This window comes from Tachysurus fulvidraco, chromosome 24, assembly GCF_022655615.1.
Source record: "Tachysurus fulvidraco isolate hzauxx_2018 chromosome 24, HZAU_PFXX_2.0, whole genome shotgun sequence".
NCBI lineage: Eukaryota > Metazoa > Chordata > Actinopteri > Siluriformes > Bagridae > Tachysurus > Tachysurus fulvidraco.
The window spans coordinates 8,171,167-8,315,345 of record NC_062541.1 but is presented as its reverse complement, the minus strand read 5'-3'; the positions used below and the strand labels follow the sequence as shown (position 1 = coordinate 8,315,345).

Sequence of the window (144,179 nt, the reverse complement as noted above, 5' to 3'; positions counted from 1 at the left end):
AGAGTGACTTCACATGTCTAAATGCTCAGTATGCATGCTTAGTATTCTGTCACCAAACCCCCACCCCAGCTCTGCTCACTCAAATGGTTCACGCTGGAAATTACAAATTACGGCTTACACACCACCAAAAGTGGACAGCTTCCATTAGCCTGGCCATTGCTGCTAATCCTAAAGGGACACCACCCCTGTCTTTGTTCCTTATGACCTGTTTTTTCAGTGTGTTGGGTTATCAAAATTATCATTATGTGCAGGAGAGTTCTAGAGTTCTGTACGCCACTGTGATGAGAAAATATGGTTGGATTGATAAAAATACAAAAATTAAAAAATAGTCAAAGGACAGCTGATACTCATCTGCAGGGAGGATGCAGAGTTCCTGCAATGTGCAATATAAATATCATCCTACATAGTCCCACATCATTTTTAACAACTCAGCTTGTTTTAGCTAACAACTAAAACCAATGAACTAGAATGAGTCATTATGTAGGTTATAATCTTGCCAACTTGCATCAAGCCTAACAAAAAAGGGGGGAATTGCAGTGGAGTCATGCAGTTGGATGTCTGCTGAGTAAATAAATAATTTAACATACATCCATGGAAGGAGGAGGAAACCTATGGGGAATATGCTTGCCTGAAATTCAGGACTTTTGAAGACACCAAGCCTCTTCCCCCAGCTATAAAAACTGCATACATAATTGGAAACAATTCCACTGCTAATTTAGGCCACTGAGAGCATGCTGTGATGCTGTTTTCCATCCCAGTTGAAAATTAATTCCCATTTTGCATATTTGCTGATATAAAGAGATAAAAGATCTGGGCCAAGGGCTTATTTGATGTGGTGTGTTTTGCTGCAGCTTACAAAGAGAAGATGAAGGAGTTGTCCCTCGTCTCTTTCATTTGCTCCTGCTTGTATCCAGAAGCCCGGAACAAGATGATGGGCGAGTTTGAAGGTAGGAACTGTAACAGTTATGTAAATTTAATATGATTAGGTTGTTTTTACAGCAAAACTGGTAGATGAGACATTTTAAAATGTACAGCTTGGGGTAGACTTAACAACAACAAATATGACAGTGAGGTCAATATATTTATTAGAACCTAATGCTGTTTAATGGATACGTATGTTAAACCACATGTTGTCCATATGTCTCACTGTGCCTTGGCTGTGCTCAGACATGAAGGTCAAGCCCATTAACAAGAGAGCCTCTGGGCAAGCCTTCGAAGTGATCCTGAAACCACCATCCCCTACATCTGATGGTGGCTACAGCATCACCTCTCCCCCCAAGAAGAGGGACGTTTCTCTGGAAGACATTCAGAAGAAGCTGGAGGCAGCTGAGGACCGAAGGAAAGTGAGTGACACATCTGCTTCATCAGTGTTTATTCAGAAAATTGCATTTTTTGTGAAAACAGAATAATGTAGCGTTAATATCTGAAACTGCATTCTGGACCAGAATTTTCTATTGATTTCTATCAATTTCTTACACTTTTTCCTTTCTCAGTTATTGACCAGGACTTTCTGGTAGTAATTGAGTAGTCAGGAATCATCACTTTTGTCTATCTGGTATTTCTTTGTTCCTCTTCTCCTCCCCACCGTTTTCACTCTACACTTTCTATCTGCAGTCTCAGGAGGCTCAGGTGCTAAAGGCTCTGGCTGATAAGCGTGAACACGAGCGCGATGTGCTGCTCAAGGCCATGGAGGAAAACAGCAACTTCAGCAAGATGGCAGAGGAGAAACTCGTCATGAAGATGGAGCACATCAGCAAGAACCGCGAGGCTCTGCTCACAGCTATGCTGGAGCGCCTACAGGAGAGGGTGAGGATTTCCTTCAGTAAGGAAAAAACAGCACCTTCCTGAATATGATGAGGAATTAAATTTATTTGGGGAAAATAAATAATAAAAATAATGGACACAATCAAACCCACCAAGTACATTTTAAATTATTTAAATTCTGCAAATATCTTACCAGCATTCATTTTATGTCCAAAGATTTAAAATGGCGTTATATTTTCAGCATTTGGCAGGAATATATATATATGATGCCAAAAATATATCCATTATACAACACTAACTGGTCAGAATGACTTATTTTCTGCAACTCTGACTGTAGTTCAGGCTGTAAATGAAATTTATTATTTCTATAGTAATAGCTGACACAGGGACCTGCATGGCAGATTAAGCCTAAAATAAACAAATTAAAAAGAGTATATTTATGGAAGAGGTGTGAATTTTCCTGTGCGGTTACATATAATGTAAGAAGTTTTTTTCACCACAACTGAGGACATATTCTAAGGAGGAGATATTCTGGTTTATCAGCACTGTGACAAGTTGTGTTGTTTTGTCTTGTTAAAATTAATGTTAACATGGCAGAGCTAAATGCTAAACACATTTTCATAGACAAATGTAGCCTGATAACTGCTCAGACACAAGTGTAAATTTGGGGAATTTTGGCTCTTCAAGCACAAAAAACAAAGCTGCAACACTGTTAGACACACATAGACACTGTTAGACACACTTAGACAGTTTTCACTAGAATTAAAAAAAAACATTAAATTCAATTTTAGCGCTTTTTAATTTGTGCTAGTTATAAAGGTTTAAAATGCTAAAGCTTTTTTTCTGGTTAAGATACATGCAAAATAAAATTAACACATTTTATTTCAGAGAAATGCATACTTTTCATCATGAATAGAAGAAAACATCCATATTTCACCATTTGAAAGGTTTTCCCACGCTGCCACATGTGCCGTAAGCATTAGTGGTGCGAAATGCAGTTCTTTGTGGCTCCAACAGAAAATTATTAAAGAACTGTCACTAAATATGACTTTTACTAAATCCACATAGCACAGTGGTTATAGGAAAGTGGGAAATAAGTGATATGTGGATTGCATTGTAGAGTGTAATGTTTTGTTTATCTGTGGCTATGTGTGTACAGGAGAGACATGCCCAGGTGGTACGCAGGAACAAGGAACTGCGGGATGAGCTGAGCGGAGATGAAGATCTCCAGTTCTAATAAGCCCTCCATCACCCACCTGACCAAGTCAGAGACCCTCTCTCCCTATTACCCTGTCCCATGTAGAGAAAGAGTCTCATACATACACGCACGCACACACACACAACCCCCTCCCCAAGCCCCTGCTCCTGACTTCCTAACCTGAGGTAGAAGGACAAACCCCAGTCTGCACCAACAGCACATTCCTATCCCATCTTCCCCCCTCAAAAAAAGTAAAAAAATGAAACCCAGAAGCAACACGCATCCTACTGCTCCCTAAACAAGAATGTTTTTGCTCGATTCAAAATGAAACAATTCAAAGTGGGTATTGAGTTTTCTTCTCTCTCTCTCTCTTTTTTTTTTTGTAAATACTTCCTTTTCAGTTTTATATTTATGAGGCGAAAAAAGTATTGCATTGTGCCATTTTATAGTTTTCTCTCTATATATCAATGGATGTATTAATTTCTTCTATCTGTGTCTCTCCAATCTGCTGCAGTTTCTCTTGTAACAGGCTTTGGTGTTTGTGAATATGCTGGCTAGCTGATATTTAGCAGTTTCACCTTTTCAACCCCAAATGGACATGTTTTTGTGTATGTATGTTGGTGTGAAGAACATATTTATTTGCATCACATCACACACATTTCAGATTTTCTTGAAAGTTAGATCAACACACACTGTTTATTCATGGACACACACATATATACATTCATACATACATATTTAGCAAAGATGACATCTGCTCAGGAGGATCTTTCTAAATCATCATTTACAGTACTTGATTAATTAATGTGACATCTGTGCCTCATGGCCACTTCAGTGCCACCCATGTACTGTCAATCTCACAATTTTTCAATACATAGTGGCTTATTTATTGTTCTCTCATTCTAATCAAAGTATGCCAGAGAGAAACTAAATTGTAGCCACAGAGGTCTAACAGGGACTGATGAATATCTGGAAGTAGCACATTACTGATGGACACCACAGAGTCACCATAGAGAACAAGGTGACCTCATATTATCATCCATAGCGAAGTGTGTATGTGTGTGTCTGTGTGTCTGTGTGTTTGTGTCCACAGAGACATGGGTGCAAGGAGTGTGTCAGTGCTCTTGTGAGAGCAGGGGATTTAAGAGATCCCCATGTCACAGACCTTCATTCTGCATCCTTTCTCCTGTTCATGTGCTTTCTTCCCTTAACACATGTATCGATGTGAGCAAGCTGTGGTGAATAAAGGTTTGGGGTTCTATGAATGACAGGATGTGTCTGTGGATGTTTCCTTCCTTCCTTCTTCCTTCATAGGCATTTTAAACTTTCTATAAATTTAAAAAAGGAAATTCATTATAGAAAATAATTCGATAGTGGTGGGGTTTTTCTAGAACAACAGACATTTATGTTTAATGTTTTGGCACAAGTATAAGTATAAAAAGTTTTATAAAATGTTATAACAGCTACCATTCAGTGGAACTAAACAGGAAAGAATTAATAGTATAACTATATTAACACTTAATTCAATATGACCTACTAGGGAATACTGTATAATAACTCAGAATGTAATAATACAGTAATGGTTTGGTATATTAGTATGATTAAAGCAATAATTATACAGTATTTCTCTTGGAGAACAAATAACTATCGAGTTATTAAAGATAATGTGATAATATGTCTGTGCCAGATAATAATTTTCTCATATGGTACATATGTGATTTCCTCATAAGACACAGAAACACCCTAGTCAACATTATTTATGTTATAGAAGGACACCGTAATATGTCATTATCTAGCAAACCAATGTATTTATTAAAAGAATATATGTTTTTCATTAATTCAGTTATATTTTTAAAAGACATCCAGGAAATGTATAAGACACATTGTCCCATAAATTCACAGTGAAACCACGGTACAGTAATAAAAAAACACTATTAAACAATAAAGTCTTACCTGTAAATCTGACAGTGTAATTCCGTGCATCACCAGCAGGTGTCGGCAAAATATTTCATCATAAACAAGTCACTGCGGCAGTTTGATGAACCACGTGTCTACATCCACTGCGTTTGTTCGGACTCAACGTCAGTAGTGTCTCCTGTGAGACATGCGGCTTTATGAATATGTTTAAAACAGATTTGTACAGATTTTTACAGAGTGTAGCAGGAAATGGGCTAAAGAAAAAGAACAAGACAAAGGGAAAAAAATAATAGAGAGAATAAAAGTGCATCTTGGCATCAAGGTGTGTGTAGGAGGAAAATCTGAAATTTGCACAGAATTTGCAGTAACGTGGGTGTCCATCAACCTAGGAGCTGTGTGAACTGCTGCAAAGGCTCCTGGGCAAAGTTGCAGCATACAACACCATAACCCAAACACCCCTCCGCACACACACACCGTCTCTCCTCTTCTTCATCTACTCATTCCTTCATCCATTTCTGCTCTTTCTCTCACTCAGACTCTCCTTCCCACGCAAACTGAGCTATCATGGCCTGCTATTGTTCAGGATATCCCCTGGCTGTTAATGGCTTCCTGAACACATAGACAGGCCACAGAGGCCCTGAAGATTGTTGCTCTCTCCCTCTCTTTCTCTCTCTCTCTCTCTGTCAGTCACTCACCCATACTGTCACAAGTAGATATTATTCCTGACTACTAAGTGGTCACCTACCAGATTCAGTCATATAGCTTGGCTCTAATGCATTTTGTACTGCAATCTGGAGTTCTATCTTCAATCCGAATATTTTGTACACGTAAAAAATTGCACAGTCATTTCTTTCTGGTATAAATGTCAGTGAAGTGTAATAATTTATTCACAGAGACCATAGCAACTGGCTACTGCTGCATGTGTATGTGCTGCATGTGTGGTTATGATTTCATTATACAATGAAGCATGACAACACATAAATGATATTGTACATTATTTATTTAGTGACTTTTTAAGAGATTGTCCCTTTTGAAACATTGTTAAAAGCTGACATGATTTAAAAAGGGGTCTATAACAGCAACTGAACCTAAAACCTGACTATTGCAGTTCAAGATATCTCATATAAATATATGTGGAAAAAAATGTCACGAGTCAAATTTTGCAATGTTGCAAGACAAAATCCTAGTTCATTTGTGTTAAAGGCTCTGTTGCATAGGTTTTACTGTATGTATTTGTATAAAAGAAAGATCCAGATCTAAATTCTTGGAGATCATATAATCTTGTCATACCACTGATCAATTGCATAGCTCTTGAACTTTGTAAAATACAAAGTCAAATACAAACATAAAACTAAACATGCTATCTTGGCAATATGTGAGAGGAAGCAGAAAAATGACTTCATTTTTTTTTACCTGTGAGTCATGATGATTTCTAAATATTATCTCAGGAACTGAATTTTGGGATGTTATTTGAAACACAGGGTGGACAACATTCTTTCTCTTAGTTAGACCTACACGCTGATATTACTTATTATATTTTGCTATAATAAAAACTTTTATTCTCAGTGCCAGCTAGTTAGATGTAACAGTACCGCAGCCTTAAAACACACATTTCATCAAAACACCTAGCCTTCCCTCAATATTCAAGCAGGGCAATGTACCAGTACAGCACCCTGTTTAAAAAAGAAAGAAAAGTAAAAAAGTTATTGACAAAGCTTTTAAGATATTATCCTGACTATCAGCAGAACCTATCCTGGACTAGCTCAAATTTGATGGAAATGAAATATAGCTGTAAAAAAAAAAAAACAATCAAACAAAATAAAACACATACAAATACATAGCTAATTCTCTGGTACATAAATCCTGGGTTGTCTTTCCACTTTGTTGAGTCCTGACCGGCAAACACCCAACGGTCTTCAAAGTCTTTTATTTTCTAAAAAAAAAGTCATTTCTCCTGGAGCTCTGGATTCAAAGTTCAGAAAGCGCCGATCTCCATGCTCCATGGTCGATAGGGCTTCCCCAGGCTGCTGGAAGGGGTGGTTTGACCATGTGAGCTGGGTGAGAGCAGAGGAAAAGCACTCAGTGGAAAGGGGAAAGTTGAGAGGCTGGACAAAGATGTGAGAAGTGGGGGAGAAAGCTTTGATGCTGATGCTGCTGTGAGCCCTGGAGGAATGGTGCCTGTTGCATGGGGTACCCTGAGCAGCCTGCTCTTTCCTGCCTCGCTGATTGCTGTGACAGTCAGCCTGCTGCAGCCATGAGGCTCTGAGGATGGTGCTGATGGTGAAGAGGAGGGCGATGATGAGGATGAGGATGGAAGACTGTTAGGGCTGCGTGATAACGATGCCCCCTGCTGATGCTGGGGTAAGAGGAGGTGATGTGCCAGGTGAGGTGTGCTGAACGCTGAGCCCCAGGCTAGATGACTCAGACCGGTCTGAGCCTCCCTCTGAGTGGCATAGCTGCTCAAGTGGGATACCAAGCGAATGCGAAGTGGGTCATTGTTGTCCAGACCCTCAATGATGCTCAAGTATCGGGCTGTCTCAGCCAGACACTCACGGAAGCCCAAGCCACGATAATCCATAGCCAAAGCGTGGGCATCAAAGTAACCTAAAAGGAAGAGATATGATTAGTTATTTTGCTTTAGTTTATAAAGTTTTGCCACTGATGTATAATTCCAAGCTTGGTTGTGGTTTTATAGCTTTTGTTAAACAGTTTCAAATGTACTTAAGCTTAGTGTTAAAACAGCAGGGCTTGTTTTGTACATAAACCCACACTATATAAACTTCATACATGTAAGCCTACCTTTCATTATTGCTGGGTGGCACACTTATCTTTTGAACTTTTAATATGTATCTTTCACCTGTAAATGTGAATATAATGTGCCTGACTATAATTTCCTTTATTAAGAAAGGTAAGGGTAGACTAGATGCATCTTTCTTGGTAAAAAGATATACTAAAGGTACAAAAGATACATGCTTAATCACACCACCACAGCAACAAGATCTGGTAGTTTCTACATTTCTAATTCCTTCTACATCTAGTATATTCTATTTCACAATAAGCTACAATATGCAAAGTATATGGAAAACAGCGTGTTACCTTTTCCACCAGCTGCATGAAGCATCTTCAAATGATCAACGGTCATCTGCAAAATCTCTGCTTTTTCCAGTTTAGCTGAGCCCTAGATAGAAAACGGCAAGAGATTTTTGAATTTAACTGATTCAGATCAGCCACAGGTAGACATGTCAAATGAGCGTTGACAAATGATTAGATTTACTGAAGAGGTGTTGCTGCCTTACCTGTTTCTCAAAAGCACTCGGAACAAGACGGCGCAGTTCAGACAAACTGTTATTAATGCGATCTCTGCGCCGCTTTTCAATGATCTGTGTAAATACATTTAAAACACCGTTAATTTACTACATCAACAACAACAACAACATGACACCTACTACTATTAATAATAATAATAGTAATAAAATAATTATAATATGATATTATATAATATAACATTAAATAATAATAGTAATAATAATAATAATAGTAATAAAATAACAATAATAATAAAATATAATAATAAGATAATTATAGTATTATTATTATTATTATTATAAAACGTATTATTATTACAATTATTATTATTATTATTATTATTATTATATTATTATTAGTAGTAGTAGTAGTAAATCATTTATAAGATAAATTATTTACTACTACTACTACTAATAATAATAATTGTAATAACAATAAGTTTTATAATAATTACTATTATTATTGTTGTTGTTATTGTATTTATTATTATTTTTATTATTTATATGTATCCTAATGCACATATTAATTCATTTCGTTCCCCTCTGTTGGTGCTGTAGGACATTACTCACCCCTCTGCGACGTTTTCTTGCTTGTACTTGAGATGTTGTAGCAGGAGAAACAGACCCGAGAGGAGAGCTCATGTCTCTGAAATACAAAACCACTTTATCAACCCAAACATCTTTTTACCAGTTCGGTCATTCATGTTTACATTATAGACCACTGTATTTATCCTTGTAGATCCTTATAGTAGGAGCTTTATGGAGTGTAGAAGCTTCATGCTTACTTACAGGTTCTCGTCGGCGCTTTCCTTCTCCACTTCAATGTTCTCATCCAGCTCGCTGTCCGAGGAGCTGAAGTCGTGATTTCTCTTCATGCTGAAGCTGCGGATGTGCGACTTATCCGTGCGGTGTCAGGTGAAGTCTGCTGCGGTTTGAACAGAACGGCTTTCCCACGGTGTCATTTCAACACCCCAGTGCACCGCGAGGGGCGGATCTTGTCTCCTAACAGAGCCAATCAGTGCGAGGTTTCGCGTTCGGAGGCGAACAGTTCGCCAGATCTGCGCTCTAGACACGCCTTATTAATTTGCATACCTTCGACGAAGAGCCAATTAGGAGGAATCTTAGTTAATCCTGCGAGTCGATTAGCCCCGCCCTTCCCCGTGCTCCACCGGCGTCTTGCCCAGGCGGCGGCAGGGAGGAGGTCGGCCGCCTGTCAGCACGCGCAGGCCGTGGGAAAGTTCTGTTGGTTTCCTTTAGCCCCGGAGCGGATCAGCCAATCAGGGGGAACGACCGTCTCCGGCGCTGCCTTGAATGGGGCAATTGGTCGGGGCGACGGGCGGTCTGTGCGCGAGCGTGTGAACCTGTAATCTGATACTGACTCATCACGGGGAGCGCAGCGTACAGAGGAAACCTCCTGACTCAAACCTCAGGCCCAAGCAGCTCCAGCCCCCGCCTGGTGATCTGCGAGCACACTACCGACAGCCTGCAGATAAAAGAGAAAGGAGATAAAAACTATTAAAACCGATTCAGGTTGTGACGCACGCCCTCAGTGACGTGTGCGCGTGAGCTTCTGGCAAGGACTCCGTGTTCACTCTTAAACACACGTTTATGCTTATATCATATCGTCCACGTGCAATGCAAATGTGTGGCATTGTGTAATTGAGCCATGCATCCTCAACTCATCAGAGTGTATCTGTTAAAATCAGATACTGTTAAAATGCAATTTTGTCCTATGCATAAATACTTTATATCATACTTATTTATCTTTGCCTTTACACAGAACCATTATTAAACAATACACTACACTTAATAAAGCCTGTATAGAAATGTAATGATGCGGCCATCAGAAATTCTGCTAATGCAACTTTGTCCAGATCCAAAGTCCATAGCTGATAATCTGATGAGTTTTTAACATTTTAAACACCACTTTTAGTAATAAACTTCAGCTTTTAGTGGAAAAAGCTGTGAACAACTACCATGTGATCTTGACTTGTGCCCAAATTTGATTGTCTGCTGTTAGAGTTACCGGTGAGATTCATCCCTCACGGTATCACAACGTGACAGCGCTTTATTTATACACTGTGCTCAAAGTGATCAACTTCCGAACTTTTAACACTCATGCTCATTGCTGTGATGCTCACTATCTTAAAGATCTTTAACTTTTACAGGAATAATGAAAACACAGCAACAACTAATAATGTTCATTTAGAATTGCAAGGATTATCACAAATATTTTTCAGGGTCATATCAGAGCCTCAATCCAAGTAAAAGTACATAACAAACATCCTCCTCTCTTACCAAAAGTGCCACCCTTAAATAATAAGTTCTGACTAAACAACATTCTGGCTCCAGGAATAGCTAAAAGGACACAGAACAGAGTCCGCATACATACACAGGGCTACATTGCAGGCTGAAAGGCAGGGCACCGGATCCTTATCGACCCTTGCACAGCACGCTTAATTGTGAAGAAGAGAAGCCTCTTATTCTGCATACATGAATGAGAGGAAACACTCTGGGCTTGTTTTCATGTTGTTGTTCTTGCTACCAGCCTGGTCTTAGCGGTAAAGATAAACCCCCCATGGTTGCCTGTGATTGTTGGTGGGGTGTCAGAAGCAGGGCGTGCTGTGGGTGCAAAGGAGCTGGTGTGTGTTTGTGTTTGTGTGTGTTTTGAGAGTGTGTATGTGAGGAGGCGGAGGGGGACTTGACTTGTAACTCAAGTTCACAGAGGTTTCCCACGCCGTTATTTTCTGCTGCCGTTCGCCTTTGTTCTAGTGTCTCATCACATGTTGTGATTAGTGCTCTCGCCGACTCTCTTTTGAAGGTGAAGGCCCAACAACACAACGTTATTTTCCTCTGTCAAAGCATGCCCTGGGCCTCCTTTCAGTCCAAGCTGAAGCTTTTTTGCTTCTCTAAGTGGGTCTGCTGTGCGTTCCCTTTTTACCTTCAGTCTCTTTAAATCCATGCCAAGAGATGGAGTACAATCAGCATATGAGCTGAGCAGATCAGGACTATAAGATCATTGTACAATATCGTGACAATATTTTATGGACATCTATACATTCTACAGTACATATATTTGCATTAGATGCAAAAAATAAAATGTACCTCTATTTGTATCTGTCATATACTGTATTTAATTAGAACATTGCAGATAAGAAAAAACTGCTCAGAAGATGCAAAGTTGGAGGCAAAAATGATGTCAAACCCAGAAGAAGAAATACAAACTACTGTATTTAAACTGACACTGATTTTTTCCCCTATCAGTTTTTTTTATTATTATAACCTGCACTATTTAACCATTTTTCTTACTTCAAATATTGAAGGATAATTTCTTGAGGATACACATAAAAATGTATTCTTTCTTAGAACATTTTATTTACTGAGGACGCAAACATGCACACAATAGTTCTTGCATCAAGCAGTCTGATGGTGCAGTGGTATAGTGTTACTGCTTCACAGCTCTAGAGGCCCTGGTTCAATCCTGAGTTCAGGTTGCAGCCTGTGTGGAGTTTCTCTTCATGTGCTTCTCCTACGTCCATGTCTCTCGCTCAGTGAGAGCACCTAAATGATCCCTAGGTGTGAACGGGTGTGCAAATGTGTGTGTGCATGGTGCCCTGTGACTCCTCAACTTAAACTGCATATTTAATTCGTAACTCTTAATTATTATGCTTTACTTATCCATGCAATTAAAAAATAATTAGACAATTATGCTGTCAGGAATTATTACTGCATTAAGTTTTGATGATCCTCCTTGTTCTGTACAGTGTGTACTTTCATGTCCTGCATGGGTGTGTATTTATTGTGTGTATTTAATGTTTGTCGTTTGGAGTTTAAACAGTGATCTGTCTGTGCACTCATTATTTGCACCACATGAACATTTTACAGCATGTACTTGTATTACTTTTTTTTTACCTTGTGGATATTTTATCCCAATATATACATTAATATCTGTGTTATTTCATGAAGCAGACTTTTTTGATTGTGATATGCCGATGCTGAGTGTAGAAGTTGTAAAGCTGCAGATGAGCGGTGACATCTAATCTGGCAGCCACGTTCCTTCCCATTCCGACTCACTGGTGCGCCATGGTGTCCGCCATCCAGTGTACAGGACAGACAGATGTTCTAGTCTCAGAAACAATGTGTTAAGTCACCATGCGCTCTTCGGCAGGACAGGCAGCGGGACGTGTTTATTGTTTATAAATAGCAGTGCATTGAATCCACTCACAGAGGAAGACTGGCTTTGTTTTGTATACTGGGAGAGGAAGCAGTGCCTAATTCCCTTTGAGATGTGTGTGACACCTTGCATTGTGCTGCTTGTGTGAATGTGTGTGTGCATGAATGCATGCATGCATATGCCTGTGTGCATATTGTGTGTGTGGTGTGATTGTGCGTCTGTGTGTTGGTGTTGGCTGGTTGCGGTTGGCTTGGGGGTTTGTCTTGTGATCCCTTACCATGACAAGTCCAAAAGACATTGCATATTGCCTACGCATTTCACTCTAGCCCCTTCAGTCACTTTGGAAATGTTTATGTAAGCATGTGATGTGGTTATATGTGTTTTAGCAAGCATGTGTGTAAGCATTATAATAATGATTTGCAGAGTTTCCCCTCCCATCTTTGTTTGCACCTTCCTTTGATGGCTTTGTGAATTATAATAAAAGTATTCTGGTTTCTCCTCTCTGGAGATCTCCAGCAGTTCCACCCAAATTTGCCACTTCACCCCCACACTGAGAGTGGATTCCACACAAAGCTGAGTGGTTTCACTGCTATTATTGTCTCTGAGGATAAAAACCAGCTTATCTTAATATCTGTTGTGAATAGCTGACGATCAGAGATTGAAAGGAATTTTGTGGATGACCAGACATTGTGGATAGATGTTACACTAGAAAAACATTAACACCCCAAATGTAAGTGCATACTTCTTGGGTTTATACAGTTCAAGATCACACATCCAAGATGCATTAATTAGTTAATGAAGTTTAATCTAAGCTTACTTTTAAAGAGTGCTACGTTAAAACATCTTCCTTTTCCCTTCTAAACCATTTTCCTTCTTTTGTAATTATTTGGTGCCATTGGTACCATAACTCTTTGATGCAGATTTTTCATACCAATTCAGTCGTCATAGCAACTTCAACATGGTAAGAATGTGCAAAATCTTTTCTTACTTTCTTCTTTGCAGCTATTAAGGTAATAGCTGGGTTGTAGAATGAAAATGGGAACAAACAAATCTAAGTTAAGAAAGGTTAATGCTAGTTTATTTAGTTCCACTTCCATATGATTGCTAGCATCAACTGTACTTGCTGTACTACCAAAATTGTGATAGCTAAGAATGCCTGGTAAAAATATGCTACTACCCCATGACTATGGCTGCTTATCTGTCTTTTAGGGTGTATGTAATAAAATATGTGTCTTCTTATTATATACACTGATTGCTAAACACTAAATGCTCGCTGTAAAGCTTATTTATAGGCCTTAGATTTTAGCCTCAAACCAGTCACTGGTTATCTACAAGCAGTCTCCATCAACAACATTACACACCTCTACAGCTTTAATTCTTCCAGAGTCGAACTAACTTTGATTCACATAACTGAACATTTTCCAGTCTGCTAATTCTGAATGAATATTTGAAGGAGGAAACATGAGCGCTAAACACAAAAGCAGGGTTTAAGTGCTGACAGGCTGTCATGTGTTTTTGGGCTACAAAGCCGATCTGTGGTCAGAGCCTTTCGGTTTTACTCCATGTCATTCCTGGAAATGGATCCAGATATCCAGAATCCTTTGTGGAAGTCGAGCTAACTTCAATCGTGACTACATTATTTTCATGTTTGGAAGGGATGATGAAAGGAATATGAAGTTTTTGCCGTTTGTTGATATGCGCTTGACACTGGTCTGAGATGTAATAGTTCTCAGGGAACTCTCGTGATCATAATGAAGTGCTTGAAGTTCTGAGGTGACTCATAGTGGGTGGCCATCCACATGCAAACGTCAACCAAAGCAGTGCGGTCAGGGAGAAAAGGGGGGGCTCAGGTCTGTGAACTCTCATACTTTCATCTTGTCTTGTGTGTGTGTGTGTGTGTGTGTGTGTGTGTGTGTGTGTGTGTGTGTGTGTGTGTGTGTGTGTGTGTGTGTGTGTGTGTGTGTGTGTGTGTGTGCGTGCGTGTGCGTGTGTGTATATGAATGCATGTGTGTCCTTTAAAAATAGAAATCTGAGCAGTTCCAGACTGCAATATGCTACAGAGAATTGAACATGGATGCATTTATTTGGAACATAAAACAGATTTAAATCTGTTCTCCATTACTCGTGTACAGTATGGATTTCAACGTCATTATTCTGTCAGGCTGGCTAGCTGCAGTCTCATCTCATTGCTCTTTTGATGACAAGTCTGCCAGCACACACACATACACACATATACACAATCCCTGTCACATTCACACATTTCCTTATTTGATAACAAGCCTTGATATCTCCAGTCTTGTATTTGACTTTTGCCCTGACAAAATGGCAGCGATTTGGCCTTTGCATAGTGCGGCCTGGGATAGCGCCGCCCTGTGACCTGTGTAATGGTCGGGTCAGACCGGAGGCTGTGTGAACGCCCTACATGTCTGCAGTGCTGCTGGGAACCCCCGCTAATCCTTTGAGCCCGTGAAATTGAGCACTTGAGCCTTGAAATCGGGCTAGAGACAGGGCAGCAGATACTTCCGGAAACTGGCCCATGTAAAAGAGCAGTATCTGACTTAAACCTGTATGTCTTAAACCTGGAACATTCAAAAAGCAGCGGAGAGAATAGTGAAAATAGGGAGAGATGAGATAACGAATAGGATACATAGTTTGAATGATAAAATTATATTTTGCAAAGTCTTTATTCAAGATCCTATAGAAGGTGGTCAATTACAAGGGTCTAGGATGTGCTCTAGGATCAGCTCAAGGATGAGTTCACGCTTGGTTTAGATCTTATCTTAGATCTTGGGAAGTCTCTAAAGACTAAAAGACTCTTCTAGTCCATAGTATTCTGGCAGTCATTGGATTTAAACGGACAAATTTCTGGTCTCTAAAAAAACCCACGAGTGAATGAGTACTCAGTTGGTGTGGTGTTTTCTGAAGGAGTCAACATGGCCTGCAATGTGGATAAACTTTTATTTGTCAGTAGGTTATTACGTGTTTTGTGTCGCGTTGTGTACCTGCTGTAATACAGTAGATACTTATTACAAGCTTTTATTACTACCTATTCATTACTACTATAGTCTTTGCCTGCTCCAGAATTTCTCAAGCATACCAACCACCCCAAAAACACACACACACACACACACACACACACACACACACACACACACACACACACACACACACACACACACACACACACACACACACACACACACACACAATGACATAAGTGTTTGACCTGTTTCACCACAGCTTGGCCATGTGGCTCTGTGTGCTTGATCATTGCAAACAACTGCACGGTCACACTTGGCTTGTAAATGTCACAGAGTTGTCAGAGCATCACAGATATCAGTACAATCTCCAGTTTCCACACACAGACTTTAAGCAAAATATATAAATAGAGCATACCTTGAGTGTGGTCTCTGTTCTGTATTTTCTAGAAGTGGAAAGAATACCTGTAGTAGCAGCATCTATTAAACATGGAATAAAAAACTACATTCCCTTTTCTCTAACCAGTAATTACCAATAGGTAATGGTAAGGTATTAGGTACTTGGCCATAAGTGAATGAATGCTGTAGTGCAAAGATCCAAATGTTATAGTTGAGAACCGGTTGTGGAGTGTGAATTGGCAGGCGACTAAAAAATATCAGGGGGAAAGCATAAATGAAAAGAAACATCTTCTTGTTTCTTTTGATATTCTGATTGTTATATGGCGTCTCTCTGGTGTTATTTCAGCTTCCAAGAAAAGGAGCAGGCGCAGCATACTATACCCATATTGACCCGAATCCACGTTTCTATAACACCCTGAACCTGCATTTTAAACCCTGCTGTGTTAGTGTTGATAGTGTGAGTGATGTGTGAACACATAGAGAGCGTCAGGGAGCCTGGTTATTGTTTATTCAGTCATTACACTGACAGGCTGCACTGTGGCTGCTGCTCGGCTCAGACAGTCTGTTTTTGCAAGGTCCCAGTCCTTCCCTTATACAAACACTGCAATCTCACTTGCACTGTTCCTGCTGCGAGCAGAGAGATCACCTCCAAAGTTTCCTCACATATGGAAAATGAAAAACCACTGACCCTGTTATGGATGAAACCCAAGATATGTGAAGGACACATGCTATTTTTGTACCATGTGTAGAGTTATGAGGCTTTGACCTGAAGTTCATATAAATTCCAGTGAAAAAAGAATACATTTATTTTACCTGTTCCCATTTACTACAATAATATCTGTGAATCCCGTAGAAACTACTTGGCCCATGCATAGAAACTTTGAGGGCAGGGTGTCTAAAAGAAATGGCACCATCACTCACATGCTCACCATTCCAAGTTCATAACAAACTCCAGACTAAAGTAAGTGGCGCCATCCTAACTATTAAACCCTCTCTATATGTGTGTATAATAAAATAACTCATCTTGCCATAAGCACCTATAATTGCAATACTACAGAAATTAATTGCTATTCAATTCTTAAATATGATCCTTTTAAAAACAATAATGCATTTATTTAAAGTATGTTTGGTTGTGTGTTTTGCATAGAAAACAAGTTTTTTATTTAGAATATGATGAGTGTTTACATTTAATCTGTATCTGAGGTTCTGTAACACAGATGCACCATCTAGATCAAGTGCTAATTGAACATTTAGCAAAAACCATTTTGGACAAACCACATGGAGTAAATCATAATGCACTAATTTACATTAAACTAATCTTATTCCATATATCGTTTGAGACATTTCAGGAAAATAGTAAAAAAAAAAAAACCAAAAAGCTAAGTAAATTATTGAAGGTTAATAAATAAATACAACGCTCAGCATAGATTCAGAAAATATACAACAGAAAAGAGATGTTTCAACCTCCTGACTGCACACATTTACATTTTTAAATGCTGCTGCATGCTGATCCAAACTTCCTTTATTATATTTATCATATTATTAGCATATACAATATATAGTCTTGCTGTGAATCATTATATGAAATAATATGTAAAAGTTTATATTGTCATCGTATCATACATAATAACAAATTGATTGCATAGAAAAGTACAGTGCAGAAACATAACATAGAGATATTAATATACCTTTACTGCATATAAAATAAAAGTTTTCTTGTGGTTAATGCCAGTTTTTCTTTTCTTTATTACCTTTGTGAGAAAAACTTTAATTCAAAGGCATTATATTTTATTTTTTCTTTAAAACACAATAATATAAATGATGTCAAAATTTATAGCAGTGCCACATTAACATCGATTTTGTAGACTTCTGATACTTACCTATTTTTTGTTGAAAAGTATGAAGTTTTTTCACAGTCTGAGTTTTCTTAGACTTCAGCACTACTATTCTGAGCTCCACAAAGGACATGAGGACAACATGGCCCAGTAGCCCAGAGGCTCCCTGTTTGTCCACAAAACATATCCAAACTCTCTTATCCAAAATCTAGGCATGAAAATATTCAACCTCGTATTTTTTGTTGTCTCTGAGGTCAAGCTAAAGCAGGACAGTGTAGGACATTTAGCAGGTCTCAAATGTCTAGCTCTTCAGCTCTTCTAGCTTTTCATCTCCTGTGCAACAACCTCCTGATCCCTGTGTAGCAGAAAAAATACAAAGTGGTACTACAGGGAGAATTACGCCACTTATGCATCTTGTCTGGTTTATTGCTGTCCCACTTTGTGAATTCTAACATGCGTCCACTGTCATGATTTCAGAGGCTGATCCAGCATCTGTTCATATATACCCGGTGGGTTAATGTTAAAAAAATCAACATCATTTTTCCTGCAGTATTTCTAGTATTCCATTCCTAGACAAAGATGAAACAACATAAATATTTTTTTAATGAAGAAACATTTGTTGAGGGCTGCCATGAACAGAACAGTGTAAGCAGTCATCATCCCTCACTGTGGTGCTCTACACAGGTGATATTCTTTGAGAAACAGCAAACAAATAAATGCTAAATTATGCTGCAATTGAATGCAATGCAAAAGCAAAGTTTATGCAAAATGCATAAATAGTGTTTTGTTACACCGCTTATTAAAATAAAAAAAATCAAGCATGCTTTCTCTGGGTTAATTTCTGCTGAAGTTTCTCTTCCATTTTAACTGCTGCATCATGAAGTGTGATAGTGATGTGACATGCGGCTAAGTACGGTGAACCATACTCAGAATTCGTTCTCTGCATTTTGACCCATCCAAAGTGCACACACACAGCAGTGAACACACACACCGTGAACACACACCCGGAGCAGTGGGCAGCCATTTATGCTGCGGTGCCCGGGGAGCAGTTGGGGGGGTTCGGTGCCTTGCTCAAGGGCACCTCAGTTGTGGCCGGCCCGAGACTCGAACCCACAACCTTCGGATTACGAGTCAGACTCTCTAACCATTAGGCCACGACTTGCCCCATGTTGTAACTGTTGTAACTAGACAAACACCAACCCGTATGCAAGAGTTATACAGATTTGGCTGTGTGGGAGGTTGCATATCTTTCACGGGGCCAAGTGTGACAACATTTCTCTATAAAGCAGAGTGAGACTGTATAACATCAGCATCAGTGATACCATTATTAAAAAAATGACATAATTTACATTTCCATCAAATTCTACTTCTTGCTCATATAAATCAAAGTTGCACCAGTTGTTTGGTTTGACTCCAATTATATAACAAAAAAAACATGGTTATGAGAAACAATTCAGCAAATTTGCAGCAATTCATATAAATCAGTGAAAATTGTACCAGTTGTAAATAACGTCACATTTACGCCAGTAAAGTATATGTGCATCATTATAAATGGTTTTATTTTAGTTTTATCCATGCGCACCAAATTCATCTCTGGCTTCTTCAGCAATCACAAATGCCAATGATGCCACCGACCTCCATCTCCTGGAGTCCAAGAAAGCAAAATTGGCCTTGCTTGCTGAGTGGGAGAGTTGGCCTGTTTCTTCTCTGTCAATTACACCGACATGCATGCAGAAGAGAGTGGATAGTGCTGGGTGTGTTACTTAGCCCCATTACACAACAGGAGCAATAGTTGCTTGCATCACATTTCTCTGAGGTATCATAGGAGATCCTTCACATTCTTTGGTTGGTAGTTGAAAACTGGCCCAGACTAATTATTTGTGTGTTTACTAGTAGGCAGCGAGATAATTAATCTTATAGAATTACATTTCCCTCTTTGCTTTTGCACATTCTCACTGTGTCAGTTTAGGTTTCCTTTGGGTTCCTCAGTTTTCTCTCTCTTCAAAAAAATGTAGTAATAGGTGGATCTGGTATGTTAATTTGGCCTGTATTCATTGTGTCCTGTGTTGGGCTGGTGTCTGAACAGGATAAAGTTCTTACTGACGGAATATGTTATCTCTGCATATTGTAATGCATTTATTGAATAATGAAATAAAACTTCATTTCTATCAAATCAAAGAGAAAAGATATTCTTAGAGGAAAAATGGAAAACATCTCTAGTCTCTGTTCTGAGACTATCATAAGCACAGTTTAGTAAAAAAAAAAAGTTAAAGTTAAAAAAAGGAAAATCTCTGTCCAGTTTAGGGGAGTCTGTGCCCATGATAGCCTAAGATTCCTGTTCTTGGTTGTTAAGGCCAGATAGACTACTTTGAATATTTCAGAAAATTTTGATCTCTTGGGATTTTCACACACATTAGAAAACAAAAAAACATCCAGTGAGCAGCGGTTCTGTGGGTGGAAGCAACTTGTTTATGATGAAATGTGGTGTGAAAAAACACATCTCAGAACATACTGTACAACACACTGAACCATGAAGCGTCTACAGCAGAAGACCACATCATGTGCTGCTGCACACAGCCAAGAGCAGGAATCTGAGGCTACAGTGTGTGTGTGTGTGTGTGTGTGTGTGTGTGTGTGTGTGTGTGTGTGTGTGTGTGTGTGTGTGTGTGTGTGTGTATGTGGTTGAAATAATTTTGAAGTCATAAAGCAAACTATAAAGCCTTTTCTAAAGACACACATACGTACATAAGTGCTACATTACTAGAGGGACTGCAGTCCTGTCAGCCCTCCTGTGTGTGTGTGTGTGTGTGTGTGTGTGTGTGTGTGTGTGTGTGTGTGTGTGTGTGTGTGTGTGTGTGTGTGTGTGTGTGTGTGTGTGTGTGTGTGTGTGTGTGTGTGTGTGTCAAACAGCTTGTGCGACTCATACAGTGGGTGGTGATGAGCAGGGCTGCTGTAACGGCTGCTCACTGCCGTCCACACAGCTGTCTGCCCACGTCGTCCCTGTGTGTGTGAGACCCCCCTTCTGTTGCTTCCCAGGCTTAGGGAGGAGCAGCAAGTGAGCGGGGGTCACGGATTATGGCCGAGTACATGTAGCCACCGCTCTCCAAGCATGTATTCACAACACATATACACACACACACACACACACACGCGCGCGCACACACACACACACACACACACACACACACACACACACACACACACACACACACACACACACACACACACGCACCACCCCCGCCACATGCCCTGAGGGTGAGCACATCATGATTAGTCTGTCTGTCATCGATGGGTATGTGTGTGTAGGTGTGTGAAAGTGTGTATGTGTGTGTACATTGTGAAGAGATTGTGTGTTTGAGCTATGTGTATGACGCATAGCCAAATTTTACTCCAGTTACATTAATATCAGGAACATACTTTTTTTTTACATAAGCAAAGATTGTAATAAATTTCTTTGCTTGAAGAATTCTCTTTAATATCTTTGATTGATTTAATTAATGTACACATCGAGCAGGATATAAATATTTTTTACAGACTTTACATGTTTTACATCAGAAGAATTTCATTATAAAATCTTCTGATCATAAAGCACATGCTTTACTACTGCACCACCTGTATATATATATTTAATGTATAACAATTCATGTCTGTTGTTCACTGCGTAATGTATTTAGTTATGTACATTACTGATCGCTCATATTCCATATTCATATTTTATATATTTTATTCATTCTATATCCACATTTTATACTCATCCTGTCTACATTGTATCTCATCATCTGCATTGTTTTATTGTATAGTATTGTGTTATTTATGTCTGTACCTTGTGTGTGACAACACACTTGGCCAATAAATCTGATTCTGATTCTGATTATTGATCTCACTATTGTACTTTTTCATTAGGACATTAAACACGATACTGAACTGGGTAGGGTCTCATATTGTGATTGAATGGTTTCCACAAGATTTTAAAAACATTCCTTTGAGATTCTTGTCCATTTTTACATGATGGTATCATTCAGTTCTTGAATATTTATATGTGCACAGTTATGCTCTCCTGTTCTACCACATCCTAAAGGTGTTCTGCTGGAGTCAGATTCACCACTGAACTCAGTGTCATGTTCATAATATCAGTTTGAGATGACTTCTGCTTGTACAGTATCATGCTGGAAGCAGCCATTATAGAAGATAGTACATTTTGGTCATGACGGGATACACATGACCAGCAACAATATGCAGATAGGATGTGGCATTCAAGAGATAATTGATGTTTATTTTAGACTGTCTCCCCAAGGCAGCTTGGGTCCAAGGATTCTTACTGTTTGTGATAAACTTTGACATTGCCATTTGTGCGTCTCAGCAGAAATAGTGATCAGATCAGGCTACTTTTTTCGAGTATTTGTCTTGTATTGGTGAAACTGTGACAATTCTAGCTCAACATTGTACTCACAATTGAGTTTTTATCTAAGCTACGGTATCCATTCTGGCAGCTCGAACCAGTCTGTAGATCTACAAGTGTTCCTAATTAAGTGCTTGTTTTGAGTGTACATAGTCATGATAGTTTTGTATGTCTCCAGATACACTGAGAAAAGTGTGTACATTGATCTTTATAAGAAACTATACAAGGAGATCTCTTTTAGCTTTTTTCCCTATGGTGAGCGATCCTATGGTGCAGTACTGAGCAATAACACTTCACAGATTGTATGTGAAACAGCAGCTGCTGGCTTGGCTGTCTGTCTCTCCCTGAGAAACAGGACTAGAATGGGAACTTTTCTCTGCAAGCTGAGCATAAAAAAAATCATGTTTGTCTTCAGGAGGGACTTTGTTTTGACTCGGTCTTATAGAGCTGAGCACTTTTAATGTCGTGTGAAAATGGCTGAAACAACGGTGTCTACACATTCATTGGCTTTGTTTAACCTGTCTTTGTTGTGGTTTTTTCTGTTTCAGAGGCAGCATATCCCACCATCCATATAATGTGGTTGTTAGAGTTAAACTTGTGAACCTTGAGTTTTGAAACCACAATGAACTATGACCAGGCCTGGGGAACATCAGCTAACCACACAGTCACTCTACCTTCGATATAACAATGTTGTTGTAGTATATTTGGGTGTTTACTACACACACATTCACACACTTCCTTTGTCACCAGAGGAGCCCATTCCCAGGCAGTTTAGGGGCGGGTTGGTTTCTGTCTCACCCAGTCGTGTTGCACTGTAGGTAACGATGCATTGTTTTCCACTAGGCTCCACTGGGGAAGGGTTACAGGAAAGAGGGTGGTGAGAGAGCGAGAAGTTAGCCTGCTCAGGCCCTGAATGGAGTTTTGTCTAGGCTGTGTGCTGCGGCAATCTGATCCGGTGGGAAACCTTTGAGACGACCATGGAGCCACAAATAGAACAACAGGAACTGAGGACAATCGGGGACTGCCCCATAAAGGAGGCACTATCCACTAACAGCTAACCAGGTTCTACCTGGCCTCAATTTTATCAGCACTTTATATACTCAACTACATTATCAGTGCAAACATTAAACGTATTAAACATAAAAAATGTGGTGCAGTATGCAAAGAAGGTCATTAGTTTCAACCATTTACATCTATCCTCTTTAAACTTATGTATTTGAATAACAATTATCAATATATATTTGAGAGAGAGAGAGAGAGAAAGAGAAAGAAAGAGAGAGAGGGGCTTTTTACATAAATATAAATTCTTGTTTCATACATGTGAAACCTGTTCCATCATTACACGTGAGGTCTGGAAAAAGTATATCCTGTGACGTTATGACTAAAGGACACCCCTGGAGTCACATCCGAACATTACAGAACTGATGTGTCCCATGTGCTCACTGTTAAGGTGCTGTTTCCTTTATTAATGCTACTAGTGACTGCTGTTGCTTCCTGTTCTGTCCAGGGGGATAGCAGGCAACGGCTGCAGCAGGATTCAGCTGTGTTGGCTCTCGTCTTAAAGTGAGGTTGCCACAACATTGAGCTGTGTTATAACGATTCATGGATATTGAGGGAAAACAGGGGAGGAAAAATTAGTGAAAGAATGCCATATTTATTGTCACAATACAACTATGTGCATCAGAGATGGAATTTGATTAGTTATTGATGCAATAATAAACATGTGATATTCTCATTACTGCATTGTGGAGGAGCTCATGAGTTCACTAGAATCTTCAGGAAGTGTAATATTTCTTTTTAAACCCTGTTAAATTCTGTAATTCTGCTGGTCAAAAGGTGCTGATTTTGCTTTTGAATTTTGTACTCTCTATAAAAGCATGGCTTGGACAGTAGTGTTGACTATAAGACAAATCACAGGTTTATATTGATGCTGGCAATCTAATACAGTACGCCTTTGTATTACTTGTATGGTGGATATTTACAGTATGTACTATAAAACCAAGTGTTATCATTTGAATAAAGAAGAGAAAATAACTTTTGACATTTATGGAAGGAATCTCACAGTTATCCAAAACTGTGAAAATTACACTTTTCATCTTATTAACTTTATTTAACAAAGTAAGGAAACTATCGATAGCTGCTATGATGTAAGTATTAACAGGAACTAAATGAGTTTCACTGATAAATAAGTTTCGCAATCAATAATATTGTATGATGCCGTTCGTTTATAAATGAAAGAATAAAAATTCTGAGCTATGAGAGGAATAAAATTACTGCAGGACATGCTTTTGTAGGAAAATGATCAACTTCAGTTTGGTAAATGTAATTGCACTTCTAGTCAAGCTGTATCACACCTCGTCATTGATTATTTTCCTATAATACCATGCCCAGTAATGTTGTATTTGTTTTTAATTTTGTAGCTGTCCCATGTTGTTTAATTGAGCTGCATCTCAGAGTCTCCCTCATGGCCAGTACAAGAACTGATTTTCTGGGAACTCCCCTTGTGTGATTGACACGAGAGACAGCAGGGCTGTACAGATGTTCTTCTTGGCACCTGAGTAGAACCGCTGGGAATACCAGTTGAGGAGATGGAGGAGAACGTGCTCCAGACCTCAGTACTCAGAATCCAACTGAGCTTGACTGAATCTGTGTGTGAAAAATGTTGATGATAGAATGAGATGTAAGGAGACAGTAAGAGAAAGTCAGTGAGAAGCGTAGACAAGAAGCACTGCTGCAGTTTTAGAGGTGTTTTTCTACACTGCACATTCAAATACAAGAACTGTACCAAATGGGAACACAGAAAAGGTATGCATTTTTCACCAACATCAGAGCTGACGTTAATGCTCACCATGACAACAGATGAAAAAATATGTACCTAAACAAAATTAAAATGAGCTTATTCTCACCACATTGATAGGGAAAATATGAGTATCCTGTGTTTTCTTTGTTTGTTTGTGTATAATGATGCATTTTGTGTGATTTATGTTAAGAAATCAACAACAACTACACAGTGTTCTTATATCATTATGTACCATCAGATTCTTATATTAGTGATCTCATGCAATTAGCAAAAACTATACAGAAACTGGAACCATTGCTAACGAATTAGCAGGAGGCCTTCTGGTGCCAGAGGTTCCAATATTTTGTGCAATGGAAAAAGGGCCCAAAATGTGATGAACTGGAGTGTTAATAAGTGAAGAGGGAAGAATGTGGATATGAAAAAGAAAAGGAAGTTTGTCAGCCAGGAGTGCTCAGTGTTTTTTTGGCTCTTCCCCAAGTTCATTGTGATGTTTTGAGCCAAACTCCACCTCCTGCCTTTGGCCGATGTGACAACTGAGGCGCCAGGAGGTCCAGACCTGCCCCAACGCTACCTGCCTGAGCCTCAGCCTCAGCCTTCGCCCCAACACTCTATCACTGCCACAGACTGCCTGTCTGGGAACACAAACATTCACTGCATACAAAGGCCAATAGCGCCTAACACATAAACCTTTAGCTCATTGTTTACAGCAGATTTGCACTGAATTAAAAGAATACATCGTCCATAACTCCTTCACGAAAGGAGTGTTTGCGCCATGGCTACCGGTGTTTACCATATAGTTGCCTGCCCCCCTGGCAACGAATGTCCCCCTCAATACCCCTCTGTTTCTGTCAGTCGGTGTGTGAAATGAAGTAACATCTCTCTATTGAGGGTCAGGGAAAAGGAAAGACTATTTTAGGACACGGATGTTTTGCTGTGTGGCCTAAGTAATGGTATGCTGCAGAGAAAGTGGGAGTCAGAGTCCACTGTGTTTGATGTGGCAGGGGCACATAATGAAACATGCACTCAGTGAAAACAGGAATGAAAACAAAAAAAGCACATCATGGAAGAAAGCAGGGTTTTATATGGTGCCCCAACAACAAAGAGACAAAAACCAAATATAATTGGCTCATTGCTTGCTGGTCCAGACTTTCTGGCTCAGTGCAGGAGACAGAACAGAGAGGCTCAGAGAATCCTTCTGACCACACCCCAACCACGAGAGAGAGAGAAACAGCGAGAAGCAAAATGAGAGAGAGAAAAAGTGATAGAAGGATTGTGTGCATCCATGTGAATGAGAAAGATCAAGAACGAAAAAATGTACCAAGCATTAAGACCCCTGCTGTCTATGGTCTTTTCTAGGGCCTCACCACAAATTCTGCAGTGCCACAACAAAGGGATAGGGCCACAGCCTGAAGATACACGCTCTCATGACAGGATTGTGATGTTACCATTGATCATTATTCCCGAAAACATAATGCTTTGCTTTGCTTAACCTTTAAAAGCAGGACTTGGTTTACTTTGTCCATTAATGAGCAGTGGCTTACAGGAAACGCATCATTGCTATTTATATGCCGTTTTCCACTACATTACCAGAACCTTCGGCACCAGAAACCTGGAACTGTTCTCTCAACATAATACAGCAGGTTCCAGATATATGTTTTTGGTACCTTTTCTACATTGGCACCAGCAGGATCAAATGGTACATGAGCATGCAGAGGATCTCAGCCAATACGAGTTGGTCAACCAAACAAGCAGTCCCACAAAAAAACAAGTTAATCCTTCCATGCTGGACCTAAAACTGGTGTAACCACAAAGCATGCTGTGATGATGTCTTTGAAGCAGTCACTTTTCCTCTCATCACTATGGCCAATCCAGTTGTTTTAAGTTTGGAATGCATTAAAACCCTATGTGCTGTTTACTTTTGTGTTTCTTTGTTTAAATGTGCGATGAAAAATATACCTTTTGGTCTTGAAATTAGATTACTAATATCAATTCACCAATGAAACAAAGAACTGATTAAAAAATGTATCTGTGTATAACTACATTTCCCCAAATTTTCCAAATTTAAGAATTATGTACTAATATTGCACATCATAAAATACATCCTTGGTCCTGAGCTTAGATTGAGCAGGCTTAATAAGCATAATGTGACATGCTGCTACAACACACATATAAAAGCCGATATGAGGCCAGCACGCGATGATGAACGACAGCTACAAATAGCGTAGCTCCAATGACAAAAATTAAACACTACATTTATTTGAAAAGAAAACTACAGTCATTGTATAATCTGAGGTTTTCCAAGAGAATGAATAAACTTTGTTGTACACATCAGCATGTCAGTCATAGTTACTGTGGACCAAGCGAAAGAACAAAACCTTTAACCTTCTTTCATCTTTTTTACCAAGAGTGTTATGTTTAGAGTGCTAGCTAGTTAGTTCAACATTGGCTATTTTTTCCTTTTTTTATTCCACAGTGCTGAATCACTTGTTTGTGAATCGCTAATACAAATCAACCAGTGTGTGGTAAGCTATAACTTCTGCACATTCGAAAACAAGAACTGTACAAAACAGGAAGCAATCTCCCAATGCCTGGTTCTGTGAGATCAGTTTATAGCTCAAAGCTGGCAGCAGAAAGCTAGCCTGCTAATATTACCATGTTAGTTAAAAATAAAAGGAATTTCTGAACAAATGTGTGTGTGTGTGTGTGTGTGTGTGTGTGTGTGTGTGTGTGTGTGTGTGTGTGTGTGTGTGTGTGTGTGTGTGTGTGTGTGTGTATTGAATTGTGCCATACTATTTTTAAAAATCAAAACTGTTGTTTGTATTCAAAAATTTCTGCTAGTTCCTACCCATCAGCTTTAACTGTGAATTACTGTGAGATACTATTACAGGATTTCTCTGGAATATACTCAGAGTATATTTCCCTCTCCAGACTCTTTTAACAAAAGAAAAGCATTATAGGTTATATATTTTTTCATAATTCTGATTATATAAACATGGTGGAAAGAGGAATTTATTTAAACTTATTTGTATTTCCCTTGGGGGACACGGTGGCTTAGTGGTTAGCACGTTCACCTCACACCTCCAGGGTTGGGGGTTCGCTTCCCACCTCCGCCTTGTGTGTGTGGAGTTTGCATGTTCTCCTCGTGCCTCAGGGGAGTATCCTCCGGGTACTCCGGTTTCCTCCCCCGGTCCAAAGACATGCATGGTAGGTTGATTGGCATCTCTGGAAAATTGTCCGTAGTGTGTGAGTGTGTGAGTGAATGAGAGTGTGTGTGTGCCCTGTGATGGGTTGGCACTTCGTCCAGGGTGTATCCTGCCTCGATGCCCGATGACGCACAGGCGATCAAGTGACCCGAGTAGTTCGGATAAAGCGGTAGAAAATGAATAAATGAATGAATGTATTTCCTTTCAGTATCTATCATGTTCTTCACTCACTTAATGAATAGTAATAAATGGGTTTGAGGCAAGCCAGCTGAGGAATGGTTACAAGTAATTAAATATTGTGTACAGAACACAACATAAACACCCCCTCCTGCCACTCCAACTGTTAATCACTAAATGCCCTTACCTTTCTTGTGTCACTGACTAAGTTCCATAAGCTTAGCTAATATGCAAACTTGTACTATCATTGCTGGCAGATTAGCAACTGTACTAGCTAAGTGCATTCACTTTCATTTTCTAAAGTATGTCCCAAATGAAATACTATATACACTGCACTTGCACTATACACTATGTACTCTACAGTCTAATGTATGTATTTTCGATGGGTCACGTCTTTTCAAATGGAACGCATAATGGTTTATACGGTTAATTTTTAAAATGTTTAAAAATAAATCCACAGCATGGACGGCTCTAAATCCAGCAGTTAAGACATCTTGTCCACTACATTGTTTTCGGTAAGTCTTACTTACTTTGACTTTTTTTAACTTACTTTAAAATGACAGGACAGGATATTAGCTAAGACCTAGTCATCTTGGAAATATGAATTCTAAACTCTTTGAGCTTATGCATTAGAGTACATCTGGGCATAAAAAATAACATTTATCATCCTGTTGATCTAAATCATCTATAATTTAAAAGCACACACCCATACAGACATACGCAGAGTCTTGCAGGTGCTCACCAAATGGTCAGTGTCATTAGAACAAGCCTGTGTCTGTATCTGCATGTACAATCGGTCTCCTCCTCTCTTTCTCAGTTGGACTGCGGCACACTAGCGATTCTTGTGTGGCCAAAACAACTGCTTCTCAACCTGTGGCTTGAACCCATGACCCCTTTCAGTATGGGAAAGTGCTCAACTCAGCTGTCATACAACCCTCATCTGAGCCACAAGTCCCTGCAGGACAGCTCAGCTTTGGAATTAGCATTAGACCCCCACCCCACACAAAATACACAAGCACACACGCACGCATGCACACAAACACACACACACACACACACACACACACACACACACACACACACACACACACACACACACACACACACACACACACACACACACACACAAACACAAACACAAAAGCCAAACTATAAACCACAGAATGTCTGTAAGAATTAATTGCATACATTAGACATACAGTAGAGCTTCAGAGAGCTGTGTGTGGAAGCTGAAGCATGTGGGAACCCATTTGTAGCTCATGCCTGTGTGTATACCCAGTGTTTGCACTTTTTGGAGGAGTGGCTATACTGTACCATGCTGCTCCTCTCTCAGTGCCGTGAGTTTCTCACAGTGGACGGGAGTAAGGAATGTGTGGTATCTGGGACCTCAGAGAGCATGATCAAGCCCAGGCCTGGTGGTTCCCATGTCACAGAGCTGACAGCAACGTGTGTTTGTGTGCTGACGGCTGTGTGCCCTCATGCTCCACACGTAATGAACACACAGTATTGATGAATTAACTGATAGAGACTTCAAAGCACTAGTGAACACAACTCTGAATATGGGTGTCTGCCAAATGCCATAAATGTAAATGTAAACTATTTGCAGTGATGACATGATAAGCTACCTGTTATTCATAGAACAACCGCAAGGACTTTGTGACATGAAATCAAACAAAGAAATCAAACAAGGGTTCATCCATCCATCCTTCAAAGCTCACGGGTAACCTGAAGTCCGAGGGGACTCATAGCACAAGTCAGAGGACACCCTGGACATGCGGCCAATCCAGTGTGGGGCTCAATCTCATACAACTATTCACATACTACAGACAAATTTAGAGATACAAATCAGACTACCATAGTATGGACTGGGGGAGAAAATCTGGCACAACCCCTAACCCCAAAGATGGGAGGCAAACACGCTAACCGCTAAATACACAAAATTATTAAATGTTCCATGTATTTGACCAAATTGAAAAGACAACTTAAAGAGTCCAAAAAAGCAGCATTGGATTTTGAAATCATGTGAGTTGACACTGAGAAATCAGCACATTGAAAACGTTTACACCACTGGATAATAATAATAATAATAATAATAATAATAATAATAATAATAATAATAATAATAATAATAATAATAATAATAACATACTTTATAAATTCACTTATACTTAAACTAGATTAATTCAGTCATTCATTCATTTCCTACCGCTTATCCGATCTTCTCGGGTCTCAGTGAGCCTGTGCCTATCTCAGGCGTCATCGGCCATCAAGACAGGATACACCCTGAACGGAGTGCCAAACCATCACAGGGCACACACACTCTCTCATTCACTCACGCAATCACACACTACTGACAATTTTCCAGAGATGCCAATCAACATACCATGCATGTCTTTGGACCGGGGGAGGAAACCGGAGTACCCGGAGGAAACCCTCGAGGCACGAGGAGAACATGCAAACACCAGACACACAAGGCGGAGGCGGGAATCGAATCCCCAACCCCAAAGGTGTGAGGCGAATGTGCTAACCACTAAGCCACCGTGCCCCCATACTTAAACTAGATTTATTATCAATAAATCTATATTATAATTTAATATCTGATGAATTTTAAGTTCAGAAAATGTTAGAAATAAAAGTTAAGTTTTGGGTGCCATGAATTTATAGTTTAGTGATAACATTAAAATATTTTTTTTTCAATGCATCTTTAATATTGTGCTTCTCAGTGTACCCCACAACACCTATCTGACCCCTTCAATCCCAGTCGACATTCTCCATGATCCTCTGCAGGAGATTAACAGATGCACAAACACAGGAAAAGAGGAGGGGGTATTTGGTATTGTTGTACACTAATTGGTGAGGGCAGGCACTTACCTTTAATCAGCCATGTGGTAAAGGGGGACCAGGGCAGGAGGGGGGCTTGAACTTCAACCCTTCATCTTCTTATGTGTGCAGCTGACTGCTGTTAATATTTCATAGAATGCTAATAGAGAGGGGCCACTGCACAGGATGGGGCATGCTGGGCTTAAGGGACTGTAATTACCCCAATTACACTGCTGTCAGTGTAGGGTCAAATGCACAAGACTGGCCATCATCCTGTCTGTCAAAAACACATCCAGACATGTCACAGGCTCTTTCACCTCAGATTTGATCAGCAACACATCTGCTGGTTGGGGTCTGTCTAATCCACTGTGTAATGCCTAAGAATCAATATTATACATTACTGGAAAAACATCTCACAATTTTAGGGATTTGTTTTAACTGCAGTGTATTTTCCTGTTTTATTGCAGTATTGTACTAGTTATCCGAAAATAACCCAAAACAAATCTCTGACCCCAAACACAGAGATTGTGTTCAGTTTGACAGTGGTGTAGGGAAAACACAAGGCTTTGATCTTAATGAAAGGCACTAATTGTTCTGATGGAATGAAATTTGGGAACGCTGTAGGGAACCTACCGGCAATGTGGTGTCAGAAGTGCACACTAGAGGTGTATGGGGCTTTGTTTTGTTTTGTCATCCCACTGCCAAATGATTTCTGGCCAATTCTTTCCTCTCCCACAGACCTGCTCCTGCAGAGTCTGACCACACCCACCATTTTGGTGTATTCTTGCCTGTGATAGTTTCTGTTTACTTGAATGTAGTTAGATCTGTCTCAGAAAATATGAAAAAATTAGTCTTTTTTACTTCAGTGGCTCTGACATTTACTGAAGATGAATGAATGAACATTTACATACATTTACATTTCTTTAATCTAAATATATTATGCCTGATAATGTGTGAAAATAAAAATTGCCACTCTGTGATTTTTTATTGGTTCCCTTACAATCACATTCCCAGTATACTAGTGCACACTCAACTCAGTGATTTAGTCACCTACTCTCAAGTCTTGCAATATCACTTCTACCCCATTGCGTGATGTATGATCAGTAAACGAGAGAGGTTACATGAGCTGAAATAGAAATGAATTATTTTTCATGAGTATGCGAATCTGTGTGTGACTGTGAGTGTGCAAAACAGAGGGCACTTGAGCGTCACAGTTTCTAAAGAGGTCACTGTGTGAATCAAAATGCACCGCTGAAAGTGTAGCATTGTCCATTGTGGTGTGTGTGTGCTTTCTCAGTGTGTGTGGGCACCTGTGTGGGTGTGTGCATGTACTCATGTATGTACTCTTGCATATACATTCATCTCTTGCTATTGTGCATGTTGTGTGTGTACGATAGATTGGCATCAGGAGATGGCCCAGTGTGTATGAATGGAGCTGCACATGCTAGGTCAGGTGGCTGAGCCTGCAGACAGGGGGTGGTCTGTTTCGCACAGGCACTAATTGGGACGAGGGTCAGCTTTACAAGTTGTGTGTTGAATCCACAGTTAGTGAGCGAAAGAGAGTGTGTGTGTGTGTGTGTGTGTGAGAGAGAGAGAGAGAGAGAGAGAGAGAGAGAGAGAGATATGTGAAAAGGGCGTTCGTTCATTTCTCTCGCTCTCAGGCTGTCTGTAGATCACTGGCTGGTAACTGTGTTGCGCACTAATGGAGCTGGCAGGGCGGAATCAATTATTGGCCAGCATGGATTTTCCCACAGGCAGAAGCTTGGGAAAACCGCAGGGCTGCACGGCCAAGACAGCTGGCACAGAGCAGCCACTGGCAAGAGAGCCGGTGCCCCTCAAACAGGGACCTTTCTCTCTGATAAATTTGTGATGGACGATTATTTTTGCTGCCTTTCTGCCTGGCTACTCGTAAACAGCCTATTTAGCTGCCTCTGGCCTTGCCAGTGCTGAGTAGAGAGAGGTTTAGTCTTTAAAGTTCTGCAATGTAGCATATGTGCTTTCCAAAGGATGACTTTTCACCACTCCTGCGTTTCTTCTCTTTACCCCAAATATTTAATAATAGCATTTAATAAAGCTGTAATTGCCATTGAGCTGAACTGTACCCAACTCTGTTCTCTATTTATGGTCCAGTTTATAGACAGATCAATAGAGTCAAATCATAGAATCAAGTCATAGAGTCACTTCACGGAATCAATTGACAGATCAAATAATAGAGTCAAATCATAGTCAGTTCACAGAGTCAATTCACAGATCAAATAATAGAGTCAAATCATAAAGTCAAACCACTGAGTCAATTCACTGATCAAATAATAGAGTCACATCATAGAGTCAATTCACAGATCAAACATCAGGGTTTTTTCTATATTAATTAAAAATATGCTGTATACCCTTTGCAAGGCTTTGGTTGAAATCAAACAAATATGTAGATGTTTCATCATATGCAGGTGCCCAACCTAGTACAGTCCATGTGCAGATCATCTACTGCTTAGATTACTAACAATCAGCTAAAATGTGAGAGCATGTTAATATGTGGTTTACGAGTGTGTCAGTGTGTATGTTTGTGTTCTAACACGAACAATGAGGGAGCATGTGCATGCAACAGATGGATAGATAAAAAGAAAGAAGGAGGGAAAAGCAAGATATCAAGTGTCAAAGTGTGCATGAGAAGCGGAACTGCAGGGTTTGTTTTCTCAACTCAGATTTATTTCAGCCAGAATCCCTGAGGACATGTATCACAGATAACACACACACACACACACACACACACACACACACACACACACACACACACACACACACACACAAAATATACATATAGGTTTCACAATCAACTGCAAAACAAGCGTTATAGAGAGTGGTGTTAATGTTGTGTTTCTTTCTTCTTCTTTTTTTTTAAAATAATGTTGTGTTTCTATTAGTATCTCATAATAAATACTTAAACCTCAGAAACTATTCAACACCAAAGTCTACTTCAAGGACTCAATGATGTGTCAGGATTCAGCCAGTATTCATATCTCTACTAGTTCAAATCTCAGGACTAATTATTTTTAAACCAATAGGTTTGCTAATGTTTGTGTAATTCCAAACCTCTCTACCAAAAAGAGTTTTGAGTTCTTAGAGTTATACAGATTCATTCCAACATTACAATGCTGCTCGCCTGGAAATGCACAAAAATCTAGCACTTATTGCTATCAAGCTATTCATGTGTGTCAGCTCAAATTGTCACCAGATTGGTATCAGATCAGTTTGTTTTGTCAGTGCATTTTCCTTTAAGAATACTTTGGCTTATTTCTGTATACTGTGACGTGTCACAGTTATTATGAAGCGAGCAGGAAATCAGAAATCACTTCAGTATTTCCTTACAGAATAGTTCCTTACGGTTTTTCTCACTGTGGCAAAATCCTGATAATCTGTGAAAATGTTTGGAAAGAAATATATGTTTTGTTACTGTGCTGTATGGAAAAAGCCTCATTAATTAGTGGATTAGCTCTTTTATTTGTCCAGGTTTGATCCAGGCAATAAGTTCCCATCTGTTTGAAGAAATCGTTGAAATTAAAAAAATTCTCTTTAATGCCCAAAATGCAGATATTTACTTCTCTAACAAAATTCTAGATCCATTTTAGAAAGACAATACTCATTTTCATCACATAGCAAAGAACACTGAAACACTGACTTTTGTATTAAGCATCTCTTGAAGGCTGGAAACTGATGCTGAACTTTTGATCTGAATTGTTGTTTAGTTTTTGGATGGATGTCATGATGTCCGCTGATAACGGCTGACCTTCCGCATCTGAGGAAATATCAAGGTCTTCAACTCCATTGTCTGCTTTGTCTTGCACACTTTAAGAAATTAAATTCAATTGAAGCTTGGTATCACCCCCTTGTTGCTGGGCTGGAATGATGAATCTGTGTTACATGTAACTGAGTGAGACCCGAGTAAGAATTAGATACAATTACAGTTTAAAACATCCAGTGATAATCCAGAAACACAAACTAGGTGACAGACAGAGACCCAGAATAGCACAACAAGGAACAAAAAGCTCAGTAGTAACAGGCAGATACTCACTTAACAATACTCATGATAAAGACACACAGGGATTTTAATATACAAACTAATTAGGAAAACCGAAAACAGGTCAGAGCATTCAGGACGTGTGATGAAGACAGTCAGTGACAGGACATGGGTGGACACAAGACAGGAATCAAAACAAAAACAAACCTGGCAATGTAAACAATCACTTAAAAACATGGATGTTTGTGCCATAGTGAGAGGAAGTATGTGACACTGATTGTTAGGGTCAGTGTGTTAGTGTACATTGTCCAAGTCTTAAGTTTTAAACAGTGTATGAAATCATTCATTCCTAAACGTGAGTATATATGATGGTAAAGTTATACAAGGGTAAATCGACACATTAGAAAGAAAGAAAGAAAGAAAGAAAGAAAGAAGAGAGAGAGAGAGAGAGAGAGAGAGAGAGAGAGAGAGAGAGAGATGTGACAGGCAGGTTTAAGAGAAAGACAAAGAATGTTTAAGACATACAGGGCCTGTAAATTCACTGTGGATTGAAGAGTTTGCTCTGTGCAGCCTTGAATGTAGTTACAGCAAGTAAGAGATAAATGTGTGAACATGCTTTACTGGTGCTTCAAGGGTTTGTGAGAAAAAACTTGTGTGTTTGCATAACATAGAAGGGGGGGGGTTGAGTGCTCTGTGTTTATTTGCTCTGTGAGCCGTGGTTTGTGTGTGTGTGTGTGTGTGTGTGTGTGTGTGTGTGTGTGTGTGTGTGTGTGTGTGTGTGTGTGTGTGTGTTATAGCATATATTCAGCTCTTTGTGGGTACCTCAGTGCCTCCATGACAACCATAATATATACTAATATGTTATGTGAGCTCAACTGGCTTTGTTCAGTAATGAAAATGCTTTATTATTTGAAATGTTATTAATTAAAAACATTACTTTTAATTAATATTTTAACATTTTAATTATATACAATTCTTTAGTGTCAGTAATACACTGAAGCAAAGTCAATATTTGCATGGATAGTAATACAAGTCTTTATGAGTGTGTGTGGTTTAGAGTGTTTGTTTATCTAGAGGCTGTGGTGGGATGTGGAGGCTAAAGTGCATCAGCTAGTTTAGAGTAGACTGAGGTGTGAGACTTGAGACTAGTGATGATAGGCGTGTGTGTGGTGTGTGTGTGTGTGTGTGTGTGTGTGTGTGTGTGTGTGTGTGTGTGTGTGTGTGTGTGTGTGTGTGTGTCTGTGTCTGTGTCTGAGTCAGGGTTGTGACTAAGTAGTAACACAATACCATACAATGGTGCATGTCTGGACAAAAACCTTCATTTAATGGTGTTAGTAATGCAGAATTTGGATGTGCTGTGGACAAATATAAGGATAAAACAAATTAAACAGATGAAGCATATGATATTCCATAAAATGACAAGTTGCTTTTGTTGTTGTTTGTTTTATTAACTTAAAGAAAGAGACAATATAAGTTACAATAAAAAAAAAAAATCTTTGCTCTGCTCATGCACACATTCCAGCATTCTCTCTGTCAGAGTGCTCACTCTCCGCTCTCACACTGCTTCACATCTGTTTTTATTACCAATCCAACACGCAGACTACTTGGATACACACTAGGACACTCACTCTCATTCCTTGTTAGTCCATGTAGGCAAAATGTCAAGAAATGTAGTAACCCATTTCTTCTGCACAGTTCCTCCTGCTCCTGCTGTCCTCCATTCTATTTTGTTCCATCTACTCTCTCCTTTTTTGCATTCCCCTGTTTTGCTCTAACCTACTCATTTACTTCCTACTAGTTTCTTCAAGTGATAAACTTCCTCCTGCTCTTATCATCTCAAGACTTCCAGCTGTCTTGCAGTGATCTCCTTCCTCCTACCCTTTTCCATTGATCTACATCGTTTTGCTTCCTCTCACTCTTCTCTCCTATCTCCAGCTATCTTTCAGACTGTGCTCTTCCACTGATGTCTTTTATCCTGCTGGTCTCTTCTTCTCTTTCTGACTTCTTTTCCTCCCATCTCCTTCCAGTCCCATTCCTATTCATGTTCCCTGGATCTTTCTCCTGTTCCCTTCTATCAATCTCCTTCTTCCTGGTTCTTTTTCTGTGGTCCACTGATCTTCCTACTGTTTGCTAGAGTTCCTCTCCCCTGCTCTCTTCCTTCACTCTCCTCTCTCCAGGTCTCCTTCTTTGTTAACTATCCTCCTGCAATACTTCTTTCCTCTGCTTTCCTTCCCACTACTCTACAAGTTACAATCCCAGTTAAGCTCCATCACTCAAAAGCTTCTTTAGGAAACCAAACATGGTTATTCGGTGCCATCAATGAAGGATCTTTTCCTATTTTTATCCACTCTATACAGCTCTCAAAACTCAAAAAACATGATTAAATGCTTTTTCCTTTTTCTATGAAGTGAAGATAAGCTGGTTTACCAAACATCTCATCAGACAAAAGAACAATTCTTTCATACTGAACTTAACAATGGCATTGTTGTGCTTCAGAAATGATAATGCAGTCACTTTGAGATTTCAGTTCCAGCTGTCTCTGGAAAATCATCCAGTATGCCAATTTTTGTTGGTTCCTGTTTAAGCAAGTTCTTGTTTTTGAACATGGCATGCAAAATGTACGTATTGGACCCTTAAAACTTCCAGAACCATGTTGAAAGCAGTGCGAAACAGTATATATGTGTTGGTTAATTAAGAAATGTCTGTTAGAATGTGTGGAAAAGGCAATACACATGGCTTTCCAGGCATTCATTGGAACAGTGTATTCTGTATTGTATATGGGATACAACAGAGAAAATGTGTAACCGATAAAGAATGGGAAGAAAATATGTGTGGGGTGATGTGTGTCATATCTGCGCTCCTTCGACTCTCCTCTATTGCTCTCTTGGTTGTCTTCTCCTGGCTACTGCAGTTGCTAAGCGTCAGGTATAGAGTGTCACGATGGTGTGCACACAGGATGTGGCAGGCCATATGAGCGCGCCTGCCGGAGTTGACACAGTAAACCAATCCCTGTGAGCCGCTGTGCCTAGGGGCTTGTGGGACTGATGGGGGAAGTAGCTGACAGACACACACACACTCACACACGTGCTGCACTGACACACACACAAGCGTGAACACACACCCACGCACTGAATGCTGGTGGTGGGAGGGAGAGCGCTGGCTGAGCGACACTCACACGGAGATTGGGTTACAGCTGAATTAGATCAGAGCTGTGGGAACCGGCACCTCGTCAGGCGCACACACACACATAGGCACACGTGTGCACACATGGCTACACACACGGCTGTGCTGTGTACATAAACACACACTGACAGATTGCAGACACTCAGTCAAACGCACACACCTCACACATAGCTACAGGCATGAAGACTCTGTGTGTGTGTGTGTGTGTGTGTGTGTGTGTGTGTGTGTGTGTGTGTGTGTGTGTGTGTGTGTGTGTGTGTGTGTGTGTGTGTGAAAATTGGTAAAAGCATGTATGAAGAGTATTTGGAGGTGTTTATTAGATAACTAACTGGAGATTATCCCTTAAACAACTAAACAATAATATAAGAATGAGCTGAATTGAAAATACAGGAAAATACCTGCATTTAAGTTCCACTCAGCTCCTGAGGTTTTCACACATAAATGTCAAAAGTTTCCAGGAGGAACAAAATGTTCAAGACTGATCTGTGTGAACAAAACCGGTGTGTGTGAGGCTGGCCAAGCATACAATTCCCAACTGAGCACTGTCTCGTCCATCCAGTGTAGGACAGAAGTGTCTAGGCAATACTCTGTTTCCCTTCTTTGCTTGTTTCACATACTGAATCTGGCAGTTTCAGCTCTGATCTCACACAGCTGAACGCAGAAAGCTGTAGATCCTGTCCAAACTCTTAGCAGCACAACCTGTCCTCCTGCTAAAGAGTCCAATAAAGCTCTGGTATAACACATCTGGCAAGTTATTAAACACTGTGAGAAGAAATCATTTTAAAGCCTACATACACACAGTTTCCTATGCTTTACATAACTACTATATAATAATATATGTTTGTCCATTTTTAGTTTATTTATTCTATAAAAATCTATTTTATTAGATTTAAAATTGTGCTCAAAAGTTTGCATACCCTGAAAGAAATTATTAAACATTGCCATTTATTTGCAAAATATGACTGTTAATGCAAAAGATTTTTTTTTCTTATTTAAGGACACTGGTCACGTGAAGTCATTAATTATCACATTGTTGTTTGACTCTTTTTTAAAACCCAATGATAACTGAAATCACCTAAACAACCCTGATCAAAAATGTACATATCCTTGAATGTTGGGTCACATTATAAACACACAGGTCAACACATTGAGGTTTAAATGGCTATTAAAGGGAGGTTTCCACACCTGTGACTCATTATAATTGTAATTAGTGTCTGTGCATAAATAGTCAGTGAGTTTCTCAGCTCATAATGTGATGCACTGACTTGACTGGATAATGGACCTGCATAATAAGGTAGTAACATCTACAGCAGGAAAAGGATATATAAAGACATCTCAACACTTCAAAATGCCAATCATTTATGCTCAAACTCTGATAAGGATGTGAAAAATAAAAGGTTCTATTGATACTAAGCCATGATACTAATACTATTGATTTCTTGGTCCCATAGACCGAGAAAGATTTCACTCACTACTGCCGAAAGAATTGTTCAGGACACAAAGAAATACCCACAAACAACTTCGAGAGAAATACATGCTGCTCTGGAAAAAAATGGTGTTGTCGTTTAAAGGAGCGCAGTAAGGAGGTACTTGAACACAAATGCCCTGCATGGTCGAGTTGCCAGGAGAAAGCCTTTACTGCGCCTTTGCCATATAAAGGCCCCCCTTCAGTACGCCAGACAGCACCTACACAAACCTCACATCTTCTGGAGCAGAGTCATTTGGACACTATGTTTACAGATGAGTCATCAAGGCCTACGGTGAAATTTACACCATCCCCACTGTAAAGCATGGTGGTGGATCTCTTATGTTTGGGGGCTGTTTGAGCTCCAGTGGCACAGAGAAGTTAGAAAAAATTGATCAGAAAATACTGGAAGATAATTTGCATTCTACAGCACGAAAGCTGCAGGTGGGATGCTGGCACATGACAATGATCCAAAGCACAAGGCAAGATTGACCCTTCAATGGCTACAGCAGAAAAAGGTGAAGGTTCTGGAGGCCATCACAGTCTCCTGACCTCAATATCATTGAGTCACTTTGGGGAGATCTCGAACGTGCAGTTTGTGCAAGAACAACCAAAAAATTTACAGGAACTGCCAATAAGACTGGGCAGCTATACCACCTGAGAGAGTTCATACACAATTATTACAAAAGACTGCATGCCATCATTGATGCTAAAGGGGTGAATACACAATATTACAATATTTAGAACTAAACGTATGCAAACTTTTAAACAGGGATTATTTCCTTATTTTTTTTTCTTATGTTTTGCTTGATTGTGCCATTGTGTTATGCCTTACATATTAACTTGAGTCCTAAGAAATAAAATAAATCTGTTTTCCCTTTTCACTTTTCTTCAAAAACAAAAAAAGGAACATGTTGCAAATTCTCCCAAAGTATGCAAACTTTTGAGCACAACTGTATGCCTATGCATTATTGCATTTGTTGCTATAAATATGTTAGAACTTATATAGTGCTTTTACTTATATAAAAGATTCTGTTTTTAGAATTCCTGTAAGTCTTAAATTAGAATGGATTAAAAATAATTATCTTATATCTAATTATCTAATAATAATCTTTCAAAACAGCAAAAATAGTATTGGTTGATTTATTCATTCAGACATGTTTATTGTTTGACATTTGATGTTGAAATGTAACATTTGATAAAAGAATAATTTGCACTTAAAAGCTTATGTTCATTTGTATGATGATGACGATGATACATTAAAAAAAGGATGTATTTTCTGCAGTAAATGTTACTATAGTTTTGTTTGTTTTCATTAAATACATTCCTGACTAAGGAAATGAGCAAAACCTCTTATGGTACATATCTCTAAACTGTCATTACCTGCCCAGTCAGTCCACCTGCCTCTAAGGTAATGGGATACTATGAGGCCCAATTAACACACACACACTCACACAAGCAACTCCATAATGCACTCAATATGAAGCACGTCCTCTGTCTGACCCTGTGGTTCCGGGGACACCATACCATCACAGAGCAACAGGAGGCACAAAGAGGAGAGAAAATGAGTGCAGCCATTCACGAGTGGCTCTGAATGAGCAGCCGTCACATTCCCCATCAGCAGCTGCAGCTGTGACCACACCATTACCTGCTGTCCTTTAATGGGCCAAGCCACAGTTTGGATTGAAATACAGCCTCGCACAATAGTGTAGAGAGAGGGAGAGGGAGAGCACAAACAGTGACGGTACTCGCCGGATCCGGTTTCAGGGTGCTGGAGGTCCGGACGCAGGCTCCGAGCATGGGAACAGAGAGCAGAGAGAGTCCTGTGTCAACAAGGAACAGTGGTCGGCCACAATGGGGCCAACTCCACACAACAGCACTGACAGACACCCACACAAAGCAAAGCCCTCCATTCTCACACAGCTAAGAGAATGGGCCAGTGTGTGGGTGCCTGGGGGCATGTTTGAACAGCACTCACTCACTCACTCACACGCACACACACACACACACACACACACACACACACACACACACAGCACCCATGCACACTCTCACTCAGACAGCACAGTATATAAACAAATACGCTGTACACACACACACACACACACACACACACAGCACCCATGTGCACTCTCACTCAGACAGCACAGTATATAAACAAATACGCTGTACACACAAACACACACACACATACACACTCACACACACAGCACCCATGCACACTCTCACTCAGACAGCACAGTATATAAGCAAATACGCTGTACACACAAACACACACACACATACACACTCACACACACAGCACCCATGCACACTCTCACTCAGACAGCACAGTATATAAACACACACACACACACACACACACACACCACCCATGCACACTCTCACTCAGACAGCACAGTATATAAACACACACACACACACACACACACACACCACCCATGCACACTCACACTCAGACAGCACAGTATATAAACGCACAAACACACACACATACACACACACACAGCACCCATGCACACTCTCACTCAGACAGCACAGTATATAAACAAATACGCTGTACACACACACACACACACACACACACACACACACACACACACACACACACACACACACACACTCACACAGCACCCATGCACACTCTCACTCAGACAGCACAGTATATAAACAAATACGCTGTACACACACACACACACACACACACACACACACACACACACACACAGCACCCATGCACACTCTCACTCAGACCGCACAGTATATAAACAAATACACTGTATACATACACACTCACACACACACACACAGCGCCCATGCACACTCTCACTCAGACAGCACAGTATATAAACAAATACGTTGTACACACAAACATACACACTCACACTCACACTCACACACACACACACACACACACACACACACACACAGTAGCACCCATGCACACTCCCACACACTCTCTGACAGCACAGTATATAAACAAACATGTTGTGCACACACACACACACACACACACACACACACACACACACACACACACACACACACACAGTAGCACCCATGCACACTCCCACACACTGTCTGACAGCACAGTATATAAACAAACATACACACATACAGTTAGAGCCCTCTGAAGATCAGACAAATGAACACAGACCACTACAAGCCAAACACATGCACTTTAAGATATGGTAGCCTGGTGGTTAAGGTGTTGGATTGCTGATTGGAGGGTCATGAGTTAAAATCCCAGGTCCATCAAGCTGTCACTGCTGGGCCCCTGAGCAAGGCCCTTAATCCTCAGTTGTATAAATTGAAATAAAATGTAAGTCACTCTGGATGCGGGTGTCTGCTAAATGCCAGAAATGTCAAATTTACAATACAGTGATTGCATTCTGCAGTTTACAACTGAAGATATGATTATTTGTTATGAATACAAATATGATATTTTTTAATATCACATGGTTACACAGTGCTTTTAAGAATCCCAACATAGTATAATAGTATGAACCAGAACAAATCATAATGCACTTCCTCTGATTTTAGACGTTTTTGATGTGAATGAGAGATAAGATGTGCTCAGACTTAAATATCACTAAAAAATGATGGGCTGCCACCTGGTGTCTGATTCTGTAATTACGCCACCAATCACTGTGTAATTGACAATCTCTGTGCTCCAGCTGAATCTAGTTCAAGTCTCACAGACTGACAATGTGAAGACCAGGCTAAGGAAAACATGTTCAAACCTCTCCTTATCTGCATGGCAAAAAAATAAATAAAACTGCCTGCTTAGCCTGCCAAACTGAAGAAAGTCAACATTGATGCAGAAAGCTCTATAAAATTCTACTTCTAAATTGAACTTACATTTAACACACTAACTTAGAGAGAGAGAGAGAGAGAGAGAGAGAGAGAGAGAGAGAGTTCCTGCTTCACCTCCTATGTTCCTGTGATAGGCCTTAAAACACATCTTGATGTTTTTAATTGATAAATTAACAAATATCAATGGCTACAGACAAAGTGTAGTCCAATTTCATCTAATGCACTTATTCAGAGTAAATTTTATGAAAGATTTCTGCCTGAAAATAGCCTGGTTTTGGTAGACTAGTTGGAGAGTCTCTGAAAATGCTATTACAAGACACCGTTTTTAAAACAGTGATGCTGAATTGGTTCCATTTGAATTCCAGTAAATTTCCAGAACCTTTCCATGGGAACTTCATCTGAGAAATTTTGGAAATATTCCAAGTTGGAAACTTACTGGGAATTTATGGGAACTAATTAGAAATTTGGGGAAATGTATGTAAACTGTATCATATACAAATGTAAATTTTGTTTGGACATAAGGTGACATGCATGCAATCTAATACAGATTTAAAAAAAGACATTTTGACAACACTTTTTGGTGACATTTTGTATGCTCTGATGAAAAGTTTGTGCCATTCAAAAGGGACTTGAATGGTCATAAGGAAGAATTAAAGACTCTCTTTCTCATAGCATGCAGCCAACGAGGTATTTGCTTTATTTTCTGTATTATATGTCTGTAAAATGTCACAACACAGTATGCATTGTTTGCATATGATTTCACTTTTTGTCAAGTTAATGTGATTACTTTATTTTGTTGTTAATATTGTTTAGTTTTCATGGTGGATTTGGAGACCGGTCTTCAAATAAATCAGTATTAGGAGAACCGCTTGTGTCTGTGTGCTTGGAGGGAGTTACAGACTGAGGTGAAATGTATCCACACATGATGGTGTGCATGACCTATAGAATTCTATAGAATAAGATTAGAAAAACACTTATGCAATGCAACGCACAGAAATATAAATAATTAGACGAACAATTGAAATATTTTGGAACTTGATGCAAATGAATAGAAATAGGCTAGATGAATAAAAACTCATCAATCAGCATGCTTGCTAAAACAAACTATAACCTAGTATATACTTTTGACCAGTATTGTATTTCTGTAAAATAACTGGAAAAAAAATGGATATCAGAGAGGACAGAAGAAAGAGCAGAACAGCTTGAGTTAGCTAGCAGCATAAATTGACAATGATATGGTGCTAGCTTACATTTAGCATATCTGATTTACTGCCTGGCTAGCTACTGTATAAACACCTTTTGGGTTTTTGCTAAATACCATAGGGAGAGAGAGAGAGGTAGGGAGGGAGAGAGAGAGAGAGGGAGGGAGGGAGAGAGAGGGAGGGAGGGAGAGAGAGAGAGAGAGAGAGAGAGAGAGAGAGAGAGAGAGAGAGAGAGAGAGAGAGAGAGAGAAATTTGAAATCATTTGGAAAGAATTTTTTTTTCCCATGGAAAGCTGCAACCTTAGTGCTACATCAGTTATAATATTATCATTCAGATTAATATTAGCATACAGATACAAAAATATACAGAACAAAAATATATGATATACTTAATATAATTCATCATCATCATAATCATCATCATCATTATCATCAATAATGAAAAAATAAAGTATTTTAATTCAGAAATACTTGCAATTCTGTATTCTTGGCGCTAGATGGCGCACAACTGATAGACACGCCGTAGAATGTAAGGAGTTAATATCTCACATTTAAATCATTACATTGTGCAATTTTTTAAATCGACGCTAGATGGCAGCACGTGATGTATTTTTGGCATAGTCATATAAAAATGATGACATTGAAGGTTGAGCCCAGAATTTAGATCATGATTAAGATTTATATACAGAAATGCTATCAGGGTTTGCAACATCTAGCTGTACAAAATAGCCAATACCTTTAAAATAAGGCATATAAGGTGCTTTATGTATTCAGGGTTATATATATTTTCCTCTGCAGCTTCTAGTTCACAGTTGATGGTGTTTAAAGGTAAATGATTAAAGCTACAGTGCATTGGGTAGTATAGATATATTTTATATTAAAATAAAGGAACATTTTTGCAAGTCCCCTGTAATAGTAATTTACAGTCCGTGTACTGTACATGTATTGTATCAAATGTTATCACTTAGCAATTGTACAGTGTGTGTGTGAGAGAGAGAGAGAGAGAGAGAGAGAGAGAGAGAGAGTCTCTCTCAAAATACTTTTCAGTCATTTTGTTCATGCTATGTGTAAGGAGATTCAATGCATCCTAATTAAATGATATCTCATATGGCTGGCAATAAGTAGCTGAGGGGTAATAGAGGGATGCCAGAGCGGTCAGCCAGTTCTTGTTGCAAATACCACAAAGTTGCTAGTGCCTGTAAAAGTGTGGCCTACACAGACTGCTCAATTTCAATGAATGTTTCTTCAATCTCAATGTTTGCTTCATTTTGGCTATTATGATTTGAAATCATAGGCCAGTCATGATCCTTAGCTGAACATGCCATTTTCTCCCACAGTAGCAGAAAGTTCTGTGATATTTTCGATGTTTTTCAACACCATTTTATTTTACAGTTTGTAAAATAAATAACACTAACCACTTCACATGTAATGTTTTATAAGGAATTACGCCTGGGTGTCAGTTCTCTCTGTTTAAAGCGGGTTGCTCAAATACTGATGATGCCACAACCGTACAAGGACAGCAGTCAAGGGAGTAAAACTGGTTCTTCTCTCTGGGAGGAAAAGATGGCAAAGCGATGCTCACCATTCATTGGTGTCTGTGAGATTATGTATGCAAATGAGACTAGATATCAATTTCTTTTGAGTGTGTTATGCTGCTATGTTATGCAGCATGAGCAACAGTTCAAAGAGCTGCTTTCACATGTCTTTGAGGAAGAACAATTCTCTTCATCCTCCCTGGGTGTATAATGAGGAGAACTCGCCTGTTGGTGCCAATCGGCAGGTAAACAAACGAGAGAAATGAAAAAAGACAATTGTAAAAACTATAGTATTACGTGTATTTCCTTACCTTGTCACTGGAGTTACTAAGATCCCAAACAGCAGTATAATTGTGCTCTTGCATGTTTGAGATGTCTGTAGGATGACATGGCCATTTCTACATTAAGTTAACATTTTATTAATAAGATATGTTTAAGCTAAGCCCTGTAGTCAAAGTGAAAGCTCCTGTATGCTGCCAGTCTCATTTTTTGGGTGCAGGGAAATCGACTGCACAAATGATTGGTAGTTTGTGTAATAGAAAAAACTATAGCAAGTATAGTTAATAAGCTAAGATTAAGATAAGACTAATCAAGTTTGTGCCATCAATATAAATTCAGAAATCTGCCGGGCAACAGCAATCATCTGTTCTAGTGTGAGATATAAAAATTATTACCTGAGTTTGTCTAGTGTTTTTATTCTCTTGTGTTTAACTGGTAGGTCAGTGTGAAACAAGCAAGAGAGTTATTTGGTGGCTTTGTAGTGAACTTTCTTTTGCAGTTGTATTTCCACATACTTTTTTTCCACATCCTAATTTAGAAATGAACATCCGTCATTCGTGTGCCGCCTTTTTGTGAAAAACCACAGATTAAACTTTTGCCGTGGTGTTCGTTTGAAAAGCACCATACAGAAGTGGATATACAATAACAATAATAACACAATATTAGACATCATTCATGCTGTTATCTAATCAGTCAATCACGTGGTAGCAGTACAGTGTTAAAACATTTGTAATTATAGGTCAAGAACCTTATAATGTTCTTGGCCGTCTGGAGTGAAACGATGTTATCTTCTGCTGTTGTAGTCCATCCAACTCAAGGTTGCATTTGATTTATTGAGTATCGTGCTTTTCTACTCACCATGATTTGTAAGTTGCATAAGTGAGTTACTATGAACTTCCTGTCAGCTCAGCTCAGTCAGGTCATTATCACACTCATCAACAAGATGTTTCATCCTGCACAACCTTCTGCACACAGGATGTTTTTGCACTATTCTGTGTAAATGCAAGGCTACTGTGCATAAAAATCTCAGGAGACAGGACTTTCTGAAATACTCAAACCACTCTGTCCAGCATCAACAACCTCGATTAAAGGTTAAAGTCACAGTCACTGTTTTCACAAGTTTCTTGCTTGTGTCTCTTGAAGTAATTCGGTCCAGCCTATTGACACTGATATTGATTGTCCAGCCTATTGACACGGTCATTTACTGATTGATAGTATAATAAAGTACAAGAACACAAATAAAGTGTTTTAGTTGTATGGATACTTTAATGGCAGACGCTGTCCTCAGCTGGATTCATTCCTCAACAGTGATGCCTGCTCAATATGATGAATATTCATGAGCCAACCTCCACCACACGGTAGGATTTAGATATTTTGGTACCTGAACCCATGACACAGATGACTTTCAGATGATTTTAGCCTTTCGCAAAATTAGTTACAGCATTTTCAACTTATTTACATGTCTTTAAGGACTAAATTCATTTGACCCCTTTTATCTGTAGCGTTCATCTAATATTGCTCAAAATGTAAAAATTACCTCATCTTGAGTTCATCAGAAACAGACCGATTGAGAAATTGGCCGATGCAAACTGAGAAGCTGGGGCACAGTAAGGGTCATTTTAACTGCGAGAGATCAAGATAATGTTCAGTTCAGTCGATCTTTTTTAAATACTTTGGCTTTGAAAATACTTTGATTTGCTTATGACAACATTACACCCACCAACATTTGGGGATATTAACAAAAGGTTATGAGCAGAAAAAACACACAGCATTCATTCACTTCTGACAAGGAAGCTGCACTAGAGCAATATCAAAGTTTTATTTTAAAATTTATTATAGAGGAACAGTAGTACAATTGAAACAGAAAGGAGAATGTATTCATCTTAAAATCTTGAAGGAAGAAAAAAAAAAACATAAAAAGAGTAACCTGATTTGCTTTGTGTATGAGGTGAGCCCGAGGCCCGGTTTGCATCCACTGTAAGAGCGTTGAAAAATACATCTTTGAAACGGCTTTAAAAAAATACAGCTGGAAAAACCCTTCATCTGTAGTGTTCTGCTTTTTTTGTTGATTATACCCACATATAGCATAAAATGTAAGGAGGAAGTCATCTTAAGTTAATCAGAAACACAGACATCATGTGAAAGAAGCAACAGTGTGTGTGTGGGTGAACAAGCACACAGATGAACAGGACAAAGAAAGGATGGAGGAGAAGACATCAAAAGCCCAACTTCCAATAATTCAAATCAACTTAAATTTCCATTTAGATATATGTCTATATATAGATATTTCATATACTTCATCTATATATTTATATATTATATCCCTCCCACAGTGACTGAAGGTAAATAATACAAACAGGATGAATATCTTCTATAGAGCTTTCAAAATACATGTTCATCTGAAGTAAAGGGAAAGATAGACATACTTTGTATCATTATAGCACTTCAATATATCCACTGCATATGACCAGAAACTGCTGTTCCTAGGATTCAAATATTCAAATAAGAAATATTTCTTATAAAATCTGCTTGCTGGAGGAAAAAAAAAAAAAATCTTAGAAAGGATTTAAAACCAAAAACAATATATGCATCTAGGGTAAAGTGAATGATTTTTAGAATAAAAACATTTAAATCTGACAGTCACATACACACAAGCAAGGATTTACACTAAAACAGGTTACCTGGCTTTCTCATACATTAATTCAACATTAATTAAACAACGATTTTGGTAGGACAAATAGAAATTAACAGTCTTGATTGCATTTTGGAATCAATATATATATATATATATGTATAATATTAAATAATGAAATGTTAAAAGAGGGGGGGAAAAAAAGAAGAAGAAAAAATTTGCACATGGACAAAAGTTTTCTTTTATTTCCATCCAGACCGGCTTTGGGGAAATAAAAAAAAAAAATAAAATAAAATAAAAAACAGAATGTAAAGTAGTAAGTGCATGACTACGACTCACCATAGAGCTCCACTTTACATTAGCATGACCAAAGTGTTTCTTTCTCGGCAGACAAATACAACGTCATAAAATTACTGTAAATATTATGGGTTGTTTTTGCACGAAAATGAAGTCTTTTATAAAACAAACTTCATATATTCCAACTAATCAGCATTCTTCACAATTACCACACACACGCACGCGCACACACCACATTCAAGTGATTATCAGCATGCTCAGTACCTCACCACACCAAATCAGGAAGGTCCAAAACTTTGGGTCATTGTTATTGTACTGCCGGTAGATTAGGTTAAAAAATAAAACTTAATAAAATAAAAATGGTATGTATGTGTGTGCATGTGCATTACATTAAAAAACAAACAAAAAAAAAACAATGGCAAAGCATACCTGATCGGCTCTTTAGCACAACAGTGTTACATACAGAGCTGATTAAAATATCTGAGTTGAGTAGGCTTTACGATTATTAATATCATATACAGCTTTTAGGTCCAGTATTTCAAAAACAAGCATTACAGCACCAAACGTTTCCGTCATTTGGCAAAATTCAAGCTTTAAGTGAATGTCAAAATGCTCTATAAAGTGTTACGGTGATGCTGTGATTCATATAAAGCTAGCAATAATATATTCCCATTATACTTTTTTTTTTTCTTTTTTTTTTCTCTGCTTTATGTTTACTCTCAGCATTTTCAGTAGTTTGCCTCCTGCCAAATCTCGGTGTGCGTTCTGCTTGGCACAATGGCACAGCCCCAATATAACTTAATCATAAATATGGCTGTGGTCTATTAGAGTCTCAAAACAGATTTTTTTGGTTCCAAGATTTGTGCAGGAAAAAAGAAAGGAAATATAGCTCGTAGACCTTTTATGGTAACTAAACATATCTACACAAGTTAAAGGAAATAAAATCTTCCTGCAGGCAACATCTCCAATGCGGTCATTAAAGTCAGGACAGTCGTAAGTCGCGGAAATTCAGACTTGCCAGGAAGCGCAGCCTAAAACGGAACCTCTCTCGTCAGACACAAAAAACAAAAACAAGTTATAGCATTTTAATAAGACCATATTAACTTTCTTCATAAATTAAATATCTTTAGAATGATTGGCCTATCGTAACTTAAAACACTGTACACCATCAGACCCTAGTAAAGAAGAAGAAAAAAATACATCACTGAAAAACCTGATTTTTATATATCATCATTATCTCTTTCTCTAACAGGCAGCAGGCCTAGACTCTGTCACACGCATAATTGTTACATCTTCAAGTCCCTATCTACCAAACGCTTTTTTCTTTTAGACATACACACTACTGTGCAACCGTGAGGTTTGATAGCACTTTGGAGTTGTTGATTGTTTCCCAGCTTTTTTTTTTGTTTGTTTTTGAAGTTACATTGACATTAGTCCTCCTCGGGGATGGCACCTGTGTCACCCTCGTAGTTGGATTGGTCGTTGTCGTTGGGCTCCTCTGCATCTGCCTCCTCCCCCATGTCCTCCTCTCCCTCGGCATTCTCCTCGAAGTCTTCATCACGGCTGAACTCCAGCTCCTGCATGGCCTCCAGCCCTTCTTGTGTGGCCTGGTGCGAATCAGCACAGTCCACACACACACCGTATCGGCGAGAGCCATGACGGATCCCCACACTCGCTGCCAGCATGAAGATCTTCTTACACACCATGCACTTGTACTTCTTATCTTTCTTGTGCACCTACGAGAGGACAGACACACGTTACAGGACAAAGATACGGTTGGTGGCATTAATCATGTTTTACTGAAATTCCTAGACAACGACATTGTAATTATTTCGGACGACAAGTTTTCAGAAATGTCCACGCCAGGCCATTTGAAGCCAAGACATCTGGAACACAGCCACATGTATCCCAAGACCAGCAGCCGCTGTAGTACCACGGCCGAGCACAACCCTGCAAACTACATGCGAGTCACAATGTAACAGTAAAAACGCTTCATACTGAAAACCCTTCAATTACAATATGCACTTATATTTTGCTCTCTCACATTTTTGGTGATTCTGTTCTCTTTTAGAAGGAACACCAAACAAGAACAAGAGGAGAACTTTCAAAGCAATAGACATACGTTTAATGGCTCACTGAGAGAATTCTCCTAACTATTGGCTAGTTTATTGGAAAGATTTGGACATCTAATTAATACAATCAAAATCTGTTCAGGTAGAGAATATGTTCTTTGTAAAGTACCCTTGAATCCTTGAATAGATGCGTTACATGAATACAAAATTCTTAAGAATTATCAGGGATATACATGGCACAGAAGCTTCTGAATAACAATGCAGGTCCAGAAGCTAAAAAAAATTAGAAACCACCAAACACAACATGGACCCTTCCCTCTCTGTGATCTGTTTCATGATCATAATAAGTCTTATTTTAAATGTTAACTTATTCGATCCTCCTGCATTCTCTTGGCTGACGTTAGCTGTTGTCATCATCACCAGATATAAACCATTCACCGTGCCAAAAATTGTGGGTTGCCAGGTGATAAGATGTTAGGATTAGATTTACTTAAATTTTTCACTTTTTTTTTTTTTATTAAAAAAAAATTGTTTGCATTACATGACGACACAGAATCCAAATGTATTTTCAAACCACAAGAGCAAATTTGTTCGTCTTCCACGCATTTGTGAAGCCATTTTGTCTAAACCTTGTGTAACTGGTAACATGATTAGAGTGTAAACTTCTCACCCGAGATGAATTTAACTTTAGATGCGTAAAGTATTTCCTCATGATCATTCTATAGCTTCATAGTGATACAGCAAACAGTGAGATCACAAGATGTTCAGTAGTGAGAGCTTGTGGTACTAAATACATTTTGCTGCACTGAAAATGATCAAAAATGGAAACTAATCACTAGTCGAGCTCCTGTTTTCCCCTTACGGACACAAACGAACCGATAGTAACCAATAACAGGCAGTTCTTTAACGTTGCTCCCTTTTTGTTTGGCAACAGATGAATTTTTTTTATCAGTTATACAGAACTGGTTTGGGTTTTACACAATGGACACGGCACAAACAGCAGCTGTTTGCAAAATATGCAAAGGCAAGGAAACATGATGAACCTGTTTAACCACCTCAAAAGAAAATCACCCCGAAATGTGTGGCGTAAGCCAGAGAACACAGGGACAGAATGTGAGTGCGGTGTGAGTCGGAAACAGTGCTGTGGCAAAAAACGGTATGAACTGCAACTGACGCAACTGACGTGCTGGGAAGAGATCTGTGTCCGGGGAAAAGGTCATGGCACCAGTGATATAAAAGCGAGGGAATTATCTACAAGTGCTAAAGTTTTTATCATCTAAAAACTGTTGGGAGTTGCAAATATTTCACATCACCATTTCTCAGATGTACAAATAATGTTGAGGGAAGTGCAATAAAATTTCCTAAAACAATTAAAATGTAATCAATTAGTTAAAATGTTTTTTTTGTTTTTTTTAACAGAATGATGATGAAACAAGCTTATTCACTTTCAAAGAGTCCTTCATACTCGTAGTTCTTTATTTTTATATAATGAACTACGAGTATGAAGGACTCTTTGAAAGTGAATATGCTTGTTTCATCATCATTTCTTTTAGACGCCAATTCTAAAGAAAATGTTACTAATTTCACAAGTAAATGAGTATATGCCGAATTGAGTTCCAAACGAATGGAGTCGGTAAAGGAGTTTAGATAAAGTAATCACACTTGTGGAGGAGGATATGAGCATGAGGGTGGGTCAGAGTGAGAAGAATATCAGACAGACACATAGCATAAGTTAAAATGAGTATTTGTCTCACCAGGGAATGTCTCTTGACGTGCTCTCGGCGGGTGAAGAGCTTGCCGCAGATGTCGCAGCTGAAGGATCGCACGCCCGAGTGAATGATCAGATGTCGCTTTAGTGTTCGTCGGTGCTTGGCTATGTAGTTACAGTGGGGACACTTGAGCTTATTCAGAGCGGTGTCGGACGTTTCACCTAGGGTGGAAATACACATGGATCATCAGCGAGCTGCTTTTATTTTGTTCCTACAGTATACACGAACAAGCCCAACAATTGTATTTGCTCTATGAGGAGATGAGAGAGGGACAGGGTCATTTTGTGTCTAAAGAACATGCGTTCTTGGGTGATTAGAAGAGTGTTTCCCCTCTCTGTTAATTCTAGTGTGTGCTGAACAACCTGGTCATCAGTTGCCATAGTAATTTCATATTGAACCGAATACCATCACGATAATGCAATTTTTTTTCTGATGAAGGGGGAAAATGAGTATGCTACACTTCTTTCCACTGGCTTTCCAATAGACGTTAAACACGTTTACTATAACAATAGGAGCTCCGTTATAGAGCATGTTGCCTCTATTGGGGTGCTTGTCTTAAGCTGTGGTTAAGCAGAGCACAAGTCTCTATAATGGGACAGGGGGAATGGGGAAGTCCAGCTTTGTTTGACCCAAAATGGCCCAAACAACAGAGTCGTTAAGCAGTTGCCAAGGGGCTGACGAGAGCCAGATCACCTGGGAATTTCAAATGGACCCCAAGCACCACAGTGTGGGTGGACTGTAAAAGAGCTGAAGGAGACTACAGCACTCCCTCTTCCCTTTACTATTATCCAGTATTAAAATTAAAGTTCAACCTGCACCTAGAAGTTAGTCAGATACACACCTAAGTTCAGACTTTGCAATTAAAGCATGACTTGACATAGTTAATCATCAAACAAGATTCTAAAATTATACACCACTGCTACAGTATGAGAAAGGAAACAACTCAAAGAGCATTATAAGCTGTTAACACTTCACCCCAACTCCCTTTGCTGGTCATGTTGGACAGCCAGCTCTTTGGTGGGAGAGGGATATAACAGACTGAGTGGTCTCCACCCAGTAATTGCTCCATCTGTACACTACCCCAAAGCCCTTGAGGATAAATGCACTTACCGGTACTGTGTCTGCCTGCACTCATTATTAAATGCATTTTATGCGTCATAAATACTTGGCCACCTCTTGAAGAACATGCATGAGTTCCAGACTGTGTGTCTTTGGCATGTGGGCGTATAATGTATAGGTATAACGGGTAAATGTTTGCCAGAAGCATCAGCAGTGGATCAGTTTTCTCAGTGTGCTTTCAGGGGGTTGGGTAGGTAAGCCATTAGATCCCACTGTAAGGACCTGTGCTGCCTGGGTCAATATTTGTAAAGGCAGCAACAGGCGCTCTGCATTAGGGAGGATTAGGGCGGGCTGACCCCTGGCAGCTTTGCACCTCGGAGGACTGTTGGGGGGAGAAAGTGTGTGTGTGTGTGTGTGCGCGCACATGGGTAGCCAACCAGCAGCAGCAAACAACTCAACTTCAGCCCTTTTTGAACAGAATTCAAGTATTTACGACAATGAATTCTGCACTGTTCACTGTGAAACCAGAACCTTAACACTAAGAAATGGCAGTGCTGCTTACAGAGAACAGCAAGCACTTTTCTATTAAAATGAATGAAATAGGATTGAAAAACTGAACTCTATCTTTATTAATCTATTGGCAATTACCATGGGCAAGTGTTTTATGAAGAACTTGTTATATGACTGTAAAGATAATGGAAAACATGTTTACGAAGAACAGAAGTCGGCGAGCAGCTGTAACTTATGTATTCTTCAGTCAAAAGAATTCGTAAACAGTCTTTAAGTAAGGAAGAAAACATGGTGTGCTGTTATAAGGAAAAAATCAATAAAGGGGTGGTGAGATATGGCCTGATGGAAAGCACAGATACAGTTACTAAACCCATGACTGCACTAGCATATTATTCAACTTATATCCCAGCTATTTTTACACGATTACATTTTCTTTTTCTCTTGTGCAACTGTTTATATTGACATTTATAGCTACTTGTTGTGGAATGGCTGGTAGACAAGTTCGTTCATGTAATTGCCAGTGGCTCCATTTCACTATCTCCTTTGTGGTGAATAAGATAACATCTCGTCATCTTACAGAGCAAAAAAAATACATCTATTATTGTTACAAAAGTTATTTATTATAAATTGTTTAACACATTTTCTTATTATTTAACATTAAAATCTGCTTATTAGTAGTCTTCGATTTTTGTGGCATATCCACCATACCAAAAAACAAGACCATAAAATAAAATATAGTAACTAATAAATACAAAGTAAATTGTATATAAACCCAGATCTTTCAAAGACCTTTATTTACATTATCTATACTTCTTTTCCATTCTATTCAAAGTAAAAGGTGTCAAGAGTTATTGACTCTGGTAATCGTTAAGATCTAGAGATGTGGTGGATAGAGATAAGGTTAAAAACACTTAGAATTCCTTTAAGTAACTAATTGCATAATGTAAAAAGCTTTGAGTCTCGAAAGTGTCAACAGAGATCAGGTCATGGATGCCAGACTTACTTTATATAATGATATGACCTCTGCAGGTCATATCATTAAATAGAGCTATGAGGAATAGGACCTAAATGCATTGAAGAATCCCAGTTTTACTTTCAAACCATACTACTTTAATATATAAGATCATTTCACACCTTAGTACACCAAATAGAGCCAAAGGCTTGACAGCTTCTCTGGCTGAAGATTACACAGGTTAACAGGAAGGCAGAGGTAGCTAGCTTAATAAAGACACAGACTCACCGGCTCGACCTCTAATTAAAAAGAAAGATGGCTCATGCCCGTGCATACTATACGCCCAGCTATACTGAAAGTAGAAAAGCAATCTTGATGTAAGATCATGACTGGCAGCATGCCATAGACAAAGGTCAGGGCATAACTATGAGGGTGTGTCTAAGAATGTGCTTGGGCAATATTAGAGATGCCCCCATTAACAGGAAAATGCATGCAACCCTGACAGATATTACTAATCCATAGAGTGAGTAACATTGAACTATTTCAGTGTCAAAACAGCTATTTTGCAGAACTCACCATTGTAAATGGAGTGTCATAATAAAATTAATGTGAAACTCAAATGTTCCAAGGCAAACTGCACACCTTTCTGGCCACCAGCCCCAAAACCCTGATGGTTGCAAAATTATTTGCTATAAACTGTTCAAGCAAGATTGCAGAGTATAAAAATGTTTACATTGTTTAAATTAGAAATTAATATTTTACCTATACTTCACGGTTATCTTATAGCATGCAATACACACAGACGTTTTATTTCTTAGGGTTGTTCCTTTCCAGTTTTATTTCATATCACAGTCATCTGACAGCCAACCTCAACCTCTGCAGGTCATATCATTAAAGATTAAGACCAAAATGCTCTTTCATACAAGTTAATCAATCACAGGAGAAAACAATTCTTCCTTTTAGAAAATACAATAAATCAAGTCAAACTCAAACAGACGATCTACTTCCAGGAAATGATCTCCTGTTTATGGTAACATCATAGCCTATCTATGTTAGCTTTAGCCAACTAGCATTAACTAATAAAGCTGGATATAAAGTCTAGCATTCTGATCCTGCCCTTGTTACTGTGATGCTAGAGTCACAGAGGAGGAGAATATTCATAGTGATATGCCTTAATGTTCTTGCATTACCGGTAATAGTAATAGCAGATAATAGTTGATCTACTTTATACAGAAAGAAAGAAAATATATAAAATGTTTTAAAAAACAGTGTCCTTATATGTAGTGTTACATATAGTGTAATACATATAGTGGCATTGACTTTACTCTATGACAAGCTTAAAAATTTATTTTCAATAACAATTACTGGCCACCAGATAGACCAAGATGAGACACACACACACACACACACACACACACACACACACACACACACACACACACACACACACACACAGATATACAAAGAGTATATTATCGGTGTTGACTGGATGTCTATGCTCTGGGATACCGAAGATGACAAACACAAAACAATATAAAGATGGCTTTAAAGGCTTCTTATTTAACCGAATCGCTAAGATACTTTGAGTCTGGTTAGTATCGACAGGAGATACAGCTCCTCTCAAACACTATTAGCTGCGGTTAAAAATCAGTCAAGCCCTTCTACACACTCCCATGCTTACTTCCTATTTATATTCAAAATAAAAGTCAACCCATATGGACTCAAATCATGGCTTTCATCCAGTTTCAATGTCAGAGCGATATATATAAAGTGAGGCCAACTTCTATTATATATAATTTATAAATAAAAGTAAAAAAAATAATAATTGTCCTCACTTTCTTATACTTTTATCAGTAGCCATTCAAATGTAAATGCAACTTTAGCAATAAGAATGCTAAATAATATAGTGAAACTAAATAACTATTCCTGACCTGAAACCAGTTGGGCTTTTGTATGCAGTCTGACTTATAGCGTTGCTTTTCCTGGCTGTGGTCATTAGTAATAGTAAAAAATTCTGAAAAGGGATATTCAGTTTTTGGTGTGTGAGAAGAGTCAATGACAACCGAAAGCATTACACCCTGAAGAGTAACAACTGCTTAGCATAGTCACGACTCAAAACAAAGCTACCACCTTATTCAAATAAGCTCCTGAGCCTCAGGCAGTGATCACATGGACTTTTTGATACCTGTTAAAAACACACCTGTTGCCATTCATTTCAATGAGAACAGCACATTGAAGGACAACGTGCAGTAACGTATGCCAATGCTTAACAATTACAGCCATGAGAAGAAAAAGTTCACAGAGTTGAACTTTTATTGCAATGTACTCTGATGTGGTCATGTGGAAGCCAACTGGACATGGTTAAATGTATGGGGTGTCATTTATTCATGCCAAATTTATGGATAATGAGGGGAAAAATAAATGTGGTTTTCTGTACACATCTAAATTTAAAGAGGTTTTACCTGTTTTCTCTGAGAGATAAGAGTAGTCATCTCTAGTGTAGGATGCTGACGGCTGAATGAACATGCCCTCATCAAAGCCTTCTTCCGGCTCAGGTGGGATGTTGTAGACAAAGCGCCTGGCAATCTGTTTTTTCCGCCTGCCACTGCCTGGCTCATGGCGCTCCTCACTCTTCATGGCAGCCCCTGCACCCATGGGCAACTCGTTCCAGACAAACACAGGTGCTGATCCTTGTGTCTGCATCTCCCCAGACTCCACAGGGTGTTCACCGCCCCAGGCTGAGGTACCCAGCGTTGGCACAGTTGCATCACTCGGCTCCTCTTTCACTTGACCACTGGCCTTAATAGACAGCTTGGAGAGAATGCTGGTGGCCCAGAAATTGCCAGGCTTCTTGTCATCTTTGGGCACAGCACGTCGCTTGTTGTAGTCTACTAGCACAGAGTCAGGTGCTTCCTGCTTGATGCTGATATTTAGAGCATCTTTGATAAAAGCACGGCATGACTGCACAACTTCACTCATCTGCAAGTAGCTGGCCACTGACATTACCTCAATGGCATTCTGGCTTGTGAGCAGTAAGTTGCCAGAGTACAGGAAATCCAAGATAACTGAGAATCCCTGCACAGCAGCAACATCTAGGTGTGTGACAGTGGTCTGGTCCTGGTTCTCACTCTTGGTCAAGCAGTAGAGGGTCTTGAAATAGCGGCTTCCTGCCACCAAGATGTTCTTGTGTGCGCGGAAGACTTGACCGCAAACCACAATGCTCACATCACACAGGATACCACCCTTGCGCTGCTTGTCCAGCTCCTGGAGCAGCTGGTAGCAGTAGGAGTTCTCATTTGGCTTGTTTCTGTAGTCCTCCACCTCAGTGCCCTCTGTGTCTTCTACCCTCTCAGGTTCCTAGTAAAGGCACAACAAAAAAATGCAAACAGGGTTAATACACAGTGTAAACTCAACATGGTGGGGATATGGTGACACCACCACAATAATAGAACTGGTTTAACCAGCTCTTAAAATGCAGCTCTGTGGGAACTGTATATCTCTCCCAAAACCCCCCACTCAAACAGAAACTGTATCATAAGACACACCCTAAGCAAACCATTTCACTCACTGGGCAAAGCCTCTTTAAACTGAGAAATTCGTGTTGGGCCTCCACCCTTTCCCTACACCTGTACTCAGTAGTGGTTAAGGACTCTTCTGCCTCTTGGATTTAAAAAAAAAAAAAAAAGAGGAAGAACAGACTGGTACCTATAATAGGGAGTACTTGTGTGCTAGATTTCTGGATTGCAAAGCAGATGTCCTAATCCAAAGAGTCATTTATACCACTTAGGCCCAGAATTTTCCCCCTTCCTACCACACAGCTGTGTTTTCTGCTCGAGTAATTTAGATTAAATCCATTTCTCGGGGCGGAGGCCATCCAAGCCTCCTCCACACTGCAGCCCTTGTCTGGGTGGATAAGGTTATTATGGTAGCATGGCTCAAGCACCAGGCTAGTGGACAGGGATAGGAGAGATAGAGGGCAACCCCATTTTTCCAAACAATGCCAGCCCTTTCCTCCAGGCTTATTGTTCAAGGATTTTATGTGGTACACTGAGGCTTCATGTCCCTTACATCCACAAGGACTGCAAAAAGAGTGAGCACAATATGTGTAGAATTACTTCATAATGAAGTGACCATCTAGCCAGAGCTGGTAAATTTACATGGGATTAGATTGGAAAACCCAACAGAGCCAGATGGGCACATGTTTGAGTAAAAGGGGGATGTGAAAGACAAGAGGAGATATATGGGAGTGACTGTCAGCTTGTGGTGTCTTATTGTTCTCTATTATTTCCTCCTTTCTCATAAGCATACGTTTGTTTCAGGGAGAAGCTCCGACACCGTGTCTCAACGGAGACAGAAACAATGTCCGTCATCGTTGAGAGGAAAAGAAACACTGGCACCAAACACACTTCTCTGTATTTCTCTCTTACAGTCTCTCCAGCTCTGCTCATCCTTTCTCCAGATGTGCCACGTGTTAAGACAGGGCTGGAGAACATATGGTTTCACAGGAACCCCAACAATAATTTTTGAAATGAGCCTGTGGTTACAGTCAGATATTGACATGATGTTTTTTCCCAGCAGACAATAATTCTACAAAACAGTGACCGCACAGGGGTAAAGACTGGAAAAACCCAACCCTTAATGGACTGATCAGGAGTAGGCAAATAATACTGAAACTATTGTAATGTAAACTAGAACTAGTATGGTAAATACGCAATGACAGAGTGACATGAAACCCACTGTGGTTTTCCATGTTCTGGTTTCACACCTCAGACTTTCGTTTTGATGTGGAACCGGAACACGTCACAACCACCAGCGATATCACCTTTGCTGACGTGCTACTCAAATAGTCTACGCACTGCTCAAAACATTGTCAAACAGCTCATTTAACTCTGATAGTAAATAAGCATGCTCAACCATACTGTAAACCCTCAGCTTAATCATTCACTAGCTGTGCAATGCAATCGCTTACTAAATATGGAGTGACTCACGGGAATAACACTGTCCCCCAGATTGCAGGGACAGCAGTTTTGTTTTTCTTGTGTAAACCCCACCCTAGGCCAACCTAGCCCTGAGGCCAGTGCTTGGTCCCCTCACCCAGCCCATCTCGCAGATGCATGAACAATGTAGCAGTGTGCTTGACCCAAGGTGTGGGTGGAGAACACCAGGCTCTGGGCCTCCCAACAATGTGGAGAGCTCATCGATAGAGAATTCCACAGAGTCCTCTCTCTCTCCCCCAATACACACAAGCCAACATTTCACATGGGGCAGACAGTAGAAGGGTGGAGCCTCTGTCTCCTCTGTAGACACTCTAACCAGGGATGGCAACTTTAAGGACAATGTCCAGACACAATTGTGAAGCAACCCAGATACCCCCTATTTGGTTAACTGAGTTATGGCCCCTGCTCCAGAGTCACATCTGCACATGCAAAGAAATGTAGTCTATAGCCTCAGGAAACACTAAGATAGACTCGAATCTTAAATATTATTTTACAAGAAAAACATCTGTCTATGTATCCGTCTATTTATCCTGTATTTATGCATTGGAATTAACACGCCTTTCCTAGACTAGGCTGAAGTGACAAAATCCCTCCTAATGACCAATAATGAGGTAAAATGAACTTGTTAAAAAAAAATAAAAAAAAAGTAATTTCATGACAAATGTAAAAGAAGCCACAGTTGCTAGCAGAACTAGCAATGTCATCTACTGCCATCTTCAATAAAAAGGTGAAGCATATAAAATTTAGGCTCATTCTCTATACTCATAACTATATTGTTAAATTTGAATAATTAATATAGTATGGTCATCTCAGTCACAAGTGTAAACATAATATGTAGATAGTTGTCAATATTATAGATAGTTCCTTTGAACCCTGTCCTAATTGAGATAAGGATTAAAGATTCATTACAAAGCATTAAGGCTCACGGCATTTCCATACGTGAGCTCTGAAGATGATCACAGGCGTGCGTATTGATCTCCTGTCCCTTTACAGTGGGGGGAAACCACTAGGTCACAAGGTCATAAGAGAATTTTATTAAAATGCAATCGGGCCACAATCCGCTCGTCGGATTCTGTGCACCATGCACAGCGTGTCCCAGGAATCTTGATAAGGGGGCACATACAGGCCAGGATATAAAGTAATATAGTTATCTGGAACACTCATCTGGCACAAAGGCTTATTTAGAAACCCTAAAGGGGAAGACAGAGATGTGCCAGAGGTCAGTTTTCTCAGCAGGGGAGGGGGTTGGGAGGGAATGGGTTGGGCTGTGGCTCCCCAAAGCCTGCTGGGTCAAGCTCTTAGCATTATGACCTCTGTCGAAATCAACTGAGGTTCCAAGGAAACAAGGGCTGATAATTACAGTGCAATAAGTGCACTGTGGGGGACGGACAGACTGGTGAAATAAAAAGAAAAGGGAAGCGCTGACATTCTCGGCTCAAACCATTACAGCTAGTACAGTTTTACTTATGTACACTTGTGAAAAAGACCTTACAGTTAATCTTTTCCCTTGGATTTGTACTATCTAGCGACTTATAGTCAAAACATCACAAGACAAAATCACACAACCAGATACTTAATCCTAAAATGACCAGTTAGTGAATTTATAAAGATAACGAATTTAACGTTAACCTATTCGTTAATACACAAAAACAGTAGAAAACAAACAAACAGAAAAACAACTGTCACGGTTTAACAACGATAACCAGCAAAGACAGACAGTACTGAAAAATAGCAAGGAGGACCATCGTTAGCCTACATGCTAAGTGGCATATTAGCCAGTTTTCCTCTAAGCAACGTAGCTAACAACCGCTAGCTAAATAGCTAACCTGTTAGCGCAATCATTTGGTCGAGGAAAAGTCAGTAAAAACATTACAGTTTATCTACATCATAAAATGTATATTTCTTAAAAGGCTATTCTGTGCGGACAGAGTGCCGTACAGTGTGTATCGCCTGTCAGTTCCTGACACCTCTCTGTACCTGTTTGGTCGGATCGTTCCGCCCGTGCTCGGAGGACAGGTGATGTCTCAGCAGCAGGGCGCGCTTATAATTCCGGCTGCCTTTCACCAGCTCGTCGCTGTTGCTGGTGGCGATGTTGTGACACCATGAACAAGACATTAGTCCCGTTGCTTGACAAAATTTTAGCCACGGAAACTCCTGTAGCCAGGAGGCTTGGAAAAGCGAGTGTTTCTGAAGCAGCGTCTGAGGTCTCATCTCCACCCAGGGCTTTCTGGCGTCTCCTTCGCGCACCGCCGCGCCTCGTTCGTCCTCTGATCCTGTGGCTCCGCCGTCTCCGTTCATTCCGTTCCCGGTGGTCCAGCTGGTTTCGGCCCTTTCTCCAGGCGTCAAGGCGGTCCAGCCGCTGTTGTTGACAGCGTCTCTCTCGGCCGTCCGCTTGCTCCCTTCCGGGTCTTCCTCCTCCTCAGCCTCCGGTTCTGTGCTGTCGCTGACCGACCCCCCGCCCTCCACATGGCCGGGCGATGGTCCTTTTCTTGCCCCCAGATCCCTGTCGTCGTCTTGATCCGGCCTGTTACCGTTTAAGTGTCGGTCGGTCCAGGCCTGGGCCTCGCAGCTGTCGCCGTTGCTGCCTCGGACGCCACTGGAGCCGGTCGCGGCTAATCCACCGCCTCCTCGGAAAGCCAGCGACCTGCGGTTTCGCTCTCCAGACATGTTTTTCTCAATAAATTACAATCTAATTCTTTTCCTTTACGAATTCTATTTACTCACCGCTCTCGATTAATTCTGTAGCTGTTTAGAAATAAATATCCCGCATCGAAACGATCGGTTTTTTTTTTCGCGTTGGCCTCCTGGCGAGAGTAATGTAGGTTATGCGGAAATAAATAGGGGTTTTAAAGGCATAATGAATTTCAGGGTTCTGGCTGCGTCCGCGCAGGCCCTGCAGAGGTCGAATGGCAACGACTTTCCCCACAATGCATCTCGGCTGGAGAGAGGGGGGTCAGGGGGGGCTCGCTTTAAAGGAAAATGGGGGGGTGACTAACTAGCAGCAAGGGATCTTTTGTGTTGGTGACTGCACCCATTTTCCACATGCTTTTCATCTCAGGATTTGCTTGTCTTCAACCTGTAAGTCCTTGTCTAGCTTTCATGTCTCCTGCTAAGCGGAGTTTCTGAGGGACTGGCATTAAAAACAGACGCATGTGTTTGTTTTAAAGGGGAAATACAAAGCGCAGGTACACAGAAGGAGACAGTGTGTTTACATAGGTGCGTATTTACAGGTGGCGCACACAACACGCTCTTCTCCTGAGTGAACGACGGAATATTTTACATCTACAGCTGGAAAACAAAGTAAATCAATGGCCCAAAGGTTTATAAGTAATAATAAGTTCATATGAATTAAAATAAATAAATAAATAAAATAAATGTGGGTATTTTTTATTTCTAGTTTTAAAATTAAAGTTAAAATTCTTCTGAACGGAAATAGTGATTCTAGGAAAGTGTTCATAAATGTGCTGTATTAAAAATATTATTAATTATTATTAATACTATTTTAGCTCAAAATACATTTTGGGGTAGAAAGATTTGTGTAATGTACACTATAAATTCTAAAAATAAATATAACAGGTCTAATTCTAATTAGAATTCATGTTAATAATTGCGTATAATTTACATAAATATGCAGAAAAGTAATAAAAAAATTAATAAATAAATAATTTTATATATTTGTTTGTTTGTTTGTTTGTTTATGTGCTGTTTTGCCTTGATATGTCAGGTGTGTAATTTATTAGGCATGTTTAGCAGGAGGATCTGGTGGCCCAGTGGGTGGCGTCCTTTCTTTTTTCGCCTTTCTGCAAACCATCAGGTCGGTGCCGCCCGCTGTCACGTTACTAATGAGGGCCCTGTGGTCCCTGGGGGATTTTCCGCTTCTCTGTCGCCTGATTGGGGAATTTGAGACTGTGTGAACAAGAAAAATTACCCAGCTGTGCTCCTTTCGGGAGACTTGTCTAATATGTGCACTATTCTCTGTATATAGGCCAAATAATATGGTGTCATTTCAGCATTATTATTATTATTATTATTATTATTATTATTATTATTATTATTATTATTATTACTGCTGCTGCTTTTCTTACATGAAAATTACATAACTCATTTTTCATACGTGGTACGTGAACAATATCATATATTTAATAGTTAATTGCTAACAATAAAAAAGTAGAACATTAAGAACATGAGACATAATGGTATTGATAATATGGTATTGATACTTTCGATTATATTATTATTATTATTATATTTTTAATTGTGCTTTTAATAAAAGTTTAATAAAATAATAAACTTTAGCTTTTAAACAATAAATATCGGACTAGTATGGACTCAAGGTTTCAGTATCTGTATTGGTATCAAAAAACTGAAATCATATGTGAGAAAATTGTAACGTCTAAAAACACACGTGTAAAATCTTATGCATAACAATAGATCACCATCAGATTTGTTCCACATTTTAAATGACCCAAGAAGCTGTGTAAGATTTATTTGTTAGTAGTTAAAGGTGTATGGATGTGTTCTGAAGCAGGCTGAGAACAAACATGTAAAAGGATAAACACAAGATGAAGCTCATCCTTAGTTCTTCAGAAAAACTGTCACATAGAATTTTGTTTTCTATTAATAATTTTCTGCAAAAAAAAAAAATCATGCACTGACTCATTTCAGTGCGAACTGAATCCACTGCACATGACTGCTAGGCACATGTGTCTGTGCTGTCTTTTTTTAATTTAGTTTCTACAAGTAGATCTATAGAAAATGTTATTCTAAAGATATCCATGTTGTCCCCATTGGCTATAGGGTTTGCAAAATGTGTTTTGCTGTTTCAGAGCCACACCCTGTAGCTCACCTTTTTTTAGGATACTGATAGGACAAAAGGTTAAGGATTTAGAGCTGTTGAAGGATTTGCATTCCTCTGACTTGTCCACAATATGTTTTCTGACTAAACCTTTGGTTCAGATGGCATTTTTAAAAATCAAATTCAGATTTGTATGAATGTTTTTGTTATCAATTAATTGCCATGTCTGTAAGCCTTCTAAGTTATAAATGATCTGATCTAACTTTACTCTGTGTGCTACTCTCATATTGATATGATCCTGTTTGAGAAGACCTGTTTCTGACCAAGGGGTAGACGTAGGTGCTTTATAATAGAAACTTTTAATGCAATTATATTTTAATTATAGTTTATGAAGTTATCAAATATGAAAAACAGGCCAAAGACAAAAAAAACTAGAAAAATCTTGGCACCCAAAAACTCCCACCCAAATCTGTTATATTTTAAACCCTGTTTTTTGAAGATACTTTAAAATGACAAAAGATAAAACAAAACCAAAACAAAACTCAGGGGGTCTCAGAAGCTACAGAGTATTTTATTTTATGTTTTTTAAAATAATAACCTACAACTCAAGATGATTAGGTTGAATAGATTGTAGTGCATTGACACTTTACTAATTAAGGACACATTATCCATATCAGTAATAACAAAAAACAATAGCAACAACTGCATATCTCTAAAGAAATCTGTCTAGCTGAGACAAAGGGAATTTCTCAGTGATATGTCAAGAGATTATATTCATCTCCTTTCATTTCTTAAGGAAAAAAATTTGCCCATTTTCAGTGCATCCAACACATCAGCTTTGAGAACTGACTGCTCAAATGCTGCCTAATTTATCCCACCCCTTGCTAGTGCTACTACAAAGAAGTAATCAACGTTACTCACTTTACCTTTCAGTAGTTTTAATGTTATTGTTAGTAAATTGTACTAAATTGTAATTTACCTAATATCTCATAAATATTGTGAAAGCAAGGTAAGTAATACATTTATGTAATTGACCTACATTCTCAAAGAAGTACTAGACTATCTTCAGAAGTTCAAGTTCCATATATTTCATATAAATGTAATTTTACCTTGAAATATAAATATATTGTATTTTTACATTGATGTACAATGAGATGAGCAAAGCTTGCATCTCCCCTGTAGGCTTATATATATACCTGTAACTACTTAGCACTGATTGGAACACACAATTGGTTTGGCGAGGTCATTAAGCTTTGAACTTCATAGAATGGTGCATCCAATCATGAGTAAAGGTATTTAAAGTGGCCAATTGCAAGTTGTTTCTCTTTGACTCTCCTCTGAAGAGTTGCAACATGGAGGCCTCAAAACAACTCTTAAATGATCTGAAAACAAAGATGTTCAACATTGTGGTTTAGGGGAAGGCTACAAAAAGTTATTGCAGAGATATAGGCTGTCCGTGTTCAGTGTTAGGAACATACAGTAGTGAGGAAATGGAAGGCCACAGACACAGTTCCTGATAAGGCCAGATGTGGCAGTCCATGTAAAATATTGGAGAGGCAAAGGAGAAGGATGGTGAGAACAGTCAAAAACAGTCCACAGATCACCTCCAAATACCCACGACATCAACTTGCTGCAGATGGGGTCACTGTGCATCGTTTATCAATTCAGCGCACTTTGAACAAGGTGAAGCTGTATGGGAGAGTGATGCGAAAGAAGCCTTTTCTGCACATACACCACAAACAGAGTCCCTTGAGGTATGCAAACGCACATTTGGACAAGCCAGCTTCATTTTGGAATAAGGTGCTGTTCAGTGATGAAACAAAGATTGAGTTATTTGGTCATAACAAGAGGTGTTAAGCATGGTGGCAAAAGAACACCGCATTCCAAGAAAAACACTTGCTAACCACAGTAATATTTGGTGGAGGTTCCATCATGCTATGGGGCTGTGTGGCCAGTACCGGTACTGGGAATCTGGTTGAAGTTGAGGGTCGCATGGATTCCACTCAATATCAGCAGATTCTTGAATAATGTTGAGGAATCAGTCACAAAGCTGAAGTTGTGGATATTTCAACAAGACAACAACCTAAAACACTGCTCAAAATCTACTAGAGCATTTATGCAGAGGAACAAGTACAATATTCTGGAATGGCCATCCCAGTCCCCAGACCTGAATATCATTGAACATCTGTGGGGTGATTTTGAAGCACGCTGTCCATGCTCGGCAACCATCCAACCGAACTGGAGATGTTCTGAAAGGAGTAATGGTCCAAAAAACATTCATCCAGAATCCAGACGCTCATTACATGCTATAGGAAGCGTGTAGAGGCTGTTATTTCTGCTAAAAGAGGCTATACTAAATACTGATGTGATTTTTTTTTTTTTAAAAATTCCTGTTGGGGTGCCAAAATTTATGCACAGTCTAATTTCGTTTTGAACATTTTTCTGTTAATCCAAAAAACCTCATTTCACTACTGAACTATTACTGTGTCCTTCAGTTATTTGATAGATCAAAATGAAATTGCTGATTCCAAACACCCAAATATTTATAAATGGAAAAACATGGAAATTGTCAGGGGTTCCTAAACTTTTGCATACAAGTGTGTGTATAACTATATAATACAGATAGATTTGTGTGTATGTATAGATAGACGGGTTTAATATATAGTTTAATATATAGTTATATAACCTTTATTTATAATAATAATTTGTTGTGTGCTCGTGTACCTTGCGTGATGGCGTCACACGCGACCCCACCTCTCTCATGCGCCTCAGCTGTAGCGTGTCACTGCTCCAAAGTGCTGCCGAGAGGAAAAATCACTCTGAACGGGAAAAAATATCAGTGTTATACCTGGAGTTCACACAAGCATGGAGGAATACGAACAAGGTGAGTGATTCATGTGAATTTGGAAAGTTATCCGTGTGCAAAACTACGTGAAAACTAGAATAAATCTGTTGCTAGTTTTTCTGTCAGAAGTTAGCAGCGTTTAGCTTAGCATGGTGTTAGCATGGTGTAGCTAATAAAACAGCTTCAGAGCAAGATTTATGTCTGAGTTTAAATGATTAATAAAGATTCTCAGTGTGTTTTTCAGTGTTTTTGTTGACAGGAGGAACTGCAGAATTAACCGAATGTACCAAGGAAGGAAGTTTCAAAACTTTTTCACCAGGAAGTTTAAATTCAGACAACTTCTGCATAAACAAACCAGTTAACTGAACTGTTTCAGTCAAAGTGTAAGAGTTAAAAGTTTAAAGTTCACACTGTATTAATCTGGCATTTGGTAAGCCATATGTTTATTTGTTTGTTTACTTTACCTGAGGTGCTGTATTTGATCATGAGAGTGAAAACTTTTTTCTTTTGTCAGTTTTTTTTTTTTTGCTGTCACTCACAAACACACTATCCAAAAAAAACATTTAGTCATTTCGGTCAGGACTAAACTATAGATTGAGTCTCAGGATACATAGATATTATGTGATATTTCTTTATAATTATTAAGAGAGACTTTAAAATTAAATGACAGAAATTTCTCACAATTTTCTGAAGGCGTTTTGTATTATAAAGCATAATAATGTATTATAGAGGTTTGTATTTATTCTATAAGGTACAAAAGATCTACACTGATCGTTCCAGTAGAGACGCAGGACATGTACAGTTATTCTGAGAGCTCTCATAGCTTCCTGTGAAATAGTTTACCATAGATTTGCATGTGTTAATCGGGTACTTTCTCTGTTTGTATAAATCGAATATATTCCTCTACACAAACTATTTTGATGTGCATGAGTGACACTTGGTGTCATTTTGTTCTCATCCCCCCTTTAATTTCATTCAACACTTCCCATCCAGCTACAATCCAGCTGTTCTTTGGTAAGACGAGTTGCAATAATGTTTGGACCTCGTACAATTTCTGAATCCTGCTCTTACTGAAATCACATGATTAATGCATGTAATTTTTCGGTACTGTACATGTTTAATAGTGTTAAGGTAAATTTTTCTTGAACAAAAGATAGGATTTGAGCTTTTTTACACCTCAGACTAACCCGTAAGTCTGTAAATAATTGTGCGAATCTTTTTGTCAGAGACAGTAGGGAACGCTGTATATTGCATACATATACTGTGTAATGCAAGTTGTTAAGGCTGTTAGGAGAAAAACACTAATATGATCACTGACACGTGTGGATGTAGTGTGCTTTGCACTGTTGGTTGTGGTGTAATGCGTACATGCTGTAGCAAACAACTATTTTTTTCTCCATATACTTTGGTGCTTAAACATTGTTCATTGAGTTTTCATCAGATTTGATAAGTCATCAAATTGTTTGTTCATGTTTTTCAGGTGTATTGGTATTTTTTATTTGAGTAGATCAAAGTCTGGTCTTGTGTGACTTAGCAAGTGAGTGGTCAGTTGTTTGTGCACATCCATGTGCTGTTATTTTATTTAAATCCTCAGACATAAAATATGTGATCAGATCAGAGTCAGATCAGTTTAGATCCAGTTTACACGTTTTTGTTTTGTTTTGGTTTTTTTGGATACTGCTTTCCATTTTAAAACTAAATTGATGCTTTGACTCCAAAGGTAATTGATATTGATTTGGAATAGGAATTGATTAAAAGCATAAAAGCAGCCGGTCCTTTTAAAATGTTCTCGTTTCTGTCTCAACCCAATCACAGGGATTTGTAATCATGTACGTGAAGCTCTCTTAAGATGTTTATTTCTATTCATTCCTGCTGACTGATGGTGTGATTTTTTTTTTTTCTCACAGAGGCATTATGACAGAACACATTATTATGAGTGTCAAATCTGGTAACAGTTTTACTACCAGTTTACTTTGCTGTGTAGATTTGCATGCAGTTCAGCATGAAATTCTTAGATTTAAAGGTGCATGAGGTGAAATTGATCACAATATGTTAAGCAAGCAGGTGGAGTTGCATAAGATTTAAATAATCTTTTTACTCCCTTCACACATCCCCATTCCTGTAAACAAAGCTTCTCCCCAGAACTTCCAGTTGTTTAACAAGACCATTGCACTACAGTTGTATGTTTCTCTTATTGTTGTTCAGACGAAAACAGCAAAATAATGATCATTTCTTCAGTCAGTAGACAATGATGGAGTACTAGTGAATAATTCAAGATTTCCTTTATGCCATACAATAGTGTTCATTTCAGCTTCACAGTAAACTAAAATAAAGTCTTTCTTGTCACTGATGGCAGTTTAATGAGGCTTCCTAGCTTGATTCTATGCCTCTTGCCCTCATCTGTCCTGCAGTGAAGCCATCTGCCCATTCCTCGTGGTAACATACTCATAAGTCATGTCACCGCAGCTGCTGCACAGTGAGCTGCATCTTATTTAAGCAGCAGGTTGAAGGATCAAGGTGGAGACTTTTATTTGTATACTGTGCAGTGTGTGTGGTTTTTATCAGCAGCATCACGCCTCATTATCAAGGCGTCACATGAGCCATGTGCCAGAAATGCTGCACGCTTCCTGATAACATGGACCTTTCCTTAGACTTTTTATTAGTCCATATTTCTGCTTTCTAACATTATATTCAAGTCATTTAGGTCTTTTGGAATTAGATCTGAATTTGGAATTAGATCTGTAGTGAGACAAAGTAATGCAAAACATACACTTATCATTTTATTAATCCTATCTGCTGCTTTCTGGCTGACAAATGAGGAAGAAGACATTACAGGCCATGTTGGTCTAGGAAAATAATCAACAACAAAGTGGTGTGCTGTAGAACAGCATAGCAGAGTTTCTGTTATCAATCTAAAGTTGATCTACTTTTCTAAAATGGCACATCAGGAAAAAGTTAAAAGTGACTTCCACAAAGTGACTAATGTAATCCTTCATGACTAAACGTAACTTGATAAACCGCCGGTACATTTTTTTGTGACCCAAATTCTCCTGCAAACTGTTTTAGCATTAATATGAAAACAGACAAAAACATAATAATCATGACTTTTGTAGTAAAATGTCAGATTCTCTTGCATATTCTTTTAATGACGTATTTGATTCTGTTGGCGTCTTTCAATTAACTAATTACACAAAATTAAATGATAGTCTTATAATTATATTATCAACAAATTGCAAACTAAGTAGAAAATGTCCAGTTCTTTAAAGTAATTAAGAGCACATTCACTCACACATCTACTCAGAAATATGAAGAAAAGTGTGAACAAATTTTTGCCAGGTGTTTGTGTGTGTGTGTAGAAATCACAAAATTCCCCTGTAGCTGGTGCTAAGAAAATTGTAATAATTTGATAAATATATATATAATAAAAAAAATTATTTTTTTTTATTTTCCCAAATTGAGTATTTTTTCTCTTTTTGTTTGATGATCCAAATGTGTAGTCACGGCTCTTTCCTTGGTTCAGTTTGCACCTCATTTAGCAGCTCACAAAAATGTTGGTAATGTTGCCTGCTGTCCAGTAGACACATTTTTCCTTTCACTTCCTGGTTGTTTTTGGTTACCCCCGAGTGTGATTGCTGTGCTCTCACAAACAAGAAAATACACCAGAGTTCAATTCAAAAAGTTAAGGGATATATTTGTTTTTGGGGTTTTTTTGGCCATTAAGCTTTTTGAGCCCCGAGCTCATTTTAGAAATCAAGCCGATTCTCGGTCCTCTTGAAAACTGTGATCTGAGGTTTGCTTCAACTGAACAATGGCACGATCTGCATCAGATACGGAAGCTATCCATGCTCTGTGTCACACGCCGAGCAACTTCTGTGGCTTTTACACTGGCTTCCTCTTTAGCTCACTGTGCATTCTTATTTTTTTATGAACCTGGTATGCGTCTACATGTTTTATCTTGATTCGAACTGCCGTGTGCTTCAAGTATTTGCATAATCCACTATTTCTAAAGTTGTAGCAATCATGACTATCTGAGTAATCCATGCACCTTAAAGCAATCACACTTGAGGGCACAGTTCCTTCCAAAAGACCAGTCCTGACTCAACGCATAACTGTAACATGAGCAGTAATGTAAACACAGCCATTGTGTGTTATCAGCACTGCATAGTGGTGTGTTACTGTGTGCTGCTGTGATGAGAACCAACCCCATGGCTTCTTATCGTAGTTGCCTTTAGTTACCAGCCAGTCCATTTGAACTCCTGCAGGTGGAAAATTCCACTCTCAGCTTTCTGCTCTGTTCTGAAGCTGCAACGATTTGATCAGAATCAGAATCAGGTTTATTGGCCAAGTGTGTTGACGCACAAGAAATTTGGTTCCAGCTATTTGTGACTCTCAAAAGTACAGACATAAATAACACTATACCATAGAAACTAGTATATGAGACGATGAGATACTCATTCTGTCTATATTGTATTAAATATGAATACAGAATATATGACTGATCAGTCACAAAGTGTGGGAGTGCAAATAACAATATTGTGCAATATTATGCTTTTTTTGTACAATATACAGCAGCAGTAGTGTGTGTAATATATACGGATGATGTGATTACTGACAGTCCTGATAATGCAGTACTTATAGATATGAAGCAGTGAATATAATTATGGTGAGTTATTGATCAGGGTGATTGTCTGGGGGAAGAAACTGTTCCTGTGTCTGGCAGTTTTAGTAAGCAAAGTTCTGTAGCACCTGACAGAAGGGAGGAGCTGAAAGAGGTTGTGTCCAGGGTGTGAAGGGTCAGTGGTGATTTTTCCTCCTCGGTTTCTGGTTCTTGTGTCGTACAAGTAATTGATCGAATGCAATTACGTTGTTTTATGTTTTTCGGTCAAATAAGTAAATTTTCATTTTGGTTTTGCGTTTTCATTAAAGTATTTGAGGACACTGACAGGGAGACATGGCACAACAAAAAAATACCCATTAGCTAGCAAAATATCTCAATTGATTGGCAATCCTATCCAGTATTTCTTCTTGTGAAATATAAATAAAATAAATAGGAGGCTATCATACCTATAGATACAGTTTTATCTTGTTCAATAGGAAGCTCAAATATTTTAAGCTTGAAGTTTTTTGTGCAAAAATAGGTTGAATAATGTTTTTTTAAAAATATCGAAATAAATATTAGATAAATATACATTTATACATTTTAACACTTCTATCTATGTTTGTTTGAGTTAAGAGAGGCTTTGGATCTCTCTCTCTCTCTCTCTCTCTCTCTCTCTCTCTCTCTCTCTCTCTCTCTCTCCAGTGTGTGTGTTTGTGTTTTTTTTATTCTCTCACTATCATACTGAGAATTACTTGGAAATTAAAATGTGACTAAATATATGGCTGTGAAGTAAGCTGGCGGCTGTTTGTACAAGCTGTTCTACCAAACATGGAATCCTTTATAATTTGAGAGTAACATTGTTTCTCTGTAAGTAAATTAGTTTGTAGATGTTGGAGATGGGTGCTGTCCTTTCAGTGGAATGAAATCTTATCAGTTCTCACAATTCTGCTGAAACTTTACTTCGGGTTTGCAAAGCTACAATAGTCACATTTTAGTTTTCACATTTCAGAAGAATTTCAGTTTTCAAATTTGGAATTAAGTAGATTAGGCCTCTCTTATATTGGTACATCATGTTTTATCCTACGTCTGGCAACCATGCACAGTGGTGTGCCCTTTTTTTTATTTCTAACTCTGGTTTTAGCTTCATTTACGAGCTGAATAATTGTTTACAAAATGGGCTAAAGGCAGAATCATATTCTACACCTCCTTTTAGTTTGTTCACTTAGTAATATGCACAAATCCGTCTGTTTGAGGTCTCTTTGCTGTGTTCCCTTCCAGCTACCTTGCAAAGGCTGCACGACGACCTGCAAGCCTCCAGCTGTGAACCTCAGATGGAAAGCAGCATGTCCCATGATTCTCATTTTGGGGAAATCATGTGCTATGGTGTGTGTTGGGACTAATTTGCTTATTGATTAGATATTGTGCTTTATTAAGACATTTGTGGGACATCTTTGTTCTTGTGTGGATCTAAATGGGAGTCATATGAATCTCAGAAGAGCGGCTCCTCCACAGACATCTGTGCTTTTTGCAGACAGTGATCATGTATATAGATCATTTTCTCTGCATTTTGACCTCACATCCACATGAAAACAGAGGTAGCTGAAATTTAAGCTTTTCAGAAACTTTAAAATGTTTTTGTGTGACAGTTTATTTACCAATTTATGGTTTTGAACATTCAATTTTATTTGTAAAGGATATTTAACAATGGATCTAATCTCAAAGCAGCTTTACAGAATATAGTACAAAAAGTGTATTATACAGATTAATGTTATGCAAAAGTTCAAGATTAACAATAGACATATTTAAGTGTGTTTGTATTTATCCCCAATGAACCAGCCTGAGGTGAGGGGAAAAACTTCTTTAGATGGAAGAGGAAGAAACCTTGAGAGGAACCAGACTCGAAAGGGAACCTCATCCTCATTTGGGTGACGCTGTGATTATAAACTGTTATAAACACCAGAGTGTGTTATGAATAATGTCCTTTCTACAGTCAGATACATTTCAACTATTGTGTATTGATTAGGAGGTTGTTGTCCTCAAAGACAACATGTAAATGATCATTTGTGATTGTACTCATGCCCATTGCTATTTTACATGTTATGATTGTACCATAACTGATACCCTGAGTTTTTGGTCTGCCTTGTTTTTAAGGCATACTTTGAAACACTCCACTTTGTTTTATTATTATACCTTCAAATTATACTATGGCACAGGATGTGCTCTGATAATTTAGTAGCCTCTGACTGATATGTGACAAGCTTTATTCTGGAGTAGGCATACTGTCTATTTGCCAGCCATGATGACGTAGATGAGGACTCTTTTAAGGGTCAGAGTTACAGGCAAATGACTCTGCAAATGTCTCTGCAAATCACCTTAAAAACCCAGCTTGAAAGACCCGGATGAACACTTTGTATACAAGTGTATCTTTTAAGCATTATCAGGCCACACATGAATCATTGTCTGTACATGGCCTTGTCCTTGGCCTTCATCTTTCTTTTCGGTATCATCAGGTCCTGGCATTATTCTTGAGTCATGTGATGTAAATGTTTTTAATGCACTGTCACTGGGCTGGTTTGCTCATGTGCTTTTAATGTGGTTAATTTCAAATACAGTTTCGTTTATGGTCGAGACTAAGCTTTCAAACATATCTATATATTATACATGTGGATACAGTATATGAGTATACAATAATAAAATGGGTTAACTGAGAAAAAGGCATGAAAGGGAACACGGATCATGCTAGGCATGCATTATATTGGCTACTTGTGCTGTTAAAGGCTGAACTGGAACAATAACGATAACGATTGTGCTTGACTTCCTCATGCAATGCTTACTTCTTCTTTAGAGCAGAACTAGCCCTCAATGAAGAAGTTAAGCTTATTCCTGTCCTTTTTTTTTCCCTCCTCGCCTATCCTGTAATCAGAAGCCACGTGCCTGGGCTTGTTACGAAATGGTGGACCTGCAGTTCAGTTTCATGGTTGGGAAAGGATTTCTACAGTCAGATTTGATTAGGGATCTTCAGGGCTGGATATAACTTTGGGTGTGTCACAGTCTCTCTTTCCACATGTGTCTGTGTGTGCATATCTTTTGTTATGCAATCTGAAAGCTGAGCGATACGTGATCTGGAAGCGAGCCATCAAGGACCTGGCTGAAAGGCAAATATCCGGGTGTATAACAACCCACACTCAGTAACGACTCTGCTGAAGCAACAGCTTATTACTGCCATTAGTGTAGGTGTGTGTGGGGTGAGGAAAAAAATGCTGTAATGTTTTAGGAAATTGCAGTATCTATGTAGCTATACTGCTGTATTGTAGGCAAGTCTGCATCAAAGCTTAATTTGGTCACATTAGTAATAGGAAGTAAAGGAAATGTTGAGTTTGCTTTTGATTTCTTAGGCCTTCCAGGCTTGTATTTGAGTTACCGTTTGTTTTAAACCAGTTAAAGTTAAGTATGACCTATCTGCCCTCTTCCATAACCATAAGATCACAGATGCCAGCAATTGTCTAGCATTCTTGTGATGCAGGAGACAGAGCGTACACCTTCCCACAGTCAGATTTGACCCCGGTTACAGATGGCTTTGTTTACAGATGTCACCTTGTGATATCTTTTTTTAGTTGTTATATAAGCTATATCTTTGAACATACTTTTTTTTATCCTAGTCACTTATGTTTCTTTGTATTCAAAACATGGGACTATTTCTTCACCTTCACCTTCATTTAGAGTATGTTGTTTTTTAACCTATTTTGAAATTTAATTCAGCTGATCTCATGTTTGAGCTGATCTCATCTTTGGTGTTTAGTTGTGTGTGCAGATGGCAGCACACAGCTCTGTGTTGTGTAGAGGCAGTTGGAGATGGATTAGACTTGTAATCTGGGCCACTGCAGATTACATCCCCACAGTGTCACATGACCAACAGACTCATCATTTATCTTAGAATCCAAGAAACGAAGGGGGGAAGGGCATGTAACAGAGTCTAGTAGAAGATAACTATGCTTGTTCGGCTGTTTACGAGACCTTCAGTTTGCGGTATTGCTAGCGGTCACAAAGCTAACCCATTAGCACCCCGTTACTGCTGACTTGACCTGTTCATCATATGAGGCAGATGCAGCCTGGAGACACGTGATCCAAGTGTTGAGCCGTCATCGGTTTGAGATTTCACTGATGGATCCTATTGAGGACTACAAGTCTCCTTTCAGCTTTGAGGAAGGCTTTAACACCAACTACCTTTACTTGTCCCCTAAAGAGAGCTTCACTCCACTCAGCTCACCAGCACTGCCATGCAGAGGTAACCTGTGTGCAGTTACGCATGTGCAGCTCATTGTCTATGTGATCCTAGTGTTTAGCATGCAGCATGTCGTTATTGAGCACATTGAAATCTACTGTTTTCGAGTTGCATTGATATATTAGGTTCCTCCATCTTTATTGAAACATGGTTGGCATGTAAGCATTTAAAAAATTGTTTATGTAGAATAAATTATTGGCACTTATGGTAAAGCTCAGGTTAAAGCAAAAAAAAAAAAAGTCTACCATGCCCATTTTCAGAGTTTCAAAATGAAGGTATACAGTAAATATGATTCTTTTGGAGCAGGATTTAGTCATTTATTATTATTAGTAGTAGTAGTAGTAGTAGTAGTAGTATTTTAAAAAGTCCTCCTTAATATTCAAGTTAATTTACTGTGAAAGAAGCTACAGGAGAAGGTCTAAGACTCTTCCGATGAAAGCTAGATCTTGGCCTTGTAATGTAATTAGGAAGGCATCAGACTCTAGTGAATACTAGAAGCAAGGCTTTGCATGACTAGTTCTCACTAATAAAATTACTGATTCTTGGTTCCAGACCAGACAGATTTTTCCTGCCAAGTAAAAAGTGCAGAAAAATTAACAACTATTTCAGATTAGACTCTATGACCAGCACAAACATCTTCTCACTGAAAAAAAGGTTACCAATGTTCAGTGTTAGCTATGCAAAAAAAAAAAAGCTTCAAACTTCAGTAGGCAATGGGGTGGCCTGAGAAAAGCATATACATTGTGAAATAGTGGCATATATTATTGTTGTATCGCTTTGGAAGTGTATATATGACTTTCAGAGAGACATATTTCAGTTCAGCAAAGTCGGTACTTTGCTGAACTGAAATATGTCTCTCTGAAAGTCATATATACACTCATTGTAAAAAAGCAACAGCTATTTATTGATTGTTTTACTAATTACAACTGCCTGCTTCCACATGCATGAGTTAGCAGATGTTAATGGGTGGCTAGTGTCAGTGTAATCGACACAAGTGTGCCATCACTTCCAGCTGGAAAGCTTGGACTATCAGGTCCCGTTTACTCCTGGCGTTAATGAGTATTCTTGGCGATCGAATCACAAGAGACAGCACTAATTACAGGTGTGAAGCAAACTACATTTGAAGGTGTTCTGTAATGAATATGGCCACATCACTGTGAAATATCTCAATGTGGACAGTAATCAGGGATCAAATAACTGACAGGCAAAAAAAATGTGCGAGGCTGTTTGGAAACTGGGCTGATGATAACTCTCCACTGCACTTGTAGTGCACGCACATAGCATTCTGGAGGGTGGTGTGGCTAAAACAGCAGAATCGAAACCAGCTGCTTATTGCAGCTTCTTTTGGTGTCTCATCTGCTGTTCATTTATAAGTTTTGTTTGCAGACAGTGTGATCATGGAGAATGGAAGTTTTTACAGGAGACGTGTTCAAAAAGGCCAGTCGTGGATGGTCAGATCAACTGAAGAGATTTATTTCTTCCATTTGTTATTGTTGAAACATAATATTGGGAAATTATTCAAATCTAAAAGCTTAACATGAAGTTTCATAATGGAAAATGTCATATGTGTGAGTAAAACAAAGGGTATGTACATCACCAGTGTAAAGGAAAATAAGTGTGACTACTGCAGAATAAATGTGTTGTAGGTTGACAGAGCTCTGGTGCTGGCAGTTCCTGTCAAACACACACGATGACCAGCTGGTGACCACTGTGCTGCTAAACATTCAACAAGACTCTTAAACTGCCATTTCAGAGCCATTTGTGAGACCTGTTCAGTAAACCTCTAAAAGTCGAAATTCTTCTTGAACCGAACTGACACCACTGTCTGTTTTACCTGTTCATGCTTATATATTATCAAGAGAGTGTATCTATCAACTTGATATTTGGCACTTGCTGGCATCAGATTTATCTGCATGGTGAAGAAAGTTGTCTCCGCACCCTTTCCAATATATTCTTCTGTATGTAGAAGTGCAAGTAATAGTAGCAGTGAAAAATTGGATCCAAATGGGCTGGATTATTTAAGAAGGAGTATTTTTAAGAAACTTCATTCACACTAAGCAGTTTAAGTTTACACAAAACAGGTGCAGAAAACAGAAAAGGTCCTATGTGTGGAAGTTCTGCAGATGGTAATGCCTTGTTCATGGATGTGGTCAGAGAAGACTGGCCACACTGGTTCAAGCTGACAGGACGGCTACAGTAACTCACATAATCAGCAAACAAGCGTCTCTGTATGAACAACATGGCTAACCTTGAGGCTAAAGAGCTACAACAGAAGACCGCATGAGGTTCCAGTGCTTTCAGCCAACCTCAGGAATCTGAGGCCTCAGTGAGCACAGACTCTGTTATTGGCAACTCTACATGACATGAATGAGCAGGTATAAAGCTCTTCCTAACCAGCTGGTCAGTGAGTGTAAACTGACTGAATAGTTGTTGTCCCAGTATTGAGCGAAATGTTCTACTAAAAAATTATCATGCTGTGTCAGGTTAATTTATGCTAAATATTAGCACTTTCACAAGTTCTTCTCCGATCTTGCTTAAAAACTATATATAAATTGTATAAAAAAAAAAGTCAGCCATTTAATACAATGATGTAAAACCCTAAAGTTGCATGCAGAAAGTAAACGCAGTATTGTGTTGAGTAACAAAGGGTGGAGATCAAAAAGTAGGTCATTGTAGTGAAAAAGGTGTGTCTCAGAACAGTATGAATGAATGTATGAAATACCGAGTCAGAAAACAAGGTTCATCACCTGATAAACCTCTTGTGCTTAATACCTAATACTGTAATTAATGACGTTATAAAGCCTTAACTGTATAAGAATTGTTTGAGTGCTGAGACAGAATATGGGCTTATTGTATTTGGCATGGAAATGTGTTGTTTGCAGTTGGAGTAAGATGGCCTGGGAAGTTAAAAGCCACAGTTTGTCTCAGTTTTACCAGTTCGTATGATGTTTTAGATTTATTCTCTGCATGCAGTGTCACTGATAACTGTTTATACTTTGTGCGTCCCTCCCTGCTTTTCTCACGCTGTAGGAGTGGGAGGTAGAGTTTGTTTATGAAGCAGGATTGGTGGAATGTAGTGGGAGGTTAAGGTGGGAACCTTGGATTGTCTGTTTGTTTTTTTCTGTAATCAGCTTACAACACTAACATGCAAGCACATTTTCAACCAGAAGCACTTTTAGCTGATGAAACGACTTGTAGGTGGCCGGGACGTAGGCTGCGCTACTTTCAGGAGTTAATCTCATGTCCCACTCGACCTCCTCTACAGGGGTCAAAAGTGATGGCTGTTTAGAAATGCACCTTAGTGTTGTGTTTCTAAGCCTAAGCCACTCAAGTGTATCAGTTTTACACTTTCACTGTAGTTTAGAACAACATTAATTTTAAAGCAATAAAAACTGTTTTGCTGACAGCAAGTTTTAAGGGTCTCTTTTTAGCTAAGTGTAAAATATATATATATAATATATAATTCTTTTTAAATATGATGGTCATAAAAAAACTGAGGTTCAATTAGGCAGGCTTCACCCCGACTACTGAAATTATTCACCCCTTCAGCAGACACATGCCTCATGACCAAGTGAAATTGTGTGTGGGAAACATGTCGTGTGTGTGTGTACACATTTACTCGAGTAACTGTCGAACATATGAAGGCCATATTTCTACTTTTTATTCTTGTGCCTGCCCGTTACCGTTGTGTCTCTGATGCTGTATAATAAAGTTTGCTATAAGAACTGGAGGACTGGCAAAGTTTTCTGTTTTCAATATTCCTGCACTTGCAATAAATTTTGGATGGCCAAACATTTTTATCATGCAGGAAGTTTATAGGTCTGATCCACTTAATAAAATGCAAAGGCGGTTTATGTCGTTTTTGAAGTTGTACAAATTTCCATTTGTCTTTGAGAGCTGTTTCTGGAGTGCTGACTAAAGCAAGACTCCCACACTGAAATCCTACTCATCTTTAACTCTGACATATAAGAGCTAGTTTACTAGCAGACAACTAGTTTGGATAGGAAATGTACATGGCCACTTGTAGAGATGCTGCTGTAGGTTTTTAATGTGTCATTATAGCTATTTTATTAGGCAGAAAAAATTATTAAATCAATTTAAATTGTGTAAAATTACATGTTTAGATTTACTCTTTGGACTGAGTGTTGCGTGCTGTTTGTTCGCCCTTAATGAGTCATTTTGAATGAACTAAACATTAAAGTAAGCCTTTATGTAACACAAAGTAGTGCAAAGTTCTCGCTCACTCACTCATTTTCTACCGCCTGTCCGAACTACCTCGGGTCACGGGGAGCCTGTGCCTATCTTAGGCGTCATCGGGCATCATGGCAGGATATACCCTGGACGGAGTGCCAACCCATCGCAGGGCACACACGCGCACACACACACACACTCTCATTCACTCACACACTACGGACAATTTTCCAGAGATTAGTGCAAAGTTGTCTATCATTTTTCTAACCTAAAATGTAATATATTTGTGGGTGCAGGTTCTCAGAGACCAGACTCCATCCCAGAAGTGGGGGAAGATGCAGCGAGCGCCCTGCAGCCCGCCTTTAGCACAGCCCTTACAGAGGAGGAACAAGAGGAGCTTCGCAGTGAACTGGTGAAGGTCAGCAGTCTGTAATATGCTTGTCTATGCTACCTATTATTAACAACCTGTTTTCTGACTATTGCTGTGACTGGATGCAATATGCCTTTTTTTCAAGGTCACACTGATAGCCTCACTCAATGTCAGTCTTTCTTTTTGACCTAGTTGTAAGTAATTGAGAATGTACATTTTTAATTTTAGAGCCTGGGGGCTGTATTCAGGTTCAGTTTTAGACACACATTGTTAAAAATGGGGCCTGAGACACTGTTTACTGCACTGAATTACGATTACTGGGATCAGAATTTGTGACTGGAGGAAAAAAAATATAGCCAGTGTGTGCAGAAATAACATTACAGAATATTTTATCCGTTCTTTATGTTTGTTGGAGCGAAGTCTAAGAAGTCAGAAGAGTCGTCACTGTCTTCCAGAGTGAAGATTGTGTGAATAAAACCAAGCACACACTGCATTATGAATACTCTTGTCAGCCAGGGGGCATTGTACACGTAGTCTATTGTCAATCCCACAACCTTTTTTTCAAGCTAACTAGAATCTTTTTTTTTTATCAGACACTGCAAATATAATGTTCATTTTTGTGTGTCCTGGATCATTAGTACCCTACAAAAATACTGAGCCACATTGACAAGCTTGCATATTTATTATATTTGTGTTTGTAATTATAATCCCACACCTAACTAAATCTGTAGGTAAGATCTCGATTGTTGTACTCTGCAGGTGGAGGAGGAAATCCAGACTCTTACTCAAGTGCTGGCTTCTAAGGAGAGGCACTTGGCAGAGATCAAGCGGAAGCTGGGAATCACTCCATTCAATGAGCTTAAACAGAACCTGAGCAAGAGCTGGCAGGAAGTCACTACATCCACAGCGTACGTGCCCCATAGCCACCTGTGCCCTGTGGGTTTCTCTTCCTGTTGCTTTAGAGGAACAGCTCCATATGTCACTGCATCATACACCTCAAATCTTGCACTATCTATTCAGTCTGAACTGAACAGAGGCCATTTTTATCTTAATGCTTGATTAATTAGTTAGCTTTGTGGGAATGCAGCTGATTTGAGACACTATTTTTTTAGAAGGAATATATTTCAGAGCAGCCATGTGTCCCATTGGACTTGTTCTGAGTTTGCCTTGTGCATTTAGGTATAAGAGGACGTCAGAGACGCTGAGCCAAGCCGGCCAGAAAGCCACAGCAGCATTCTCCAGTGTGGGTTCAGCCATCAGCAGAAAGCTGGAGGATGTCAGGTAACCAATAAACATAAACCTCGCCATCTTTTGATTAAGCTAACGTCTGTTTTCTTTCTAGGAATAAATAGGTAAAACTTCCTAACCGTTACTAATCAGCTCATTAGCTCACCAAGTTGACTATTGTGATCCAGAACAATAACAATGTGTTCTTGCTAGCAAGCATAAGTAACTTATAGTAATCATGTCGTGTCGATTTTTTTTAAAGCTCCTATATGAAATTGCATCAGTTAAAACATACAGATTTACATAAATAGGTTTAGCCTAGTTTAAAATGATTGTGAGATTGAATCACACAGCCAGTGAGCTAAAGTCATGAGAGTAGAGTATTTGGAGGACAACACAAGCCCTGTTTGTCTGACAAATTAGAAAATTAGCAATTCGGTTTCATCACTTAACTGTTATTGACAGATCTGTTATGCACACTGAAACAGAAAAACTTCGCAAGATGTGTTGTGGCTTGCATAGTGTGAGCACTGCGTTATTTTACACCAAATGGTTACTGAATCACAAACCACAACAATCTTTGCTTTTAGTTTACTTTTTATTTATTTGCTAATGCAGTCTGACATTTACATACTGCAGTCCAATTCCTTTAGGTAAGAGAATCGCATCTGTGCCAGGCGTTTTGGATGTCGAATTTATATTTATTATAGATATCGTTTGTGCATGTGGTTCATTTGATGATTTGAATTTACTGCCTGTACTCTAAGGGTGCTTTCACACCTATAGTTCGGTTCATTTGGTCCGGACCAAAAGCAAATAAATGATACATTGTATATTTTCAGCAGTTTTGGTTCCTTTTCACACCACACTGATCATTCTATTCCGCACCAGTTGAAACGAATCAAAATGCAGTCATGTGATAACATCCACATCACTCATTGGCCACATGTATTTCCTAAACTGCTTCTCGATTGGTCAGAATAAACGTGCGGGAAATTTCAACGAAACTCCGGAAGTAAACAAAAAGAGAAAAATACAGCATACAGTACACCATGGAGAGACGACTGTGTGCTGCAGTTATGTTCGTCGTTGTAATCTACTACATCGCTTGTATACAGCATTCTATGCAAAGTCTTAATTTTCAGAATGAAGCGCGGATGCGGCTTTAAAATATAATTTTAATGCACTGCAAACGGCGAAGACGCATCGCAAGACACTTCAGGAGGCGGCGAGCATTACTTTTGCGAAACTGTGACATGCTTATCTTCCGAAAATATTGCCAACGACCCACTACGGCAGCTGGTTTAGTCCAAAATGCGCAATACTTTTTGCAGTTATTCTATATTCTATATTCTATATCTATTCGATCTCGGACCGTGTTCTCACCACAAACGAACCGTACCAGAGTTCGTTTGAAAGCGTACCGAGACCACCTCTTCAAGGAGGTCTCGGTACGCTTGTTTAGTCCGCTTTTGGTGCGCACCAGAGTCCGATTGCTGCATTCTCACCTGCCCAAACGAACCGCACCAAACGAGCAATCGGACTCTGGTACGATTCAACCGAACTAAACAAGGCAGGTGTGAAAGCACCCTAATACTATTAGTAGCATGTTGACTGCATACTCAGTCTCTGTTTGTTGTGTGCATGAGTTTTAAGCTTGAGTAGTGCTGAATTAAGAAGATTTGTGTATCTTGGGCCTTTTTTTTATTTTCTTCTACCTTATATTCTGTCTTTTTATGATTTCAGTAACTTTCCAAAACAAAGCCCACTTGTCTGAATCTGTCACTCTACGCTGTGTGTGTTTCAGTACATTTAAGCTCTGTATAAACTTCTCGAGTCTGGTGTAAAGCCCTGAGATTTGGGTCTTAGCTTCATATCTTAGCACTCCAGCTGGCCATGTTGCTGATCAACGATCCTCCAAATGAACAAGTCCTTTGAACTGGCTGTGTATTATATCCAGAATTAATCTTTCTTTTTTTCCAGTAATGTTGGAATTTATTTCAGAAATGTAGATAATATTGCTCCAAACATTGTAAAGCTTAAACATCATTTTCGAAAGTGAAATCATAAGTCATAAATTAAAGTTTTAAAGTGCTTGCCGAGTGTCTTGCTTTGGTTGCTTGGAAACCTAATCCATGCCCTAAAGACTGGTAGCTAACAGTATAATGAAGTATGGTGTGTGTGAATTAGTTGTGTTAATACAGACACAGATCATTGTGCTACCTTCTTTGTAGGGGTGAATTGGACATAATCAAGCTGTACATTGCATCCTCAGTAAAAAGTCTCTATACCACGAGGCAGCATTAGGTTATGAGCTGTGCCGAAAGCTTTTCATCCTATATAACATAAAAAATAAAAGATATTTGGTAGCAGCTTATTTTTTTACTAAATGTCAATAATGTTTTCTCTGCTTGTTGAAAAAAAAAATGCTTGTGACCATTAAAGCTCTGTCCATTAGGCAATTTTAATTAAAAAAACGAAACGCGCCCACCGCAAATTTCTTCTGAATGTGAAGGAGTTTGTCCATATAGTTGTGAAGCTTTATTTCTCTCTCAATCATCACTGATGTGTGACTAACCGCTCTCTCTCCTTTTCCTCATTGCTGTCTGATAGTATACGCTCCATACAACACTCCACTAGCATGCCTGTGATGAGGTAAGGCTCTCGATGTCGCTCGCAGGCCTGTGTGTGTAAGGAGCGATTTTATTCCAAGAAGGCTGGATAGAATCATCTGTGTGTCTCTCTCTCTCTTTCCCTCTGTCTCTGTCTCTTTCTCTAACAGCTAATATACAAGTTATTAGATAGCAACGTGACACATTTTGATGCGTGTCTAAAATGTATTTTCATGCTGTATTTAATACAGATATCTGATTCCTTACAGGAACACTCCCACCTTCAAGTCATTTGAGGACAAAGTGGACAGTTTAAAGGTAAGCTGGTGTAAATGACAATTCATTTAAGCTTCCATCAGTAATCATATAGTAATGGCAGATGTTACCACAGACCAAGGTGAGCCCCACGGCATCTTCCACCGAGCTTGGGATTGAGTCAGAATCGACGCCGAGTGCAGAGCCGGTGGTCAAGCAGCCAGAAGGGACGACTGTTCTGACTCCAGAGCTACAATGAGCAACAGCTTCTTCACCTCACTCACAGCCAGTCTCTTCGCTTCTTCCACCTCTTCTCCCCTCCGCTTCTTCCATCCTAACATCATACATAGCTGAAAAACAAAACTGCTGCTCTGTGCTCACTTTCTTTCCTTCAAACTCGTTAGGAAAAATGTATTCATAAGAAATATATCACATGGACGAAAGATGAGCTTTTATGAGTTCACAGTTCTCTAACAATATCACTCGCTGTCTAGGTTTTGCACTACATGGATTAATTTTTTATTTGAGGTCCGTTAACTGCAATCATTTCGTCCACTGAATGTTCGCATCAGTCTGGTATCCAGAACGTGTGGTAGGCAGACACTGGAGCTGATCTTGGGTCAGGTGGAGATGAATGAACACTTGGGGCGTCACACGTTTCTATACAACTTCTGACCTTTGTCTGTTATCTGCTTGGTTTTCTTCCTTAAAACCATCCAAACCCCAACGTGTATGCATACAAAAATGACATAGGGGATGAAGTCTACACTGGTAGCCCAGCCCATACATGACCTTTATTTGCAGTTTTGCTATTAAGGATAAATAGTGAAGCTGCCATTAGAAGCTCAGTTAAGACATTTCATAGAGAAAATGTTTTTGTATTCGTTACGTTTCACTCTAAATTAGACACTGCCATAAAATAGCACTAAGAAGTTACTCTAACCTCATAGCAAATGACGACGTTTCTACTACATATTTTCCCTGTTCCCCGAAGCCTAAGTGTTGTGGCTTCACCTTCACAGGTAGGTTTAGCCTTTAATAACGCAAATGGCAAAAATAGTGTGTGAATTGTTTTGGGAACAGAAGCCATGTCTCACACTTTGTCATTTAGATGAATAAAGCTGGATAATAGTAGCAAAATGCTATATGATATATATGATAAAAAAAAACAAGTTTATATATTACCAAAAAGCTAAAATATTGAAAACAATTAAGTGCTTAGTGTAGAATTGTTAATGTTCAGATTTAATAGAGAGATAAATAGAAAGTCTAGACTAGAAAGACAAATCTATGGAAATGTAGATGATGTATTGCTTATTTATTTCTTCATATAGCTCCACAAGTTTGATTTTGTAGTTCATTTTCCTATAACAGCAATATCTTGAAGTTTTTATTCTTCATGTACTACAGAGAGGTTACAATAATTTTTTATTCATAAAAGAATCACATAAGTTTTGTCCATTTATAGTTACACTGTTTTTCAGTTTGTCTGTGAAATGTTTGGTTCTTGTTTTCACTCTGCTTTCTTTTTCTTTTTTGTCTTAAACCCAATAAGACAAACTATGCAGCTTGTACTGAGAAGCATTTCATCCTGAGGAATTTCCTGTAGCAGACAACTTGCTAGCAGATTTATTGTTACTACAGTATGACTGATAAGAGAGCATTGACACTAGAAATGCTACTAAAATTTATTTGGAGAGCCTTTTTACTATGGAAATGATAACCTATTGAAAGATTGCACTAATATTGGTGTGATTTGTCAGAGCTGCTGTAAGAACTTCACTCAGCACTTTCTATCCGTTTAGTAATCGAACAGCGCCATGGTACCAGTCACTTTATTTCACTACAACAAGGTCATACAATATGCAGTTTGTGACATTTCATTACTGAGGTCTTTTAGCATGTTCAATAATATTACAGGCACAACTAGCTCTGAGTTTTATTTCACAGGTTTTGGCTTTTCTTAAAAATGTGAAAAAGTTTCCACTCAGTTGTTTATAATCGAAAAACAAGGCTCTGAATCTACTGTACTTCAGGATTCAGCAAGACCACCATCTTGTCCAAGTCCTTAATCCACTTGCAGGTAAACATGAGCTGTAGATGTACTGATCACACGGGAACAGTGGGTTTGGGTGTTGATATCGGCTTCCTCAGCTGTTTGACATTCCCCATATATATTTTTTTTCAACTTTAGCAGCTCTTGCTAAGAAGCCACTTCATTGCAATGTAGAGTTTACACCAAATTTATAAGTCAAGCTTGTAAAAGTTTGTTTGGATGCAAAAACATTACTATTTTTCTGATTGTTTTCTAAAATATTTTTTTATATGCAGCAGCAATGATATTTGTGCCACTTCTTATATGTCAGACACTGATCCCTTTATTTAGTACATTTGGACTTCTGGATATGAATTATGACATTAGTTCTGTCCACAGTTCATCTCATCTATTACGCTCTGTTTCTGATGATTTTTCCCCTGAAGGCTTTGTGCGCACATCTCTGACAAGTTTTTGCATTGTGAGCTAAATCACACATTGTTGATTCAAATAGAAAATGCTAAATCAACTGTTTTTCCTTTGTACTGTATGTCTGCGCCTAAATAAAGCACAAGAATTATATTCTCATGTTTTTAAATGATCACACGGTCAAAGAAAATAGGATTCTCGTAAAAGTCTGCTTTGTTGTATTAAAAGAACCTACTCCAACGTAACGTTAATAAGAAATATCAATATGGAAGTGATTTAGAATGGCCTAGATTTAGGTTTAGGGTTTCTTTCAGCTTCCTTTATCATGTTAACCTTTAGCTTATAGTTTTTTTGTTTTTTTTTTGTTAAACAATTTTAAATGAAATTAAAAACCTGGCAAGAAGCCAAATGAGGTTATGCTTGTACTTACCGAAAAAACTAGCCAGTAGGATAGTGAGTGTGTGTGTGTGTGTGTGTGGGTGAGTTGATCACCTCAGTTCAACATTTAACAGAGATTAATTTTTAATCTTAGTCTAGAATTAAAGACAAACAGTCTTTAAACAGCTTCACGTTCAGCTCAGGCTTTCAGCAGTTTGGCCTCATGTCATTATCTACATGTCTCTGATGAGTCCTGCCATTTTTTCTGCATTACTTCCCATAAACACTAGATGGCAGTGTAAATCAGACCAATATCTACACGTAACCCCACCTTCATCTGCATGGTGCTACAGTGTCACGTTAAAGGGACACAACTTATGTCTGTTCATCATAAACCTTTATTTGTTACGTCTTCACTTCAAATAGAAAATATTAACTCTATCCACAACAGCTCAATGTAGAGTTAATACACCCTGAAAAAAGGTTTCCACAAGGGGGTTGTTATTGTTTCTTTAGTCTAACTCATTCATTAGCTTCTACTTATAAACAAGCTGTTGTTCAATTTTACACAGAAACTGTCCAATTCAGGTTGACAAAATGATAAAAGAAAAAAAAAAAAGACAGTATTATAGAGGTAACCTTTAGGAGGTTTCTTATTCACAGCTCTGGTGGCCATGATTACACCCTGCCTGTGCAATGTTTTTTTAAAAAAAAAAAAACCTTGTCTAATCAGAAAATTGGACCAAATGAATGCATAATACAGGATATAAGCCAGCTTTATTCCATCAAATAAAGTGTGATATAAAAGGATAGGTGGAGCATTCACATTTTATTCTTTTTTTCTTTTTTTCAATTTTAATATTAGTTTATAGTTTGGATTCTTGATGTGAAATAATCAGGATATTAAAAAGCTCTCATGCCTCTTATAAATGAAATACATATTTGCTGAATGTGTCTTATAATAAAACAATTATATTGTTAAAAATCTGATCAATCTGATACTGTACCTGCCACCCTTCTCTCCGTGGCTATTTTTTATTTATTGTCTAATAAAATGCAGGGATTAATCTTCCTAGTTATTATTAACAATGAATGTTAAATAATTTGTGGCAGTCCAGCATTTTGTATTCAACAGAAACAAAACATGGTCCAAGGCGTCAAATGAACTGCAATTAATACCTCCCTGTAGTGAAGGTATTAGTATCATAATCTTTTAATTAAATCAGCACACACTGTTGCCTTACTTCCCAGATGAATAAAGACGCAGTAACAAACACAGTGTAGTAAACAGCTGCCAAAAAGTCTTTTTCTTTATTATTTTGTGACCAATAAATCAGAGTGTCTCTGAAACGTCATACTTACACCAAAGGAAACATCAACAGCGGCACTGACGAGCACCAGGACATTGTCACTGTAGCACAATTTACAATGGCAGTCTTTATGTACACACGGCTTCAAATAAAAAACAGCACAGCCCGTGAGTGAGAAGATAACAGTCTGTAAGTGTCCTCTTTAAGAGAACGAGAAGAGGGGGAAAAAGGTGCAATAAGACAGGGCTTCCCAAACATTTAACACAGAACACAAGGACCACTTTTAAGAGGCAAGGAAAGACAAGATGTAATAGAATTGAGAGTAGATGCCAGTGTAGCAGTTTATAGATCAGGATAGATTTAGAAACCAATGATCGAAAATCATTATTTAAATTCTGTTCTAAAAATGTTAACACTGATTTCTCTTCATGGTGTATAGCCCTGTCTCTTGTCTGTGCCCTGTATAAGCCCAGGGATCCTCAGCTCAGTTTGGGAACCGCTGCAACACAATAAACACTGAGACATTGTACACATACAGTAATAGCAAGTGCTTTCATTTCAAAAGATATTGCGGTAACCGTAATCATCCCGGATCACGAAATAAGCATCTCTGACACTGTCAACTCTTTCATCACGTAATCTACTGCGCCTCTGGATTAGTCTGCGGTTTAAATTGCATAATAACATGAACTTAATGTCTTATTGGTTTAGGTGTAGCCATGAGGCTTTGTGCGCTGAAAACACCCCATTGCATAATTGCGTATGATAGAAAGGGGGAAAGTTATGTTAAAGTGCCATGAGGAATTTGTCGGGATTAAGATAAATAACACAGCAGGAAACATTTTATTTTACAGTAAACATCTGTTGCTGCTAGTTTTTAGTAGCAGTTATTGTCTTCAATTAAGAAAAATCCTGTGAAACTTACAATTTCTCGTCTGCTTGTTATGAAAGCAAAGAGACGGCGGAATTGAGAAAATGACACCCAGAGAAATGAGACATGCTTTCTGTTTAATTCCTCAGGGACCCCAGCAGTGTGCACGTCAGTGTCGACCTGCAACGCGTATGACATGTACGTGTATGAAGAGTTATTAGAGGAGGGCAGGGGACTGATCTCAAGAGAAACAAGATTTCCCAAGCGTCTCCCACTTCCTGGCAGTATTTATCTAGAAAAGTGGCATTATTATTCCAGAATACATACTATGTACTATAATTGAACAGATATGATAAAGCAAAGGTTTTTATATGGCAGTCACAGGAGCATCACTCAAAATAGCCAGCTTGAGTTGAGCTTGCCTTCTAGATTTTAAATCTAGACATACAAGGGTCCATGATAATATCCATAATACGGTTTTATTATGAAATCTATTATATTATATCTAATATTGATTTCTCACAGTTATTTAACTTGTCATTTGAATGAAATGGCTTTAATCCAAACCTCAAAAGATAGAAAGAAGTCAGCCTATAAATACTGCTAACTTAATCTTGTTCGGTCAGAGGAAAGGTCAGAAATTAAAAGCTCTTTGCTCCCAATAAACAGCATACAACATTGTATGTATTTCAATATTGAGCCAAATATGGGATTAGTTGCATGATGTACCATGTAAGACAGTATAAATGCTCCAGTAATAAAAAAAAAAAACAGATGAATATAAGAATCACTAAACAACAAAACGAACGATATTGATTAAAATCCAATTATTGCTAATAAACAATTGGTAAGAATGAAAAATTGTTCAAAAATAAAAATAAGAGAAAAAAAAATGAAAAGGTGTATAGAAGTCAAGCTGAAATTTTATACAGACTTATGAGAAATTGGAAATGAGAAGTCTTTTTTTCCACTCATTTCATTCAGCAGGGAAATCAGGTCTGTCTGCCAATTGTGAAATACTCAAATCATTTGAAATATTCTGAAAGATTTGTGAATTAGCATTGTATTATTTCATAGAATACTTAAGTCCAGGGTTAGGGGACAGGGTTTGCATTATATTCATACACAACACATGGATTTCTCATGAGGTTTTGCTCTGACTCGGACAGTCTGATAGTAACTTTTATCAGACTCTGTGTAAGAACTGTAATACAATTTTAAACTTAAATTTCCTAACCACTGAAAGACTGTATCGAGTTGACAGTGTTGGAGAACCAAGAGTTATCATTGTAAGCTAAAGAAAATTTCTTGCAGAAATGACCCACACATACGGTGGCCAGTGAAATATAATAAACCCTCACCAATAAATTAAAAACAAAAAACGATTATGTTCTCTGTGGGATTAGATCCACCCAAATGACAGATTTTTGTGGTTATTTAATTTGTAACTTTGGCCATCATCTATGGCTTTAAAATTCTATTGCAACAACTTTACCTGGCATGTATTAATGACAAAAACATCCTTAATTCATCTGTGTTTGTTGTATACTCAGTATACCCCTGTGTGAACTTCATATAAACATCTCCTGTCCATTGAACAAACTTTCTTGAAAAGAGACACCAAAAACAGAATAAAAAAATAAAGCTCACTTTGGACTGGCTACTGAGCAAGAGCAGGCAGTTGCAATTAAAGAGAATGGTGTGTTCTTGTGTTTGATTGAGTTGATTAAAGAATGTTGATGTACTTTCTCTCCACTCTCATCTTGTATCAGTGGTATCCACAGGCTTTCATGCCAGCCAGACTATTTGTTTATTGCCACATTCCCCTCTGACTCCATGTGCCATAAAATCCCCAATTTGTGTCGCCTGCTAAATATAGAGCAGGCGTAAAAAATATCTCAGGGAATTCTGGCTTTCTTCCCAGACCTGCAGAATGTGGCACATAAAGTATGTGGTACTTCATCCAATCAGAGCTCTCCCTAAATTCTGCGCACCCACTTTCAACGCTGAGCCCAAGAGTCCAACACACAATTAGATGAAACTATGGAACATGACCTAGAAGCCTTGAGAAAAATCAGGCTGAAAAATGAAAATCATTTCTCGCCACATTGTTCAACATTCCTTTCAATTACCCCATAATGCATTGCACCCTGCCTGCCCTCTGGAATTTAGACACAAAAGTACACAGTATACACATTTAAAAATTCAGATCGTCTTTCGTCTTCTTTTCTTTTCTTTTAAGCATGCACATGCAGTATTAAAAATCCAGTCAGAGTATAGGTTTAAAAAGTGTAAAAATCCAGTGCGACAGTTTTTGAGTTCTTGAGGTTAACATGGTCATTGATTAACAAGAGCAGTGACATAATTCATTACAGAGCACCGAGCCTACAGTTTGCATGCACCGTTAGAATTTGGGGGTCATAATGCAGGAAAAGTTATTAAAAAAAATCATTAATCCCTTGGGACTACAGTGTGGACAGTTTATCCCAAATAAGTCATTTTTTGGGTTTAATTAAAGCAAATGTGTTGACTTGAGATCCACAAACGAGATTTTGAATTTAACTGTGTTGCCATTTTTCGAAAATTTCTACCAAATGGCATCAATCTATATAGAACAATATAACCTGTGCATGGCCGTGCCATTTCCTGTAAGGCTTGTGTTTCTGACTACAATGAATGATCTCACTGATGTAGCATTGTATAGGAATAAAAGGCTCTTGGGTTCCCAAAACATAGACATAACAATCCAACTGAACTTTACATGTTTTGGAAACCAGATTTTAAAAAAACAACAAGGACAAAAGTTCTACAGTACTGCAGTTGAAAGTCGATTATAAAATACAGTCAGGAAGGAAAAAAGACACCTGTTAGCAAAACACTTTCACTAGAAAACAAAAGAAAAGCGAAAATGGCTTCTACAGCCACGTGGTTCTTAATTGGTACAAAAACAGAAACTCAGATAAACTGACACCAGATACATTCCTTTTGCTTTCTATTTATATAGATATGTCCCCCAACACCCAGCCCCAAACAACCATCCACCCACCCCCCTGCACACCTCACTTCACCTCACCAAGGCACAGTCAGGCTCCAGTGTGTCCCTAAACACCACGTTCCTGAAAGCAGAGCGGCACGTCTGCTTCACAGCACAGTAACAAACACTCAGACCCGCTAACACTGAGCGTCATCGAAGGGACCTGGAGGCCACTTTGTTGGTTGAATGCATTGCAGAACTCGTATCACAAGTCCTATTCCGCCTTTTTTTTTAAAGGCACTACCATCACAGCTATGACTCAAAACAACCAAGTCAAATCATTGTATTATTTGTTCCACAAAGCCAATATGATGCAGCTCATTTCTAACACCAGCTCACGGCTCGGTCTTCACAAACCTTCTCATTCAACGCCACAGTTTCATCTCTAATCTTAACACACACTCATTTAAAGTAGGGATACATCGATACAGATACTCTATCGGTCTGATACAGTGCTCATTTACTCGTGATCCTAACCTAATTAGATCCTGTGGTGAATAAGTCTGTTTAATAGAGAGGGATCTGAAAACGTGGAGCATTGATGCAAGTGTGCACGGAGAAACTGTAGCACTTCAATTCTGCAAGCACTGAGACACGTACGCTTCTGAAACAGCGCGATCTTCAATGCAATTCATGATCCATTTTATTTGACCACACTTGCTGATACTGCTCTGCATGCTCATCTCGATCGTCCACACACTTTTATATGATAATGTTTAAAAGCCGAATCATCTTAAACATAAAACTTAGCATGAGGAGCTCGCTTCTAGCAACATACACAGGCAACCAATATAAACAGAGCTAAAAATGTTCAGCTAGGTCCTGCATGCTTAAAACTGCTGTAAGCTATTCATTTAGTATTGGGATTGAAAAGTATCACATTTTTTTGTCATTCTTGAAAAAAAAGTACATTCACACATACAGTGATTATATCTCTGCAAGTCTTCAGTCATTGTACTATGAAGATGTCAGTAGATTGTCAAAATTAAGTCTTTTTGTTAAAATGGAACATTTTGGAGGGAGATTTGCTACTTGTGTATAAAAAATCAGCATTATATATATATAGTATTACTGTATATCATACGAGATGCAGAAGTAGAGTGTGCTCTTTGCCACAGATCATGCGACTCTATCTTCACTCCATTTGGGATTCACGGCAAAATAAAGTTGTTCAATAATTGCATAAAATTATCTTAAGTTTCCTCATCTGTCATGTCACAGGACATGCTCACATCCTTTAGCTGTCGCTCATGATGCCAGAAGTCGGCAGTTATTATCTGTCTGATTTATCACAGTATGTGTGAACGTAGCTTAACAAATGTTGTTTATGATCTAAAAAGTTCAGTACCATCGGGTTTCTCACAGCCAAGCTTTTACCAGACTCTTGTAGTACATGAAACCGAATGATCCGCACACACACACACACACACACACACACACACACACACACACACACACACACACACACACACACACACACACACACACACACACACACACACACACACACACACACACACACACACACACACACACACACACACACACTCCTTACTCCTCTAAGCCTGGCAGAAACTGGAGCATTCCTGAAGGCAATATACGATGACACGACTCTGTGTTTGAAATGTGAGTTAAAATTCACATACATACAATCATTTAGTCACATAATCAGGATAAATAAACAGTCATATTGTGATTGATTATATTGTGGATATTATACTGTTTTATACTGTAACAGGGAATTAGGACAGCATGATTATTGTGACAGAAAGACCATCTGCTGTTTATACAATACAGGTTTTATACTGTACAACAGAAGCTGTCTGTATCAACTGCTAGTCTTTAATGTGCAGCTATATATGAATACTGTATGTACAGGATATTAGATAGAAGTATAGTATAGAACATCAGGAAGTAAAGAGGAAAAAAGAGCAGCAATATGGCTTCAGGATTTTACTCGACTGTTCTACAATGTAATCGAATCCCTTATGAACCCAAAGTCCAAGTGAGATCCAGCCTGTGGCAGTAAAAACTAACAACATATTGCATTTTATATGTTAGGAAATCACATTTTAGAGCTGTAACAACAAAGCACCTCATCACTCCATAGTAATCATGATGGAAAGAATTTTAAGGGGGTTTTTGTGTGTGTAAACAACAGCGCGAGCCAGCCTGCACCTTCAAGTAACACTTATAGTAATAAGATGGGGTTTAGCTGTAGCTTCTAGGGTCTAGGATATAGTTTTTGACTTCCCAAGTTCTAAGTATACATCAGCTACTTTTCTTATAAACGCAAACCACATCCTTATATATGTGAAGTTTCCAAGTATAGCTGGGAGACATGAACATTCATTCAAATCATCCCAATAACTCTGAGCTGGTTTATATATAGGACAAATTTGTCCTGTTGTTAATTTCCAGGTTACATTACATATATTGAGATTTTAAAAAACTGCAGATGAATTAAACATAACGTAATCTTGTGAAGTGAGGACGGTGCAATGCGATGGCCACTTTTAAAAAGTGCTGCCATCTGCTTGTATTTTTTTCCATCACAGAGTTTCCAAAGTTGAAAAAGTTCAGCTTGTCAAAGGAGTGACGTTTTTTTTATTAAATCTCCTGATCAACAATGAGGAGCAAGAAAATTTGTCTTGGTTGTGAACAAGTATTAGTATAGACAGTGACACTCACTGTATGCTCTATACAATCAAACTGCACAGGCAGCTCCTTTTATCAGTAGTTTGAAAAGTTGGGTACATGTTGGTGTTCGTGACTGTATTTTTCCTACTCGCCAGCAAAAAAAAGTTTGAAGCTTGTTATCGGATTGAATCGCCAAAACCGGAGTCATTTAAAAATGAGTGAAATCTGTATGAAGCCTGAAGTCTGAACAAACTGCATTCACACATGACTCAAGACTGAACTATGAGGAATAGTACATAGTTTAGGGGGATGTGGTAACCTAGTGGTTAAGGTGCTGGACTATTGATTGGAAGGTTCAGAGTTCAAATCCCTGGTCCACCAGGCTGCTACTGCTGGGCCCCTGAGCAAGGCCCTTAACCCTCCATTGCTCAGTTGTATAAAATGAGATAAAATATAAGTCGCTCTGGATAAGGGCCTCTGCCAGATGAGGAAAATGTTTTTTTTTTAAATGACATGCTGATCATCAGATATACAGCTGCAGTGACACTAACGAAAATATCCTATTTCTGTAAATAATGCGAATAAACATGAAAAAAGATTTGATCACCACCCAGCTCAACTTAGAAGTCTTACTCAGTTGTAATTTGGGAATTCAGCTGCAGTGTCACTGGCTTTGAGCGTGTGTGAGTTTAACATAGCGGATCACTACAACAAGGCTCGAGTGGATATAATGATATAATATTTCTGTATTCCGAAATTTAACAAATATATACAAATAAAGAGCATTAAAAAATCACTTAAAAATTAAATGTGAACATAAATCATAGTTTCTACATTTTCTTTAATAGACTATAAACTTCACATAACATATAATGGCAGTTTCTTGGACCTTAAAGTACTGTATGTGTCGAAACATCACAAAAAAATGGTGCAGAAGGAGTTGGAAAGAAAATGTCATTCTGTCAGACTTTTCACATCCTTATCCACATTTACAGCTGGTCGTTTCATGCTTCTTGAATCGAGATTGTAGCCTGAGAAGATTTAAAACACATTTGTCTACGTTTGTAATGAAAAGATTTGCTGGTTTGAAATCAGAACACTGGGTGAAACATGTACAGCTTATTAAACACCTTCTTGTGCGCTTCCTCAGTTTAAATTCCTTCTGTTAAAGATGCAGGTCCAATAAATACATTAAATGTACCTGAACTAATTCCTATTAAATTGGACCTGAATCGAACTGATTCATAATTGACAAGTAACAAATAAAACATGTTACTTGTGTTACTGTACTGTTTTTGTATTATATCATATACATTCGATTAAGATGTCTCATAGTGTCTATTGTGTCAGGGTTTGGTTGTGGCCTGAACATATGGAATTATTTACACTCTCAACTTTACATTAGCAGAATGTTTTAATTTGTAATTATTCTAAAAAATCGTATTTTTTTTTCCAGGCGTACGGAAAACATGTAACTCTTAGGAACATTCTTCCAACATTGCAGCAACATTTTTTTACCTGTAGCATTCTAACAAACATTGGTACATTGAAGAAACGTTAATTTCTGGAATTTTGTTCTAGTCTTGTTGAATTTTCACTGAATGTTCCAACAGCATTGTATTAGATCTCCTGAGAAATCAGATTTAAATCTGTTTTAAATGCATCTCAGGTGCATTTACACCATATGGAAATAATCCTGATTCAGATATCATCCTGATACACAAAAAAAGCATAAAATGACCAGAAGTAAACAACGTCGCAGTTTGTTTGAGACACCAAACAATTCTCAGTGTTTTAAAATTTAGCTTAGAAGTACATACATAATCATTCTTAAGGTAGAAAAATAATGAGCTGTTGAAGGAAACTAAATTGTGGTGTGTGTCTGTGTGTGTGCGCTGGTGTTTGAGCTGTGTTACTTGTTTGTACAATACTGCATCGAAAACTGGGGACAAAAACAGTGCCAGAGAACTTACAACAGCAGCCGTTTTCTTCTTGCATAAAAGTCCATCACTAATGGAGTCATGCCTGTAATGAACCCCAGCAGGACATGAACACAGAAAAAGTTTCATCCAATCATCATCACCTTGAGCAGCACAGAGAAAAATCCCATTTCCTCCTCATGTGATCACTGTGCAGCACAGTTACACAATCTTCTCAAGGACAGATGACAAACAAAACTCACTCGAGTGCTTCCAGCTCCTGCCCACCGTGTGAGCTCCCGGGCTGAAATGAAAAGTAAGTGCTCTCTCTTTTTATTACTTCCTATTTAAAAGGTGTGAGGGCAGGACAAATGGGTTCAGAGGGAGATCTAACCGCTGCATCTCTTTAAGTGTTTGGACGGTGCTCTGCTGACCTGTCCATTAATGAACGAGGGAGGAGGTTGTTGTACGCAGACTCGTCTGATTGAGTGTGGCTCGGTTTACGCCGCTGTTATGTGCTGTGTGGGTGTTTATTAACATAGCAGTCATGCACAGTAGAAAAAACAACAAAAAAAAAAACAGAAATGGCACAAAGAATCTTTTTTTGGTTGCAGGTAGATAGATCTCCGAAAAAAAACGGAAAAAAAGACCTTCGCTGCTTTAAAACATTGCTGCTGGTTTTGCTTTCGCTGAACGCATCATCCCTGAAAGAAATGACACACATATAAAACAGATAGAAAACCTGTCCCTCCCTAGTGAGTGTAATTGCTTGTGACTACACGGAAGAAAATCACTGGCTTATCCTTGTCCATCATTTTTGATCCATTTCCACCAGGGGGCACGCTCCTCCCTAAACACACACATCCACCACGCAGTCTCTGTAATCGAGGGTGTGAGTCTCGAGTGTGGTTGGCAGTTGGTGCTAATGTTTATCCCGGCTGAAAAGCAGAAGTGGAAAAGTGTTCATGGAAAACATGGATCTTAGTTTGTACACCATTTTGTAGCACTCTAAGTGTTTCTTTTTTCTTTTTTTTTTTTTTTAGAAAACAAAACCCAGGCAATAATTGGACCCATAATGTTTGGTCTCTCCGTGACTCCATAAATGTTTTACAGCCAAATGTTTCCAAAAATGCTTCTTTTTTTTTTTTTTTGCAACATAGTGCTACTCGCCTTCCTTTGAGATTTTGGCAAGTGCACTGGGAATGTTTGAGGAGTTTTGTTTCAGATCCTGGGTCCAGGCCAGGACGTAGATGATTGTGGGAATTGTGGTGTAGGAGGCAGAGCAGAAACAGTTTTGCAAGCAAAGGAAGCACCACACCACTTTTTCCTAGGCACCTTAGTCCACAAACCTCTGGCAGGCTTTCTTCCAGCGGCAGGCCGTGCACCACATGTCTCTGTTCTCCATTCCGTATACCTTTCGGCACTTCTTACCCTCACCTCGGGACTTCCTGCTGCACCGACACACACACACAGACAATTACCATCCGACACATTACAACCTATTTTGTCTTTAGTATCTGTTTTTTTATACTGAACTGGAAGAAAATGAATCATTTTGAACTTGTAGATATTTAATGTAGAAAATGAAACACTTGTACCTGAGTGAGCCTGAGGCTCGGGGTAGAGACGAGAGCACTGGGATGGTCTGTGAGCGCTGCTCACTAAAGCCCTGTGTCTGACTGTGAGTGGGAGAGGCCTGCAACACAAATAAGATCACTAATGCACACAATCTACAAATAGTAGTTGTACTAGTGATGTGTGTAACATTACACAAATATAATATAACTTCTCATTTAAAATAACTACAGGCAGTATTTATGTTTTCATTGGCTTTATGTGTAAAAGTAAATTTATTGAAACAGAGGTTGTGAATTTTTCCTTCTGTCAAACTGCCTTTATAATACTTTACAGAATGAAAATATTTCCTACACGATTGTGCTTTGGGACTTCTTTTTGTATCAAATTAGTTCCCATCTGCTTTTCGATTTCCATCAAAATCTTCCATATTCAAGTAACATGTTTGGCCACACTTTGTGCTTTGTGTGTGTATGTGTGTGTGGTGTGTGTGTGTGTGTGTGTGTGTGGTGTGTGTGTGTGTGTGTGTGTGTGTGTATGTGTGTGAGTGCGCGTGTGTGTGGTGTGTGTGTTTGTGTATGTGTGTGTGTGGTGTGTGTTCGTGTGGTGGAGTGTGTGTATGTGTGTGTGTTTGTGTATGTGTGTGTTTGTGTGGTGTGTGTATGTGTGTTGTGTGTATGTGTGTTTGGTGTGTATGTGTGTGTGTGTGTGTGTGTACTCACTGGGGCTCCGGTGAAGGTGACTGGTGGGGACTGCCAAGAGATGCTGAAGCTGCTGCTGCTGGAGGGGGTGAAGCGGGTTGAGCTGGTGGATGGGATGGAGACTGGAGCCGTGGCCTGTGGAGGGACAGCAGGAGAGAACTCACACACGAAGCTCTCATTACACTGGAACAGGTTACAGCTGAGAGAGATGGGTGATGGCTCAGAGTGCACCTCGGTGTCTCTGAACAGGACCTATCTGTGGTCCAGTTGTTTTGGACCATGACTGGATTGCTATGATAATTTCAGTGTTACGATTATTCGAACGACATACGATTATTATATCTGAGTTAACAATCACCTTTCATGTAACTGGTAGGAAAGGAGAAAAACTATTTTAGTGTGGTATAATTTTCCACAGCAGTGTAATTTTCCTAATGTGGGCAGTGCATGTGTTTCTGTTATAGAGAAATATTAAATGCACAAGTGCAAAAGCTTTAATGAATGTTACAGCCTGTGTGCTCTGGCACTGGTTAAAGTTCAAATCACATGAAACAAACACAGTGCAGTAATGAAAATCTCAAAAACTTTATGTTAGCAAAGTGGCAGTGACTGTTGAGAATAATCTGACAAAAAAACTAAAAAACTTGCTTGTGCATGTGTAAAAAGAGAAAGTAGTCCTTGATAGAAAATGTGCTTAATCGGTAACCTAAGGTACCTGTTTTTTTCCAGGAGACTTTTAATCTTTTGGAAGTGTACAATCTCTGTTTAAATATAGTGAGCTTCACATCCACCACATTAGTATATAAACCACTCACTTCCACAAAGATTTCAGCCCCACTAACATGCACACCATCAAATTATTTTCATTTTCAATGCCATGATGTCTCACTGACTTCCTTTAGAGGTTGTGCATAACAAATAGTGATTTCAGTATTCAAATACTGGCTTACAATTTTTGGCCATTACACACTATTTCATCATCCAGGGAATAATATAAACTAGGGCAGTGTGTGTCATGTGTGAATGTGGGATCTGTGTGGATGGAAATACCAATCATGATAATTAATGGTTTAATAAAACACATATTATCATGACATGTCACAAGCACTTTTAGGCACTTTTCGGTTTTACAAAAATGAAGTGAAAATGAAGTGTCTGTAGCACTTACAGGAGCTTGTCGAAGCCTATGTGTGGACATGACTGCGTGATGTACCTGATTAGGGACACTAGGGATGCTCTAACAATACACTTTGACTTATAGAACACATTATACAATAAGCATTTACATTTATTTATTTATTTTGAATGTATTTGATCAGAAAAACAACACAGCTGTATCACAAACTTTACTCTTTATACTGACTGATTCTGAATGACTGAGTGATAGACTCAAGGTCTGAGTGACTATTGAGTCATGACTAGAAATCATGACTAATTTCCAAGTTTGAGGGAAATTTCCTGCTTTACAGAGTTATAGTTGTGCATAACATAACTTACTGAGTGTAAACAAGCTAGAAAAGGGCACAATGTATTTGTTCCATCAGTGCATAAGGTGAATCATGAGATATGTTTTATTCAACGTTTAGCTGTTTTTTTTAATGAATGACTCTGTCAATCACTCACTTGATGATTATCAAACATTATCAGTGGAATAATTTCAACATGAAATGTTTATCTGGTGGTGTTTTTCACAGGAATTGTGCAAGGACCTACATCTAAACCAGCTAAGTCAGTGAAGCTTTTCGGTCATGACCGAGGATTACGCCTTTGTCAGATCAGTTTAATCAGTGAGTATAATAAGTCTTGTTCGGGTTAATTCGGGTTCACAGCGAGTCATGTCCGGTGCATCAGTTCATCAGTTCAACAGGCTGGGTGTGAAAGATATGTAGAATTTTGGAAATACAAAGATATACAAGCACATGAAAAAAAACAACAAATGGTTATACACGTCTCAAGCTGTTTGCTGTTCGTTTTAAATTGTAGCGTTATCAGGCTGTACAGACATCTGAATGAACAAATAAATGAATCTGAAAGATTCACTTAACTGAGAAAACTCAAATGATTCGAGTCACTTAAATTTCAAATTTAAGCTTTATTTTTTGCTCAAGACATAAAAAGGCCAAAAAACTATCATCCAAATGCTCTACTGTAGCCCACTGATGACAAAATGCAGTAGTTAATTTGCTGTGACTTATGTGAAAGTCTCATCAATAGCTTAATAATATGTGTTTAATTAAAATGCATTCATACACATTGAAAATGAAATTCCAGAACTTTTTAAGCACATCTTTTCACTTTTTCTGTTTTCAAGAAAACTACTCAAGAGATACATAAGACTACAGGAGAGAATGTCAGATTCGAGGTTGAGGTTGATGTGAATGGAATTTCTGTGCTGTGGCATGTCAATGTCATCTTGGTCAATAAACCTAAATCTCTCATTAACTTACTAATCTTTTCCAGTACTTACACTTCAAAAGTTTAAACTGATAAATGTTTAGAAATGTGAGTGGGTGGTACCTGGTAGGCGTGGTCAGCATGCACTAGGTACAGTGCACTGGGGGCGGAGCGACTGAGAGGGGTGGAGCTGCTGATCTCGCTTTTGACTCCGCTGGTGATGCTGGAGGTTTCGGTTCGTCTGTGTTCGGTGGCAGGTGGAGGAGACAGAACAGAAGGAGATGCAGGGGACAGACTGCTCAGCCCGTCAGCCACCGAGTCTGTATTTAGCTTAATCTCAGTGTAATAGAAATCCTCTTCTCCATCACTGCACTCCGAGTCACAGTTCCGCCTGGGGGCAGGGGAAAAAACAGTATAAGACTGTGACACCATCCCATTAACATACTGATTCAGTTGGCTGCATTGCTCTAATTGCTCTGAGAAGCAGAACTGCACTTTCCTTCATGAATTATTTGCAAATTAGTGTCAGTTTAACAGGAACTGTATGCAAACACAATTACAAATGCTGTGTAATGTGCAGAGTATTTCATTACGACTAAAGAAAATCTCTCATGTGCCTTGAGTATAACATAAAGCACTTATAATGTCCATTAAACCATCTGACAGTCAATGTGCTATAGGAATATTAAAACTAAATTAGGTTTTGAAACTGCACCATGTGGTGCCTTATGTTTTATGCCCATATAACAAACTTTATTGCTCAATTCACATTTTAATATGTTCGGTTGTATCTTGATAGTTTACATACAGACAGGTGACAAATCAAAGTATAAACCAGTGTCTTTGTTTGTCTAGAATGATTTGGGTTCGCTTGTCCCTTAAGAGCAAAGGTTTACTAAAACTGAAAAAAGTTCTTCTGACTGATCATCTTTATCCTGTGAGGAAACATTTCTTTCCTGATGGGAATGGGCTCTTAACCTAGTTTCCTAGGATCATGAAGTCAAGATCATTTTAACCAATCCAGAGAGTCTTTAATGTGTTGCTTGCTGTGCTATTTAAAAAACAATTGTGTTATGATGCTTTTGAGAAATTCAGTTCTGGCTGTTCTTATTACAGTCACATCACCACATAATGGAGATGTGGGCAGCTCAGACTTTTGTGTTCATACAGCTCTTTAAAAACAATCTATGTAATATAATAGAGTTACTGTAAGTTACCCTAAGCCTGGACCACAAGCCTTTATCTTATATAGTTGATATTAATTAGGATCAGCTGTACGAAAAATCCATGTTGTTTGATTCGAGTGACTTGAGTGATCCTAATTCTTTTTCTCCTGTTACATCTAGATTTTTCCAATAAAATAAAATGTTACAGGTTTATCAGCTCCTCGATTATGCCTACATTTGTATTAATTCATTAATTTAGCAGATGCTTTTATCCAAAGCATAATTCAAATCAGAAAAACCCAAAAAAAACCAAAAAGCAATATATCAAGCAGAATTAATCGAGTGCTAGAGGAGCAAAGCACAAAGAGTAGAGGTATAAGAGCGTTTTTTGGGAAAGGGAATAAGTTAGTTAAATATTCACAGAACAGCTCGGCCTTTAGCTGGTTTTGGTGAAGATTCTGCTGTCAGAACTGGAAGTTGCACCATTGAGGAGCAGTCAGTCTGACGGTTCTGGTAAGTGGACCTCATGCCTCGCTGAGTAGAAATATTCAAGAATCTTTATTCCTTATGATTTTATAGTTCTAGAGTGTTCAGGTTGAACCCACTAAACTTTCACTGAAATGTTAATACAATGTCTTTGTCTGGAGGTAAATGTGCACATATTTTCTGAGGTACTTAAGGGGCTGTTTTCTATTATATAAATTAATTTTTACCCTCCAATATTTTCCAAAAGTGACCTTTGGCTCCAACATTTTCAGTATCATTATTCTACAGGATGAGAGCTGTGGGTTGATATAATTAAATTTTCCTTACCCATCATTACTCCAGCTCCCTGTGCTAACACACCTGACTGAACTCATAAAAGGTTTCTGTAATTATCCACTAAGCCTCAGTGTGTGTTAAAGCAGAAATTGGCCAGTGCATTGATCCTCCCAGTTCATTCTTCACCAAATCTCTAGAAACATCAAAATAATCTTCTGCTAATAGTCTACTATGTTTTGACAAACTAGGTTAAAGTTAAATGTGTGAATTCTTATTTTTTATCATGTGCAGCCCTGCATGTGTCTGTGTGTATCATGCTTGTGATAATAGGCATATCTGATTAAAGCAATAAAATATTGCCTTTATGTAAAACTCTGGGGTTGGGGGGCGTGGGGGGGGGGCTGGGGGGATAACAATGTGACTGTGTATGTCCGTTGCTAAAGAATGTTAAACATGTCACTTTTAAGTGAGTGATATTTCATATGAGTGGAAATAAACTGTGTGCTCAGATCATGGATCATGCTCAGATCATGGACTGTTTATCTAGTTGTTTCTCTTCACTACAATGTGCTTTGTCTTTTGGAAATAGAGTCTGAAAGCAAGTTAGATTCTCTCCTGAGAGAACATTGATTGAGTAACATAGTGCTGAGTTTAATTTGTACATCTTGTTATTAAACTATATAAGGTACTGCTCGACAAAAGAAGCGTATGTTTTTTTCTGGTAGTGTTTTACATGCTGATAAGGAAATTTCTGTGTTTGTGTACAGCATATTTGTCATAGAACTGGTCTATAAACCAGTTTGAATGCTATTTGAATATTCGTGATATTCCTGTATTCAATGGCAAATTTGAAAGATGTTTAGTTACCTAGCAGAAGTCTATAGTTTCAGGTTTCAAGATTTTATGTAGTATAATCACAAACAGAGCTCTACTGGCCATCTAATGTTCTTACCCAAGGTGTACGGTGCGGATGTGTCTCTGGATCCCCGCTGCAGTACTCAGCACCTTGCCGCAGTTCTTCCACAGACACTTAAACATCACCTTCATGGAGTTCTGTTTGAAACACAAGTGCACAGTGACACCACTAACCCATTCTGCTCCTCCTTTGCATGCTAGGCTTAACAAAGTCATGACAGCCAGAGGAAAATGAAATACTTTATCATACTTGTCTTCCATTAGCCATCAGAAGTGCAGACAACAACGCTAATGAATAACAAGTATGTCATGGATAAATACTAGCATGATTTGGCCTCCTTTAATAAAAAATAATCAGTGTAATTAGCATATTTCTGTGGTAACAGAAGAATAAAACACTTTAGGACATGACATAAAAATAATCAGCTTCATGGCATAAACAGTAACAACAACTTTGCAAGTCATTGTTGATTATTTTCCAATAGCAGTATGTCCTGTCTGGATTTATTCCATGTTCTAACACATTTCTCCACCTGGCTGTCTGTTGTTATATATGGGGTTGTGTGTTTATTTTGTCAAAGCACTCATTTAATTTCCATAAGGAGGTCTTTGTTGTAGTCTGCTACAAAAAGCAAACCGTGTCCTCTGAGAGCATGAACAATAACAAGGCAAGTCCCACTGCCAAAAGCCAACATTCAATTAACCACCGAAAACAACCAAAACACATTTACTAATTATAATACGCTGCAAAAAATAAAAAGAAATAAAAAAAAAAATCACACGGTGAAAACATCTTGAATATAGATGACCTTATGTTTTATTAAATTAGTATTTACCTACTTTCTAGACATATTTACAAAGGAATCTGTCATCTTTCAAGCATTTATTCCTATAAAAAAAAGCTGGAGTATCTCCCACCATTTCAAAGATGATTAAAAAATTAGTAAACAGGACTAGGAACAATAATTGTAATATAGTAATTGTTGCTAATATTATAAGTATACTAATAATGATAATAATTATTATTATGCTTATGATTATTAATAATAATGATAATAATAATATGAATATAATAATAAGAGTATTATTATAATTATTGTTACTATTATTATTATTATTATTATTATTATTATTTTTTTTTTATTATTATTGTAATTGTTGCTAGTCTTCTTTTCTTAATATCTATTAGCAAAGTTATTAGATATTGAAGATGTTTTCATTTTGTGTGTGGGTTTTTTGCAGTATAGCTTTGAAAATCTGACAGCTCAGACTACTTCTGTACATATGGATGATTTTTTTTTTTACATTGCACGACTGCAGGAGTTTTGTGGTATTTTGCAGTAAATGTCATAGAGATCCATTCTAATAACAAACTTTCTATTTCGCAGTGAAAATTATTTATACACCAAGATTCATAACACCAAAAATAACCAGGACATACACAAATGATGTGGTTTGCTCTAAAACTCCAGCCCCCATGTTCCAGTGATGCTGGTTTACAGAGATCAGAGTTGTCACATTCAAATGATTTTCACAGAGACAAACCCACAGTGATACAAATTATTAAAAATACCAAAACATTCCTAAAAGTTCTGTCATGAGACTGATAACATTCCTCACTTTTGTAACTAATTATTTTAAATAAATGTAATTGATTTATGTATTTTATTATTATTATTATTATTATTATTATTAATAATAATAATAATATATAGTACAGTATATACAGTATAATTGTAATATAGTAATTGTTGTTAATATTATAGTATATATATTACTTTTAAAACAAGTTTTTGCTGTTGCTAAATTGTTAACATTTGCTTTGCTAACTAATAAACATATAAAAATCTTCACTTGAAGATTTTTGATTCACGGGAAGACAAACCATATTTTGTAGATATGCTAACAATCAACTAAATCAGGATAATACGAGTCATATCAGGTAGATAGGAAAAATCAGTATATCAGTGTTATAGGTCAGTATAATAATAAAATATTAGTGAAATCAAATATTAGTCGAATAAGAATAATATATGTAAATCAGCATAATAGTAAAATATGAGTCAAATCAGTCAAATCAAGTCAAATGAATACAACAAAAGGCAAAATTGCATCATATGAGTCAAATAAGTATCAGGTTGATGGGGTGAGGTGAGAATAATAGCAAAATATTACCAAATCATCATAATGCAAGTCAAACAGAGTGCATCAATAAAGAGCAAATGAAAATGAGCCCAATAATTACAAAAAATAAACACTCAGTAATGAATAGAATAATCTTGATAATACTGAGTTGTAATACCACTGCTGTAACAAATAAAAATAAATCACAGACCCCATGGCTATTCTTCATAGACCCCAGGGAGTCCCTGGGCCCCACTTTGGCTTGGGGGCATTATTGATCTGGTTAAAACTGTAAATGGCTTCAATGTTAAAAAGAAAGGTTATTACAATCATTTATTTTAACACCAGCCACTTGTATGCATGGTTCCTGTGTAATTAAGGAGGACAGATGACTGGATTGTTAGAAGATAATGACAGCATGGATATGACAAACACCAGCACTGATGCTGTCCTAAAATCCGGCGCGTGTGATAAGACACCGGGACAATGGTGCAGATAAAAGAGGCATTAATTCCTGCAAGCTTTCTGTCTGTGTGCAGAATAGGGAGATAAAGTAGATGAGAGTGGGAGAAGAAGGGAGCGAGCAACATTCTCACTCGGCTATCACTGAATACATCTCTGTATGTGTGTGGTGCACATTGCTGCTTCACACTGCATTTTAAACCACTTCACTTGAGACTCGATGAGGTGGATGCGATGAGAACTTCACACATTGACGAAAACAGCAGCAAACACAGGATGTGGGGTTACAGTCACCCACCATTAACATGGGCTCAAACACAGAGATGTAGCTCTCACTTCACCACACTATACTGAGGAGGTAGGCTCTTTGTGCATAACACGCACACACACATACTCACACACAAACACTTAGCTCCATTACAAGAACAACAATAACATTTTAAACCACAACACTGGTGAATACTTGATTCTGATTAGTCAAGACACACTGGTTTTCTGTACTAGTAACAGCTAATTCACAGAGAGATATATTGCAAGTTATCTACATGATCTAATTCTAATAAAAAAACAGTTTAAACGTGTCATTTAACGAGAATAATTGTCAATGTTATTATGTTTTCTGGTAGCAGACATTTATTTAAGAATTAAGTCTTTAGTTTCAGCACTTAGTGAGCTTTTTCTTTAAGTCTTCAGAATGCTATGCTTCATGGGTAATTGGTAACATGATAAATTTCTGTCACATCAACTTTAAGAGAAAGTGATAAGATAAGGAATGTAAGTGATAACTGGAACTAATTTGATGAAAATTAATCAGTTGATAGTATAAGATGTAGTATAAGAGGAGTAAAACACTTCAGGACATGCTGCTATAGGAAAACAATCATGTTTCGTTCCTTACTGACAGTGAAACAACTGGTCTCAGTTGAAATTAAGTACATTAGGACATGAGAGCTGACCTTGCGTTTTCGGGGAATTGGCTCATCAAACAGCAGACTGCTTGTGTCCTGCTCGTCCAGTGTGTCGTCCTGTGGCCCACTGAGGCTGGACATACGGAACGGTCTGAAACTGTCGGCTGAGAGTGGAGGAGATGGAGTGGAGGGGTTGGACTGGTCACTAGGAGCACTCCAGCTCCAGAAGCCACTGCTGCTGTAACTAGATGGAGTGAAGCCTCCATCCTTCCATGAGCCATTCAGACCCTCTGCAGGAAGAGAGCAGGTCAGGGCTTGGTCCAAAGCAACTAAAGCTTCACACTTATTGTTTTTCTTCATATTTGAAATCAGAATCACTTAGAATACAATCGCTTTTTTTTATGAATCTTCTATCAAAATCTAATTATGTTCTTAATTTTGCTTGGACTAATAACAATGTAATGATGCATCATGTAACTTTCTGATGAATATTTATACTTCAATCTAATTCTGATGGTTTAATAATTGTATATTTTTTAATAATTGTAAATTTGCCACATTACAGCCATTATGATGGATGACAGTGTCCTGAAGTAAATCTTTATTTCTTAATAGAAATTGTCAAGTCACTTGCAGTCTATTTTGATACTAATAATAGAGCACCATTTATTACCTGTATTATTTTAGCATGTTTATCAGTTACAGTATTATATATTACAAAAATTATTTACTCTGATATTTGCAATGCAGACATTTACACAGAATAAATGCATCACTTATCCCTGGAGATAACAAAAGGGTAAGAGTGGAATGATACACTACATGGCTTAAGATATGTGGACATCTGACCATAACACTGCCATTAATCTGCCTTCCAGATTTAGTTCCCCATTACTGTTATAATAACCTTCAGGCTTTCCACTAGATGTAGCAGTGGGGTTGTGGGGATTTGTGTTCATTCAGCCACAAGAGCTTTAGTGAGATCAGACCCTGATGTCAAGGGAGCAGGTCTGGTTTGCTATTGGTGAAAGTGGGGTTGATTGCCAAGGCTCTGTGCTGGACACTCAAGTTCTTTCAGTCCAAACGTGGCAAACCATGTCTTAATGGAGCCTGCATTGTGTGCTGAAGCAAAACAGGTTTGTGGATCTTAGTTCCAGTGAAGGGAAAGTGTAATGTTACAATATACAAGGACATCCTAAACATTTGTATGCTACAAACTTTGTAGCAACAGTTTTGGGTGGAAAAAACATACAAAAAAATTGTCAGCTGTCCACATACTTATGGTCATGTGTATTATATACATGTTTGTAAGACATACTGCTTTTTGTAATAATAAAAATAATGTCAAGAAACTACTGTGTTTCCCAATAAAGTCCTACACAACAATATTAACACAGCAAAAGGTAAAAGTAGAAGCTAAGTCATGCAGAGGGGTCAACTTCAGTTCAGTGTCAAAGCTATATAAGAGCAAACAACAGGAAACTGCTGAGAGAAAACCACACAGTGCTTTTATCTCTGTTGCTGCTGTATGAAAAAGGCAGAGCAGATGAGAAGAATTTAGAACAGCACCATAGACTTACCGCTAACTTTAACTGGAGGACTGCGCACTAGAGGACTTGTGGAAAGACTAGTTAGCACCATGGCTGCAGTCACTTTGTCCATGTCTACCTCCTCCTCCGATTTCCTGTTAAACAAACAAAAAAACAACCAAAAACTCATTTCCACCATTGTTTTGCATCCTGTGAGGCTCCTTTTCTGAACAGTTATTGTTATGATGGACAGTGAAATGCTCTGCCACAGAAACATTGTTATTATGATCATTTCTTGCAGTAAACCATTTATGGATCTAGTCTAAAAGTCACACTGGTGTACATGTAGAACAAAGAACAAGGACCTGAAGCAGATGTCCCAGTCACATATTTAGGATCCGGTCTGAAGTTGGTAAAGTCTCTGGTGAAAGGTTTGTAAATCATTATCAAATGAAGGTAAATGGAATGCATTCATGTGTGCAGAATGAAATCAATTGCTTCACCTCCCTCATGTGAACACCTGAGCCAACAGCACACAAAGACAATCCCAATACCAAATTCAGGAGCGAAACAAAAAGACCACAGGCTCAGACTGACAAATTTCTCAACCTCTATAATTAATGCCATTGGAATGATGGAAACAACATTATTACAGCTGTGGTATAAATCAGCACAAACAGCCTCTCCTTTTCCCAAGGCCACCATTCTACTGATTACGTCCTGGTCACCTTGGAAAGTTACAGTGAGCACAGTGCAGAGCATCTCAGCATGACAGATTCCTGAGATAATGCCACAGAGATGTCCCTGAACAGTATCTAATTAACCCACTAATACCCCGAGTGCTAGTGAAAAATTATACATTTTCAACAAACACATTAGAACCAGTGTAATTAAGCACTGATGTATTGCTACTCTGCAAAACTGCAATTTAAGGCCTCAAATCACATCGTTAGTGCCTTTTACAAACCATAGAAACACCACAGGCCTGTACTCATGAGATTGTAATTAAAATATGTAGAGAGCAAGCGTGAATGTAACTGATTTAACTAAAACACAAAGTACCATGTTAAATATGTTCTCTAATGCTCTACACAATGAGACCTAAATGGCAAGAAATTTGAAGTCTTTTTTTGTAATATGTAATATGGGTCATAAAACATCCTTTTAATAGGCTGAAATTCTATACAAAGTGACAGACACATCAATCCTCCTTCAGTCTCTGATTACATGACAATGTTACAGAAAGTACACTAATATTGTTCTCTCCCTTCTAATAAATTAACAAGAGGTAAAAATGACCCAGACCTAAAAATAAGTCTCCTGAGGGCTTCTGTGTGTACGGTGATCCAACACAGTGCCTTTCCTTATTTACAGCAGGCTTAGTATGTATGGGTGGATTGGGGAATAGTGGGGGTCAGGGGTTATGGGCAATCGAACCTCCTTTAGTGCCCACACTGATTTGGCTCTTTGACTTTAAGGGTTTCTTTGAACCATCAGTGCCACTGAGCCAGAGACATGGCTCCTGTTACAAACACAGCACCACCTTTTGGAAAATGCAATGCGCTAAGCTCTGCATTTCTCCAAGCATGGGTGGGTTTTGGGTCAAATGTGTGATTATCAGCAGCTGATGACAGATAATAGAAAGCAATTGCATCGAACCGATGGATAGATTTGGAAAGAAAACTGGTATTTGATCAAAATGTTTAAGCAATCCCAAGGTCTTTGTTAAATTGTTTGAATTTTCAACAAAGTAAGCATTTCTAGCAAGACGTATGTAAAGTAACTAGAAAAAGTGGCGATTAAAACACTAGTATGTTGCTTTGGTGCTCAGCAGATATTAAAAAAAAATGTATGGTCTGCAAAACTAAAATAATTTAAAATATTAAACAAAACCATCTGTAATGCTGATCAAGCTGGATCCAATGCTGAAATTTATTTTTTAAACCAATGCATCTTCTACATTTGCTTCGAATATCATTTTGTTTGTTGTCTATAATGCTGGCTGAAGTGTGAGTGAATTTCAGTTGTGGGGCAAAAGGGACAAGTTTGTGGGTAATAAGTTCTTCTTCTAAGGTCAGATGAGGAGGATAAACATGGGATATTTGTATGACATTAAATAGGCATGCTAAATGTGGGTGTGCTACTAAAATAGTGATAAACTGACAGGGTAAGTGTGAGCCATTTGTAAATTGAGGTAAACGGGCAGGCTAAATTTGGGGTTTCGAAGAGGGGGTAAATTGGCATTGTAAGTGTGAGTGGGTATTTGGCATTTTCAGTTTCAAAACACCCCTTTTCCCATCCCCCAAAATGTATTTCTAACCATTCCAGGGCCTCAGCTTAGAAGGACACATAAATTATGTTTATGATTAAATGGGTTTTTGGCATGGGGTAACATACAGTAGGAGACTGAGAATAGGCTGTTTTTTGTTGTAGGGGTAAAATAGGAGGCTAAGAGTGGGTGGGTTTTTGGCATGATGGTTAAGTAGGAAAGGGTTTTGGTGTGGGGCTAAATGGCAAAGTTCCAGGAAGACTAAGCGGAGGTGCGTTTTAGATAAACCGGGACAGCTGAGTGTGGGTGGGTTTCAGCGTAAATTTTAATATCCCAGCCAAAAATGGATGTGATGTGAGGATTACTGGGTGGGTTTTAATGTGGGGTTAAATGGGTGAATGGGTAAGATGGAAACTAGCCAGTCAAACAGGCTGCTGACATCTGCTGTAAATCTCTGGACAGAAGAGTCAACTTTCTTTACCATCCAAACGCATAAGACAAATGGGTGTTTTGGCGGCTGTGGTAATGCAATCCCCCCTTCATCACTGCATTCATAGACATCTGGTCCTTTGTCTTGAAGGGACTGTTTGAAGAGTGCGGAACCTCAATGCCATCGTGCCAGAGACGTGGCTTCGGTATCAAACGCAACACTTGGGAGAAATAACCACAACAACTGATTGGGTTACAGATTCACTCCACTGCACTTCTCTTTTGTCCTATATACAGGATCATTAATCCATCACCTGTTGCCTCTTTAACATGGTTATAGCAATGATTCACTGCACAAAAAAATGAATACGATAATAAGTTTCATCAACCGAGATTAGGCCTGAGCGAACTTGTCAGAATATTATAAAACAACATCCACATCATACAGTAGCTCCATTTAAACTACTACAGTATGTGACTGAGATAGTTATACTGTGATGGATAGTCCCTGTGGTGGAATTTAAGATCACATCATTCACAGCTTCTTCAAACCCAATCCAGATTATGTAATAAAAGCACATTCATTTCTAAAAAATCAAATTTAACTTGCCATTTGCTTAAAATAATATCTAGAATGTTTTTCTAGCAGCTCAACAGGCAACGGGAATTCCCCTAAAACTCTGACTACATCTGTTCAGAGTGTTGAGAACGAGAAAAAAAAACAGCAAGCAGGAGGCTTCTTATAGTCAGTGAGCTATGAAGCTCATTTCCTCCTGAATAATGAGACACATTTTGCCTCCTGCCTTAAGGTCTTCACTTATAACAAAATGATAGAGCCGTGCATGTTCAAACAACTATAAATTACACACAGCACATGGCCTATAAAGAGCAAATTGCCACAAACGTGCACCTGTTGCAATGGAAAAGTCTGACATCTTTCAGGAAAATGTGGTCACGTACATTTTTTTAAGGTCTGTGTATATTAAGAATATTACCAATAAAGTATGTGTCAAGTAAAATGTCACAATTTGAACAGCTGAAATATGGATACATCACATGAGAGCCTGCTCTATCACTTTCACAACTTATTCCACAACTTATTATTGTTTCCTTATTTGATATTCATCCCTAATTTTCTACAGCACCCACATTAAGAATGTGCAAATTTCAGTGTATAAGGAATATTATGCATATGAAAAACCTTGAACATTAATAAATGTTAGTGTGTTTAAGGACAGACGGACAGACAGACACACAGACAGACAGACAGACAGACAGACAGACAGACTTATGCAACATTATTGTCATTGCATAGTGCAGGTACATGACAACAAATTGCCATTTAGCATCTACAAGGAGTGCAAAATGTCCAGATATATATGCACGTATATGTACGACAATAAAAAAAGCTATGGCAGGTAGTATGTGCATAGGAATAGTATGTGCATAGGAATATGTGCTAGTTGTATAGACTAAAAAATATAACGTTACCACCCACCAAACATAGGCATACTGATTGACTAACAAATACTACAAAGGATCGCATCTTATGCATGAGCTAAACCACAAAAAAGAATTGTGTTTGGTTAAAATGAAAATGCAATGGATGTTTCTCTCTCTCTCTCTCCCCCTCTCTCTCTCTCTCTCTCCCTCTCTCTCTCTCTTCAAGGAGTTTCTTTTTCCAAGTTCATGGCTACTGAAAACAAAAAGCATGCAACACCTCATTTACATACGGTGTCCTCCTCCAATGTTGTATGTGATGTCATTCACCTAATTATTCTTGGAAAATCAGACACAGCAGTCTCACTCGCTGTACACACAATTAATCTGACTGCACACACAAAATAGTACTTCTTATTTAGGATCTTAATAAATGAAAGCCTGAGTTTGTTTGCATGTAAGTCAGAAAACTGCAGCAAGAATTTGACCAGTGATACAATTTCTATTCAGAACATCTATACAACTAGCAAAACCGCCAACCAGTAAAAACTAAACTGGATCTTTGGTTAAAGACCTGAGCTAAAGCCTGAGCCATCAGTAATATAAAAAATGTAAATTGTAAATCTGACAATGCATAATAGTGACTTGGTTTAATCACGTGTTTATGATATCAGCACTGAGAAGTCCAATAGTGAGTTGGTAACAAGTTGGTTCAGGTTTTTAATAAACACATCTATTCTTAACCTATTAAGAATTCTTAACCTATTAATATCTATTAAAATCCAGGTGTCTATCAGATTTCCTAAAATTTAAATATGTTCATAATCCAAATGAAAGATATTGTAGTATTGCCAAAATCAGATAACTACTAAAATAATATTTTTATTGATCTTATTGTGTGAAATCACACAAAGTGAATTCATTTGTGTTGTCAATATCGATTTGATTTGGTCTTGAATGAAAAGGTTGTTGTAGAAACACAGTTGTCTTGTGCAAGTAATGCGTTGTTTACCACTTGCATGCCCTTTAACCCACTTCACTTTGTGCAACCAGTTTAACCTTCTTCACTAAAGTGAATAATCAGATAGTCATCAATCTAAACATGAAGCACAGATAAGATCTATACTCTATTTCTGGCATGTGAGAACATCACGGGGTGTTTTATTATACAACAGGAATGTCAGAGGACAAAAGTTTACTGTGCAATAATTCCCAGCTTTATTTTTTTTTCACAGCATGCACATATGTGGATGTGTGAGTTCATTTTGAGGAACTTCTTGCATGGGGGAACAAAGCTTTCTTGCAGCGGAGTGAAAAGCCCTGACCCTTCTGTATATTTCACCAACAACCATGTGTACTGCTGCTTTCCCAACAGTTTGCTCACTGGCAGAAGTGACATAGAAGTGAATGACAAAATAGCCAGCAGAGTTACTCATGAAAGCAAAAGTGCTGCAAATCAACATTCTAGTAGAAATCTGTCAACCTGTAAAAACAAAAACGTCACAGGTAAAGAAAAGCTACAAAGGCAGCTGATGAAATTGCCTTAAAATGTTACTTGTTGCAAACCTCCTGTGCAGACAATTGAGAAATTGCAGAGAGTTGCATTTCAATGCTTTATTTCTAACCCAGGTTTATTTTTCTCCTCTGCCTGCAGAAAAACACATTCATGTGTCACTTTAACATGAAACTGGTTTGAAGATGATTGTTATAGGTGCTGATTTGAAGAAATCACCTTGTGCATAATTGTCACATGTACTGATTTTTTTTCTTTTTAACATTAAGGAGTGCATGAAGAATGTTTTATGCACACTATGTGGTAACTGATGTTAGATTTCTAAATGCAGGGATTCCCAAGGAACTTTGCAATGAAGATCAGCATCACACGGCTTCATGGATGATTAGGTTTATTTCCAATACTACACTGCTTGGTATACGAGACAGTAGCTTCATCAGGCCTTTTTCTGACACCTCAGCTGGTTAAATTGAGCACATATCAGAGCGTTTAGACATAGACATTTGGAGAATCAGTGTTTGATGTTTGTCTCAAATACTGGGGCAAAACTTTCACCATTCTTGATGAAATCAACAGTTATGTGGTTAGACTCCTAAGAGAGCATCCTAAACTAAACTCCTAAACTATTTCTTAATGTGTAATTTGGGATGATTCATTAAAGTATACATGCCTCAATAGTTGTATGGTATTCATTTTCATACTACATTCTCCCTAAACAATGTTTATAGCATGATATTATTAATATCTAACACCTATGGCTTCTAGACTACCCTTCCAGTGGAGCCATTCACACTGTAGTTCTTGGCTATCTAGGTCCCTGGGGATCAAACTTCATGTCTCCCAGAGAAGACCACATGATTACACCTCCCACAGGAGCATATGAGCCACTCCCCAGTGTGAGAATTTAATCCATTTCTGTGGTATGTGTTAGTGCTCCTTTCCCCTATGTGCATTAGATGATGAAAGACACTGCACTAAAAGTCTCATATAACATTGTAACTACCATAAAAGAACCACATCAAGGCATCACTATTCTTCCCTATTAAGTAGTGAGGTAACATTATTCCAAACCAGCTTGAATCTGGACTAGCAAATGGCTCCATGGGGAGAATAATTAATCCAGAGAATAGAAGAATATCACTCGCCTCTACAGGCCTGGTTAAAGCACAGATTAATGCATGCATCACTGATTAACGTACATTACTGCAGGCTTCACATGTTCAAGCATGAAGCAAGGTTTGGAGGCTTCGCTTTGTGCTTCCTCTTTCTTCACCTAACACTAATCTGCTGGCATGTAGCCATGATCTGAGGTTATTATCAGTCATCATGTGAAAACTGGTGACTTACTGGTGGTCTCAAGGATTGACAACATGCCAAAGACTGCCTCTTTCATCAAAACACACAGAGTGAAGTAACTAGTAAAGACAAACTGTGAGGCTAAAAGTTTAAGAAAAAGGCTGAGTCAAACCAATAAATTCACTTTAGCGTTCAATTCCTGTGTTTACAATCTAGTCTGCATATAGACAAAACACAACCTTATTTTGACTGAGCGTCTTCTATTTATAGCTCTACCCACAAAGCATGCTGTCGTTTTTTCTTTTGCGTTTAACCCCTTTCTTGTACTGTCCTCTATGACGTGAAGCTGAATAATACATTCCCAATGTGGCACAAAACAGAAAGTCCTAGTCTTATTTCCCCACAGTGAGCTCACACTCGAGAAAGAACAGGGACAATATGGCTTCCTGACAAGGATCACTCTGTGTTGAACGGTTGAACAGATGAAGTCTCGTAGGGAGATAAAACGTGAAAAACACAAACATATGGCACATATACTGTAAAGTGATCAATATGTGACAGCATAAAAAAGACATTTTGTAGGTAAACCTTTTTCGACAGTTATATCTATTAAGTCCAACAATATATTTAGAGCTAATCAGTCCATATAAATTCTAATATCTAATATCTATCTATTTTAACCATTCTAAATAGGCTACAATGAAATATCCTGTCTAGGTAAATAATCAATCACTTGAATTTTAAGTCAAATTAGCATTAGCATGAATACAGAAAAGAGAAACAAATAAAAGGGCACATTTTTCCTGACAGTTACAAATCAGTGAAACAGTGAGTTTAATTCAGTCAGTGATTTTACCTTCACCGGGTATTTAATGAAATTAGCATGTTAATAACAACATGGGTATTTCAGCAGGTATATTGAATGCTGATGGCTCTGGATTAAAACAGCAAAACAAAAATGTGTTAATCCTTAAGAATAAAAGTTTTATTGTTTATAATTTGTTAATGTGTTTACTTAATGTCATGTATTTTTGTGTTAAATAAGATCATTTTAATAATAAAAATATATTATTAGGGTTAGATTATATGAGTCATGCAATTCCCTGTCAATGAGTTATTACTAAAGAAACAATACAGTATTAGAATGAAAAGATGAAATAAATCTGATTTAAATTACAGATGACACTACAGCCGTCGGAGCTGCTGTTATAAAAAAACATTTTGCCTAACACTACAATCAGACACAAGCGTTACAATCTCGCTTTGGTGTTTGAATTTTTCAGGGGCAAGATATAACCAGCAAATTAGATATGTTTATCTATTATAAACCATTTTGGGTTTTTTGGCTGTTGGTGGCAGATGGTTTTTTTTTTGTAATACTGTTTTCACAATCTCCTCTACTTACATGTTATGCAAAAACGGTAGTCTGTTGAATGTTTGTCACAATGTTTTCACCAAAACAGCAATTCAATATATAGTGACAGCAGCCAAAAGTTTAGTGTTCTGATGATGTTAAATGATTTTATTTTTTATTATAGCATCATTCGGTTTTATATCAAAAATATGTGATATTTGCATCAGCTCATTTTGAAAAATATTTTGCCATTAATTTTGGCAATATTCACTCTTAAATGTACTATTCAAATGAACCTAGATTGAACTGAAGTACACCCAATGTATTTGTCGACCTACTTGTCAGTTTTTCACCTGACTTGCATCACCACACAGAAGCAGCTTTGATGAAGTGGGCCATGGTACAGCTCGCTCTATGAGGTATTCTGAGACAAAGAATGCATTTGTCCAGTTTAATAAGCAATGGTAATACGCAGAATTTTTTACTCTAAGCACTGCTTGTGCTTCTAAGGACGAGAGAGAAAAGCATGCTGGCGGTGTGAACAAAGAAAAAAGCCGAGCAAGATATTACAAGCTCTGAAGCGGCCAAGTGCATAATGGAGCTGACCCAGTGACACCCTATGCCTGCTTGACTGGATTTCTACAGTCTTTTAACAACCATGCGATAGATGTCAGCATGTGCTGTTTTTTTGGACATACAGTATTACCTCCTTCCTAAGTAAGGAATGGAATATACATCAATGTCCTTCTGTCTGTCTTGTGAATAGCCGTGTCTCATCACATAGTCTTCAGCACCCCATACGCTCTCTTTTACCACACGATAGATATAAAACCCTTTTCCCTCCCATCCTCCCCTTAACCCCTAAAGAGTCATCTCCATGATGGAGAGAGAAGGGGAGGTACACTCCACACGGCCCTGTAGGGAATAGAAAGTGGCTCATAAAAAACACTCGCCCTTCACCAGAAGAAGCCATCGGGGGAAGGGGCATTATGGCCTCTATCTAAGATCATGAACTCCTCAGTGTCTTAAGGTAAGACAAAGAACCTATCACCTCAACCTACAGGAATACAGTACTCTCAAACTGGTTGTATGGGTTGTGAGTGGTGAGTTGTGTTTTATACCTCACACTCCTGACACAAAGTGTTTCTTCTGGGCATAGTAAAACTTGGAAGAAGAGTGTAAAATTGAAGAGCAGTCTGAGAACAGAAACTGAAACAACAAAACGATTCCAGCCTGTGGACATGAGCATATGATTCCTTTTCCATCGTTATAAGAGACGATTCAACATAGAGTTAATGCACTCTATGAGGAAGGGAGTACTGATTGTCAGCATGGCTGATATGAAACAGCTACTTCTGCCAACTAAGAATTGAAGTTTTTTATCTAAACCTAGACACAATGAGTAGCTATAAACTGAATGCACTTGTAAATAAGAAAAGACTACCGCTTAATGGCAGTCTCAGTGCTGAGCACTGCATTGAGTTATATAATCCACATTCCTTGCTTATGTTTATTATTAGGACATATTTTATATGTACAAGCTAACAAGAAAATCCTTGAACGCAGAAAATATGTACAAAGCAACAATTATAATCTAGTAAGAAGTCGAAGTGTGCTGCTAGTTAATAATAATCAGCCTTTTCATATTTTAATCATTCAGATAGATCAGTCACATGCTCACAAGATAGAGTGTAGCTTTCATGACCTTCATCCTTTCCCCTTTAATTGGATTTATGTCTAGGTGATTTTTATTCCTTTTCTGTCTCAATACTTTAGCCACAGCTATGACCAGAAAAACAAGCATCATTTGTAATTTTATTTACTAAAAGAACATTGAGAGTGAATCTCTGTCTGCTTAAATGTGTAATGATAGCAAACAAACTTAATTTTATGACTAGAACTGATCGTGAGCACCAGTCTTGTCATGTAACGGAGTACAAATACTTCGTTACTGTACTTAAGTAGAAATTTCACGTATCTGTACTTTACTTCGCTATTTAAATTTATGTAAACTTTCACTTTTACTCCACTACATTTGCTAGATAAAATGTATACTTTTACTCCGTTATATTTCCACTAAGCATCTTCGTTACTCGTTACTACAAAATAAAATCAGAAGAAATGTGTGCGACTGCAATAAGGGAGTTTTGGCGAATCACTGCTCCTAGATCTCATTACACATGTCCGCACGCTCTACGGAGAAGTACAGGCACGCACAGCGTGCACGCGCAGTCAGAGCTGGAGGAATTTATCTATAACGTTAATCGACGGAAAGCCGCAAAGACGGCAACCAAAAGCAGTGAAATTTCACTATTCTTATTACCAAACAAACAAAATATTAATGCAAACAATCCATTCAATACTAAATAAAAATAACATTTATTGATTTGGTCTTTGTCTTGTGAATATTTTTTTATTAATGACTGCATTCATTGGACACACTGTTTGTAGAGAATGCACACATGCATGAACTGATTTGATTCAAGACTGACATCATTACATCAAGTATAAAATTTTGGTGTCCACTTATGAAATCCTAGAATCACTGAAATTTTACTTTTTACTTTTACTTCAAATACTTAAGTACATTTAATATCAGAAAAATACTTTTGATACTTAAGTACAGTAAATATCAGATACTTTGACTTTTACTTGAGTAATATTCTGAAAGGTAACTTTCACTTCTAGTCTTTTTATACTACGATACTTGTACTTTTACTGAGTATTGCTTTCTAGTACTTTATACAACACTGGTGAGCACAGACCTCAGTATAGCCGAGCTAAACACTAGGTTACTAATATATCTTTATTTGAACCTTTACCTTACTAATACTATGAGTCAGAAGCATATACACGTTTGTATATCATACGTTTTCTATTACCATTTTATAAAGGCTTGATGAAAGGTTCTTGTTTTAAAGAAGTTATCTCAGTGTTACTAAAGATGTCATTTTGAAATGGGCTGAACTTTGGTAATGCCAATAATCTGAACGGGCTGTTGGGAAAACACGAGTTAAGCATCCGTTTGAATTTGAGCTTAATTTAAACACACTTTCAACTGAGGTAATGTTCTACAAAAATATGTGCTGCACAAAAACATTGACTTCCCCAATAACTATCCTCAGACTTCTTTAATATGTGAGTTTCATGTAAACAAGTTGTCTGTCCTTTCCTCAGTATGGAGAAACTTGATAAACTGGAAAAAATGGAAAGTGCACACATGATGCAGGTGTGGTAGGTGAAGATTAAGACTATTCCTTTAATAATAATTCCTTTAATTCCTTTTCTGAGTAGAAATGTACTGAGGTGGTCTATGGTTTAAGGCACTGATGATACCCAGCATTCTCAGTAAAGTGTGTCTTTATAGCCTTATCAATAACTGATAAAGTGGGTACCTGACTGTGGTAAATGACCTGATCTACTTTCTATTGAATGCAAAGTGAAACAAAGCTGAATCGTAATAACACATGATCAACAACCTGAACCACAACAACCTGTCAGAGGCTCTGGTGCTGCAAATGAGCAGCAGATGTGTTGGTAAACGTGGCTGTTCCTCCGCAGCATCTTTACATGTGTGCATGTGTGTGTGTCAGGAGCACAGAGGAGGATTAAGTCTCTCTTGCAGAGCAGAAAAACATGAGAGCAGGAGACAAAGGGAAAGATGGTGTAAGGGATGGGGTGGGGCAGTGAGAGAGAGGGGCTCTTTTGCAGGAAGGGAGGTGAGGTAGCAGAGAGAGAGAGAGAGAGAGAGAGAGAGAGAGAGAGAGAGACAGAGAGAGAGAGAGAGAGAGAGAGAGAGAGAGAGAGAGAGAGAGACAGAGAGAGAGAGAGAGAGAGAGAGAGAGAGAGAGAGGAAAAAGGGGTCTGAAGCTCTCATTGTCTCGATGTCTGAGCTTGTTTTTATGTCCTTCATGTCCTGATCCTCCAGTGCTGAAGCGGTCACTTGGTGAAAACATTGTGACAATAAATGTGAGAGATATCAGGCAGATTGGCAAAACAATGCAAACAAAAATATGGAGCATGCATACTTGAATGTGGATGTGTTTAAGCTTTTATTTATGTTTATTTATTTATTTTTTATCAAATGAGTCAAAAGTTTTGTCTTAGGTTAGGATTAGGTTTAGGTATATGCAAAGAATTATTAAGAATTATGGAATGGAAGGTCTTTACAAGGATCGTATGAGGTGTCTGTGTGTGTGTGTGTGTGTGTGTGTGTGTGTGTGTGTGTGTGTGTGTGTGTGTGTGTGTGTGTGTGTGTGTGTGTGTGTGTGTGTGTGTGTGTGTGAGAGAGAGAGAGAGAGAGAGAGAGAGAGAGAGAGAGAGAGAGAGAGAGAGAGAGAGAGAGAGAGAGAGAGAGATAGTACAGGGATGAGATGGAATCCTACATTAAAGTGACAGTGACATGCCAGCACAGCTGTCAGGTACATAAGCAACATGAAAAGATCCAGCAAGTAAAAGAAAAAGAACTGAGAAATAAATTAAAAACAAACAGCATCGAATGAGAATGTCGGGTAAGCGAGTGGCGCCTTGTTTCCCGTCCAACCAAACTGCAAGCTATAGCCAAAGCCAGAACCCTTCTCTTTTCACCGCTCCTTTACTTTCACACACAGCTCTCTGGCTTGGCAGATAACTCACTGCATTTCTTCCCAATAGAGCAAAGTTCAGTGTGTGCTTGTGCACAAGAGCTACACCCTACACACACACACACACACTCACACAGCTGCTGCTCATGTGACAACTCCACTGTTCACTTCACCAAGCTAAAGGGAACTCGGTGAGTATTTCACCACACAAGGTGGCTTGAATTTTCCCTAAAGGCAAATAAGGGGGAGATGGTGGCAGCTGTCCTAGCTACAGAAAAAGAATCTGCAGATAAAATGCTTCACAGACGTTTCCCTGTCTCATGCTGGATCAGCAAATCTGCAATAACAAGACACTGAGAGCGCAGGAATAAAAAGAGCATTCATTCATGCTCGACTGTGCCTTAAAGTCCCTTTCAGTGTCTTAGTAGTCTGAATGAGCGAGGACAATAAAAGGTGTAAATACACACTAGAAAGTGAGTTTTTTTAAAGTGTGCCCCACACAACCATAACCTTTCTAAAGCATAAGGAGAAAGTAGATTTCTGTGTGTGCATGAACTATTTCTACATTTCTACAAACATGTCTTCTAAGACAGAAAACTTTTATATTTTTCCTTTTCCTTTGTGGCTTGAGCTCAAGTATGAGTGGGAGTACAGAACACATGATTTAGACCATAAACATCCAAACAGAGGACAAGAAAGATTCTCTATTTGTTTATCAGTTCAGAAATCCTTCTGGTAATTAGCATTTGCATTCAGAGGTTTATAACACAGAACTACAGTAGCTGTAGCTGATGTGTGCAGGTTTAAGAGCATGGCTTTGGTGTGAACACTGAAGAAAGTGGTTGCATCTTTTTGGATTCTGTGTTTCAGAAAGTTACCTTAACTAACTCATGCCCAAATTACTGACTCTACGTTTAAGACGTTTCACAATAAAAATCTATAACACAAAGAGCACCTAAAATGAAATGCATCACTTGCATCAGAAATGCATCACTTTATTAAAACAATCCAGAACTTTCCAAGACTGCAAAGTTTAATAAATGTATATAAGCTATAAAACATCCATTCATGCTGTTATATAAAAATAAAAAAATCAACAACAGGGTGCTATAACCTCAAAGTAAATGACCTTCCAATGATACTGCACGCTTCATTCCAGTTAAACCACCAAAAACATTTTACATTTATACATACAATTTATATTTATTAATGAACGATCACATCACACTTTTTTTATAGTTTATAGTTACATCTAATGTTCTATTGTATTTCCCATTATTATTTATATTATTTCAGCTATAGACATTTATTCCCTCTTAAACATAATAAAACACAACAATGAAGCTTGTTACCAAAAAGCCCACAAATAGTGCTGAAATTCGAGACTCCTTTCTCAAATGCTCTATAAATGCTCTGGACTATCTCCATATTGAAACGAGTCTTTATGTAAATTTTCATTCACATTTAATTAAGCTGTTAATTATTCTTTACATTATGTGCCCTATCCTCCATACAGATCCCTAAGAGTGTGTTGTTATTATAGATAAGATACATTAGAACAAGGGGATTTAATATACAGATGCCTTCACAACCAGGACCTTTGTCAGAACTGCTATGAAAAAAGATGTATCAACACTATCTGACCAATCAGAATCTGAGGTTCCAGTACATACTGCTGTGACAGTAGGAATGGGAATTTCATACAAAATAACTTAAAAATCAAAGATTTCAAGGCAGTGTTCGTACAGGTAGGAAGGAAAAAATGGGCATTTGGCTTTGCAGCATCAACTTGTCTAATTACATAATTGTCAGAATCTCCAAATCTACTATCTGATTTTTTAAGACTCTGTAAAATTAGGAATTTATCCTGATTTAACAACAGATTTAACCTGTTTATAATTGAAGGTGCGATTACAGCAATGTTTGAAGATTAGCACTTGTTATTTGAACAATCCTATACTAATAGACCTACAGTAAAAAATGACCAATATCCTATATCACCAATCATTGCAAACAAGGCTCATGGATGATGAAGTCAAAAATAAACGCAGATGACTTTATTGTTTTTGCATTGTGATTACCATGTTTGCAGATATTCCCTGAGTTTTTTTTGTCATCTCATGCTGTGCTACTATTGGTGGCTTTCATATGAGCATCGTAGTCACACTCAAACCGCCCTAAATTCAACATTGACCATGTTACATTGTTTTATGTTTACAGTTTTTTTATGATGTGTGATTTTCTTCTAAATAAAATAAAATTGGGCCAAATAAATCATACAGCTTAAAGCTGCTTTATGTCTGCACAAGAACCCTGCTTTTCTATGACAATAACTGTAACCCCTCACACTCTGCTCTGAGCCCATTAAAATGAATCAGTTAAGGCAAAGGCACTGCTTGGTTGATAAAGACTACTGGCTAGATATTTCCAAATTGAGCTTCACTATAACATACATTTATATTTAAAATGTATCTTTAATTTATGTTTACTTCCTAGCATAAATATAGCAGGTGAACTCTGAATGAAAGAATGTACATGATATTTTTGCTGAACAAAAAAAAATCCCAAACCATTTAAACATTTTAAAGATTTTGTGTTTCATAAAACTAAAATCAATCATATAGTGGACAAGAAACCTCATGCACCATCCCACCTTTAAATTAGCTGCATATCTGTTTATTTCTATCTGCATGTATTGACCTTTTATTGCCTTTATACATATTCATGTTGTTGCGGGTTTACTGCCTCTGTACTTCATGAAGTTTCCTGCATAAACCTCCCCTTCATACTGTACACTGCAAGGAAAAGTGATTAAACACTTCATGTTGAGTTTTATTAGCATTTAATCACTCTCACGGACACAAACAAAATATTTATTATCTTATTACCTGGCCATTCTTGGACAATTATTGACTCTAAATTAGTTATCTATTAATTCAGGTGCATTTTGAGGGTAAACTTGTAAGCATATCGATTAAAAGTTCTAGATCAAGAGCTTTATTGGTTTATTTATCCCCAGTAACAGCCTGACCTTGGTCAAAATGGATGTGAATCTGAAGTCTATAAAGGGAACAAAATAATGAGATATGAAAACGCCCCGGATGGGAAGTTATTCGAGAGATGAGCGTTTTCCATTTAGCACTAAAATGTTTCCAGTTCAACAAAAAGTCACAACCATTTTTATTTTTTTTCAGTTCACTTACAGCGTTTAGAAACAAAATGAAGAAATTAAAATAACTGTAACTGGGTGATATTTTTCCCGATTATAGCACCCATGAAAACCAAGGTATAAGATCTACATATTTTATATTTTTAATATATTTAGGCCCATTGGTGAATGCAGCCCACAGTGATACAAATGTAAAAATGGGTTAAGTTTAAATGAGTGGTATTAGGAGGATGTGGCTGATTTGGTGAGGTTTTATTAATAGTAATGGAAGGAGTCTGCAGTGTTAGCATTTTGTTTTCTGCCATCACAACATTTTTGTAGACATCCCAAAACATTAAATTTAACTACAAATAGATAAAAATGGTTAGAAACCTGCTGTGATAAAATAGGATAAAAACATTTCAGGACGTGCTGTTATAGGAAAATAATCACCTGTTGGATAGTAACAGCTGCATTCTGACATGTTAAAGATATTTCATCGTTTCAACTTTGGCTAAACATATGAATCCTGTTTGTGTGGTTGTGCAGCAGCTGAGAACTAAAGGACACAAGAGTAGAAGTGTTGTAAAGTGATATTGCATGGCTACTGGGGAATGCCGGTGGTTTTCTCAATGACACTGAACCACTGAGTCCAACGGGAAATATAATGAGATTGAAGCACAGAGGCTGCTGTGCTACATTTAAAGCATATGGCATCCCAGTAGACTTTCGTTCAACATCTGGCGCATCAGCTCTCTGCTGTATATGTTTCACTTGCAATAAGTTCTCTGCAGACTGAGGAGCTTTATGTCTTTCAGGAGGAGAACCTTGACCTTCTGAAAGGTGGTCTTCTAACGCTCTGGCCATGAAAATGGTATGTCATTTTATGAGTTATGGAGTAACATTAACCTAGCACAGAGGGATAAATCCTGCCCATTAGCACAGTGTTTAGAAAAATGTAGTGCATATTAAGCGCATGTTAACATCATGTCTATGTGTTCATTAGACAACAGTATTGATCTCCTAAATGCCGGTTCATTCTAATCCAAGTTCAAATAAACCGATATGGCCAAATGACCTTTACCCTCCACCTCCATCCCCATTTCACTTTAAAATACCAGGAGAGGTATTAAGGAATAACTGTCATCTTCAACATACTGCCCAGTTCTTCCCCTTCAATATGAAAACGGCTGTGTATCTGCCAAGAAGAGCCCGAGAAATCAGAGTACAGCTGCTTGTGGCTTTTAGACCAGGATAAAGTTTCAGTTTGTTTAAATATGAGCTCAGTGCTATGAGCTGCTCACAATTTTCTCCTCCATATGAAGTTTTCCTTGTGATAACATTATCATAAAGAGAAACCTTCTATGGCAGAGGTCTATATGGAACCATTTAAGGTTTCCCAAGATGGGTAAAGAAAATAACCCCTAAGAGTCTTAGATTTTATTACATTTTAAGAAGTTTTCCCAACACTCGTTTGAATAGACTCTCAAAATCCTCTGAAATACTCTGTTATAAGGCCAACAATGTTGAAGCAAAGAAACAATTTTGTGCTACTATTGGTGGCTTTCATATGAGCATCGTAGTCACACTCAGAAACAAGGTTGTTTAAAGGTTCTATTCAGAAATGAAAAGAAAATCAATTATTTAAGCATTATCCTTTCCTAAAAAATGGCTATGCTTAAGAATTTTATGGTTTCACAAATAAACAACAAACAAAATATTTAAAAAAATGTTTCCTGAAAAGCTCTTTAGATGGTCAACAGGTCTAGATTTCTTAGAACTACTTTGGTCTACAAGAAGACTAAGCCTCTGTGTTAGGATTCTACACAGATGCTTCAAAGCTTCACACAGCGGGACAAAGTGAAGAACGCTTTAGGGTGTCTGATGGAAGGCTGCCATTTTTTTTTCATAAGAGTGCATGCTGATGCAATTTTTTTATTCCTTCAAAACTTTGCATGTGCAGTCCTGTACTGTACGCCCTGTAACCCTGAGTTCTTCTCTTCTTGAAGCATGTAATGTATCATGGCTGTGATGCATGGCTCTTTACACACAGGGTGTCACTATTGGATCAGTTCGGCGTATCATATATAATCAGTGCAGACTGGTGCAGTACTAACCCCCTGCCTGGGCATCTGTTGTCCTGAGACTTGTTATTTTTTTATAAAAAAAAAAAATTAAAAAAAGTCTGAGTCGCCAGACAATTATAACGGCCACCTGCAGAGAACTTAATCAGTAAATCTCCATTTTAATGAGTTTCCATACCAAAATTGCTAATAAAAAAATATTAACAAAAAACAACAGGAAATAGATGTGAATTTTATCATTTTTGCTGCTTGTTATCAGACCAGAGTGCAGTAGGAATAATATATAAACATATACAGAAGATTCTATTTTTAGTAGTGATCAGTTTTCATTTCACCTAAAATTTCACCTGTAATACAAAGCTAGGGCTTTTTTTTAATCAAAGAATGCCAAAAGCCATTTTGGAGCGTTAGTATTTGTTTTCTCAGTGTGACAGCTTTAATAAAACATCTGCACATCTCCTCCACATACTGTGAGTGATAACCCGGACTGAGCGACTTTCTAGAAGTTTCTATTTCCTACAACCCCAGATGTTTGTGATAGAGTTCATGATCACATTAATGGATCCTGAAATTTATTTACAGAATACTATAATAAGAATACTGTTGCAGATGTTGATATAAACCGAGCTTCCAGTGAAAGCAGCATAGAGACGAAATGATACGAGCGACAGCAATTATATTTTTCACACCATTCATCTTTTTGTGATACTATCAAGTATTGTCTCCTGGTGATCTCTCAAAAACAATTACATGCCGCGAGGAGCAAAATCATAATAAAAATCTTAGTGTGCAGTTACGCTAAAATGATCGGGTCCATGCAGTGTTTGTTGAAAAACAGCAGGAATCTGGGGCTGGAATGCTCATGGGGGAGGAGACAGAGGAGGAGGAAGAGGAAAAAACATAATCTTGCCAGAAATAAAATCACAGAGAACTCCAGCTCAGCATGTACAGTGAATCCTATCCGAATGCTTGGATTTGATCTGATTAACATAATGTGCATTTAAGATATAAAATGAATTCCTTTAATTTAACTTAAATACAGGATCCAACTGTCACAGAAGCACGAATCCATATTTCATACACAAAGCCCAACATTACAAAAGTATTTATGGCAACAGGATCTTGCTGTTCCTCATGGGTAAGCAAAAAGGTGGACTGTATTTTATATTATACAGTATACAGATATTTTACTAATGTGGTAATGATGGGGACTGTGGTAGCCTGGTGGTTAAGGTCCCAGGTCCACCAATCTGCCATCACTGGGGCCCTGAGCAAGGCCCTTAACCCTCATTTGCTCAGTAGAATACAAAGAGGAAGCTGCACTTGATGAAGGCATCTGCCAAACGCCATGAATGTAAATGTAATGAATAAAAAACAAAAACGCAACTGGTGAATTCTGTATTAGGATATAATCAAGTCTAAATCTGATTATAGACCTCATATCTACACGAGGAGGATTATAGTATATTTTCTGTAGTATATGCTAACAAGGTGTACAACACAATTTGTATTAAATTTAGCCTGGTTAACGATAGGAGTTAGTGTTTGTACTCAATTGTAGGGTTTAGTGTTTGTACCTTTATTCATACTCATGTAAATTGAACATGAAATCTTTTTTTTTTTCATTAAAATAACTGTAACAAATGAAAAGCATATGGATGCCAATGATGGCAATTTTATTGTCCTTCAATCAAATAAAATCAATGTTCACACACAGACCCACCAACACACACACTAATTTAGTCTGAATTCAACACACCCTTACCTAGCATACTGTTTTAGGCTAATTGTTGATCAGCTGTCATGTTGCTGAGTGCGCATTATTTGCATATGGCTGCTTTACCTGTAACAAATGAGTATGTATGTGGTTTATATATATATATTATATATATATGCCACGTTGTCTATTTATGGAGAAATGGGTTTGCTGTCAGTTTTACTTTGAAAATGTAAACAACTGTGTGGAAAAATTTTATTGTTTCTCTTTTTTTTTGGAACTTTTCTATGAATATATTGCCCCTAAAAAACATAAATACTTTTGAATCTATTTTTATATGAGCCATAAAGCACCACTGTGGAGTGTGTATACAAGGAAATTTAATGCTGTAGTCTGACACCACAAAACATGGGCAAATGCCATTTTTTAGCCCTCTGGTAAAAAGAGATAATAATGTTGTCCTGCTCCATTATAATCTACAGTCACGAGTCACTGTGGGATGTATATAAATAGTTATGAAACTTACAAAATAGTTTCAAATCAACTTCCTCTTGAGAATCTTTCTAACCTCCTGACTATTCGTATCTCCAGTCCTTCACAAACTGACTGAGATTAAACGATTATCTAAAGATAGAAATGAAATGACATTGTTAACAGTGAGGGGACAATGAAAGAAAAATATTCTTCAGTGGAAGTTTTGGGATTATTTGAAAAACTTTTATGTAAATTTAAAACTGCATTAAATGTAATGGGGCCAATAATGTTTAATATGTTTTACATAAAATCTTAATGTGTATTACACTAAATGCTCGTCATTTTTAACTACGGATGTGCTTGCGTTTATTAATACCATGTGTGTGTGTGTGTGTGTGTGTGTGTGTGTGTGTGTGTGTGTGTGTGTGTGTGGGTGTGTGAGTTTGTGTTTTAGCTTTGAGGAACTGGTCTAATGATGTCTCTCACACTCACACTCACACACTCACACTCACACTCACACTCACACTCACACACACTCACTCACAGCATGGTAAATAGTATAAATAGTTCATAGTATAATTATGAATAATAGTATAAATCCACAAATAGGGCGTGTGTGTAGTTCATGTACACAGGCTGTAAATAACTGTAAAGTCATAACGCTGGTGTTGACACTTGGTTTCTCAGGAAACTGGCATTAAACACACAATGTGTCCATTCACTTTCTGTGATTGTGCTGTATATTTTTAGCTCTTCTTGCTTGTTGCTCAAATCTGATACAGACTTAAAAATATTTAGAATCAAGGTGCAATTCACGGAGGATAGTTGAGAAAAAAGGGACTGTGTCCGATCTGATAAAAGCCCCGAGAGCCTTTAGCTACTGAGAGACGTTTACTGTGAGCGAGCTGGACTGTGTCCGACATCTCCAGGGTGCAGAATAAGAGGTGCTTTTCAGATGCTAATCACATGTTTCCTAAAGTTATGCTTCAAGCCCTGTCCCTCCTCGCAGGGGAATTATTTTCTTTGGCACACACTCTGAGCTGCTCTTCTAAAAAAGCAAACTGCTGAGCCTGAGCTTTCTCTTTTCCTGACCATTTTACACTCGTTCATACTGTAACGCTGTTTGCCCCTCTATCAAGTCAACAGAGAGAAAAACAGAAAAGAAAAAGAAAAAACCTTGTTATTAAAACAGAAGAAAAGAATAACAAAGCACACTGTTTTATTTGGTGGAATAAACTGTGGCAGTTTATTTCCCCAATTTTACCACTGCACTAAAAAACAGCAGGATCAGCAAAGGGGATTTTGGGGGAAGTCCATCAGATACAGTAGGCACCCTGTAGATCCTGATCTGGAATTGTGCCAAGTAATTACTCTTGCGGTTGTTGCTTTTTTTTCATGAAACCATAATTGAGTTAGAGTTTGTATTCTAAATTGCAGTGGGATAAAAAAAAAATTACACTCGTATATAAATAGCAAATTCCCCCAAAATGATAATATATAATGCTTATGATATTTACTACCCAAGTACAATTACTTAAAAACCTGAGATTTTTAATCTCCTAGTTGACTTTAGTATTCTATTAGGCTTTACAGACTAAAAAGGGAAAAAATTGCTATAAATGCAATAATTGTGTGCGTATGTACTGATGCTGAGAAACAGAAAGATCAGCAGAATGAGTTTTGGGGAATCTGGAGTTGGAACAGTGCCAAGTAATTACTGGTTGTCGTGGAGACACAGTTAACATTTTAGGTTAAACTTTATTAACATACAGCTATTGATAAAAAAATAAATAAATACCGGACATACAGGAAATTCAGTTAAATTTAATTCACATTATTTATATACAGATTTAAATAATGGACGTTGTCACGCAGAAGTTTAACAGAAATCTGGATACAGATTTAAACCAAGTCGAAAAATCCAAAATTTCATCAGGAGAAAAGAAACTGGACCTAGTTTAAAGAAAGTTGACTAATAGATTCATAAAAAAAATGGATAAAAAACAGACACAAATCTGTTTTTTTTATTATTATTTAAGAACTATTAATATTTTTAAAGACAACCAGTTGAACCACATTTGCGATTCACGATCTAAAAGAAAGGCATTCCTGTGAGTTAAAGATTAAATGTGTGTGTATTCTTCAATAAGACCCCAATCCAAAGTGTTTGCGGCTAACTCTGAGAGATATAAATGAAACAATGGGCAAATATCTGTCTTAGAACTAATACACCAGGAAGACTGTTAAAAACGAAACGTGTCATTGAATGGAAAGAAGAAAATTTACCTCCATTTTTCTGCATATAAAATTATTCCAAACATTTAACAGTGAAATGTGGCGTGTCCTGTGATAAGAGAACAGTTCAAAGCTTGAGGAAAAAATGATAGAAAAACAAACTTGAAAGAGCCGAAAAAAAATAAATTTGCCTTTAAACAGATAGAATTTTGATTGTGTTTTATTTATATTTTATATCTGGGTGCTTTTCTTACTCATGATAATGAGGGATTATGATTGCGTTTGTTTTCATTTTGTCTTAAGGCTGTGAAAACTTTTGCATTTGACTGTATGGTAAATAACCCACTCAGTGAATCACAGTACTTTTTTTAGCACATCTGCAAGACTTTCTGGAAAGGCCTTGAACTTGGCAAAGGCCTGCTGCTGTTTTTACTGTTCAACAACAATCAGGTTCCTCGGTACATCCCCTAAATCATACTTCACTTCCCCTGCTTGCAATTAGTCCTCCGTAGGCTATTCGTCAAAATTTCAGAGCTGCAGTGCCACAGGTCTGAGCGCCAGCTCATTACAATTGGTGATTTCCTGCTATGGCTAAAAAACATAAACATGAAAAGAATAGCCAGAGCCCATATGTGCGGCAGAGGAAGGACACGGGGATCTGCAGATCCTGAATGCCTCAGGCTTTACAACCCAAAGTAACACAGCCGGAACAATAAAGCTTTAATGTGACTGTTGTCCTATTCTCACATGAAGCAATTTAATAAAAACCTTTTGTTAAACTTTCTCAAGGGAAGGCAGACAAATGAAAAAAATCACACACACACACACACACACACACACACACACACACACACACACACACACACACACACACACACGTCAGCTGTCAGAAGGCTTATGCTGATCTAATGTGGATAAATCATCAGAAAAAACAAACCTATTGATTTCTTCTTGCATGACCAGTCCAAGTGCTTATACTGACTGAGTGTAAACACATTTGATGAGCCAAGGCATTCTAACCAATAAAAAGGGGGCTGTAAAAAATGAGCACCTCTGTCTCATCCTGCTCCTACAACACCACCTCCACATGTTCTTCTTCATTTTAGTGTAATGGAACACACTCTGAGTTGTTGTACACCGCAGCCTGCTGAGCTTCAAGCACTTGCATCTAGGTTACTGCTGATGGGTAACCAATCACATGCTCGAGGGGTGTGTGTGTGTCTTTTTAATCACAACCTGAGAGGGCAAAGTGCACTTCAATTTCTCATCACCGTGACCCCACCCCCATCTCGATGTTCTCTCGATCTCTGTTCCATCTAAATTCCTCAAGGGCCTCAAACCATTCATTAATTCTATCAATTTCACACAAAACAATAGAATCTCAGGAGTTCAGGACTACATATTGATCCGTGTCCATGTGAGAAACGCTTTGTGTGCCTTGTTCTCTAAAACTTACATCTCTACACTCATGCACACACACAAGCACACACACACAAGAGAAGTTTAAAAAGAGAAACAAGACATAAACAGCCGAAGCACAGTATTCATTACTCAATCTGTGTTTGCACGATGTGTTCTGCCAGCAGAAAACCACAATAACCCATGTGGGAAATTGGGATACAAGGCTGCAAACGGTCCAAAACCATGTCTGAAACACTACAACAGCTCCTGTATACAAATCTTAAAGATTTCTGCTGCCTAGCAAAAGTCAAATCTTCTCTGGTGAAGTCTGAATATGGGAGAATGAATGAGCTGGAATTCTGAGAATCAGGACACACACACACACACACACACACACACACACACACACACACACACACACAACACAGACATATCTACAAAATGCACTTTAAACGGCTCTGGGAAAGATCATCAACTTAATGACATGTTATTATGAACTGAGAGCCAAAGGAAACATGGGAGTGAATAGCAGGAATGATGCGGACTGACCTACCAGACACAAAGTCTAGTAATGGTACACTTGGCTCAAAATATTCAACGATATGAGTTTGATAATTGCTCTATTGTAGATGTTTATTCAGAGGAGCATTAAAGTTGTTGAATATATTATATATATCATCAACGAGTTTATCTAAATATTTTAATAAGGAATGAAATAGGATGGACGATACAGTTACAGGAAAATAATCAATGATGAACAAGAATGCAGGAGGTAAAACACATTGTAGATGGTTTATTCCTTTTATATCACAGCAATTCATCGATTTACAATTATATAAACTCTCGTAATATTGTGAAATATCAACAAAACAAGTTAGTTCCTGCTCTCACTTAAAATAAAATAGCCTAAAATATTCAATCCCTTGCCAGCATCTATCTATCTCTCTCTCTCTCCTTACCCACCCACTCTCTCTAAATAACCCCCTCACTCCCTCCCTCTTCTCCCTCCTCTCACTGTCTCTCACTCTCTTTCTCTCCCCATTCTCTCTCTCTCTCTCTCTCTCTCTCTCTCTCTCTCTCTCTCTCTCTCTCTCTCTCTCTCTCTCTCTGAATTAATAAGACAAACGTGTAGCCTGTCATGTTACAACACTTTCCCATTTCGGATGATTTAAAGTTTCTCCCCTTTCATCTCTGACTGTAACATAGGGCTGACACTGGAGACTCCTTCCCTCACTATACACAAATTGTTCCTCTGTTCATGCCATCCAAGGCCCTATGTATGTATGCGTTAATATAAACCCAAGTTGCCATCCATCGTTGCACTGAAAGAAAATGAATCAAAACCTTCATTTCAAGCACCAAAACACAATAATTCAGTTAAGTAAAACTTGTGTAATAAGTAATAATTTAAATGACACTTCTTATTGTTACACAAGTTTGGTTTAGAGTGGATTGGTTGAAGTGCTGTTTATAACTCACGGTCTGCTGGGAATTTGTATTTAGAATATCCTCCAACACATTATTATTCCTAGATGTTAATATGTCTTTTTATTATAAACCAAGGACAGAGGCAGAGGCACAGAGAGCATCCAAAAATAATCGCATACAATAACGTCATTCAGAGGTCTCATGGTGGATGTGTTTATTTATAAAATGTATGCGATCAGGATGTGATCAGAATCATTTCCAGTTACAAATATAGACATTATGTTTCTGCTGGAAAACCAACCAATATTCATATGTACACAATGACTATACCATTTACTGTACAGACTCATATAGACTGTTTCTTTGATATTCTGTCACTTTCATGTAGTAAGACTTTCCTACCATTGAGCGCTTTAAATCCCTACAACCCTATAGGATATGGATTTGCTGTATCTGTAAAAATATGCCTTTCTAATGGGCAAAAAATATGAGCAATAATAACAAAATATCTCATTTCTAATTTCTGTTTCTAATATTTCAGTCCACCTTATACACCTTAAATGTAGGATGAGGAAATCTGAAAAAGAAGCACAACACCACCTACAAATAAACACACACACACACACCAGCCTGCTTGTCATTGACACTTTTCTATTTCTGCCAGTGTGTGTCGCTGCTTATGCACTGCAGTCCTACCTGGCATGTGGCACGTCGATGCTGGACGAGACGACCTTGCGTTTCTGCTCGAGCAGCGACACGGAGCGCGGATTGTCCTTCTCCATTTCTGACGTCCGACCTGTTCGTCTGTTCTCTGGTGCCCGCAGCTCCTCCACCCCGTTCGTGTTCTCGCTTTTTTGTATGCCACCGTTCTGACCCTGTGCTGGCATGTCACGCTGCCCACCATTACACAAACTCTGCCAAGAGAAAATACACACTGAGTTCAATTTTATTCCCAATATGTTCAAAAAGCAGAATCGGTCCCAAGCGAGTGCACTGGAACTCAGGAGTCTTGTTGTGTGTTTGTTGTGGCATGTTCTGTAATGCTAGAGGTGTTTTGAAATCTGTTTGTTTAGTGCTTCAAACTTCTCAATCTGCATTCCGATATAAACAGGACGTGAGTGTGGCCAACCCTAAAAGAGCTTTTATTTGTGAATCCTATCACTATACCCCAGAACCAACGGGGTGAAAAAACAATTCTGTGTGAATAATAATTCATGTCTATTCACAAATTAGAACAAAAACACCAATATATAGAATTCCAATGAACTCCATTCAACCGAAACAACCAGAGTTCATAAGTGATCTGAAGCACCCTGTAAAAATGTCCTGCAAAATCTTTGTTACATTTCAGAAAGATAAGAATCTATAATGTAGCTGGGACACACATTTACAGTGCTGCTGCAAGTCAAAATGAGGTCCTTTCAGTAGCATTGTCTTCTAACAAGATTTTCACTTCATAATGATTTGTCTTTCTGAGTGGTCTGTGCGAGCTGTATCAAGTGGCTCTTCTACAAATTAATTCACAAATAATTGTGTAAATTGCGGCCAATTTGTATTAGCATATGTTAGAAACGTGCTTTTATCTTGGACCTAATGTGAGTCAGTGTTTCCGCTGTGGTGAGCTACTGATAGTAGACAAAAACAAACAAACAAACAAAAAAAAAAACCACAATAGATGTTCGTTCCTAATAATCTATTAGTATCAGGTTAAATTGCTACTCTATACACAGGGAGGTACAGTTGTGCTAGCTCCACCATCGAGTACCACTAGATGGTTGCTGGCACCTTCGCCAGTTTCCAAAACCAGTACTGGAAGCCAACTGGAAGCTTTGATACTGGACTGGTGGCCAATGAATAAAAGCACATTTTCAGCCTCTGGTGCCAACATTTCTGGTACTTTGAACAGTGTATACAGGCAAACAAACATTCTCCCCTCTGCCTGGTGACAAAGATCAGAGTCTTATTTACATCAATGTTAATGTGTATTAACACCTGTAGTGAGATTGACACACACACGACAGCAGACATGCAACAGTCATTAGCCTGTTCGTATTTAACAAGTCCATCCATACTCATACTCAGACTGGAGCCACAAACTGGATCGAGATGTTTCCATTGGGTTTGAACGGTAAGAAAAAGCAGTGTGTAATCTTATCCAGAAAAACCGGACACCCTGCTATAGAGGATCATGCAGATCTCAGCCCATCTCACACAGGAAGATGAAATGCGTTTGCACTAGCACTTCTTCCACTGCACAGAAATCCCTAGTGGCTCTGTACATACACACACGGACATGACTGCATTCATCTTTACAAATATGTATCTCTATAGCTACATATATCTCCACATCTCCACTATTCATCTTGACTACAAAATGCCAGAGAGCAGCTCAATACAAAACAAATAACATACTGATTATTATCTGCACTAGCTAAATATTTAATTACTCTGCACACATATTGCAAGCATTATGTATACAGACATCTTTGACCACTCTAAATAAGCAGGAACAAAAAGCATGGCAGCCAAGTAGGTGATGCTAGTACAAAGGAATAAGAATAAAACAAAGTGAGATTTAATAATCAAATAAGGAATTGTAAAGAAATCCACAAAGTATAGTTATAACATAATGTGAAGCTGGAATAGTGTGATGTCAGGGTTTTCAACAGCATACATTTTAGCCATCCACAGGAAAAACCTTTACAGCATTTGGAAGATGGTCTCATTTCTCTCGAATCTCATTTTATGCTATAGGGGATGTGGTAGTCTAGTGGTTAAGATGTAAGGACTACCTAAAAGAAGGTTGTGAGTTCAAATCCCAGGTCCACTAAGCTGCCACTGCTGGGCCCCTGAGCAAGGCCCTTAATCCTTAGTTGCTCAGTTGTGTAAATAAATCAGATAAAAATGTAAGTTGCTCTGGAAAAGTGTGTCTGCCAAATTCCGTAAATGTAAATTGAGGGCTGGGGCCTTGCTCAGGGGCCCAGATAGCAGCTTGGTGGACCAACCTTCCGGCCAAGCTACTACACCCACACAGCAAAAACAGACTTTTCATACCTTTAAGGGTGCTTTCGAAAATCTTCTTTATTTCAGACTCAAAAGACTTTTGCATTAATTGGAGGGCAAAAATACAAATAATATATAAAATATGGAAACTCTTACAGCGGACTTCTAAAATTAAACTTTTTGACTTTTTTTATTTGTAACATTCTGTGCGATGTTTTCTTTAATTTGGCTTCAGTATGACATTTCCATTATTAACTATTAATATTAAAATTACTCAGAAAAGCTCATGATTTTCCTACAGTAGCACTTCCCAAAGTGTTTCGTTCCTCTTATACCACAACAGTTTGCGGAACTCTAACACATTTAATACATTCATAGATACATATAGAATACATACATTTAATGTTATTCAGCATCCATGAAACAAGTTAGGTTCTATTTTTCTGTATAACTCTACAGCGTTATGAACAGCTGTTGCCTCTCTGTGGAAACCTGCACACTAATGCAATCAGCTTTACTTCACCATGTTTATACTGCACATTAGACTTTTATTAAAAACAGGTGAATTACTCTACTGCATGAAAAATGGCTAAGCTATAGGAATGATTTTGCCAGAAGAGACCATATATTATACTCATATGCTTTTATTTAAATATATTATCTTTCACCCTCCACAGACATGACCTTTAGTATGCAGTCCTGCCTCGTAGTCTTTTATTCCTTGAACAGTATTGCAAAGAATTGTTTACACTTAAATTGTGTAAATTGACTCCATTGTATTTAGTACATGGCATTTCTCTTTATCTTGGTCTGACGGACATGTGTGCTTTTAACAGCTACTCACATGGGGGACATGCACTGTGAAGCAAACATGTCTACGGGTTATAATCACTTTTTTTTTAATCAAGCAATTCATAAGCCAGTGTCCACAGACACATTTTGTTCATCCAAACAGTTTGGGGGCTTCAATCAAATTAAGCATATCATAATTCTATAAAATTAATTGGATTGGCGGGCACGGGGGTTCCATTATTTGATTGGATTAAACACAAGGAAAACATCCCCCACTCTCCGTGCCCTGCATCTGTGCTTACTGTACGGCAGTTAACACACTGCACAGCTACTGTATTATGCCTCACCAGGGGGAAAAACAGATTTAACACCGGTCAGTGATCGCCATGTTCCCTGCTCTCTTGAAACAAAGAACCACTTGAAACTTGAAGCAGCTTGGCGTTCATTTCTTCTCCAGAGTTTAGCCGTGTCCGGTAACGGGTTACAGTCTGTGGTTAATCAGCCTTTAAAGGCACTTCAAGGACCATAGTAAACACCAAGAGCACCTCTACCTCCTGTCTCAGAGCGATCAGTCATCAATCATGCCATGCTACACAGACGACATTCGGCTCTATTTCACATAACGCCACAGAAAGAATCGCTTCGCTCGGACCATTAAATTACATTATAGGAAAGGATAGAAGAAAACCTTCTTTGTCCCGCCTTTGTCCTCAGGGCTCATGCTTATCGACACATAAAGCCCCTCCCTTAAACAAGTCAACAAGTGGCATTCCCTCAACATGAATAGACCACCATTAGGAATCCTGGCACTGTGCCAAGGACCACAGATTCAACACTTGTCCCATTTGAGAAACTTTCTTTCGCCAACTGCTCACTGTTGATTTGCCCCACCTGAGGTTCACATCCTCCAAACACACCCTCTTTGTTTGCAGTTCAAATTTTTTTGCTCATTTGAATGGGACACAGCTCCAATAGTTACTGTACTTTGCTGGTTGGGTCAGAAGCCTCCTTGGAAAATAAATATACAAATACCACATATACTGTACACACGTCCATTCTATCAGATCAACTATAACTTGAAAATCTCTTTCTGTCATGCACGGATGTACATCAGGTTGTTTTGCTCTCTTGTTTTGCTGCAAGCTGTTTCATTTTCATATTTTCATCATCTGATTTTTATGCCACTTCAAAGTGAAGCCGACTGACGTCATCAAAAGTGAGGTAATTGAAAAAGCTTTGTTTAGATACCAAGTCTAAGTGAAGCACCATCCTATCCTGAATGAATAATGCATTACTAAGAATGGAAAACCTGGCCATGTTTTTTAGACATGGTTAATATATTATAAACAGGTGATAAAACCACGGCCACAGAGCATGCAGAATGCAGCAACAATGGATTAGATAGGCCTATTTGGGCGATAAAGAAATGTATAAACAGCCGGTTGGGGAGGGAGGAGGACGGACAGAAAGCAGGCTGTCATGAACCAATACACACACTAACACTCTCGCTACCCCCCCCCTCTCCGCTCTCTCTCTCTCTCTCTCTCTCTCTCTCTCTCTCTGGTTTCCGCCAGTGTGCAGAATGCTGCAGAGCGGGTTGCTTCGCCATGCTTATGCGCCACAACAGGTCAAAACCCCCAGCGCGCAAGCTTAATGACGTGTATGCAGTAATAACATGATTTGATATTACAGATCTATTAAACATTGCGCATTAAGCATGCATATGATATAAACATTTAAATGTGCATCTAACAGCTCCGTGCAGTGTAAACAACATGCATTCTCATTGTTTTCGGAGCCGGTTATGGTGATGATGGTAAAAACGGTGACCGACATAGCAGACTGTGGGGTCCAAAACAAAAACAAAAACAACAACAACAACAAGCTCGCCTGTGCAAACACACACACACACACACACACACACACACACACACACACACACACACACACACACACACAAATAGACGTAGACTTCTTGCCTGAACACACCTTCAAGCTCGGTTTCCTTGATCCCTTGACAGCTTCTTCCTCTGTATGTCCGCTCGGTACCGGTGCGTCTCTGTTCTCTCTGTTCTCTCCCGCCTCCCCCGACGCCGCTCCCGAGCCGGGCGCGTACACGCGGCTGCCGATCAGTGAGCGCTTCACCAGCCGCCGAGCGTGCATGACTCGATCGATCACGGGAAAAACAACAACAACAAAAAACAAAAGTGTCCTTTACAAATGAAAAACGTCGAAATCAAAATGCCAAACCTGCAATTGAGCGAGCTGTGCTAATGCGTAACAAGCCCGATCGTGCATTTTCATTTCAGGCTGCGCGTTCCACTGTTACTCAGGATGTCAGAAAATGCATAATGACTCATGTAAACAAATCTAAACGCGCTACGTGTAATTCGGACACGGATCTCTCGCTTTCCGACCGGCGAGGATATTTTTCTGTCGGGTTGTTTGTTTTCCTCGCGGAGACGCGCACAAAACACGGCACGGCGCGCGCGCCTCGGACGGAACACCTCGTAAAGCCTCAACAACGCAAACCGGAGACTAATTATATATTAAAAACAAACAAGTCCTTCGAATAATAGAGTTTCACTAAGACACCAAGCAGTAGCCTCGCTGTCTGTCGAATAAATCCGTAATGAATCGAGTGAAGCTCCGTTCCGTGCCGGTCTTCCTTCCCCAAGCCTGCAGCCTCTACCGGCGGAGCGCGCGCTGTAAACATGTGCGCTCTCGCGCCGGGATCTGCGTTTCTATTGGCTAGCAGCGAACACGCCTCCGCGTCTTTCCGCTCTCCTCTCCTCCCTGCATCATCTTCCCTTCTGAAAAATGGCCCGCTTTCCAATCAGAACGCGCGCCACAGACCCCTACATCATTGCTAGTATTATTCGAAATCTCCCGTGCCAGGGTATACTGAAAGGTTCCCGGATGTAAACCCTGGCATACTGCTTAGGGTGCGTCTCAAATCACACACAACCATGTGACTGCTAAGTGGTACGCGGTTTGTGGGATGCATCCACAGAGATGCTGTTCAAAACAATGACAAAATGCCCGAGAAGAAATTGCAAAACGATACTACACGCGCACTGCAAAGATTTGCACATATTTAATATGCAAAAAATTACATATTAAATATGTGCAATGGTTATCAACAGCACATCATTCTTAAGTTCCCATTCAATACATTATTGCTAATATAATGATATTCATGTTACTGTAAACATTTGCCTAACATTTCACTTTAACCAGGGATTTTGAGTCTCAGTGCTAGTGCAAAATGGAGACCTTTCTAAATGAACAGACATGATTGGCAGGGAAATTAATATAGTACAGACAGTACGTGGAGATTTGTTTTAGATTTAACAGAAATCCTTCACTCACGTGCATGATGAGGACAAATGGGTAATAGGATCATTTCTGGTCATTTCTACACAGTGGATTTGGAGCCTATCCCAGAAACTCAAGAATAGATGGCAGACACACACTCAACATATATAGTGTTATTTTAGCACATCTAGTTTATTTCCTTGCATGTTTTGGAAGTGTCGAGGAAACTTGATATCCCAGAGGAAACCCATGCAAAAACTGTGAACCTTTGCACAGACATTAACCCAAGCTCAGGATTAAATAACAGAGCCTTTAGCTATAAGACCACAGTGCTATCTATTACACCACAGTGTCACCCGTATGCCTTAAATATTTCCATGAGCAGTAGACAATTTTGTTAAGATCTTCACAGCCTCTGACAATATCCATCCATTTTTCATGTTATCTCATCTGTCTATTGATTTTTCTGAAAGAATGTTGAAGCTGAGGTTTTTCCACATGTTTCTGTGCAGATGGAGTCTTTATTAGATCCTTTTTCTTCTCAAAAAATGCTTAGTTATTAGTTCAGGCCTCTCGTGGGGCTTTTCCAGTCAGAAGCCTTCAATAATGCAGCAATG

The 144,179-nt window shown here is 38.4% G+C and overlaps 5 protein-coding genes across 13 annotated transcripts in view; 2 read left to right on the top strand and 3 right to left on the bottom strand.

Annotated features, from left to right (window-relative positions):
* The window catches only part of stmn2b (stathmin 2b), a 7,339-nt gene extending 3,109 nt beyond the window's left edge, over positions 1 to 4,230 (top strand). Inside the window, exons 2-5 of the mRNA XM_027176023.2 lie at positions 852 to 947; positions 1,168 to 1,343; positions 1,615 to 1,806; positions 2,924 to 4,230. Coding sequence (XP_027031824.1) covers positions 852 to 947; positions 1,168 to 1,343; positions 1,615 to 1,806; positions 2,924 to 3,001 — 542 coding nt within the window. The 3' untranslated portion in view covers positions 3,002 to 4,230. The remainder of the gene's footprint in view (positions 1 to 851; positions 948 to 1,167; positions 1,344 to 1,614; positions 1,807 to 2,923) is intronic.
* A 1,631-nt stretch (positions 4,231 to 5,861) lies between these two features.
* Positions 5,862 to 9,701, bottom strand: hey1 (hes-related family bHLH transcription factor with YRPW motif 1). Its single transcript, XM_027176022.2, has 5 exons — positions 8,974 to 9,701; positions 8,755 to 8,830; positions 8,176 to 8,259; positions 7,976 to 8,057; positions 5,862 to 7,483 (listed from the first exon to the last, which is right to left on the bottom strand). The coding sequence occupies exons 1-5, from the start codon at positions 9,057 to 9,059 to the stop codon at positions 6,855 to 6,857; spliced, it is 957 nt and encodes a 318-aa protein (XP_027031823.1). The 5' UTR covers positions 9,060 to 9,701; the 3' UTR covers positions 5,862 to 6,854.
* Positions 9,702 to 48,261: 38,560 nt separating this feature from the next.
* zbtb10 (zinc finger and BTB domain containing 10) lies at positions 48,262 to 63,702 on the bottom strand. Its single transcript, XM_027175799.2, has 4 exons — positions 62,727 to 63,702; positions 58,215 to 59,109; positions 53,217 to 53,392; positions 48,262 to 51,126 (listed from the first exon to the last, which is right to left on the bottom strand). Exons 1-4 carry the CDS (start codon positions 63,414 to 63,416, stop codon positions 50,821 to 50,823), a joined length of 2,067 nt encoding a protein of 688 aa, XP_027031600.1. The 5' UTR covers positions 63,417 to 63,702; the 3' UTR covers positions 48,262 to 50,820.
* Positions 63,703 to 68,273: 4,571 nt separating this feature from the next.
* On the top strand, positions 68,274 to 88,543 carry tpd52 (tumor protein D52). 6 transcript variants are annotated; one of them, XM_047808027.1, is made up of 8 exons: positions 68,296 to 68,428; positions 74,268 to 74,372; positions 81,759 to 81,880; positions 82,592 to 82,740; positions 83,012 to 83,113; positions 85,673 to 85,714; positions 85,941 to 85,989; positions 86,063 to 88,543. In XM_047808027.1, the coding sequence occupies exons 1-8, from the start codon at positions 68,410 to 68,412 to the stop codon at positions 86,183 to 86,185; spliced, it is 711 nt and encodes a 236-aa protein (XP_047663983.1). In that variant the 5' UTR covers positions 68,296 to 68,409; the 3' UTR covers positions 86,186 to 88,543. The 6 variants fall into 6 exon arrangements, with proteins under 6 accessions (XP_027031568.1, XP_027031569.1, XP_047663983.1 ...); XM_027175767.2 differs by lacking the exon at positions 74,268 to 74,372 and having other exon boundaries at positions 68,274 to 68,428; XM_027175764.2 differs by lacking the exons at positions 68,296 to 68,428; positions 74,268 to 74,372 and adding an exon at positions 77,012 to 77,274.
* A 1,504-nt stretch (positions 88,544 to 90,047) lies between these two features.
* On the bottom strand, positions 90,048 to 143,136 carry znf704 (zinc finger protein 704). 4 transcript variants are annotated; one of them, XM_047808026.1, is made up of 10 exons: positions 142,234 to 143,136; positions 137,146 to 137,363; positions 111,130 to 111,233; positions 109,598 to 109,839; positions 106,093 to 106,193; positions 103,336 to 103,603; positions 100,840 to 100,953; positions 100,141 to 100,238; positions 99,892 to 99,990; positions 90,048 to 99,480 (listed from the first exon to the last, which is right to left on the bottom strand). In XM_047808026.1, exons 1-10 carry the CDS (start codon positions 142,405 to 142,407, stop codon positions 99,465 to 99,467), a joined length of 1,434 nt encoding a protein of 477 aa, XP_047663982.1. In that variant the 5' UTR covers positions 142,408 to 143,136; the 3' UTR covers positions 90,048 to 99,464. The 4 variants fall into 4 exon arrangements, with proteins under 4 accessions (XP_047663982.1, XP_047663981.1, XP_027031564.1 ...); XM_047808025.1 differs by having other exon boundaries at positions 99,892 to 99,993; positions 142,234 to 143,135; XM_027175763.2 differs by having other exon boundaries at positions 90,048 to 99,990; positions 142,234 to 143,135.
* Positions 143,137 to 144,179: the final 1,043 nt, after the last annotated feature.

What these genes read in the sequence shown, in the direction of transcription:
- zbtb10 (XM_027175799.2), bottom strand. Translation starts at nt 63,416, where the DNA reads ATGTCTGGAGAGCGAAACCGCAGGTCGCTGGCTTTCCGAGGAGGCGGT. An exon ending in GGAACGATCCGACCAAACAG is followed by an intron (nt 59,110 to 62,726) that starts GTACAGAGAGGT and finishes TGCCTTTACTAG; the next exon opens with GAACCTGAGAGGGTAGAAGA. An exon ending in ACGTCAAGAGACATTCCCTG is followed by an intron (nt 51,127 to 53,216) that starts GTGAGACAAATA and finishes GTCCTCTCGTAG; the next exon opens with GTGCACAAGAAAGATAAGAA.
- hey1 (XM_027176022.2), bottom strand. Translation starts at nt 9,059, where the DNA reads ATGAAGAGAAATCACGACTTCAGCTCCTCGGACAGCGAGCTGGATGAG. An exon ending in CAAGAAAACGTCGCAGAGGG is followed by an intron (nt 8,260 to 8,754) that starts GTGAGTAATGTC and finishes GTATTTACACAG; the next exon opens with ATCATTGAAAAGCGGCGCAG. An exon ending in TCATGCAGCTGGTGGAAAAG is followed by an intron (nt 7,484 to 7,975) that starts GTAACACGCTGT and finishes TCTTCCTTTTAG; the next exon opens with GTTACTTTGATGCCCACGCT.
- znf704 (XM_047808025.1), bottom strand. Translation starts at nt 142,407, where the DNA reads ATGCACGCTCGGCGGCTGGTGAAGCGCTCACTGATCGGCAGCCGCGTG. An exon ending in ATCCGCACCGTACACCTTGG is followed by an intron (nt 103,604 to 106,092) that starts GTAAGAACATTA and finishes CCCTGCCCCCAG; the next exon opens with GCGGAACTGTGACTCGGAGT. An exon ending in ATGCTGACCACGCCTACCAG is followed by an intron (nt 100,954 to 103,335) that starts GTACCACCCACT and finishes GTCCCTCCACAG; the next exon opens with GCCACGGCTCCAGTCTCCAT.
- tpd52 (XM_047808027.1), top strand. An exon ending in TGGGGAAATCATGTGCTATG is followed by an intron (nt 74,373 to 81,758) that starts GTGTGTGTTGGG and finishes TTGTGGGTGCAG; the next exon opens with GTTCTCAGAGACCAGACTCC. An exon ending in ACAAAGTGGACAGTTTAAAG is followed by an intron (nt 85,990 to 86,062) that starts GTAAGCTGGTGT and finishes ATGTTACCACAG; the next exon opens with ACCAAGGTGAGCCCCACGGC.